Here is a 144,179-nt window from a genome sequence, read left to right on the forward strand (position 1 = left end):
TTTCCCTAAGAAAAAGCCAAAATACTGCCTAGAGTAATAATATGGTAAACTGTTCAGGAAAAGCAAATGAAATCCTGAATCTAAGTTATGATTCTTCAAGACAATCATGCAGTGCATAAGCACTCAGAGACCAAATGATACACTTGCAGTGGGCACTGTGTGTAACAGCCTCAAAGCTCCTGGGAGCAATTATGTAGAAATTCCTTTTCCTAATAGAAACTCACCTTAACATTCAGCTAAGAGATTATAAAAAGGGATTTTTGTCTCAATATTTTAGCCTCCATTTTTTAATGAAAAGGAAAACCACTAACAAAACAACTAACAAACAAACAGTGGAAAAGAGATATTTGTAATCTAAAAACATCACAACCTGCCAAGGCTTTCATTGCAGAGCATCAGCTACCACATCCAACAAGCTGCTTCCTCTAAGTCTCTGTTTTCCTGTAATCAAGTTACACATGGAGGCCATGGCTCTTCCATAATTTGTCATTGGATTCAAAGGGATCCGCTGTCATTTGATATGCTCTTCAGTTCTATGCTTTCTTCCTAGTGGGGACAAAGACAACTGTAGCATCAAGTCCATCATTCCCATATTTTCTTTGTTTTGGTAAGGAGTTCCTCTCTACAGGCTTAGATGTCTATAGTATTATGATTCTGGTTTGGACTGCTGAAATAAGACACTGATGAACATGAAAATGTATCTGGATGAAAGAATCAGTTTATGAGCTGTGCTGCACTGCAGGAGCAATCCCAAGCTCTCCTGGTTCATATGCAGCACTGTGAACAGAAGGCAGTTCAAATCCTGCATGCAGATGCTTTCCTTTTGTAGTACCTTATTTCATTCAGTCCTCATTTTCTGGATTTGTGGACTTTGTGGTCAAAGAAAAAAGCTAAACATCAATTTGTAGCTTCCACTTTAAAATCACTTGTATTTTTATGCAGTGCTTCAGAAGGAAGGGCAGTGAGGCAGCCTTCTAAGTACTGTCTTTCATGTCACTAAATAAAACTACAATAAATCATGAAATAGAGAGATACAGGGATACATTTGTGTATGCTACAGCCAGGAATGGCTTCACTTTTTAACTTTTCTGTTATGGTTAAAGTTCCTGCTAATTCTTTTCTGTGTGGTGGAGTATCAACCAATAAATGAGGTAGCAGGAATCAATTATCTACCATATACTCAGCGCTGGCTAAGCCATACCTCGAGTACTGTGTCCGGTTCTGGGCCACTCAATTTAAGAAGGATATTGAGACTCTTGAACATGTCCAGAGAAGGGCAACGAGACTGGGGAGAGATCTGGAGCACAGTCCTGTGAGGAGAGGCTGAGGGAGCTGGGGTTGTTTAGCCTGGAGAAGAGGAGGCTCAGGGAACACCGTATTGCTGTCTACAACTACCTGAAGGGAGGTTGAAGCCAGGAGGGGGTTGGTCTCTTCTCCCAGGCAACCAGCACCAGAACAAGAGGACACAGTCTCAAGCTGTGCCAGGGGAATTTTAGGCTGGAGGTGAGGAGAAAGTTCTTTACAGAGAGAGTTGTTAGCCATTGGAATGTGCTGCCCAGGGAGGTGGTGGAGTCCCCATCCCGGGAGGTGTTCAAGAGGGGATTGGACGTGGCACTTGGTGCCATGGTTTATTAGTCATGAGGTGTTGGGTGACAGGTTGGACTTGATGAACTTGAAGGTCTTTTCCAACCTTATTGATTCTATGATTCTATAGCACCACAGCACTCTGTGTATTCAGTGATTGCTCTTGACAAGACTCTGTGCTGCACAGTGTATTTATTTATTTATTTTTCTGTGGATCATGTTTACATTACTCATCTTTACAGCCAGCCCCTTAAAAGGGAAACCTATTTGTCATCTCTCATGTGGACTGTCAAAGTCAAAACCTGTTTGCTTTAATCCCACAGTTACAGCCTCCGTAACTTGTGGTTTAAATTTAATTCCATGTATCTTGTGCTGCCCTGTGTCATGGAAGGATACAGTTTAGGGGTATTTAGAGTGACAGGTCTCAGGCACAAGCCCTGTGAGGAGAGGCTGAGAGAGCTGGGGTTGCTTAGCCTGGAGAAGAGGAGGCTCGGGTGAGACGTTCTTGCTCCCTACAACTACCTGAAGGGAGGTTGTAGCCAGGAGGGGGTTGGTCTCTTCTCCCAGGAAACCAGCACCAGAACAAGAGGACACAGTCTCAAGCTGTGCCAGGGGAGGTTTAGGCTGGATGTTAGGAAAAAATTCATCACAGAAAGAGTGATTTGCCATTGGAATGTGCTGCCCAGGGAGGTGGTGGAGTCACCATTGCTGGAAGTGTTTAAGAAGAGACTGGATGGGGTGCTTGGTGCCATGGTTTAGTTGATTAGATGGTGTTGGGTGATAGGTTGGACTCAATGATCTCAAAGTTATTTTCCAACTTGGTTAATTCTACAATTCTAATTCTGATTCTATGTATTGGGATCTTCTTTAATGACCTTTTTTCTGCTGGCTCTAGCTGCAAAGCACCTTCCTTGTCCTTCGTCAGGCTCCTCTTTGCCAAGTGGTGAATTACCAAATTACTAGTGGGTCTGAGGGCTCTGCTTCTTCCACTGAACCTTTGCACTGAAACATTGAGTGTCTTTGAGAAGCTCAAAACTTCACCCTGACTGAAGATGACAAACAAAAATCAGTGTCAGAGCAAAGTAACTTCCTTTATGAATGAAACACAAAATTGCAGTGAGAGCAAACATTGGTGAGTGTATCAGATCAGACTGAAAGAGCCAAGGGGAAGTCCCTCGGAGCACTGCTTTTAAAGCCAAGCTGTTGGCTGTGTTAGGTTTTCAGGGAAATCTGAGGAATTCAGACCAGAAGATGCTGCTGGCACACTGACCTCCAGGCTGGCCAAGCCAACACACCCTCCAGCTTGGAGGGTCTCCTTTAATAACTGGCAGGACTAACAAGTACTAGCTGTGACAAAAAGCATGTGTCTCTAACGAAAGATGCTTGTTCTTTCCAGGACTTTCTCATGTTTAAATATTAGCACTTAAAGACCAAGACTACCCCAAGCAAGGCTGGGCAGATCCACTTAGGCTTAATATGTGCTATTTTGGCTGCAGTGTCAGGGAACAGCAATCAGTTCTGCTGCCAGAAAAAACCCCACAACTCCCTTGGTCTCAGATAGAGAGGAGCAGCTTTCCTGAAGTAAAGGAAGCTCACTTGTTCATAATTATGTGCACCATATTATTTTCTGAAGTGATCAAAGGAGCTCTTGCTAGGAACAAAAATCATTACTGTTCACAATGCCTAAAAGGATCAATAAGGATTTGAATTTTGTAAGATTTTTGCCTCACTACTGCTGAGGCTGTATGCAATGTTCCTGACCTGGAGTTAAAGGCCCTGGCAGCTATTTTGATAGCTGTGGGAGACAAAGGATGCAAAAGGAACCTCTGATTTCACTTATGTGCAGTGGTAAGGCTCAGAGCCCAAGGCTGCTGCCCTTGGGAGAGCTGAACATTGGCTAGACCTATAGCCAGTGTGATTTCAGAGTCAGCAGCCTCTTTCCACTAACTTTGATGTAAATCCAAGTCAGTTTCTGGGAGGGATCCTATTTGGCCTTCATAGTGTACTTACATGCACCATGACCAGCACACAGAACAATGTGAAAACAGTGGGAAAGTTGGGGAAGGGAGATTAATTTCAGCTAATGCTAGTGAGACTACATCTGAAGCACTGTGTCCAGTTCTGGGCTCCCCAGTTCAAGAGAGACAGGGAAATACTAGAGAGACTTAAAGGCTGATTAAGGAACTTGAACATCTCTCCTATGAAGAAAGACTGAGAGAACTGGGGCTATTTGGAGAAGAGAAGGCTGAGAGGGGATCTTATTAATGGTCACAAATATCTGAAGGGTGGATGTCAAGAAGAAAAGGCCAGTCTCCTTTCAGTGGTATCCTGTGATAGGGCAAGGGACAATGGGCACAAACTGGAATACAGGGAGGTCCCACTCAAAATGATGAAAACCTTGTTTCTGGTGAGGGTGCTCAAGCCCTGGAACAGGCTGCCCAGACAGGTTGTGGAGTCTCCTCCTCTGGAGACTTTCAAAACCCCCATGGGTGCATTCCTGCCCTGAGTGATCCTGCTTTGGCAGGGGGGTTGGACTAGATGATCTCCAGAGGTCCCTTCCAACCCCTGCCATTCTGTGATTCTAATCTAGTACCTGACCTAAGATGGTTGACAGGCCTCCTCCTTATCAGCAGGAAAAGCAGTGAGAGAGAGAACATGCTCTAAAGGGTTTGCTATCTCACACACTTCAGGCATTTATCCTACACACTTTAGCCATCCATCTCAGGGCAGAGTGAGGGAATTCCCCTGCAGCTGCCTCTGTTTTTATTTTTTCAGTAATGAGACTGCTATCCTAGGCGAGATGGTTAATTTCTGATTTGCTTAAAATTAAGTAAGTAGAGCCCTGTGCTGTCTATCTAAGCAGCAGAACACATTTTGCTGTGTTTCCTAGCTATGCATGCATAATAACTTGGGTTTTGCACCAAACATTTTGGTTATATCATTGCTTGTACAATAGTTGAAAACTATTCTTACATCTTGTCAAGTCTTCATATGAAAATGATAGAGGATTAAATGATAATATTAGCTGTTTAACCAGCTCTGGGGCCCTCAATTTAAGAAGGATATTGAGACACTTGAACATGTGCAGAGAAGGGCAATGAGGCTGGGGAGAGGCCTCGAGCACAGCCCTGTGAGGAGAGGCTGAGGGAGCTGGGGTTGTTTAGCCTGGAGAAGAGGAGGCTCAGGGGTGACCTCATTGCCCTCTACAGCTACCTGAAGGGAGGTTGTAGCCAGGTGGAGGTTGGTCTCTTCTCCCAGGCAACCAGCACCAGAACAAGGGGACACAGTCTCAAGCTGCACCAGGGGAAGTTTAGGCTGGAGGTGAGGAGAAAGTTCTTCACAGAAAGAATAATTTGGCACTGGGATGTGCTGCCCAGAGAGGTGGTAGAGTCCCTGTACCTGGAGGTGCTCAAAAACAGACTGGACGTGGCACTCGAAGCCATGGTTTAGTTAGTCATGAGGTGTTGGGTGACAGGTTGGACTTGATGATCTCTGAGGTCTTTTCCAACCTTATTGATGCTATGATTCTATGATATTTATCTTCCTAGCTTGCTCATGGAGTGTATTTTCATGCAGCAAGCCTTAGCAGGGAGCATGAAACATTGCAGTGTGTGGAACCAAGCAAATTATGCTTGGAGGTGTCAAAAGATACAGAAGAGGCTTATTCATAAAGGTAAAGAAAACATTGCTCTTTCTAGGCAACACATTTTTATATCCTGTCATCTTCTCCAATAATTACAACAGCTCCAGAAGTCTGCAGGCATTTTACAAGCAACATAAATGGTGCAAAGCATCACAGCAGAAGTATTCCCAGGTTCTTTGGTTGTTTGGGCTTTTTTCTTGTCTCTTATCAACAAAGCCCATAAATTGTGGTGGGTTTTTGCCCCCTCTCCTTTTTGATTTATTTTATTTCTAAAAGGTGTGGTTCTCTCTCAGGCTGGCTGTGGTGTACTCAGAGTGGGTCTTACCATTACCTACAGCAGGACCCAATTCCGGCTAATCAGCAGAGGCGGTGTGGGTAGAAAGGTGTCTTGGTGCAGGCAGCTCAATGTGGGATGCAAGCTTGTGAAACCAAATGTACTTGCAGGTGCTGGCAGATAGCTGGGCAAAGAGGCAAGTTGTGCATAGCTGAATTTGGTAGTGGGAGAGAAGGAAGTGTACTGTGAAGGTGGTTGATGGATGGGGTCATGGCTGGAAATGATTAGCAGATACTGGAAAGGCAAACAAACAAACAACAAAACCCAGAGACTGTTGGAGACTGATTAAACTTTAGTGGGTTTTATGTCTTCTAAAGAGTCAAGCTGAAAGCAGATAGTCTCCTGTGGAGTGGGTATTTGGGGAGTGAGCAAGCTATGGCTGGAGTCTAACAAGCTAGTTCTGGCAGTTTGGCGGGAGATTCCAGCTCTCAGAGGCCAGAGGGGATGTGTCTGCCCACAGGTTGGTCTGTGCTATGGTGTGGGACCCTGGGCCACCTGTGAACATCAATACCTTGACAGCAGTGTGCTAAATGGCCTAGAGCTGATACTCATCTATATCATATCCCATCCTACAATTTATGAAGTGTTTTATAGCTCAGGAGTGACTGGTGTTTTGTAGGGCATCTCAGAAGGCTTCAGCAGTGCCACAGGCATGTTAGACATTTGGAGAGAGAAGTGGTGAGGTAAAAGCTCCACCTCAACCAAGAGCATCTATGCTCCATAGGAAACTAGTCCTGGACTTCTGAGCTCCCAGCTTGAGGGCCACAGGCACTGCAGTCTGTTGTCACCAGTCCATTGGAACGGGTTGCCCAGGGAGGTGGTTGAGTCATCATCCCTGGAGGCATTCAAGAGGAGAATGGACGTGGCACTTGGTGCCATGGTCTAGTCATGGGGTCTGTGTTGATAGGTTGGACTTGATGATCCTCGAGGTCCTTTCCAACCTAAGTTATACTGATACTGATACTGTGATACTGTCTTGCGAGCTCTCCAATGTGGCTTTTCATTAGCATGTAACTGATCCAAGAGTCCAAGTTCCACTGACCTTAAGTGTCTGGAGTACCTTCCTGTACCTTTTCCTTGATAGCATGAAGACTGGGGAGAGAAGGGGCAGCACTGGTGTCTGTGCAAATACTTCATTTTCTCTTGGAAACAGTAGCTATGACTCTCAGATGGGGCTAGTGATTGCAGCCTTGGAATGTGTAAATAATGCAACCCCCCTTGTGATCAGTTAAAAAATGTCTAAAAAAGCACTTGCCTCCAGGAAAGTTAATGCTCAAGTTTCATTTCCTCTAGAGACAAATATCAATTCAGAGAGAAACATTCACCAGGTTGCTGTAAGAGTGTGGGGTCATTGTCATGTAATTCTAGGCACTGCTGCAAGAGCTGGAATATTAAATCTCTCACTGGGTGGAGAGATGGATGCAGACTGAGGGCAACCTAGAGGGAAATAAGATTGAACTAATAAAACTTTGCTCTCTCAGTAGTATGTAAAGAATGCTTCCAATATTGTGCTCACTAAAATAGTGTCTCTGGGCAATGTGAGAATAATCATAGGTAGAAATTCCACTTTCCTGCTAGAATCACATGAAGGAGAATATGAACTGCTTCTGGGAGAAGATGATCTGAGAGAACATCAGCTGTCTCACTCTTAATGACATCTGAGTATCTCCTGGGATTTCCTGACTTAATGAGATTTTGGACTGGCTTAGAGGATGTCTTTATTTCCTTGAATCTTGTGGAATTGCTGATTACAGTCTGATTTTTTTCACCTGTTTGTGTTTGGTTTTGTGGAGGTTGTATATTGGAGTTGTTAAAGCAATACACTTGATTACATCTTTTCTGACAGAGCTATGAGAGAAACTTTCTGGGAAGAAATAAAGCTTACCCAGCTGAAGTAACCCCTGAGGATCATCCCTTCAATTTTCAAGACAAGAATGGAACAGTGAATGGTTTGTTTATCTTTAGGAAAGACAGCTTGTGGGAATTAATATTATCCTAAAGCAAGAATCATGGAATCACAGAATAATTGAGGTTGGAAAGGGACCTCTGGATATCATCTCCCTCAGCCCCTCAGCTCAGAGCAGGGCTGGCTAGACCACACTGCTCAGGGCCATGTCCAGCCAGCTGGCTTTGGGTTACCTCCATGGATGGAGACTCCACAAATGCTCAGGACAACCTGCTCCCATGTTTGAGCACATCAGTGTAAAAACTGTTTAAACAGAATTTCCCCTGTTTCAATTTGTGCCCATTTCCTCTCATCAGGCACCTGATGGAGTGTACACTGTCCAATCATCTGGGTCAGTAATGCAGATGTAAAACAGTATAGGACCTGCTAGTGACCCTGAGTTACACCTCATGTAAAGGATAACTACCCCTCCTTGCCTATCCAGCCTGCCCTTCTTAAAGAGCAGTGTTCATCCATGGCAGTGTTCCAGCCATTTGAGCTAGCCCACCATGTTTCTGTGATCATCCTAAGAAGCCAGCCCTGCAAAATGTACATGGACTTCTAGTTCTTCTTGTTCCCCATGTTAGTGTACAGACACTACAGAGATGCACCCAGTTCTGCTGAATTCCCAGAAAAGGCATCACAGATTCTCCCACAATCTTTGGGATATATCTACATGGCTAGCCACAGACAGACCCGTGTGCTTTTGCTCATCCTGTACCCAGAGGAACAAGACAGTTTTGATTCCGGCACTGCTCAGCTGTATTAGAGATGTGCTTTGCTTCCACACTAATAATTCTTACAGCAATAGTGTGAGTATTAACCCATTCTGAGCCAGCTCTTCAGCCTGTAAGCTGCCATGGGTTACAGTTTACACCCATCTGTGGTTTTACTCATGCAGATTAGAGTGCTGGAAAAAAGGGGAAACCACTGAAATTACAGTTTGGCCATTTGTGAGCAGGAGAAATGATTTTATCACCTTCCCTGCAATTTTTAGAGGTGGATTCCTTACTGTTAGGTAAGTGTCTATCATTTTGAAAAAGGGAAATGGCCAACAAAGCTGTGTCAGCTAGATGTAGATACTTAAATGGCAGGATGATGAGACAAGTAGTTTCTTAGACACCTGAGCAGAATGAACACATTTAAACTGACTCTTTGATGCCATGTGGTCAGTTTTCCTCCTTGAACCATTTCTGGATTAATTGGCACTCATCCCATGTGTTCATTCACGTTAATGAAAAGGTTTTGCTGAATTCAGTCTGCAGAAGACAAGGCTCTGAGGTGACCTAATTGTGGCCTTCCAGTATCTGAAGGGGGCCTACAGGAAGGCTGGGGAAGGACTTCTCAGGATCTCAGGTAGTGATAGGACTAGGGGGAATGGAATGAAGCTGGAGGTGGGGAGATTCAGGCTAGATGTGAGGAGGAGGTTCTTCCCCATGAGAGTGGTGAAACCCTGGAATGGGTTGTCCAGGGAGGTGGTTGAGGCCCTGTCCCTGGAGGTGTTTAAGCCCAGGCTGGATGAGGCTCTGTCCAGCCTGATGTAGTGTGGGGTGTCCCTGCCCATGGCAGGGGGGGTGGAACTAGATGATCCTTGTGGTCCCTTCCAACCCTGAATGAAACTATGAAACTATGAATTATGCTTTGTGTCACTGAGTTTCTCCATTGGCTATACCAACATGCTACTGCCTGCAGAAAGAGAAGCCCTCAGAGCTTCCTGAAGAGCTTTTAACATCAGCATCAGCAATGCTTTACACACTTGTCCATTCCACTTTACCCTTCCTGACTGCATTAGCATTTATTTCCATGCTGCACAGAGGAAACCCACTGTCCTATGTCTTTTTACAAATCATAAAGCATCTTGGTAGCAGTTCTCTGGTGTCTGCCAGAGCCCTGTTTTGGTAGATAGGGCAAAAGCCAACCAAATGGAAATTCTTCTTCCTTAGAAATGACAAATGTTTTAAATTCAAGTCCCCTGCAGTGTAATATGCTGCAACCTTTCCTGCCCTTTCTGGAGGAAGACAGCCTTCCTAGTAAATCTGCCTTCCTAACAAGTCACAGGCATTAGAGACAAGAATGTAGATACTTTGTTTATCTAGTAACTAGATAGAATCATAGAATTGTTAGGGTTGGAAGGGACCTCAAAGATCATCCAGTTCCACCCCCCTGCCATGAGCAGGATCACCTCACACTAGATCAGGCTGCTCAGAGCCACATCCAGCCTGGCCAGATGTTCAGTAAAAACCCTTCCTCCTGCCCTACACCAGCATTTCAGAGATGTCAGTATCTTGATGTTGGCAAACTGACCTATATTGACAAGAAGTAAGTGAGAGGGGACCTCAGGCCTCTACTGCCAGAATGATTTGGTTCCAGATGAAGTGCTCACATGTCCTGATAAAAAATTACCTTATTTCTATGAGTCTATCTCCTTGTGTGTGGCTTATTTCCTCAGTGTTGTTGCACTGCACTGCAGTCTAGTATGGTATCCCTGAGTCCCCTTGAGCATATACAATGTTATATATTATGGTACATATCCTCAGGTCTTGCAACCACAGGTGGATAAACATGTCCTAAATTGATCAAAATCATAGAATTTCTGCTCCTGATATTGGCTGGAAGAGATCAAAATAAATCCAATTTCAAGGTCCATTGATTTGTTTGAACAAAAACTTTGGAAGAGTGTGGGGAAGAGTTGCTGCAACCACTTTTATCCTCTGCACTCATTCTTCTCTGGTTACATGAGAGTTTATTGTCTCCCATTTACCTTGAGAACAGAGCTAAGAATCTTGATAATGGACTGTGTCAGCCTCTTGCCCTTGCAACGTGTACTGTCTTTAAAATAGTCTGTGCTAAGAAAAACTCAAGGATCCTCCACAAATCAAGGATGCTATAGCTGCTCCTTGTCATATGTTCTGGTGGTTGGGATAACCTACACAGTTTGCTTACTGGGACTTGTAAAACAATTGCCTGCACTAATATGAAGCGAGAGAAAGGTTTCCTGCATTTTGCAGGATATCCCACACAGAGGAAAATCTAGAGATCCAGTTTGCAAACACTTCCTTTTCTACCTGAGAAAGTGGAAACTTCAGCAAAATTCTGTTCTTTGTCTCACTGTAACTTTCTTTTTCAGACAAGCTGACATCTCAGTTTGCTGTGGTTAGTATCAATTGTTGCTTGCAGGCCTTGCAAAAATGACTGAGGGTTAAGTTTGCTATAAACTGAATATTTTGTCAGTAGATAGAGAAATAGATTCTTTAAAATCACTACTTGTGAGGGTCAGTTGCTCTCCTTAGTGATCTTTTTGCTCATATCACATCACTGCCAAGAGGGAAATAGGTAATTTTTACTCCAAAACTACAGAAACAAAAGGCAAATTAAGCACAGATTTGGGTGATCTTCAAAAGATAATCCAAGGGCTGTTGACAATTAATGGAGTAATTGCTGATAGCCTTCAGGGAACCATCTGGTTATCAGGTGTAGCTTTCTCTAAGTGATCTGCTTGAAGAAAAGATAGGTGAAACATACATGTATTAATTCAGTAGCAATAATTTCCATATGGGCCATTGTTCTAATTAGTATGGGGGTGCCACTCAAGTACAGAGTAGAGAGGAGGACAATGTGTTCACATGTGAGAGTGTAGGAATTACAGGCTGTCAAATACTTCTAGATAAGCACAACAACAACAAAAAAATCAAAGCAGCTTACCTTTAAAATGTATCCTAGAAACTGATCATAAAATCATAGAATTGTTAGGGTTGGAAGGGACGTCAAGGATCATCCAGTTCCAAATCCCTTCTATGGGCAAGGGCACCTCACACTACATCAGGTTGCTCAGAGCCACATTCAGCCTGGCCTTAAAAACCTCCAGGGATGAGGCTTCCACCACCTCCCTGGGCAACCTGTGCCAGTGTCTCACCACCCTCATGGGGAAGAATTTCTTCCTAACATCCAATCTGAATCTACCCATTTCCATTTTTTTTTCCTGTCACTCCCTGTCACCCTAAAAAGTCCCTCCTCAGCTTTCTTGTAGCCCCCTTCAGATACTGGAAGGCCACAACAAGGTCTCCTCAGAGCCTTCTCTTCTCCAGACTGAACACCCTCAACTCTCTCAGTCTGTCCTTATAGGAGAGATAAAATTGAAAACCAATCTGCTTTTGCTGATAGTTTTTTTCCCTATCTTGCCCAAGAGAACTTGCTGTTTCACTGTGTGCCAGGAAACATTTCTTGGGCTCTCAGCCTACATTTTTCCTTTCCCGGTCTAAAAATCTCTTCAGCTCTGTCTGAGGGCTTTCACATTATTTACTCTTCTGGAGTAGTTACACCTCTTGGGTTCCTTCAGTTGATTTCCACCTCTGACCAACATATGCCTGTAATTTGTATTTTTAAACATACAAAGCCACATGCTTGGTGGCAGCACAAAGATCTTTCCCAGACTTACGCAGAGAACTGAACAAAAAAACTTCCTAACTAACTTGTGTCCTTGTGGGGAAGGCTTTCCAAAGAAAGGGAATACTTCTGCACAGAGGAAGAGCATAACCCCTCCGTGTGCCTTTGAAATCCTCCTCCCTCAGTTTTCCATCTACTTCTGTAATCTAGCTGTGCTAAAGGACACCTACAAGAGTCAAGTGTCAGCTTGAGACCAGCTAGGAGTAAAAAACATCTCAATGGAAAAGTGCGGTTTTGCAATTAAACTTAAGTCTCTCCTTTTTGCGTTGTCTCCTTCATTTCTCTTTCTAGAATCCTGCTTGTATTATTCTGACAAGGACTTCTGTAAACTCCCAAGATGCCAGCCTGGAGTTGACAAGGATGGTGGCAAAAAATACCTAAAGCACAAATTCTTTTGACAGCCTAACAGGAGTCTGTCGCCTGCTGGAATCACCTTTCATTTTTCCCTTGCGCATTTCTTCTGCTCTGCCCTCTGCACACACCTCAGTGACAGCCTGAGGTTGTCAGGCATAATTCTGCAAAGACACAGGGAAGGAAAAGAAAATGCTAAGTGTCAACTCTGTCCCATGACCTCCCACTACTACATAAACTGAAAAGAGAAATCATGGGCAAGTGGCCTGTTAGCTCCTTAAGTCTAGATAGGTTTAATTGGTTTCCAAGTGTTTTCGTAGCTACGCTGGAGGGATATCTGTGTTTAAGATAGGCTGCAGTGTCCACTGAAATCAATTAGCCTCTTTATACTGGCGTCAGTGGGCTGAAGGTTGATCCTGCTTTCCATCATGAGAGTTCTGTATAAACTCAAGCCACTGATGTACATTTGTAAAGGATCGATATAAAAGCCCTCGTTCCGCTAGCACATAAAAATGAGGCAACAAGGGATAATCTGAAGTTTTGTAGCAGAAACACAAGTTCAGTAAAGCTGGTTAGAAGCAGGAGAGCTCATATACAGCAATAAAAGAAGCTTTTTGCAGTTACTGCTGATGTTATTTCTACAGTTACTGATCCAATACTGCTTTATGGAGTTCTGAAGAAAATGTTCCCCGGCATTACTAACCCTGATCGCTCAGTTATATTGCCAATTAAGTCCAGGCAGCAATGTTCAAAGCAGATATAGATAAGCAAGCTGTTAAAAAGGGGGGAAAAAAAAAAGGTAACTATGCAAAGATAAACCAGACTTTGATAAAAACTCAATCCAACTGCAGCATTTAGCTAAAACATCCCTTTGAATTTTTTTGCCATTCTGAGTGGTTCTTGCTTTAAATTGGAGGCTCTCCACTTCAGAAGTGGAAAGCTGACATTCTACATCTGCATCCACTCAGCTTGATGTTCCCATCATGGTTACTTGCCTTCACTGCCATTTGCAGCAAATGCTGATGTGGATATGTCAGCTGTCTAGGCAGTTCTGTCATGCAGGCAAAGCGAGTGAAATAATAGTAGATGCTAATAAACAAACTGCTGATAAATATTCACTATTTAATGTGGCATTGAGTGAACTTAGCTGATGATACAGTGTTAAATTGGATAACGTTATTTCTGCTTCCAGAAATAACTGCAGTGTGCTCAGGTGGCCAAGAAGACCAACAGCATCCTGGCCTGTATCTGGAATAGTGTGGCCAGCAGGAGTAGGGAAGTGATTGTATCACAGTATCACAGTAACACAGTATAATTAAGGTTGGAAGAGACCTCGAGGATCATCGAATCCAACCTGTCACCACAGACCTCATGACTAGACCATGGCACCAAGTGCCACGTCCAATCTCCTCTTGAACACCTCCAGGGATGGGGACTCCACCACCTCCCTGGGCAGCACATTCCAATGACGAATGACTCGCTCGGTGAAGAACTTTCTCCTCACCTTGAGTCTAAACCTCCCCTGGCGCAGCTTGAGACTGTGTCCCCTTGTGCTTCTGTACTCAGCACTGAGGAGGCCATGCCTCAAATACTGGGTTCAGGTTTGGGCCACTCACTCCAAGAAGGACATTGAAGAGCCAGAGGATGTCCAGAGAAGGGCAACAAAGCTAGTGAATGGTCTAGAGAACAGGTCTGGTGAAGAGTGGATGAGGGAACTGGAATTGTTTAATCTGGAGAAGAGGAGGCTGAGGGGAGACCTCATTGCTCTCTACAACTCCCTGTAGGTTGGAATGAGGCGGGAGTTGGTCTCCTCTCTCTAGTATCAGGTGATAGCATGAGGAAATAGCCTGAAATTATGCCAGGGGAGGTTTTGGTTAGATATTATAAAAAACATCTTTGCTGCAAGAGTGGTCAGACATTGGAACAGGCTGCCCAGCGAGATGGAGGAGTCACCATGTCTGGAGCTGTTCAGGAAATGTGGACATGGCACTTAGGGATGTGGTTTAATGGCCACAGTGCTGTTGTGTCAATGGCTGGACTTGGATTTTAGAGGGCTTTTCCGACCAAGGCAATTCTGTGAATCTCTGACTGTCAGTGGCTGGAGCTTGCTGGGGAAGAAGGTTGTAGTACCAAGGCGGGGGATGAATGGGGGTGGGAGAGACACAGAAAAGAAAGAAGTATGGGATGAAAACATGGGGAAAAACAAAAGGAAATATGAAGTGAGAAAGCAGTACATTTCAAAACCAACCCTCTGATAAAATGAAGAACAAAGAAACATACAAAATCTGCCTGGTTTTAAATCTGTAGAATGCAAATAACAGGGGGGTGTGGGGGGGAATCTATTACAAATCTTTCATCTCCATCTTTAGTGCAAATTTACTGGAGAACAGATGCTGCTTTTGACCTGGAAATCTGTGTATGCATCCAAAATTTAACAAAAGGACCTGCTCCTTTAGAACAAGAATGCTAATGGAGAGGACAAGATTTCTTCTGCTTGTGCTTTGTCTGCCTAATGAAGGAATAATTTTCAGCACTGGCCCCCATTTATTATCTCAGACCTGCATCTTGGCTTCCATCAGTTTTCAGCAAGGATATGTGCTGGACTGTCCTTAATCTCTGTTTATGCCCAAACAGATTGTAGTGGGTTTTCTTGCACTGTGTTTGAAATAGCCCTATGAAATAGATGGGGCAACTATCTACCTTAAAACAAGATTATCTTTGGCTTGTTTCTTATCTCTTACTCCTATAAATCAGGGATAATTCTGCTGAGGTTAGTGGAGTTACATGGATGTAAATTCAGATAACAGAAGGAGGTGCTTGCTCCTGTTAAGCCTTTGTGACTTTTTCTAAGCAAAGCTTTGGTAATATAATCAGGAGCAGCGATAAATCCTTAACAGATACCTATTGTTCACAGTCAAATGGCCTTTTAGGTCAGCTGTCCAATTACCATGACTTACTAAGCAGTGGTATCTCTTCCATTCACTGCCTGGTGTTGAGTGGTATGCTCCTGACAAGCAGTAGAAAAATCCAATTATCTGCTTTTATTTCTTGCTCCTTCAGGAAATGTTTCAATTTTTAATATGGCATTTGGCCATCCACTGCAGATGTTGGTGGGGTGCCTTTTAAGAGAATTACACTTTGGTAACTATTTTTCATAACAGTTGTGAAAGACAGCACCAATTTGCTGCTGCAGCTAGCTGGAGAAAACAACACTAAATCTATGTCTGGGCAGACTCTGTAGATAATGCTGGGAAAAAGTCACAGAAATTATTCTGCTGCATTTCTCGTTCCAACCCTTTTGGATGAGCCAGCAGCATCCTAGGAGGGTTGCTGTGAATTGAACACCACCATATGTCTGTCATAAAATAATGTTCTCTGAAGAGTAAACTATTACATGCCTTTCACACCTCTTCTGATGGCCATTTAAATAACATCTTTCAGAACCAGAGTGGCCATAAAGTTTTGAGTTACAGGAGACACTTGTCTCCTGAGAGTACAGAGATTTGTCTGTCACCACTTCCCTCTGCAACAGGTAGGAACAAGGGGTAGGAGGAGAGGAAATGGCCTCAAGCTGTACCAGGGCAGGCTTAGGTTGGGTAGTAGAAGAAAATTCTTCACTGAAAGGGTTCTCAAACACTGGAACAGGATACCCTGGGAAGTGGTTGAATCCCCATCCCTGGAGGTGTTTCAAAGAGGTGATGTGGTGCAAGGGAACATGGTTTAGCATCATGAAAATGATCAGGGGGTTGGAGCACCTCTGCTAGGAGGACAGGCTGAGGGAGCTGGGGTTGTTCATCCTGGAGAAGAGAAGGCTCCAGGGAGACCTTAGAGCAGCCTTTCAGTTACTGAAGGAGCTACAGGAAGGGTGAAGAGAGGCTGTTTACAAAGGCCTGCAGTGACAGGACAAGAGGCAATGGCTTCAAACTAGAGAAGGGCAGATTGAGATTGGCTATCAGGAAGATCTTCTCTATGAGGGTGGTGGAACACTAGAACAGGTTGCCCAGGGAGGTGGTTGAGGCCCCATCCCTGGAAATATTCAAGGTAAGGCTTGATGAGGCCCCGGGCAGCCTGATCTAGCTGGGGATGTCCCTGTTGACTGTGGGGAGGTAACACTGGATGACCTTTGGAAGTCCCTTCTGGCCTGGACCATTCTGTGAGTCTATGATCAGACTTGGGAGAGTTAGAGAAGGGTTGAACTTGATGATCTTAAAGGTCCTTTGCAAACAAAAAGATTCAACGATTCTATGAACAGTTCCTCTCAGACTCTTTTGGAGGATAAACAATGTCTTTTGTAAAAACACACCCAAAAATGTGGTGTCCACATATTTCCCACCCCCCCCCCCCCCACACACACACACTAATATGTGTGCAATAACATTAAGGTGTGCATTAGTTTCTCGGGGTTTGGTATTGTTTTTATCATTGCTTCAAGGCTGAAACAAACTTGGCAGGTAGAAGCTTGTTAAAAAACCACACATGTATCTCACCCAAACTTGGAAGCTAGGAAATGCTTCTGAATCACAGTATCATAGTATCATAGTATCATTCAGGGTTGGAAGGGACCACAAGGATCATCTAGTTCCAACCCCCCTGCCATGGGCAGGGACACCCCACACTAGATCAGCCTGGCCAGAGCCTCATCCAGCCTGGTCTTAAACACCTCCAGGGACGGGGCCTCGACCACCTCCCTGGACAACCCATTCCAGGGTTTCACCACTCTCATGGGGAAGAACCTCCTCCTCACATCTAGCCTGAATCTCCCTACCTCCAGCTTCATTCCATTCCCCCTAGTCCTATCACTACCTGAGATCCTGAGAAGTCTTTCCCCAGCCTCCCTCATTATTTTTTTAATACAGTTTCAGTTTGCTTTTGTGGTCATTTCCAGTGTAAAGTGCAGGAGAATCTAGCTGAATTCTTGCTATTTTAACAGTCAGTGTAGTTTTCTGTTCTTTATAAATCACAATAAATGAAACTGGGAGGACTTTTGAGTCTCAGCAACTAGGGTTGGGTGGGTTTTTTTTGTGCCCTGAGAATACATTTCATTGTCTTCAAATGCCACGGGAACCCTCTGACCTTTACATGTAAACTTTCAAATTTGTGGGAAGAGGTTTAGCCAACAGATTCTCCTTAACATTTGTGGCAGTTAAGAAGCTGAATCCTTTTCTGCTGAACTAAAATTTACCTCCATGCCACAGGCTATGAAGCCACATGAGGAAAATAAGAGAAGCTGTTAATGCTAAATGCGCTTTCAGAACTCACATGGCAGAGTTCTCTTAGAAGAGGCACAGACTTATCCTGGACTCATTTCACGTGGTCCTGATGGTTTAAAACCTGATGGTATTAGGACCTACTGGGTGAGGATTCAGATCCCTTTTAGGCTCTGTTAGTAAACTTGGTGAGACTGAAAGAGAAGATAGCAAGGTACTTCCCCTCCACTATCCCTAGTGTAAAAAGACTTGGTGATAACAAACCCTGCTGAGCCTTGGGTATTTCCTATTGCTTTGATTTTTTTTACCTCTACACTTGGAACAAGATGCCAGGGAAGTGAGCTCAATTTCTTCTCTTCAGCCCAGAACATTCTCAGTTCCCTGAGAACATCCCCCAGTTCCCTGTTATTCCCAGCTATTTGAAAGTGTGTCTCTTCTGCCCAGTGGGCTCTCAGTCACCAGGAACAACCACAGCAGATGCTGGGGTTTCTCTTTGCGTTGGCTAGGTTCAACAAGTAGAGTTCCCTTTCTTGCTGCAAACACTTCTTTGTGTGCCTTGGTGTATGCCCCAGGTCTTCCCCTTTGTTCCTGTCTCCTCTGCAACCTCGTTGCCATGGAAGAAGGTTAGACATGCAACCTATGATTCTTTGGTGGCTGTTTAGCATCTAGTGTGAATCACACAGTGCCTGGAAGGATCTCAGGAAAGTTTATAAGTGTTGAACAGTCCTCTTATTTTACACTTTTCCTTCTTTGAGATATTGTTGAGAAGTGGATCTAAGACAGGTGAAACTAGAAGTAGTTGCTTGTCTCTCTAATTAACAGATCAAGTGTTCTCTTCACCTCCTACTGTATCCTATCTCCACAAACAGCACAACAGCAAAACGACAGCTACATCTTTAACCTAGACTGAAAGTAAGCATGCAATCCTACACTGCTGCCATTTGATAGGGGTTAATGTCTTGCAAAGGCAGGTGTCTGGCACTCTGTGACATTCCCTGAGGCACCCATGGCACCTGCATAAGGCTGGCAGGTGGAACACAAGAGCTATGGGCAACCCACGCCTTCCAGAGCGGCAGCTGAAGACCAGGTGTGATTACTGACTCTAAATGCCTGTGCTTTCAACTGAATTGAATCCTAAGTGACTGAGTGAAGTTTAAACTTAGCATTTTTAAGGTGCTCAAATCAAATCACCTGCGGCAGTGTCAGAATTAACTTCATTTCAAAACCCAAATGTGTCTGCATTTGTTAGCCGTTGAGCTGTCTCCATCACTGCTTTCAAAGAAAACTGAATTTCTGTTGCCTGCTACCAGTTACTGCCTGTGAAATGCCATGACAACAAGCTTTCTGTGTGTGGAAGTTTAGAAAATAAAGGCCACCTTTCTGCCCATTCCAGTTTAATGACTTTCAATGGCACCATTTATTTCGAAACAAGTTACAGCATAAGGCAATTTTGCTACTCGATAGCTTTTTTGGGGCAATCTGGTTTTGATGTAGGGAATAGATGAAGCTCTCAAGCAGAAAAAGAAAAGAAAAAGAAAGGCTAGAGACAAATTCAAGAGGCCAGAATGATTCTTCATGCTTCATGACTTTCTCCAAAGAGAAAATAATGCAATGTATGGATGATGTGCCACGTTTTTTAAAGAATGGAGAAAAGTGGGAAATCCTAATGAATGTATGTCACCAAACACAGCCTCATGTTAGTTACATTATCTTGCCACTTAAGTGTTTGTGCTGTGATGGAGTGCAAGTGCATTTTGCTGAGCAAGCTGAAAATGCTGCCTCAGATGAACAGGCTGACTTCAGCTTTATTCAATTGCTTTGCTTTCAGGCAGTTCCTGGTATTTCAAAGTGACTGACAGAATCAAGCCAGATTCACAAACTCAGTAATTCAGAATGATAGAAATTATGACCTTTAGGATCAGAATGGATCTCTCTGTGAAAATTTCAGGGAAGTGTTATCTAGTTACTATACAGTTATGGTGGAGAAATTACATAGAATTACGAAGAATAAACCAGGTTGGAAGAGACCTTCAAGATCATCGCGTCCAACCTATCAACCAATCCAACCCACCTAAACAACTAACCCATGGCACCAAGCACCCCATCAAGTCTCCTCCTGAACACCTCCAATAACGGCAACATCACCACCTCCCCAGGCAGCACATTCCAATGGGCAATCACTCTCTCTGTATAGAACTTCTTCCTAACATCCAATCAAAACCTCCCCTGGTGCAGCCTGAGACTGTGTCCTCTTGTTCTGGTGCTGGCTGCCTGGGAGAAGAGACCATCATCCGCCTGTCTACAACCTCCCTGCAGGTAGTTGTAGAGAGCAATAAGGTCACCCCTGAGTCTCCTCCTCTCCAGGCAAAGCAATCCCAGCTCCCCCAGCCTTTCCTCACAGGGCTTGTGTTACAAACCCCTCACCAACTTCATTGCCCTTCTCTGGACTCGTTCCAGCAAGTCAACATCCTTCCTAAACTGAGGGGCCCAGAACTGGACACAGTACTCGAGGTACTCGAGGTACAATGAAAATCATTGACTTTTGCAGAGAGCAGGTGAGAGATGGCTGCCGTGTTTGGAAGGTGACATGAATGTTCATGAAGAATTTGGCTACAGATTGTGCCACCTAACCTGATCAGTGACTGTAACCAAGCCAACAATGAAAGATTTGTTATTGGGTCTAGATGTGGGGACTAAACAGTGCCAGAAATGGTGTGGTGATACTGTAGGATTAATATCATCCAGCTTGCAACTGGCAGAGATACATTCATCATTATTACAATGGGCATGATTTGAATTAAGCATTCCCAGAGAACACTGAGAGTAATACTGCCCTGAAAACTACCTATGAAGATGTTTATGACGCCACATACCATAGGAAAATATGCTAAAGAAGATGCTGTCTTAAAAAGAAAAACCAAATTCCTAAGTGTCTTATTAAGAGATATGATGTGATAATTTGTAGATAGCATCATAGAATCATACAATGGTCTGGGTTGGAGGGGACCTCCAAAGCTCATCTAGTCCAACCCCATCTGCAGTCAGCAGGGGCATCCTCAATTAGATCAAGTTGCCCAGAGCCCCGTCAGGCCTCACTCTGAATATCTCCAGGGACGGGACCCCAACCACCTCCCTGGGCAACCTGCTCCTGTTTGTGTGATGCTGAATGTGCCAGCAGGAATCCATGTCACATGAGTAAAATGTCCAGTGAAGAAGTATAGAGTTACATGACCCTGTGGCCAAAGTAGGACTTAAAAGTTATTATAAAGAAATACCAGGAAATGAGATCTTGAAGACAGGATACAATAGCTCAAATAGGAAATGTTTACTTGCTTGGTACAAAATGAGCTCTAAGCATGATAAATAGACAGACAGAAAGATATGTTAGGGAGAGCAATAAGCCACAGAAGACTTTGCAATGACTGGATTTTCAGCAACAGAAGACCATTCTCTAGGAAACAAAGCACTGCAGTCCTTTGAGTCAGATGAAAGCTGCAATTTATTTTAAAAGCAAGTCCACAAAGAGATTTTAAAGCTGGAGATACTGAAGTCCCCGAACATAACTCTTAAAAGGGTGGAAACACGTCTCCAGATTTGACAAAGATGTTTCAGATGTACCTTCACAGCAGTGAAGTCATTCTGCAGCATCCCTCCCATAAAAAAACAGCTGATAGTAGCTGGGATGGTGCTCAGCTTCCTGAGCTGTAAACTGAATGAGGCTCACTGAAGTCATATGCAGCTTTACACTGAGTAGCCAAACCAAACAGTACCTGGTTTCCAGTGAGATGAATCATAGATTCATAGAATTGTTAGGGTTGGAAGGGATCTCAAGGATCAGCCAGTTCCATCCCCCCTGCTGTGGGCAGGGACACGTCACACTACATCAGGCTGCTCAGAGCCACATTCAGCCTGGCCTTAAAAACCTCCAGGGATGAGGCTTCTACCACCTCCCTGGGCAGCCTCTGCCAGTGTCTCACCGCCCTCATGGGGAAGAATTTCTTCCTAACATCCAATCTGAATCTACCCATTTCTATATTTTTTCCATTCCCCCTAGTCATATCATTACCTGACACCCTAAAAAGTCCCTCCCCAGCTTTCTTGTAGCCCCCTTCAGACACAATTAGGTCTCCTTGGAGCCTTCTCTTCTCCAGACTGAACAGCCCCAACTCCCCAGTCTGTCCTTATGGCAGAGGAGCTCCAGTCCTCTGATCATCCTCGTGGCCCTTCTCTGGACACATTCCAGCATGTCTATATCCTTCTTGTAATAGGGGCTCCAGAACTGGATGCAGTAGCAGTTAGCAGCAGCAGTTACTCCAGCACACTCGATGCCAGTGCCATAAAACAACCAAGAGCTGCTATTCTGCATTGTATCTAAATGTGACTTTCAACCATCTGCTGCATGTGCTGCTATGTGTTCAAGGACAAAATTGATCACCTTCTACTTAGATATGCAAGATTTTATACTGGCTTCAAGAAAGCCATCAGATCATCACTGGGAGCTTCTCTAGACTTGCATGCCTTTCATTAAAAATGACTTAATGAACAGTTTTGTTCCATGACTGAATTAATTCATTTTTAATAAAATCAGCATTTCTTCCAAATTTAGCATTCTTCAGCATTCTCTATTATTCTGTCCTGAACTTTTGGAATGTTTAATGCCCTAATTCATCACTTGACTAAGCTTAGTGAGTCTATTGGCTCAGCCATGAATTTATTACCTTTTATTTCCCACCTATCTCTGATATGCAAATTTTTATAGCAGTGAAATATACCTGACTGCTTTGCTCCCAGTTAATGCAGTATTATTATAACAGTGAACTTCATTACATTTCCAGATACCCTTTTAATTACATTAAACTGAACTTGCTTGATATAGTCCTGCAGTTGCCTAAGTTTGAGTTTTGGCTTGTTTATTTTTTTATCCCAATTGAGTAGAGCTATTAAGACACTTTGTGCTGGCACTAATGTCGGGTGAGACTTTGTGTATCCTCTGTCCATGAGGTGCTGACTTTACTAAATCATAAGTGAATTACTTCAACTTAGATTTTCACCTCTCTGTCTGTTCCAACAGTAAAAATGGCATGTAGTTACTTCCAAAAGCTCCTTGCAGCCTTTTGAGATCACGCCTGCAACAAAGACAGGTTGCCCAGGGAGGTGACTGAGACCGTGTCTCTGGAAATATTCAAGGTGAGGCTGGACAGGCGTCTGGGCAACCTGATCTAGTGGAGGATGCCCCTGTTGACTGCAGAGGGAGTTGGACTAGATGACCTTTGGAGGTCCCTTCCAACCCAGACCATTCTCTGATCCTCTGATCCTAGTGACTTCACCTAGACAGAAGCTGACAGCCCATCAACATTCTGCTCCTGCTCACACCCATCCCTTCATCCTGTTATATCTCAAGTGTTTTAAATGCCAGAGTTTGAAAGAAGAAGTTATGTAGCCACAAAACAAAAAATAAGGGGGGGGGGGGGGGGGGGGGGAAAGAAACATTTTACCTGAGACAGCCTCCCAATAAAGAAATAAATTATTCTGTCAATCTGCAGTAGATAAGATAAAGAACCAGCAGGCTAAATTGCAGCAAGTGATAGATAGGCCAGACACTGGGAAAAATGTACTGCATGGCTACTGAAGGTCTGGGACAGACTGTCTAGAAAAGCTGTGGAGTTTTAAAATACCAGTCAGACAAACATCCATCAAGAGAGGGACTAGATAAACTAGGCAATCTCTTAAAATCTCATCCAGTTTAATTTTTTATGATTCTGTGAGTAGGCTTGTCATAGTGAAATATCTCTCTGATTAGGGTCTCAGGCTAACCCTTGCCTACTCTAAAGCTATCTATCTGTAGGTTGTTAGAGACCTATGATGATGCATGAAAGACAGATGACTTGTTTGCTCTCAGAAGCTTATTTTCCAGTAAGTCAGCATCTGAAGTTACAGACAGTTTTCCAACAGAGGTCAGTTCTAGGAGGTCCCTTGTTTCAGGTAGAATAGGATTTTCTAGGTCAAGCATCCTGACATTTTTCTACAAATACATTGAAGTAAAGACCACCACACATGACTGCCATCCCATAACTCACATAGTTACAGAATGACATCTAAGGTGAATCCTCAACCTCAGGCAGTTTCCACTGAGGTTTAAGCTGAGAGGTTCTACCAGCTACTTGGAATGAGACAAGATCATGCACAGGACCAGTTACTGTCCTATGGGACCTTGTTAAGTCACAGCACTCCAGGCAATGAATGACTTCAGCTGTTGAAGATATTTCCAAGGGGCAGGGACCTAACACTGCTGATTCTGCTCCTTAGGCTTCCATGTTAAGCCATTCTAGGGGCACATTATCACAGTATCACTTAGGTTGGAAAGGACCTCAAGGATCATCGAGTCCAACCTATCAACACAGACCCCATGACTAGACCATGGCACCAAGTGCCACGTCCAATCTCCCCTTGAACGCCTCCAGGGTCGATGACTCAACCACCTCCCTGGGCAACCCATTCCAATGACGAATGACTCACTTGGTGAAGAACTTCCTTCTCACCTCGAGTCTAAACCTTCCCTGGCGCAGCTTGAGACTGTGTCCTCTTGTTCTGGTGCTGGTTGCCTGGGAGAAGAGACCAACCCCTTCCTGGCTACAACCACCTTTCAGGTAGTTGTAGAGAGCAATGAGGTCACCCCTGAGCCTCCTCTTCTCCAGGCTAAACAATCCCAGCTCCCTCAGCCTCTCCTCATAGGGCTTGTGTTCAAGGCCTCTCCCCAGCCTTGTTGCCCTTCTCTGGACACGTTCAAGTGTTTCGATGAAGCTTGCTCTGACTACCTACAATTGTTCTTATGCTCTTAAAATGTTTGAATGAAGTTCCTGAACTGTCATTTAGGTGCTTTTCACAAAGTTATATTGATTCCTTTTCAAAATCTTCAAGTGCAGGTTTATCTAATGTGTAACTTAGTATGTACCTACATAAACACTACTGAAGAGCAAATGATTTCATAGAATCATGGAATGGCTTAGGTTGAAAGGGGCCTTAGAGATCATCTACTACAACCCCCCTGCCATGGGCAGGGGTGCCTCACAACTAGACTTGGCTGCTCAAGGCCTCATCCAGCCTGGCCTTGAACACCCCCAGGGAAGACGCATCCACAACCTCCCTGAGCAGCCTATTCCAGAGTCTCACCACCCTCACACTGAAGAATTTCTTCCTAAGTAGATGTTCCTGGTTGTATGCACTTCCAGATATATATTCTCCTCTTTTTATGTATAGCATAGCTAAGTAAGACAAACTGTCTTGGCAATTTGATCCTATATGCACAGCTGTCCTGAAGGAATAGAATAGAATAGAATAGAATAGAATAGAATAGAATAGAATAGAATAGAATAGAATAGAATAGAATAGAATAGAATAGAATAGAATAGACCAGGTTGGAAGAGACCTTCAAGATCATCGCGTCCAACCTATCATCCAACACCATCTAATCAACTAACCCATCTAACCAAGCACCCTGTCAAGTCTCCTCCTGAACACCTCCAGTGATGGTGACTCCACCACCTCCTCCCCAGGCAGCCCATTCCAATGGGCAATCACTCTCTCTGTGTAAAACTTCCTCCTGACCTCCAGCCTGAACTTCCCCTGGCGCAGCCTGAGACTGTGTCCTCTTGTTCTGGTACTGGCTGCCTGGGAGAAGAGACCAACCTCTGCCTGTTTACAACCGCCCTTCAGGTAGTTGTAGAGAGCAATAAGGTCACCCCTGAGTCTCCTCCTCTCCAGGCTAAGCAGCCCCAGCTCCCTCAGTCTCTCCTCATAGGGCTTGTGTTCCAAGCCCCTCACTAACTTTGTTGCCCTTCTCTGGAATATTCAGAGCAGGATGCTGAGGGCAATGTAACTGACAACAACAAGACCTGTCTTAAGTCTTAAACCACCCCGGAGAAAGGGAGGAACCAGCCTTGGTCTGAATGTACTTATTCCCTTATCCACCAGCTAGTATTTATTTTGTTTAGTTTTATTCCTGTATTCCATTTTTGTTCCTGAACAGCCTGATCTGTTGCTGATTTTAAACAGTTTCATTCTGAACGTGAATTAGCATCTCTGATACCAAACACCTACACAGACACCTCTGTGTCTTACTTGTGGTTTATTTTTATTTCCAATCAGGTGCCTAATTGCAGTGCTTATGGGATTGCAGGGAGCTTGGATTATAATTGTATGAAGTTCAGGCAAAAGGGACTATAAAAGCATCAAAGAAAAAAAAAATAATAGTTTGTAAATGTGAGTGGAAAAAAAAAAAAGATGCTGAGATTTACATAATGGATGTAGTCAGACACCCCTACTGCTTTATGGAGAGAAAAGTGCATGTGCACAATAAATAAATCACATTGTGCCATCAGTGTGCTGCATCTAACTGCATTAGTGGCTCCATTTTCCCCCCTCATGACTTAGGTAGGATGACATATTGGAAAACACATATTTCTTCATTATACTACTTAAATGGTTTGATAAATCTGCTTATAGATGGCAGAAACGTTTGGTATTGCTCCTGCCAAGTTATTTATGTTTGGACCAAATCTTTCCTGTGTTTACATGCCAGATCTCAAAATGCTGAAGAAAAAAAGAATATTATTGTCATAATAAGCTTCATCTGTGGCTTGGGTAGATGATGAGCAAAAATCTTGTTCTTTGACCTACTCTAGAGGCATCTAATTGTTTCACTTGGAAAAGACCTCTAAGATCATTGATTCCAACCATTCCCTAACTCTACCAAGGCTGGGGCTAAGTCATGTCATAGTATCATAGTATCATTCAGGGTTGGAAGGGACCACAAGGATCATCTAGTTCCAACCCCCCTGCCATGGGCAGGGACACCCCACACTACATCAGGCTGGACAGAGCCTCATCCAGCCTGCTCTTAAACACCTCCAGGGACGGGGCCTCGACCACCTCCCTGGACAATCCATTCCATGTCCCTCAGCACTACCTCTGTCAAACACCTCCAAGGATGGGGATTTGACCATCTTGCTGGGCAGCCTCTATCAGTGTTTGAGAACACTTCTGGTGACTAAGTTTCTTTTAATGTCCGACCTAAACCTCCCCTGGTGCAACTTGAGAGAACTACTAAGTACCTTCAGGCTGCCTTGTTGTGTGTGCTTTTAGCACTGCACAGCGAAATCTACTCAGTTCAGGAAAGAGCTGCGTGAACAACCTCCTTCATGATGAAGGCACTTTGATCCTTCCAGTGCCTAAATGGAGCCTACAAGAAAGCTGCAGAGGGACCTTTTAAAAGGACATGTAGTTAGAACAGAACAGAACAGAACAGAACAGAATAGAATAGAATAGAATAGAATAGAATAGAATAGAATAGAATAGAATAGACCAGACCAGACGAGGTTGGAAAAGACCTTTGAGATCATCAAGTCCAACCTATCATCCAACACCACCTAATCAACTAAACCATGGCACCAAGCACCACATCCAGTCTCTTCCTAAACACCTCCAGTGATGATGACTCCACCACCTCCCTGGGCAGCACATTCCAATGGTCAATCACTCTCTCTATGAAGAACTTCTTCCTAACATCCATCCTAAACCTCCCCTGGTGCAGCTTGAGACTGTGTCCTCTTGTTCTGGTGCTGGTTGCCTGGGAGAAGAGACCAACCCCCACCTGGCTACAGCCTCCCTTCAGGTAGTTGTAGAGAGCAATAAGGTCTTCCCTGAGCCTCCTCTTCTCCAGGCTAAGCAACTCCAGCTCCCTCAGCCTCTCCTCGTAGGGCTTGTGCTTGAGGCCTCTCCCCAGCCTCATTGCCCTTCTCTGGACACGTTCAAGAGTCTCAATGTCCTTCTTAAATTGAAGGGCCCAGAACTCAAGGTGTGGCCCTGACTACAGGGGCAGAATGACTTCCCTGCTCCTGCTGGCCACACTGTTCCTGATCCAGGCCAGGATGACATTGACCTTCTTGTCCACCTGGGCACACTGCTGGCTCGTGTTCAGCCTACTATCAACCAGTACCCCTAGGTCCCCTCGTGTTAGGACAAGGGGTAATGGATTTAAACTGGATTAGATTTCTTCTATGGAAGGGTGGTAAGACACTGGCACAGGTTGCCTAGACAGGTTATGGATGACCCCTCCCTGGAATTGTTCAAGGCTAGGTTGGATGCATCTTTAACCTGGCCTAGTGGAAGGTTTCCCTGCTTATGTCAGGGGAGCTGGAACTAAATGAGCTTTAAAGTCCCTTCCAGCCCAAACCATTCTGTGAATCTATGATCTATGTTTCAACAATTCATTGCAAAATGATATTTTTTTCACATGCTGCTAATAGAGAATTTCATTTGAAGATGGCAAAGTACTGGTTAGAAATTGCTAAACTGTTAAATCCACTTTTATAGTGACTGAACTGTGCTTTGCAAGGGCAGCATACAGAAATTGCATTGTTTTAATTAAATCAATTAATACTTTTGACTTAGGGTTGTTTTTTTTAAGCCTATTTCTCTACTTCTTTCTTGGGGTTTTCTGTGCTTTTCTAATTTTAAAAGAAGAATGGCTTAAATATGGCCAAGATTTGAAAAGCAAAAAATGGAACAACAGTGAATGCTTTCCAACAACAACAAAAAATATTCCCTAATTAAAAAAAAATTAAGAATCTTTAGAATTAACTTTTAAAAAATATTCAAAAATTAATAATATTGGAAATTATGAAGATTTTGATCTTGGGCAGCTCACTTTTCTCTGTTCAGTGCATGTCTGCACTGGAATACATGAGAAAAGTCAATACATGTGTATGTTTCTGTTTGCAAAAGAAAAACCAAGCAATGAAGGAATGTGTTACTGGAGGTCATAGACAGGATATATTATGGATTTGATTTTGCAAGACACTAAATGCCCGCAGCTCGTCTGCCTTGCTCTGAGTAGATTTAAGGCACTTGTCACATGGCCTACTCTTTTCTTAGCTTAATTGCAGTGGAAAAGGCAGAGGAGTAGCATCAGAAATGGAAAATGATGGCAGGAAAAGTCTGGTTGTTGGTTTCATAGGGGTGATGGAAACAGCTATCCTCAAAGGCTCTCTGCTGAGTAATATAAAGGCAGAAAAAGTAAAGAAACATAAAGATAGAAAATAATAATACACAAAGCACAGCTGATGTCATAGAATTATAGAATCATTTAGGTTGGAAAAGCCCTTTAAGATCAAGTCCAATCATTAATCTAGCACTGCCCAGACCACCACTAAACCATGTTCCTAAGTGCCACATCTGCATGTCCTTTCAATACCTCCAGGAATGGTGACTCAATAACTTTGACTCGATTTCTGCAGTAACAACTGCTGAAAGAAAAAGTTATCAACACAGATGAATCATATCTATCTAAGGGAGTTAGTTTAAAGACATTTTGCCAAAGAGAAATAAGCAATGCTAGAGAGTGATTCAGTCCTTAGGTAGACCGAGTATCTTTCTCTCTTGTGAGGCATCTAAAAGAACATTGTGAAATTCAGATGGGATAAAGCTGGGTCACAATGACTGGGTGCTACCAGACTGATCCTTTCAGCAGTTTCTGCCTTCAGCTGGGCCACCAGAAGGCTGGAACCCAACCTAGTAAGGACTGGTGCTTCTGTTTGGCTTCCAGCCTGCAGATTAGGCAGCTGTGGAGAAAGAGGTAAAACTTGATTCTTACTTGGCACAAAGAACAGATCTCATGGAGAACCACAAAACCCTGAAAAAAACGTTAAAGTCCTATGTAAAAAAATAAACTAAATTCCCTTTATCCCCCAGAGGAATGATTTTGCCACCTAACTACTGCTCGTGGCATAGACTCATGCTCAGAACACGCTCATTGCTGAGGGCTCCCTCCTGCTGCCGAAGTCGTCGTCGGTTTCATCTGATGATGGCCTGCAGAAAATGCAAGGTATCATTTAAATGTTTTTATGAGTATCTTTATTTGCCTGAGAATACACAGAGCACTCAGAGTGGTGCACTCCCCACATACACTCTCTACACGGATCAGTGAGCTCAGTGCCTTTTCAATAATTCAGTCTGTGTGCTCTTGCTGCGTCTTCTTGGGAGAGCAGCCCAATGCAGTACCCAAGCGCCGTGCTTCCTCTGGGAAGGAGGAGGAGGAGGTGCATGCTACGGGCTTTCCTATGTTTGATGTATCTGTCGCACATCGGAAAGGTCCAGCCCCTCAGACAAAAGGTCAATTGTGCTTCAGTGGAAACTTCTCCTGAAAGCTGACTGCAGCGTGAAACTTTCCTGCATCTTTCTTCACCCAAAGACCCAATATACAGAAGCAAGGTATACTTGCCCTTTGCAACAAAATGCAACTTAAGACACCCTGCCGCCAATATGAAGGGGAAAAAAAATGTAAAGAAAAGGAAAAGGAGAAAAAGAGGGCTGCTTTGTTTGATTCCCAGCTTGTTAAGCTCTCAGCGTTTCAGGTGAAGAAATTCAGCCGAAGGCGAGCAGTGCCAAGTAAAGCCAGCGCTCGACCAACAGCGTCTTGACACTGCCTCGACCCCGAGATGTACGAATCCTGGGCGGGGGGCTTACACAGGGGTCCTCGTAGCCACTTCGGCAACCAACCACCCCCTGCCACTGGGCAACCACCATCTTGTTCGGTGCAGCCCCGGTGCGGTGCTCGGGAGAGAGCGGGGCACGACCGCACCCGCGCTGCCTCCGCGCCTTCTCGACCTCTCGCGTAGGGCGGCTCCGAAGCCGCGGGTTCAGCAGCTGCGGCGCTAGGGCAGGTGCTGGGGCGCGCCTGGGCGGGGGCGCGCCTCTGTGCGTGTGCGTGTGCGCAAGGCGGGGCCGCGCAGCAGGCAGCCCCGCGCCGGCTGGTGCCATCTGGGAGCCGGGGCGGGGAGCGGAGGAGGGAGCCGCGGGCAGGAGGGAGCCGAGCATCCTCAAGGCCGAGGCTCCGGCTGTCTTTCCGGCGAGAGGGAGGCTCTTCGGTGCCAGTACCGGCGAAGTACTTGGGATTCGCCCCCTGCTTCCTTGCTGGTTTTTAAATTTTTAACATTTTCTTTTTTTTTTTTTTAGTTCGTTGTTGTTTTTTTCCTTTTTGTGATTTCCCCTCCACCCTGAAACCCAGGAGAAGCTTCTGATACAGGGCGACCGCTGATCTTACGTAAATGGTGCTGCTCCGGGGAGGGCAGCCACTCTGCCAGCCCCGGGCCGGGGGCGCACCCCCAGGCACCCCTCGCCCTGCCCCTCGCTGCCGCGGCAGCCCGGCCTGAGATCCGCACCGGCATCGGCGGGCGAGCGGCAGCCGGCAGCCCGCAGCCCCATCCCCGGCGGGTTTCGTCGCCTCCGCGGACCGGCTGCGGGGATGCTGCGGCGCGTCGGAGCCCGCGGCAGGGAGGGCTCTATGTCAGAGAGATAACGCGGCTCCGCCAGCAGCCCGGGGGTAGTCTCGGTGCCAGTCCCCCTCCCCCGGGACCTGGCTGCCTGGCAGCCGCTCGCTTCTCGGCGGCCGGACTGGCAGCGGCGGCGGAGCCGACGAGCGGCGGGGCGAGGCCCGGCGGGGCGGGGGAGCAGCGGGCGGCCGAGCCGGGGCACCCCGCCTCCGGGGGGCAAGCGCTGGGGCTGCTGAGGAGCGCAGGCGGCAGAAGCAGGGAGCAGGAGGAGGAGGGCAGCGCCATGACTCACTTGCAGGCAGGTCTCTCCCCGGAGACTCTGGAGAAAGCCCGGCTGGAACTGAACGAGAACCCAGACACCTTGCACCAGGACATCCAGGAGGTGCGGGACATGGTCATCACCCGGCCGGACATCGGCTTTCTCCGCACCGACGATGCCTTCATCCTGCGGTTCCTGCGGGCCAGGAAGTTTCAGCACTTCGAAGCGTTTCGCCTCCTGGCGCAGTACTTCGAGTATCGCCAGCAGAACCTGGACATGTTCAAGAGCTTCAAGGCCACCGACCCGGGCATCAAGCAGGCACTTAAGGATGGCTTCCCCGGCGGGCTGGCCAACCTGGACCACTACGGCAGGAAGATCCTCGTCCTTTTTGCTGCCAACTGGGACCAGAGCAGGTAAATGCAGAGCCACCCGCCCTCCTTAACCCTTTCTTTTCCCGGGCAACGCAAAGGAAAAGCTGTGCCAGAGCAAAGAGGGTGGGTGGGCAGCAGGGACACACCCGGCTCTGCCCACGGAGGGCTGGGCAGCAGCCTGGGAGGCAGAGGGAGAAGAGGAAGAAGCAATGTGTTTTGTGCCTTAGGGCCTTTTCAACCTTCTCATTCTTTAGGCTATGGATTTCGAAAGAGAAGTAGAAACTACCTTGGTTGCTCCTTTCATCTGGCAGATGTGAACCCTTCTGCTTCTGTTTAGCTAAAGTGAGCTGGCGCGGTGGATGATGTCCTTACCCTCCTGACAAAGGCTTTTGACAATCTGTCTGCTGGTCTTTCTGCTTCAGCTCACACAGGGTTGCTCAGGTGCCATAGGAGAAAGTGAGAGATTCTGTGTGCAAAACAGGAATATCCATCATGGCTTTTGAGCTGAAAAGTTTGTCTGAGCAGGAAGCTGAGGCTTCAGATCCTTTCCTTTAGCTAAAGAACTCTCTTCCTGAGCTACCTGAAAATGCCATGATGGAAGTTGCAGCAACCACTTTGCTTCCCCAGTTATGCTGCTCTAAGTGTCAATCTCTGCATAGGAAGATCCAAGCACACAAAGCTTTGGTGGCACGTTGAAGGAGGCTAGTGCGGTCCTTAGAACAATCTCTGTTCCTTTTGGGAGCTACTCTAGCCAGAAGATGACTTAGCAGGCTGACCTAAGAGCTGTCTGCCGTCAAGGTCCTTTCTTTTAGCAGTAGGCTTGATACTCTGTGACATTATTTGATTCTTCTGAATACCTCCTTTGGTGTCATGTCCAGTTTTTCCTGCAGTCTAAAATTACAGCCACAGAAAAATGCTTGATTTGCAGTACATGTAAATGAATGAATCCATTAAGAGTGAGTTCTGAAGCCTGCTCCCGTGAGCACTGCAGTCATTTATCTGGTTTCCCAACCTGAGAGCAGGCTTAGGATGTGAAGCACTTCTTATGAGAAAACTTAAAATCTTGCCAGTTGCCTTCACAGGAGCCCAGAGACTCTTTCGTGCAGCTGACACAAGCTGGGTAGTGGCAGTGCTGAGTGCTCACTGCACATTTCCCAAGCTCAGGTATTTGGAAACAAGAGGACACTGAACAGCTATCAGTGTGGATAGAAAGGATGAAATATGGGGGAGTGTCATACTTAAGCCTGCCCTTTAAGTGTTTGTGTAGATGTCCTCATGCAGGCTGTGTTGACAGCCATTGCAGGGTGAGCTCACAGCTCTACAGCAGTCCATGTTACAGTTGGAGGTGGGTCTCTGCCCCAAGAGCTGCTGGCCCACCATGGTTTTGCTTCTCTCCAGACAGGGTAGCCACATCCACACTGCCTATGGGGGTAGTTTCCTGGCCCTTGCTAACCCATGGATCATGCCCCCAGACTGGGAGAAAACTGACATGGTACAAATCAAAACTGCCCACAACCAAGGTAGCAACTAGAAAATTTGGGTGAACATATGGAGAGCTGGGGCTGGCAACCTTTTCCTCATGAGTTTTCTGGCAGATGGAGCCAAGGCAGCTGAGTGAAGAAGCAGTGGTGATGAGGCTAAGGACTCTCTGCATGTGCTTCATTTCCCATATAAGAACCAGGTCAACTTTTTATTTTAAAAGCAGCTCCATAAACTCTTAAAAATCCTTGAATGAAAAATTAGCAAAACAAACAAACAAACAAGTTTAGGCCTTTTATTAACACATGCATCTACCCTGAGGAAGTTCTCTTGTTAAAGGTTAGTGTGGCTTACTTGATGTGTTATTTCTAATTAATGAAAAAACTAACCCCAAACCCAAAGCTTTATGTGATGCTTCTCAGAAGATTAGTTCCTGGCTGAATGAAACAAAACTACCAAGAACTCAGATTTGGAGATGAAACTATCAAGAACTCAAATTTGGAGATGAAGTAGCATTTAAAAATATAACTGCCATGTGAAAAGAATAGGCTTCTCTTCTTCTTGAATTTCAGATGTGCTGAGATTTAAACTTGATGGGATCAGCTGACCCAACAGTAAATTTGTGCTGATCTTTAAAACCCTACTGGTTTAAAGCCCTACTGGTAAAGTTAGTATTTCTGATATAATAGGGAAGTGACTGGGGTTGACCAGGGTACCCAATAGCTGTCTTTGCAGTTGGGTCCCTATTGCTCTTCAGCGCTGCCTCTGCTCCAGGGCAAGGGATTTGTTGTCAGATAGACCACTCAGACAAAGGGGAGAGAGCGCTGAAGCCCAGCTGTGGGGAGTGGCTTGCTCCAAGGCACATGACAGGTCTGTGGCAGATCTGGGAATGGAGCTAGGTCACTCTGTTTTCTAATTAATTTGGTGTCTTCCATTATCAGACATTCAGCAGCTGAACCTGGGGGGCATTGTGTATGGAATGTATGGTAGAGCTCCTACATAATATGTCTCAGACTTATCTTAACTGACTTGAGATCTCACAGTATGGAAACCAGTCCTCTTACAGCAACACTGGGAGGATTGCTTTTTGTACTCTGTCTTGTTAGGACCTCTTCATATGCTTCATAAAGTAAGTTAATAGAGCACAGCAAGCCTGCAGATTTATCATGTGTGTATGACTTATAGTGGCCAGCATGTAACAATTAGAAACAAAAAGTTCCAATTTGTTGTTTAAATGAATAGCAGACATACTATAGATGATTTATAGAGCACCAGCAGCCTATGATTTGCATAGTTCCAATTAAAAAGACAAGCGTGGGAGGCACAAGAGTCCTATGGTAAAACAAGCCTGTGTACTACATGTTAAATCATTAAATTAATCCAGGGCCTGAAAACTGTACCAGATGTCCTACCATCTGAGCAACTAAATCAGACATGCATTTAAAACAAACAAACAAAACAAGGAAAGATAAGGAGAAGGCATTGAACAGCCCAGCAGCTTCTCAATGGGACCCTGCCTACGAAGGGGAAAGTGAAGATGGGTGGCATGCTGGATAGCACTGGGGAAGGGATCAGCCTTCCCTAGTAGCTTCCAGCTTGTTGATGCAGAACTACGTTTGGCTTGTAGGTGTGTATGTGCATTAGAATAGAATAGAATAGAATAGAATAGAATAGAATAGAATAGAATAGACCAGGTTGGAAGAGACCTTCAAGATCATCATGTCCAACCTATCATCCAACACCACCCAGCCAACTAAACCATGCAACCAAGCACCCCATCAAGTCTCCTCCTGAACACCTCCAGCGATGGCGACTCCACCACCTCCCCAGGCAGCCCATTCCAATGGGCAATCACTCTCTCTGTGTAAGATTCCCTTTTTCTCAGTGTGTCCAGCTGGTCAGGTTTGGTGGGGTTGTTTTTATTATTCCAATTATTAATTTTTCTTTCCACTTAATGGTGCAATTAACTTCAGCTCTGAGTGACAAGGGATCTGTTGTCATCGTGCATGCTCATCTGTATGCTTTGTGGCACCTGTACATAAATTCCCTAGGAGAATCTTTCCTGGCAGTGATTATCTCAGATTCTTTTCTTTTCTTTTATTTTTTTTTTTTTTTCATTAGAAAGTGCAATAGAAAAGTGCAGTAGAAGAGTACAGTGATACCTGGTTTCTATCTGTGTCACAGTGACCCAGTCAGCTCCCACTGTCCTCAGGGAATGAGGAAATCCACTGCCCTCGTTGCCGTGAGCTCTGCTGCTCTGCTGTTGCATCAGATGATTTAAAGCAGGGCAAAGATGGAGCCCACTGCTTTGCTTTCAGAACTGTGCTTTCCTGTGCAGAAGTGCTAGAAACTTTCCTTTTCCTCCCATGAAATGGAAATTCACATTCTGTAGCTATCAGGAGGCTGGTGTGCTCCTTGTGTCGCCATTAAACACAGGCAAGGTGGCAGGGTACTTTTCAAGCGCCGATAGAGACAATGTGACTAAACAAATGCTAACAATATAGCAATGCTAACAATAATAGCATATTAGCAATAAGAAATTACCTGCTGAACAGCCAATTTCTGTTTGGAAGCAACATCTTTTAAATAATAATTATTTACCAGTGCAAACACTGATGTTTCCCCTCCCCCCTCCCCCCCCCCCCCCATTTTCTCCTGCTGACTGAAGCTGGTTTATTTTTTTCTAGCTTTCCCCCAGGTATCCATATCTTCCTGTTTTCCCTTGTGTTTAGACTGTGAGGGGTTTTGCAAGGGATCTTTTTGATCAATGCCTGTGTAAAATTTAGACCATCTGAATCTCCATCTGTGACTGTTAGACACCGGGCTAACACAAGGAGTGATGGGTGGTATTGAATCTGAGTCTAAAAGATAATTGGGTAAAGTATTTGAAGTTGTTTCTTATTTTTTTCTATGCATTTTTGTAACAGTGGTGGGACTTCTTGATTTTGGCACAAGGCCTCCCAGGGTGTGCTGCCACTATTTAAGCAGAATAGCTGTTAAGAGAAGTTTTTATCCCTTGTCTCTTCAGCATTTGAATTTGTACCTAAGCTGACAAACCAAGGATGTCTGAAGCGTCGTTTCTAGGTACTCCTTTGTGTACCTTGAAGACTCATTTCACTGAAATTCTATTAATATTAAGCCAGAACAGTAGGTTAGACATGGGATGATGGCTCAGAGACTTGACCAGCTTTCTCTTATAAACCACAATGGCTCAAGAGCTCGTTTGATAGATGCCTTGACTTGTCCAAAATGGTGATGAGCTTAAAATACAGATTGTGCGTTCCTTATGTGCTTGAGACTGTCAGGAGACATGTGCCTTAAATTTAAGCAGAGAAGACCTACCATTTATCCCTTCTAGTTAACAACTTGCATCCTGAGAGGCAGACTCATGCCACTCAGTTTTAATTCTCAGAATAACTGTCATCCCCCCGATAATATCAAGGGATTTCAAAATTGCAACAGAGATAGAAGGGCAACTCTGCCAAATCAGATTATCTGTTGCTCAGTACAAAAGTGAATCAACTGGAACCAGAATCTGGTTAAACAGATGATACGGTGGATGCCACCCATCATCAAGAGCATCAAATACTGAAAAGAGCTGACACAGCTGGATTTGACATGAGACATCTGTACCCTGCATTCTTCCTGTCTCTTTGCTTTCTGTTGGCCTGCTGGAGACTACAATGGCCTCTGGGAAAGAAAAGGATTTATAGACCACATAACCAAGAGGTAAAAGTGAAAAATTACAGTGAAGGGCTTCCAAGAGTTGATAGCAGTGTCTGCCAGATTGTTTTCCCCAGAAATCTCTGGAAATACTTTGAATCATAGAAAAATTCCTAAAGAAGTATTCTGCAAAGGGGAAATTGCTGCCACTGTTAAATTACAGGTAAGTAGGATGCTCAGTTAATTGTTTGAACCCTCCTGCTCTTGACAAATCAAGACCTCAGTGAGGTATCACCCTAGAAAGGTCTGCTGCTGTCAGGGTAGAAATGGTAGCCATCCCGAAGCGTATCGCTGTCAGTGTGGCTATTAACTTGTCAAGCCTCCCCAGCCTCATTGCTTTAAAGTCAACCTGAATGAAAAATTTCAAGAGGCAGCAGAGTGTGTCTGCACACCAGTCCCCACCTTATTTGAACTGAAACTGGGGCTCACACAGAAAAAGCGCACTAAGAGTGCATTGCTGTGGTAGTTTTAGACTGTAGCTTGAAAATCTTCCACAGGTCTCAAACAGAAAGTAGTAGAACGTGAATAAATTACATGTAAATGTTAATGTGATACTACATTTCCAGCATTTGTTGTTCACATTAAAAACTGGGCTAAGAAAGTTGTCTAAGCTCTCCATTGAATTAAGCATGGCTCTATAAATAGAGGGCATTAAACACATTTAAATTAACCATGAGTTCTCAATTATCCTAGCAATTAGTAATTCCTTGCTTGCTACCTTATATCCCATAAGAGTCTGTTAAAACAACTGAATTTAGCCATAAATAAAGGCAGGCTTATGTCTGCCTAACTGGAGGCTACTACAGAAAATACTCTGCAGCAAATCAGGTCCAGCACATTCTGATACACCTGACAGCACTGGAGGAGTCATTGTAAACTGGGGCTAGGGCAAAATGGGCAGGTTGTGGTCCCCTAAATACACAAGGTTACTTACCACAGATTGGTAAGAATAAAGCAATACCATCATTCCCTTAGACTGAACACCATGGTCTCTTAAAATGAAAGGCTAGTATGTTGGTCCTCTCCCTCTCCCTCTCCCTCTCCCTCTCCCTCTCCCTCTCCCTCTCCCTCTCCCTCTCCCTCTCCCTCTCCCTCTCCCTCTCCCTCTCCCTCTCCCTCTCCCTCTCCCTCTCCCTCTCCCTCTCCCTCTCCCTCTCCCTCTCCCTCTCCCTCTCCCTCTCCCTCTCCCTCTCCCTCTCCCTCTCCCCAGTCAATCCCATCTTGGAGCAATTTTATTTCACACTCACCAGTTTATCCTGTTTTTCTCACTTTTCTTTGGTTAGATTTCTGTACTTATGTAGGAATTAATATCAATGTGGAATAAAAGTTTCAGCAACACAGTCCAGAGTAATATTTCCCACCTTCTTTTCATGTAGGACTTTAATTTCCCTAAAGTCTAGCCAAGGATGGAGCATATTTTATGGCAGAGCCTGTGCATCCTGGAGCTAAAATGAGCAGTAGTAGCAGTGAGGTGAAATGTTGGACAACATGGGGCTGGAGTGGATTGAAAATGAGTCTTTATGCAAATAGCTCTGTGCAGTGTGAAAGCTTCAGTATAGTTTCTTTAATCATGTTTCATTTGCTTGGGGTGTTCAGCTGATACTTTCAGTACTCAACTTGCCATTTGCACCACCTACGAGTTCATCTATCACACCAAGTGTACATTTTTGGCTTGCCTCAGCATATGTCCACAGTAAAAGCTGCTCTAAATATCCACTAATAGATTTGTCTTTCTTTGGTTTTCTGTGCTGTGCCTCAGTAAGGAATCAATAGCAAGAGGAGGTGTCCATTACAGGATGAAGGATAGCTCCTATTCTCAACTGATTGCCCTGAAGGGTATTCTGGGGCAGGAAGCTTGGCTGGTAATGAGATGTCCTTGCATACTCAATCCAGATGTGGCTTTTTAGACTTAAGACTACTTCAGGTACCTTCCTCTGGTAGAAAGTATTCTTGCTTGCTTTTAGCTAGACTTGTGTTCTTCACAACTTATTTTCACCAGGAGGACAACATTTTGTCTTCTTCTATAAGTAAATCTACAATATTGTCATTATTATGGACTGTGCTTCTTACATGGAGCAAACGTGCAATAGGAGTTATGGTGATGGTGGATACATCATAGGCTTATGGAGACTCAGCCCTGCAACCACTCTTTACTCTCTGTGGTGGCTGAAGTCCTGGTCTCATTGATTCCTGGCGGCTTTCCCTCTGATTTGAATAAATCCAGGACATAATTAGGTATATTTGTGTTGTATATATTTATCATGTAGGTAGCTATAAAAGCACTGCATGGCCAGGCTTAGAGACTTGATTGGCCTCATAAACAAAGAATCTTTAAGTGCAATGTACCGGATTTCTAGCAGCCTTGTGCCACTGGGGAGCTGTTAATCCCAGGCGGAGGTTGTCTTCTTGAACTCTCTAAGGAGGACATTAGAGATCTACTTAGGAACTTGGGACCCTTCTTCTTAGAACAGAAGTAGGGTGCTTGCAGCAGCCTTCTGCTTCATGAACTCTTCTCTGGAGAATGAGATCCTCTGAATGAGGCAGCATGAATGTCAAATGGGATTGAGGCTGATTTTAAGGTCTGAGTATTTCTAATGTGTTTTTCTTGTCTGAGCTCTGCCAGTGATCTTCCTCAGACTGTGGCATTAGCTGCTTTCCAAATGTCTCACCTGATGTAATTTCCTTCCCAGTGCAATGTTTTCCTTGGGGAAGGCTCCTTACAGCTTGTATCTTCACCTAATTTAATGAAAAAAAGAGTATTTCTGAGACCTCCACCACTCTGTGAAGATAAGCAGGGCTTTGAAAGCAGTTGACAACATTGAGCCCAGCCTCAACCCTGAACAGGGCTCTGTAAGGCTCTTTCCCTCAGGCTAAGCACGTTTTAATCCTGATGCTGGCAGTTGTACAAAATGCATGTTGTACAGGGGATTTTTGGATCCCATGTGGATTAGGTGCCCTCCACTGTCCGTGCTCCAGTGTTGTGCTGCATAGATAAATGAGTCTGCAGATACACCAGGCAAACTAAGGCTTTTTTTGTGCCAATATAACTGTCGATGGTCTTCATGCTGCCAAACGCTCCCTATGCATCCCATCACACATACAGAACCTCACCTGGGGCTGATGAATGATTTCATTTTTCCTCAGGTCACTCTTTGCACTGTGGCCCTAGGGGGGTGTGTGTGTTTGGAGGCCTCAGCACCCATGGTGGCATTTTCCCAAGGAGTCCAGCGGTTGGGCTTGGAGGAGATGCTGTGCTTGGGGAAAAGGGGAACATCAGCTGTGCCATGCCCAAGGGCTGGCTAGCAGTTCTTTGATGAGCAAATTGTGCTAATGGTGTTAAAGATCCAGGTTTTCCTTCAAAAAAGGTTTTCAGGCATGTCCTTTCCCCCCACCCCTGGACAGAATTCCATTTACAGAAGCAGTCTTTGTGTTTTTTTTCCCTGCCCAAAGGAATTAGTGAATTTTGGCATTTTGAGGATTTCCACAGGGAAATTGCAGAGAAGAATTTTTCTTGTGCCATTTCCCAGTTGCAAAAAAACCAAAGCTGAACACAAAAGAGTGTGCAAGCCAAACTCTCTGTAAACCTTAGATCTCAGAAAAGTAGAGCCTTAGATAAAAAGTTATGGCTCAAAATGTGAAAAGGAGAGGGCAGAATATGAAAACTTTTATTATAGTCAATCAAACCAAATTCAAATCCAAAGAAGAATCTCCAAAACAAAGAGAAGAATAGTGTAAAAGAATGTTTGCCCTCATGTTTTCTGGGCAAACCACACTATTTCATATTCTGTTGTGTTAGGGTGACATTAAGAAAGGCCTTTTCCTAGTCCCTTTCCTAGGGATGCATAGTTGTGTAGTTCACTGATTTTTAGTTGGCTAAAAAACAGATATAAAATGACAATGCAAAGATGTGAGGAGTCAGCCAGAACAGATTCATTTCATCTGTGTTATTTCTTTTTGCAGATACTTTCAAAATACAGTTGTGTGCACAATGGAGCAGTGTGCTCATTGTATTAAAGCAAGCAAATTACCCTGAATTCAGTGTAATTCAATGTAATTTCTAAATGGGTTCACATACTCTTTGCTGCTTATGCAGTATAGTGCAGATTTCTCTGGGTACTCATAGTTTTGAGAACTTGTGTCTGATCATAGAATCAATAAGGTTGGAAAAGACCACAGAGATTATCAAGTCCAACCTGTCACCCAACACCTCATGACTACTAAACCATGGCACCAAGTGCCACATCCAATCCCCTCTTGAACACCTCCAGGGATGGTGTCTCCACCACCTCCCTGGGCAGCATGTTCCAGTGGCTAGCAACTCGCTCTGGGAAGAACTTTCTCCTCACCTTGAGCCTAAACTTCCCCTGAAGCAGTTTGAGACTGTGTCCTCTTGTTCTGGTGCTGGTTGCCTGGGAGAAGAGACCATACCCCTCCTGGCTACAAACCCCCCTCCAGGTAGTTGTAGACAGCAATGCCATCATGGGAGACATTTTAAACAGCCTTATTAGAAAAAAATTAAATGTCTGGGCAAACACTGAAAATTTAACTTTCTTTTATCCCTGGAGCATTTTCTTATCTGATATTTCCTGGTTTACCTTTCTAATGCCATACCTAATGGAATGGAATGGAATAGGATAGGATAAGATAGGGTAGGGTAGGATAGGATAAGATAGGGTAGGGTAGGATAGGATAAGATAGGGTAGGGTAGGGTAGGATAGGATAGGATAGAATAGAATAGAATAGAATAGACCAGGTTGGAAGAGACCTTTGAGATCGAGTCCAACCTATCATCCAACACTAAACCATGGCACCAAGCACCCCATCCAGTCTCTTCCTAAACACCTCCAGTGATGGTGACTCCACCACCTCCCTGGGTAGCCCCTTTCAATGGCCAATCTCTCTCTCTGTGAAGAACTTCTTCCTAACATCCAGCCTAAAACCTGCCCTGGTGCAGCTTGAGTCTGTGTGCTCTTGTTCAGCTGTGGTGCTGACTGACAGATTTACAGCCATTTCAGTAACTATTAATCATACTTCTAAAAAAGATTCTTAGATCTCTAGTTAGCCTGGGAAAAGTTAAAACTTTAACTGCTACTTTCATATCTCTTAAAAAAATCCAGATAATTCATGTGGTTTGCCTTTTTAAGAAAGACCCAATGCTGTAAACTGTGGTTTGATTAATAACCTCATTATGTGGCAGTCTAAAGATGGCATTGCTGTATATATTTAAGCTATTCAGCTGCTGTATTAGGTGCTTTAGCTTCAAAAAAGAAAGATTATACTCAGCAGTGCTTGGTTAACACGAAATTATGTCTTTAACAAGATCATTGATCGAAGAAAAGCTTATGTGCATGTATGTAAAACACAATACATAATTGCATATTGTACATGACACCTTTGTAACCCCACATTTAACACAGAAAATGCCATCAACAATGAATGCCACGTTTCAAACTTCTGAAACCACATAATTTGGATATACAAAGTACTCAGTACTCTGAAGGTGGTTAAGTAGCACTTAAAGGTTGGTATTGCTCTTAACTAGGAACATCTCAAAGCCATAATATGAGTTGCTTTCTGCTTTCCAGTTCTTTGAGCAATCAGGGTTCTGTATTAGTGTTTGCCAATAGAATAGAATTAACCAGGTTGGAAAAGACTTTTGAGATCATCAAGTCCAACCTATCACCCAACACCATCTAATCAACTAAATCATGGCACTAAGTGGCTCATCCAGTCTCCTCCTAAACACCTCCAGTGACAGTGATTCCACCACCTCCCTGGGCAGCACATTCCAAGGGCCAATCTCTATTTCTGTGAAGAATTTCTTCCTAACATCCAGCCTGAACCTCCCCTGGCACAGCTTGAGACTGTGTCCTCTTGTTCTGGTGCTGGTTGCCTGGGAGAAGAGACCAGCAGCCACCTGGCTACAACCTCCCTTCAGGTAGTTGTAGACAGCAATAAGGTCTGCCCTGAGCCTCCTCTTCTCCAGGCTAAGCAACCCCAGCTCCCTCAGCCTCTCCTCATAGGGCTTGTGCTCCAAACCGCTCCCCAGCTTTGTTGCCCTCCTTTGAATTAAACTTGTGGCAAGCAGGACAAAGCAAGAACACTGAGAACTTCACCACATCTGTGGTTATTGGTCCTTTGCTAACCAAATCTCCCCTCAATGTTCGCAGGTACACGCTGGTGGATATTCTGCGCGCCATACTCCTCTCTTTAGAAGCCATGATAGAAGATCCTGAGCTTCAAGTGAATGGATTTGTTTTGATTATAGACTGGAGCAACTTCACCTTCAAGCAAGCCTCCAAGCTCACACCAAGCATGCTTAGACTAGCCATAGAGGGCCTTCAGGTAACATTCTGTGCTTTCTTTTCCTGGTTCTCCTTAGCTTTGTGTTCGTTACAAATCTAGGTGGCTAGAAAAACCCCAAATGAAACAAAAATCTATGAACTTGTGAACAGCAAGGCTAACAGCTTAAGGTACAAGTGACCAGGCAAGCTACAGTGGCACAGGCATTACAATGTTTGAGCTTGGACAGCTAACTGCAGTAACTCCTGGTGTATAGGCTCCTTCTTGGCTGTAATGTGAAGGGTTGAAAATTCCCCCCAACACTTTTAAAGGCATAGCCTAAAACTACCACACAAAATTAACAAGTCCCTTTCCTATCTTTATTCCAAAGTGACTGGCTTCCCATAAATTCAAACTCTGGTTTCTGCAGCAGCAAGTTAGAAGTAATCAGTTTGGCTTGTCATTTTGCACAGGGCTGGTGAAATATGGTTTGGTCCTGCCATGACAGGTTGGAGTTTTTTATTGATTCCATTGGAGACAGGCTCTACATCAACTGCCCTGAACAGTGTGGGGCACTCTGGTTAGACAGTTAGCTGGAGCTGTTTGCTCAAAGTTCAGCATGTGCTTGGCTCTTTTGTTGGGCCAGGATTAATCTGAGCAGCGTCTTCTGGGGCTGAGTATACAGTGATTTAAATTTCCTTTTGCTCATTGTGAATGCACTTTACATGGTACAGGCACGCTGGTGGAAAGGATACTACATAACTCTTGGCTGTCTCCTGTGATCTTTAATGAAAATGAAAAACTAGAATCTGTAAAGTAGTTTGCAGTGCAAGCTTGAGTTGCTATCTTAAAACATCAGTAATTCACTCCTGTGGTGGTGTGCCTTGCCTTTACAAGGACGTATATTCTTGTTTTGCTGTGATGTTTTTCTAATTTATACATTTTTATTGCTCATAAAGCAAAATAACAGCCTTATCTGTGAACTTTCTTTGCTCTGATATTGCTATTTTTTGAAGCAACTTGTACACCAGTAGTATGGAGTTTTGATTTAGATCTTGAAATGGCTTATTCAGCCTGCTGTTGCACACAGAAGGGGAGTGACAGTCGGGAGGCAAAGATCTCAATTCTCATTTTGTTGTGTTTTGGTGTGATTCCGTGGTGTTGAGAACTGCATCAGATCTGTACTCTAGCAGTGCTGCAGTTCCTTTGATTGCTTTCAGAGTTCTTTCTTTTTCTGTGTGTGTGCTGTTTTTCAAAGCTAGCCATTGTCCTCTTGTTTAGAAAATGAAGAAATACCTTACTAGTCTCAGAAATTAAGAGATACCTTACTAGTCTCAGTTCTGAAATGATGATGTTTCTTCTTGGACTTTGATCAGAGGTAATTATTTTGAAGATAGCTGCAGTGGATAATTGCATCTGAAAATAGGAGCAATGATCTACCATACCTGAGGTGGGCTCTGAGACTCTTTGCTCTCCTGCCATTGCTTGGTTCATTGTTGGGTTGAAGTGAAGCCCATGGGCTTAATTTACAGTATCACAGTATCACTTAGGTTGGAAAGGACCTCGAGGATCATCGAGTCCAACCTATCAACACAGACCCCATGACTAGACCATGGCACCAAGTGCCACGTCCAATCTCCCCTTGAACGCCTCCAGGGTCGATGACTCAACCACCTCCCTGGGCAACCTGTTCCAATGACGAATTACTCGCTCGGTGAAGAACTTCCTCCTCACCTCGAGTCTAAACCTCCCCTGGCGTAGCTTGAGACTGTGTCCTCTTGTTCTGGTGCTGGTTGCCTGGGAGAAGAGGCCAACCCCTTCCTGGCTACAACCACCCTTCAGGTAGTTGTAGAGGGCAATGAGGTCACCCCTGAGCCTCCTCTTCTCCAGGCTAAACAATCCCAGCTCCCTCAGCCTCTCCTCACAGGGCTGTGCTCAAGGCCTCTCCCCAGCCTTGTTGCCCTTCTCTGGACACGTTCAAGTGTTTCGATGTCCTTCTTAAACTGAGGGGCCCAGAACTGGACACAGTACTCAAGGTTACCCTTGCCTCCAGATCTGTATTCAAATATCCCAAGTCTAATGGTGGCCAGCATCCAGGGCATCATTTTGTGCTCATTGTCTTCAGTCCTGTTGACTCTACAGATGTAAAACGGGGCATGAAATGCTCCAGGAGAGGGAATGAGAAGGCACTGGAATGGCAAATGAGGGCTCTCCCAAGGCTCAAGAACTCTGTCCTAATCTGTGACAGGTATTGTTATCTGTAAGCAGCAACTTTTACAAGGCCTTTTAGCCCAAGTGTGTTGAAGGAATAAATTAGTTGAGCTCTTATAATACAGTATTTAATTTTCTGTGAAGAGCCACTGAGGGAATGAGGGCTAAAATTCTTACACTAGCAAAACTGACTGAGTCTCCAGTTATATTTTCTTAGTTATACCACTTAGGGATTTGCTTATATTTCATTTATTTTTTTCTTTTAGTTAGACTTTTTTTTTTAATGAAAACATATATTAGAATCAATGGAAAAGACTAAAAATGCCTTTACTGAGCATTTTGGAGGGCAAAACCTCACTCCAAAAATGATTGTGAGCAGAAAGGAAATCAGAGGGAAGTGTGATGGAACAATGGTGCAGAGAGACCCCAGGGACAGCACAGGTTTATTTGCACCTTCTTGCAAGATTTCATGTCTGCAATGTTACATTCCATTAGCATCAAGAGGGACTGACTTTTCTTTTCTCTTGGACAAAAATGCCTGGCAGAAACATCATTCTGAATGATGTCAAAGTAAAAAGTGCTTAGTCAGATGGTACGGAAAAGAACAACTCACATACACTGTTTATTTATGATCTTCGTAAATGGTCTTTGTTTAATCAGAGAAAGGGAATTTGTTTTGGCTTATAAGACTTAACAGGGCTCCAGGTGCTGAACTCTGCCATTTGGGGAATTTAAATATTTGTGTTACTTGGGTGGAAAGGGACAAGGAAAGTGGGATTAGCGACCACTGAATTTGAGGTTTGCCAAATCCCTTTGCCTCCTGAATGAAATCTACTGAATTTGCATTATATTTGCTTAGGTTCCTCAGTGAGCAGAATATTCAACATGGTAGGTACCAAAGAGAGTTGATCACAAGCTGTGGCATTTCTAGGTTCTTCACAACTGCTTATTTTTGAGGAGATTGCTTTTGAAAGGGAGATAAGCAAACATATGCAGGTTTCTCCTGATAAGAAGTTCTGCTATACACTCTCTCTGCACATATATGTATATATTACACAGGAGTATGAAAAGAAGCATGCCCCAACTGACTTGTGTGTATGAGAACAACCTTCTAGGTAGTTATTTTCAAGAAAAGAGCACTTTGGCCATGGGATTTTTAGGGTTAAAGGACAGTGGTTATCTGTAAATTAATGTGAATCTCCAGTGTATCCATCCCAACAGTGCTGTACCAACCAATGGGTGCAGTGGAGGTCAGTGTTGATTTTTAGATCAAATGGTCAACAAGCAAAAGCCACCTGTGGATGCTGGGGCACTTGGCTGAGACTTCTGATGCATCAGTCCCAGCCCATGCATTGGCCTTGTGCTTTTGGGAGAAAAAGAGCAACGCTTTTCCCTGTGGATGCTGATGGCTACAGCTTTTATATTGCTTCTCTTCTGTGGGAATAAGGATTTGCACTTCAGAGTTCCTACACCTTCTATAGTGAAGAATAAGAACATAAGCAAATGCTACATGTAATACTCCTTATATTCTGAGCAGGGTCTGTCTGGATTAGTTGCCTAAGAGTACCTAAGAGCATACACAAAAAGGAAAACACAGTGTGGTGAGGCTGAAACCAATGCCATGACTTTAGCACTTTGTGTTGCTCTCTCCAGAGTATCCAAGTATAGGTGCTTGTGAATCACAGTCTTTAGGTGGCCACTTCTCCTCATTCATTGATTTCTGTAGTCAAGCACTGATTTTGGGCTGATTGCTAGATCTTGGGATCTCATGTTACTCAGCAGCTGGATTCCTAAAAGCAGGGAGTGGTACAGCATGGTATGGTGCAACACCTGAGTGACTTGAATATGACTGAATGTTAGGAAGTGTAGGAAAAGAATGGAGAAAGGAATGCTCAAGCCACTGCAGAAACCTGTACCATCACTTACATCTTGAATGTTGTGGATGATTCTGATTTGCTCTCTCAGAAAAACTGCTGTAGGACTGAAGATCAAAAAAACCCCCAAAGATGGAGGTCTCTTCCAGCCTGGTCCTATTCTATTCTATTCTATTCTATTCTATTCTATTCTATTCTATTCTATTCTATTCTATTCTATTCTATTCTATTCTATTCTATTCTATTCCTATTCTTTTCAGGCTGATGTGTGTATAAAGAACAGCTAAACTGTCTGGGATTCTTCTGAATGGAAGAATTAAAGCTGTGGAGGGAAGCTACAGGCATCCATAAAATAATTCAGGTTGGAAGAGACTTCAGGAGATCAACAGGGTGGGGAAGGACTTCTCAGGATCTCAGGTAGTGATAGGACTAGGGGGAATGGAATGAAGCTGGAGGTGGGGAGATTCAGGCTAGATGTGAGGAGGAGGTTCTTCACCATGAGAGTGGTGAGACCCTGGAATGGGTTGTCCAGGGAGGTGGTCGAGGCCCCGTCCCTGGGGGTGTTTAAGTGCAGGCTGGATGAGGCTCTGGCCAGCCTGATCTAGTGTAGGGTGTCCCTGCCCATGGCAGGGGGGTTGGAACTAGATGATCCTTGTGGTCCCTTCCAACCCTGAATGAAACTATGAAACTATGAAACAAGTCCAGTTGCTTAAAACAGGGACCCTTATGAGGTCAGACCAGGATACAAATGGGTAGCTGGAGGGAGCAGGCAAGCTGCAAATGTTTTGTTACCTCTGTTTTAAGAAACAGGCATCATCAGATGATATTAGCAAGAGGCCTGGCTCTACATGACAGAGTGATCCTTTGTGCAATATCAATCAGAGTAATCTGTGGAGCTCTTTGCTGTGGAAAATTCTGAGTGATAGAAGCGTAGTTGTGCTCAGGGAAAATGGATTGAGTTTGTGGAAGAGAAGTGAACTGAGGATTACTAAATAGGTAAAAACCACAGCAAAGTTCATTATTCCTTGGGTTGTGCAGAGGTGGAGATGAGGTGAATGCTGAATGGAATTATCACATATGCTGTCCACATGGCATCTGCTCTAGGCTCTTATTTTTTGGCCTCTCTTAAGGACAGAGTATGAGGTAAAATGGGACTTCTGGTGGGACTTCACAGAATCACAGAGTGCTGAGTTGGAAGGGACCTCTGGAGGCCATCTAATCCAACTCTCCTGCTACAACAGGTTCTTCTTAATTGACTTCATTAAGTCACGGGTGTTTAGGGACATGCTTTAGTGCTGGACTTGACAGTGCTAGGTTAAAAATTTGACTTGATGATCTTAAAGGCCTTTTCCAACACATAGTCCCCTTTCTCCCCTTTTAATAACCTTTGATTTTACTGCTCCTGATGCTCCCACAGCCTCTTCTGCCCAAGCACCAAGATTCTGCATATGATTCTTTGTGACAGCCCTTTTATAGCTGCCTATATGAACATTTTGAGTATCAGGAGAGCATTATTTTCACAAAGCAGGTTAAAACAACACCAAAGACCAAAAAATTCAATTTGAAAATGATCTTGAAAGAGTTTATTCTTAACTCTGACAGACTGCTTTGGAGGTAATTATAAGTGAGCTTTGCAAAAGGGAAAGTTATGAGTCTGTGTAACACTCTTTAACTGATTAATTGATATTTAGGATTCTAAAGCCTGGAGCACTAAATCCTTCTTAAATCCTTGATTTCTGTTTAGCTCATAATAGTATTTGCATACATGACAGATTTGTTTTGCATGTTGTCACTCAGGTACAACTGGTCAGTGAAACTGGGGAGTTATTGGTGGCTTAATATTAAAACTTTCCCTCTAGGTAAAAAACTGGGGGGAAAAAAAGAGAGGTTGCACATTTAAACTGGGAGCTAAACATATGTGGACAGTTAGCATTGCTGCAGAGGACAGAAGTTTCTTGCTTTTGGTTGAGGATGTTCACAGGAAGAGAGAGCCATAGTGTTGAGGGGGACAAGGCAGGTCTTTCAGCTGACTGTGGCTTTTTATTTGCAACAAAGGAAGGCTTCATCAGCTGGAACAAACTTGTTACTGTGAATGTAAAAGCAAGCTGGAAAGAACTTGAAGACAGCAATGCTTGCAGCTACTGTTGCTACCCAAAGCATCTTTCAAACAGCTGTTCTCAGGGGATGTAAGGACAATATCCCAAATCAGATTTGCTGCATCAGTGTAAGGTTGAAGTACAGGAGAGCAGAGCATGTAGCATCATGCACAGGACTCAGTATCTCCATTTTCTTTAAGCCTGGGCTTCATCAGCATCTTACAGGGAATCTTATCTGAATCACTGAATCCTAGAATCATGAAGGTTGGAAAAGACCTCTAAAATCATCAAGTCCAACTATCAGCCCAGCACCACCATGCCTGCTAAACCATGTCCTGAATGCCATGTCTATGTGTCTGAACACCTCCAGGGATGGTGACTCCACCAATTCCCTGTTCCAATCCCTGACCACTCTTTCAGTGAAGAATTATTATTATCTTCCTTTACCATCATGGTTGCTTCACCTTTTCATGTAGATATTCACAGACAGCATTTAAATTTTGCCACATAGTAGTTCTGGACTGCATCTGTACAATCAGCAGCTTGTTGGGTCAGGAATTTGTAAGCCAGAAATTTCCAGAAGTAAAGATGCCACTGCAAACAGTGTTTTGACTTCATGTAATTACATGGTCACAAGCTCTGTGCAGTGCATGAGATTATTAATAATGAGCTTAAGGAAGAATTACTCAGGACTGGCAATGAGTATCAGTGGGCAGCAAAACACCAGTGGAAAAAAAAAGAAGATGAAATATCTTTGCATCCAAACTTAAAACCATAAAAGCCACTCATTCAGTCTGGGAGTTTTCCACCAGTTTTTCAGATCAGGCTCCTAACACTTCATATAGTGCTTGGGAGGATATGGAATGGAATGGAATGGAATGGAATGGAATGGAATAGAATAGAATAGAATAGAACAGAATAGAATAGAATAGAATAGAATAGAATAGAATAGAATTAACCAGGTTGGAAAATACCTTCAAGCTCATCAAGTCCAACCTGTCACCCAGCACCATCTAATCAACTAAACCATGGTGCAATAACAGGTTCAAGCTTTTAATGGGAGCATCTTCTGCTTTTGGGGGGGGGCTTGAAGGTCTCTTCCAACCTGCTCTATTCTATTCTATTCTATTCTATTCTATTCTATTCTATTCTATTCTATTCATAGTATCATTCAGGGTTGGAAGGGACCACAACGATCATCTAGTTCCAACCCCCCTGCCATGGGCAGGGACACCCCACACTAGATCAGGCTGGCCAGAGCCTCATCCAGCCTGCTCTTAAACAACCCCAGGGACGGGGCCTCGACCACCTCCCTGGACAACCCATTCCAGGGTCTCACCACTCTCATGGTGAAGAACCTCCTCCTCACATCTAGCCTGAATCTCCCCACCTCCAGCTTCATTCCATTCCCCCTAGTCCTATCACTACCTGAGATCCTGAGAAGTCCTTCCCCAGCCTTCCTGTAGGCCCCCTTCAGATATTATTCTATTCTATTCTATTCTATTCTATTCTATTCTATTCTATTCTATTCTATTCTATTCTATTCTATTCTATTCTATTCTATTCTATTCTATTCTATTCTATTCTATTCTATTCTATTCTATTCTATTCTATTCTACCATGCAGCTGCTTTCATTCATTATTTTTTTCAATCAACAAATTAATCTGCTTGTAAATGTTAGAGTACCCTGAGCCCAGGACCAGCCTAGAAACTGAGTGATTGAGCTTGTAAGCAGCACAGTTTCTTACTAATGCATTTCATGTTCTGTAGCAGCGGAGGAATAGGCTGCTTTTTCCTAAGGGGAACGTTAGTTATTTTATAGGAGTGTGCATGTATTTGTTCTTCTCTGTGTTTAAAAAGGTAATCAGAAAGGCTTGCCAGCAATTTACTGTGGAAATAGGGTGGACTAGAAATGATTGCTAGTTTTAGAGTCTCATCTGCTGCCTGGATGGGCTTAACCTGCCACTTGAGAAAGGCTGGAGCTCGAGTTCAGTTGCTTGCAGGCATGGCTGCGTAGACACAGGCTTTGTTCAGCGTGGTCCCAGCTGTTATCTGAAGACAGAATAATTAATTTCCTTGCCAGATTCTTTTATGATGCTCATCAATAAAAAATCCTTGGATGCCTTTCAAATGATAATTTATTTGTTCTCACATATGTGCTTTTAAGATGAGAGGACACTATGTGGTGGGGTTTTTTTTGGTGGGTTTGTTTGGTGGTTTTGGGTTTGTTTGTTTGTTTCCACTGAAAGGTTACTCTTGAAAGTGTCTGCTAATTTGAGATGCCCACTGTGACAGGTCATGGTCTGATTTTTTTCAGTCTCCTTCTATATGTCTGGAATCCAGCTACTATTTATTTTTGATCAGGAGGATTCAAGACTTCTGAAGTCTTGATCCTGAACCCCCCGAGCCAGGAGCTTGAACTCTAGCGTGGCTTGAATTTGTTGCTCCTCATTCGATGCTCTTTGAATGCTTGTAACGTCATGTAGGCTGCCACCTCTTTGAAACAAATGGTAAGAAATGGTAAACTGAGCTCCCCTTTCACCCTCAGAAACTCTGCCGTGTGGCATCTCACTGCAAAGTGCAGGGATGCTTAATGGCGTTAAAAATCCATCACCCAAACACTGCCACTTGAAACTAGTGGAGTCAGTGCCTGCAGTAGGTTGTCATCCTCCATGTGAACATGCATGAGAAAGAGAGTGGGCACTTTGCCAGTGTTTTGCAGATATTTGCTGTAAGCAAAGTGTGATTAGTTGTGGGGATCTTGGCTTTTGTTCAAGTGCTTTGATCTGTCTGGCACAGACTTGTGCCTGTTCCTCCTGCCCTTTTCCCTCTGAGCAGCCTTTGCTCCAGTTCTAGTTTCCCCAGTTGCCCATGCCACTGCTGTAGACATTGCCTTACTTTGCAGCAGTCTTCACTGACGTGTTTTGTTTGGGTTTTTTTTTTGTCTCAGTGTTCTGATGTCACACTCCTAAACCTGTCACCTGCATGGCACAGGAGGCTCATGTTAGACTCCCTAAGAGATCTCAGGCTTTGTAATGTCAAAGGCAAAAGTTTCAGATGCTTTAAGATCATAGTTCACCTTCCTGCTAAGCAAGATTATCTCATGCATTATATTTTCTAGTATTTGACACAGTTTAATGTTTTGAAGGCAGGTTTGGCACATTCCTTTGGAAATGTTTTGTGACTTCTTGTTCTTCACATTTTCTCTCATCATCAATCCTAATTGTTCTATTTCAAAATGTCACCTCCTATAAAACCCTTTGCTATTTCACCTGGCTCCAGAGCAGGCAGGAATTGATGTGTTACCCTCAGTAACACAAAGGAAGGAATTGTTTGATGGAATATCTATCTGCAACAGCAATGATTTGCAATCCAGATTGGAGACATTCTTCCTGTCTCGTTTGCTGCTGCAGAAGGTGAGATGTGAAAATCAGAGGGATTCTCTTTATCTGGGGAGCTCAAATTTACTTTTTTCTGATCCTATCCAAATCACCTGTGTTAGCAGACCATTTTCTAAACACATCTTTCAGGTTTACCTCAAAAAAGCTACATGCTGGTTCATTTTTGGAATTATTTTGTGAGCTCAGTCTGGTCTTTGTTTTCTGTGATGCTCATAAATCCTCTGTGATCTTGTTAGGCTGTGCTTTCTGTTGGCTTTCTCTCATTGTCATCAGTACAAACTGCCTTTGCACACAGTGCCTGTCACATCAGCTAAGCCCTTTCTTCAAAACAATACAGTGTAATGTGGGTTTTTTTTTGGTGAGTTTTCTTTATATTCCTCAAGCAAGTGTTGGTCTCCTCTGACAATTATTTTCATGAATCCAGTTTGACTTTGGTTAAAAGCAGGCTTTGGACTTTGCTTATAAGTGCAGGAAAAACACTGCTGTGATCTTTCACTAATGTTGAAAAAGAGACAGGGGGAAATCCTTTAGGAGAAGGCACCATAAAAATGTGAAACTAAGCTGGTGATGGCTTCTCTCGTCTCATATTTCATGATCATAAGAAAAATTTAAGACAATTCAGTCCTGCAAGTGCTACTCTGCTGATTTAAAGTAGCTCAGGAGTGGAAAGTTTGCATTTATAACACATAAAGAAATGTGTATTTCTTAAGAAAAATTGAAGTACAAACTCCTTAAAACATCATGGTCCAACTTGGATAATATGTATTTCTTTTTTCCCAAAAAGATTACCCCAAAACTCCAGGAAAAATGCATCTCTCCCCAGTTGTTTCCTGCATATTTCTGCAAAGGCTGAAGTTCTTAAAAGCCATTTCTAGTGTCTGTGACTGGGAATCATAGAGTCGTAGAATCAATCAGGTTTGAAGAGACCTCAGAGATCATCAAGTCCAACCTATCACCCACCACCTCATGACTGCTAGACCATGGCACCAAGTGCCACATCCATCTGCTCTTGAACACCGCCAAGGATGGTGACTCCACCACCTCCCTGGGCAGCACATAACAATGGCTAACAACTCTCTCAGTGAAGAACTTTCCCCTCACCTCCAGCCTAAACTTCCCCTGGTGCAGCTTGAGACTGTATCCTCTTGTTCTGGTGCTGGTTGCCTGGGAGAAGAGACCAACTGCCTCCTGGCTACAACCTCCCTTCAGGTAGTTGTAGAGAGCAATAAGGTCTCCCCTGAGCCTCCTCTTCTCCAGGCTGAACAACCCCAGCTCCCTCAGCCTCTCCTCATAGGGCTGTGCTTGAGACCTCTCCTCAGTCTCGTTGCTCTTCTCTGGACACACTCAAGTGTCTCAATATCCTTCTTAAATTGAGGACTCTAGAACTGCACACAGTACTCAAGGTGTGGCCTGTCTTTTCCTGGGTTATCTATAATTAAAAAGGATCAAGCACTAATGATTTGACTATACATAAGGAATACCCAAAGATGGATATGTGCTGAAGCCTGAAGTGGCTGCACATATCCTCTTGGTGGAAATTGGCAGGTACATTCAATCTAAAAACCTGAGTTTAACTCCAGTGCCTGACACTGAGAAAGTGGCATGTCAGCATCTCACTCAGAAGAGTTCTGGCTGTGTTCTCATGGGTGACATTTATTGTTGTCCCTCAAAGTATAGAGACAGTATAGTATAATCCCTTAGAGTATATCTCTTGAGTTCTGACTATAAAATGTGTATCCAGGCCCCTTATTTCATGGGACTGAATGTGGTGCTGGAAAATGCAGTCTTTAATAAGTGATCAAAGATTGTATTCTCAAATGTGTTTGTGATTTCTTGTTCTTTTAAGTTGGATCTTAAGAATCTGTTACATCTGTTAGAGTCATTTTAGGATGGGCTTTCTGTCTGAGAAGAACCAGATTTTAGCTGCCTGTGCTTTCCCCACTGAAAACATCCTCTAGAAGGAGAAAGTGGTTCTGCTGTGATTCAGGAGAGGGCATTCTTAAAGCTATGCTTAAACTAGTGTTGTCACTAATTCTTACTTGGTAGTGCACTGAGTGTGTCTTATTACCCACAGAATCTTCTCATTTAGCTGGGAGATGCCTTCATCCTGTGCTAAAGTCTTTGACTGAAAGCACTACATCTTTGGCTGGAAGCCACCATGTGAAGTATGAAGGATCTAGGATAAATCATCAAGTACTGGTAGCTCTCCAGCATTCTTCCCATAATGTCTTTGCAAGGTACAGCCAGTCCTCTGAGGTCTGCAGTGGAGTGTAGAATCATAAAATTGTTTTGGTTGGAAAAGACCTTTAAGATCATCCTGTTCAAGCATTATCTAACCCTACCAAGTCTGGTGCTAACCTGTGTCCCTCAGCACCACATCTCTGCCTCTTTGAAACACCTTCAGGGATGGAGATTCAACCACCTCCCTGGGCAGCCTGTTCCAGGGTTTGAGAAACCTTTAGGTGAAGTGTCTTCTCACATTCAATCTAACCCATTTCCCTGGTGCAACTCAGGCTATTTCCTTTTGTTCTATCACTTATTACTTGGGAGAAGAGACCAACCCTCACCTGGCTCCAACCTCTTTTCAGGGAGTTGAGAGAGTGAGGTGGTCTCTCTTCAGCCCCTTCTTCTCCAGACTAAACAACCTCAGGTCCCTCAGCTGCACCTCACCAGCCCTGGTCTCCAGACTCTTCATTGCTTCGTTGCCCTCCTCTGGACCCACTCCAGTGCCTCAATGTCCTTGTAATGAGTGCCCCAAAACTGAACCCCCACTCAAGGTGTAGCCTCAGCAGTGCTGAGTACAGGGGGGTAATTATGAGGGGATACAATGAGATGGTTAGGATTGATGAGGGATTGTGTATCGGTGAGGAACTGGCTGAGCCCCTTTGTCACTTAACTTTCCCATCCTTTATCTTCTGGGGTTTTAATGATGCAGAATTAAAAGCAAAGTGTGATGTATGTTTTGAGTATCAGCCCAGTTCCATTGGGTCATGCTTTTCAAAGGTTTCTGCTAGGGATATTGAGCAACTGATTTTCTCTGGAAAACCTGATGGCATCTTCATCCTATTGCTATCAGTATGATCCAATTCTGTTCTCCACAGAAATTCAGCAGGGGTGCAGTTTAATGAGACCAGTGAAAGGAATCTGACCGCTCTATTTATAGCACACTAATTGATCAGGGTAGCTGTGATAGGAGGAAATTTCAGAGAAAATCAATGCAGTACCAAATGAAAGTAGCCTTTAAAGAGAGCTGCATGGAAAGCCAATTAAGAATGCATCTGTTTGATGATCCATGGAAACAGCTTGGACCATGTCTGTTCTTGCTTTATGTTGTAGGAATGAAATCAAACTGAGCAATATCTGCTTGCAAGGTGAACCTTGCTATGTATTTGCTCCTTCATCCTGTTGATATTCTGTCCCATTAAATCTTGATGAATTGGTTTACTTTCATATGGTGACTTTTAAGGAGTCCCCTTTGACAACCTTATACTTTGTGGTAATCAGCTCTGGTGTCCTTCCCTGAGGATGGCAGCCACAAACTGCACAGCCTCTTGGCTCTGTGTCCAGGACTCGGGACCAGTGCCAGGTCTCAGGGCTTTCACTTAAGTGCAGGGAGAAGATGATCCATCTACCTCCATTCTCATTCCTGTCATCCAAATACTTGTAATCATAGTAGCTGCACAAAGCAGAACTGTTTGTACTCATTGCTGTGTTTCTCAAAGCTGTGTAATGAATCTTGGCTTTTTCCTATAATTGCATTTTTTTCCTCAAGATATCTGCTGAAGTCCTGAACAACCCCTCATGCTCCATCCCTGACAATGTTGGGCTTGTGTGTGTGGCAGGTATTCTCTTTTATATGGGTATCTCCATGCCATGGGGCTGACTGCCTTCAGTGCCCAGCTTTTGGGTTGCTTTAGGAAGGCAGAGTAAGCACCAAACTACCAGAGAGGCTGGAGAGCAGCCAGGCAGAGAGGGACCTGGGGGTGCTGGTTGATGGTAGGATGAACATGAGCCTGCAGTGTGCCCAGGTGGCCAGGAGGGCCAATGGCATCCTGGCCTGCATTAAGAACAGTGTGGCCAGCAGGAGCAGGGAGGTCATTCTGCCCCTGTACACGGCACTGGTTAGGCCACACCTCGAGTACTGTGTCCAGTGCTGGGCACCTCAGTTTAGGAAGGAGGTTGACTTGCTGGAAAGAGTCCAGAGAAGAGCAACAAAGTTGGTCAGGGGCTTGGAACACAAGCCCTGTGAGGAAAGACTGAGGGAGCTGGGGCTGCTTAGCCTGGAGAGGAGGAGACTCAGGGGTGACCTTATTGCTCTCTACAACTACCTGAAGGGGGGTTGTAAACAGGCAGAGGTTGGTCTCTTCTCCCAGGCAGCCAGCACCAGAACAAGAGGACACAGTCTCAGGCTGCGCCAGGGGAAGTTCAGGCTGGAGGTCAGGAGGAAGTTTTGCACAGAGAGAGTGATTGCCCATTGGAATGGGCTGCCCGGGGAGGTGGTGGAGTCACCGTTATTGAAGGTGTTCAGGAGGAGACTTGACAGGGTGCTTGGTTACATGGGTTAGTTGATTGGGTGGTGTTGGGTGATAGGTTGGACGTGATGATCTTGAAGGTCTCTTCCAACCTGGTTTGTTCTATCCTATAAAGGCTTTTTAGCAGTAGCTTGCTTCAGAAAGAGGCAAGAGGGGAGTGCATGCACACTTTGGTGTCTTTAAATGTGCTTTTTGTTCTTGTGTTTGTACACACAGAAATTTTTTACTTCTTCCTAAAACAAAAAAAGAGAAGGCAAACACAGGGAGGGGGAGAATCACCACTTGTGCCTTTCCAAAGCTGTCCAAGTTAGTAACCTGTGGTTTTTTTTTCCTTCAATGCTTAAATGTGCTTGCAATTAAATGAATAAAAACTTTACTGCATTTTATGGCATGTGGGATACAGTGCTTGGGTTCATTTGCTGAGGAAGAAGGCACATATTTCTTTCACTTGAATAATCAAAGGCATGGCATCAGGAAAGAGCTGCATGAATAATTCTGGGGTTTATGCTGCTGAATGGGAAAGGAGTAAATAATCTGTGTTTTCCCTGAACAGTGAATTTCTGTGGGATACATTTATATAACAGCAATAGCTAAGCATATTAATGGTGCTGCATTTTCAGTTTTGAGCATATGCAGTGGTGTGAAGTTGTGGTTTAATTAGCTAGGTGAATAATGTCAGAAATATTGTCAATTATCAATATGGTCCTCATCTTTCTTCAAGCCTCAACTGGGAGTCCAAGTTCCCAATGACATCAGCAGTTGCCGTGGTGAACTTTCATAAGCTGGTCTTGAATCTTTCATTAAATCACAGACTAGGAAGGCAGACATGAGGGCTGAGATCAAATCCCCATGCATTTACAGCACTGATGTCTTCCCTGGTCAAAAAAGAACAGGCATACCCCTGTGTTTTTGGAAGCAGAGCTAATTTGGTGCATTGATGAGCACACTTTCCCTGCCCTGTGTATCTTCTAAGCAGCACCATGAAAGAAAAATTTCCAGGATGTAAACAGAGATGAGGTGAGATGAATGGGGCCTGGGAGAGTTCAAAATCAAAGATGACACTAGAGCCTGAATGTGATGAATGGCTCGGCTCTGCTCTGCAGTGTCTGAGAATGGAGATAAGGGGTGGCAAGTTTAGCTGCTCTTCTTTTAGCTGTATTAGACTTAGCTGGACATCTTTCAGAGCAACAAGCTGTGATTTAATGTTATTGTACAGAAGGGCACTGGAGAAGTCTCCATGTGAGCTGACAGCACAGAGATTATGTTTGAGCTCACTCTCAGGCTGACAGACCTGGGGAGAAGAGGAAGGGACTAAGGGCAGAATATTTTGGGGTCTGTGGGAAGCAAGGTAGATTAGGAGGGTCTTTAGAGAAACAGCTTCAGGTTGGGAGGGCAAATGGAACCTGGATTGTGACTGACAGGCCCCTGAGTGTTTGGTGCACTGGCCTGAGATTGGAAGAAATACCTGTGTCACTATTAAGACATAAAGGTGTCATCTAAAACTTTCATTGTGTACCAACCACCCAAAATATCCATCTGGGTCAATATCTAACTCTTACTCTGTGCTATGCTTTGTAATAAGATAAAATTCTTCTTCCCCATGAACCTTAAGATGCTCACAGTGACTCAAAGAATGCCATCACTATAGCTGTTACTGGCACAGTTCTTCTCAGCACTTCAGTTCTGCCCAGATCTTGGTCTACCAAGGCTCTGTGTCCTGTTTCCTTGTCCTAAATCAGTCCTGGCTGCTGTCTGATTTTTGGATTGTTTTATAATCCAAACCAACCAAACAAAAACCACCCAGATTTTAAAGTTGAGATTGATTTCTCTTAAAGTCATAAAGCCTTGTTCACAAAGCTTTTATGCTTTCCCTCAGGCTTCTCCTTCCTGGAAAGGTATTTGACAATTTTAAGTTAGTCAAAAGTAGGACACTGAGCTGTAATTTATGTTGCTAAGCACTTTTCACCCCGCAAGGTTATGCCTTTCCACATGCAGGCCCACACTGGTGAACCTGCAGAAGAGAATTATCTTTGATCAGGTCACAAAAAGAGATGTTGTCCCTGTGAGCACTCTGTCTAGTTTTCCTACCAGCACCACATTCACAATTATGCCCTTGAAAAATGCCATTTGCATGGCTGACTGACTGTCACAGGGCTGGGACATAGGTTACTGCTGTGAGACAGGAGCCTTTTGGCATTCTTCTGAGTCACTGGAGCCATCTGTCCCTCTTCCTGAGGTAGGGCTGGATGGAGTGAGTAGAGCCCTGGCACGCTGTTCAGCCTTTTATTTGGCATTTTTGAGCTTGCATCAGTCACAGGCTGATGGGGAGGCTGCTTTAGGATAGCTTGTTTTGTTCCATGTTCTGCGGCAAACCTCGGGCATAATCTGCTTGGATTCACATATTGTATTGCAGGAGACATGTTTTGCTGCAAAGCAGATGGATTCACACTGATTGTTTTTCCTGCAAGTGCATCACACTGGGCTAGGTGTTGCTTGCTTCTCACCCCTCCTTGCTGAGAAGCTTAATTTTCTTTTGAACACACAAGAAAAACTAAAGAGGAGGTAGGGCAAGGGGTGGTGGTTTGAAACTAGAGCAGAGGAGATTTAGATTGGACATTAGGAAGAAGTTCCTTTACTGTGAGGGTGGTGAGAGACTGGAACAGATTGCCTGGGGAGGTCGTGGACTCCTCATACCTGCAAGTGTTTAAGACCAGGCTGGATGAGGCTTTGAACAACCTGGTCTAGTAGGAGGTGTCCCTGCCCATGGCAGGGGGTTGGAACTAGATGATCTTTAATGTCTCTTCAACTCCAGCCATTCCTGCTTTAGTCAGATTCAGTTAGGATTCACACAGACCACAATTCTGGTCACCCATATAGTGTCAGCCTGGTTTCCTTTTCTGCTTTTACTGGTGGAAGATGCGTTCATTTCCTTTCCCTTCCCTCTTCAGTTTGATCCTTTCAGCATGAAGTGAAATTCACAGCCTTGGACTCTTCAAATTGACCAAAAAAGCCAGTGCCCTGAATTGAATAATTTTCAGACAACAAAATGCATGGAAGGAGACCAGTAAAGACAAAGGGGTCAGATCCCCCACAACACTGTGTTTGAGAAGACAAGGTTAAGCATTAGTCTTGCAGTGGAAGCCATGATTTTAGAGGAGAACAGGACTTTACATATAATGCTGAGTGCTTTGTGGGGATCACTGCCACACTAGAGAAAATGAAAGCTGAATGGATTTGAGCTTCGTGCTGTTAGTGTGCTTTCAGCCAAGTAATATGATGGGAGGGGAGACCTTACTGCTCTCTACAACTACCTGAGAGGAGGTCACAGTGAGGTGGGGGTTGGTCTTTTCTCCCTAGTAACAACTGATAGGATGAGAGGAAAAAACTTCTTTACTGACAAAAGGGGTCAGGCATTGGAACAGGCTGCCCAGGGAGGTGGTGGTGTCACTATCCCTGGAGGTGTTGATAAAACTTTTAGATATGGCATTTTGGGACATGGTTTTTTGGGCAAGGTGGTGTTGCCTTGACAGCTGGACTTGATGATCTTGGAGGATTGGCTGTGGAAGACACAAGTGGAGCACAGAGATGACAGTGGAGTGCAGTTATGTAAAGGAACTTCACCAGGGGTGATGTTCAGTAGGAAGAGAGTAGGGAATAAGGGCTGAAAGCTGTGGCATTGTAATCTGGGGTGTACAGTTGGCATGGAACAGGGAGACTGGGAAGGTGGCAGAGAAAATGGGTCATGCAGCAGCTGGAGACATCTTGTTGCCTGAGCATAACCAGTAAGCTAGAGGTGGGTTAACAGTGAGTTATTTTGCAGTGAAAGGTACTGTAATGTGTTTATATGCTAAAGAAAAGGAGAAGGAGGGGTGAAAATGGGAGCTGTCACTGCAAAAAAACAGTCATCAGGAACAACTGAAGAGTTGGTGCTGAAAAGTCAAATCTCCAGGTTGTTTCCCAGGTAACAGGTGAGTGTACTGGGGGTAGGCGAGGCCCAGGCCTTGCCTGGAGGAGATGTTTGTGTGTGCCATTTGTTTTGCCCTCATTTTCAGGGTCCTAAAATAGATCTCATTTCCCTTAGTATTGCATAAGAGCGAGTCAAATCCAGCTTTTAAACATCTTTAATTAATTTTAACAATCACATTTCTCGTTAACACTTTTAAAGTAATGAATGCTGCTCTCCATCCCTGCAGAAAAGACTCAGAGTTTGCAGTGAGTGTGCAGACAAACCTCTGCCATCCTTTTGCATTTTTGGAGCTAGACTCATTGCCCTCTACAACGACCTGAAAGGTGGTTGTAGCCAGGAAGGGGTTGGTCTCTTCTCCTAGGCAAGCAGCACCAGAACAAGGGGACACAGTCTCAAGCTGCACCAGGGGAAGTTTAGGCTGGAGGTGAGGAGAAAGTTCTTCACTGAGTCATTAGTCATTGGAATGTGCTGCCCAGGGAGGTGGTGGAGTCCCCATCCCTCGAGGTGTTCAAGAGGAGATTGGATGTGGCACTTGGTGCCATGGTCTAGTCATGGGTCTGTGGTGACAGGTTGGACTCGATGATCCTCAAGGTCTCTTCCAACCTTGGCGATACTGTGATACTGTGACAAGATGCTCCAGTGCAGGATGTCTGAACTGTCCTGTCCATAATGCTGCTGCCTTTCTGTGTCTTCACTCTTTCTCTTCCCTTGTGCCCGTCTACAGGCTCCTTTGAGCTCTGGTGCAGGCTCCTGAAGCTCTGCAGCTTGGGAGGGCTGGCAGTGATTGCCTGTCCATGGAGATCTCCTGAGCTGGTATCAGTTTGATGTGGGTTTAAACAGAGCTAGGCTTGCCAGGTTGGACAGACTTGGACTTGCTTGCATTTCAAAATTTTGGCTTCTGCTTTGATTGTTGCCTCAGGCATTATTTCAGATCCCACATCAGAAGAAGAAAATATCTTCTTTACCTGGCTGGGAGCCATGTGCAGGGCAGTGCAGTCTGATCTTCCCTGGGAGCCCTTGTCATCTACGGCAATGGTAGATGATGCACTTACTAGTGCACAAGCTTTGAGGGAAAACATCATCTGCAGTTTTCACTCCTTTGTGGAAAACACACCTCAGTGGGATGGACAAGGGGCAGAGGGGAATCCTGTTTTGTGTGGACTCTATTAAAAAAGTATATGCAGCCTGCTAATCATGCCACAATGCTTTCGTCTTGTAAACTTCCTGCTCTAGTGAAGGGCACATAGTAAGCTTTTTGCACTGATGCTGGGTTGTGTTAATCTGTCTCCACCTGTTTAACAGCAGCACTTTAGAAAAGCCTGGTTTTTATCCTGAACACATCTTCATCTGTATTTACTTTTGTGTCAACCTCCCCCTAGGGAGAGATTTATTTCCCCAAAACAAAATACTTGTAATGTTTTGGGTGTTTTTTTTCTGGTGAAATACAAAGCCCTGAAAAGGTCTTGACCACATTGTTTATTTATTACAAATTCAGCTTCTCTCTTAGCCTAGCTCCTTTTCCCATTGGGGCCACGCTGTTCACCCTGTTGATGGTAGGGAATAAATTGGGTTTGTTCTTATGCTTATGAAGCATCTTATGCAGAAAAAGAAAATAAAGCAGTAGGTACTCAATAGTAAAGAACAGATCTGTTGGTTTGAAAAAGGAGAGTCTCACAGCCTGGGTGGTTTACTCTTCAAGACCATCAGAAATAACTCTTGGCATCACCATTTACAGCCCTACATGTGGATTATTATTTGCTTTGGATTTCTTTATTGTGTAATCAGTCTGGGCCTGATTCTCGCCCAATGCAGAGTTGAGCTCTTCAGAAGCAGTTAGTTATGTTGCTATACCTGAGGTTCTCCAAACCTCTTGTGTGTTTTCTCCAGATCTGCTGGTCACTAAGCACTGTTGTCCCTCACTTGGAGCTGTTGTTCAGAGCTGGGCTCTTTCTGCTCTTTTGCTTTCCCCAAGTACCAATTTTGGTATTGATCCCAGTCTTTTAAGCTTGAAACCTTTATGTTACCTGCTGAGTTAATGGGAATATGGACAGAACTTATTAACTTAACACCTTAAATGGCAGTACCTTGCTCAATGCTGTAGGAAAGGAACTGGAATGCTGAAGATCTGATGGACAAGCAAGTTAAAAATGACAACTATTTTGCTTGGAGAATCATTTGTGTCTTGCAGACATTTCTGTTCTCCATTTTAGACTATACAGAATGTGGACTACAGAAGCTTCAGCAACAGATGATCTGAACAGAAGCATTCATGTGATACTAATTTGGTTAAAATAAAAAGAAATAAAGCTTTTCAGCTGAAGTTACTACAGTGGGTGGAAACAGCTCCCAGAACTCCTTAATGGGTATTTACACAATAGACCTCACAGTGCTTGAGTAGCCACTCTGTTCAATTAGTGATGTGTAAAAGGTTTAATCTGTGTAATCAATGGAATTTAGAAGGTTTATAGCTTACATTTGAAAGTGAATGTGTTTGCTTTGTATGAGACATAATCATTTACAATTGCTTCAGATTTCCATGAGTTTCTGGCTGTTTTATAATGGGCAGCAGCCAGTGGAGAATGTCTCTAAGTGTCTGTACTTACAAACTGGACAAACCCTGAGCTGCTCCTTACTGCTGGATATTCAAGTTTTTCATTGACCTAAACAGATAGTTACATCCAAACAGCATTTTGGGCATGGTGCCTGATTTCTGCTTACCTTGCAAAAGGGACTGGGGAGAGTGTTAGGTGGCTTGGACTTAGTCTAACTTTTTCACAGTACAGATAAATGAGTTTCTCCTCCATGAATTCTTCTGGGTGTCAGTAAGTGTGCAGTAAAGACGCTGCTCTGGTTTTGTAAAACATTATTTCATGCAGCTTGGTATTTCTTATGGTTATTTTAGCAGGGCAAGGCCTGTTTCTATAGTCAGAGGTTGTGGAGTACACCTGATAATGCACGTCTACAGTCAGTTCAAATGAGTGAGCTGTATGTGAAGAGCATTATTTTGGAGAACTTTGCACTCATCCTTGCAGGCTGGTAGAGCAGGACTGGAATGTGACAGAGTTGAGCTCAGCAGGCTCATTTGCTATTAACTTATTGGGCCTTCTTGGTGTTAAACACACAGACATGGCACATCAGGACATGGTTTAGTGGGCCTGGTGATGTTGGGTTGACAGTCGGTTGTCTTAGAGGTTTTTTCCAACCTCAATGATTCCATGGTTCTAAATGTAGTGACAACTTGATCATGTCTTTCATTGATTACATTGTTAAGTATGGTGTTTTTCAATGCATGGTGACACTTGGAGGCACCTGAATGCTGCAGTAGAAATGCTGGATTCAGCTGGAAGTATGGAGAGAATTCGGATGAGCAGAATGAGATTAACCAAGTTGTTGTTTAACCAAGACACAGGGGTGAATGCTTCTACTTCTGCAATGGCAGCATGGGACTTTTTAAAAACAGATGTGGTCAAGACCTCTGATGTTTTTTTACCTGCTGAAAGCAGATCCAGCAAGCACACCAATCCTGTTCAGTTGTGCTGGAGCTTTGGGGCAGAGTTGAGTCCAAAGGAGAGGAACCAGTTACTGAAATGCCAGCAACTGCGTTGCACTGAGTCTTCCACCCGGAGATTAATCTGCAGGTGAGGTCTGCCACAGGCACAGAAGGTGAAGTCTGCCACAGGCACAGAACTGGGTGATGAAGTTTCAATCAGTGTAAGAGCTCAGAATAACAAAGCAATCTGTTTGAATACTGAAGGTGTCTTGGGACACACAGATAGTGCCTGGCTGTGATTTATGTCATCACATAACTCTCCGCATCAGATCTGCATGAAATTCAATTTCTGGTGCTGGTGTTAGCTTGCATTTTGTATGATCATGGCAAATATCAGAGTGGAATCTGTCAGTAGAGCTGCAATGTGCTGCATCCATGGGCACAAACCCAAGGGCACTGTGGGTATCTAAAAAAGTGTGAGCAGAAACATTCTAACCTGTAATGCTGCAACCTTTCTGAGAAGAGTCACAAATTTTTCCTCAAGACTAAATGAAAATGTGCCTGGCTTCTAGAGACTTCTTTTCTTTCCATAGGCAAGTATCACATGGTTCAAAACCATTTGGGGTAGGCTGCCAGTATTGAGTGGAGCATTCAGACACCTCACGTCCCCATTTACCTCTAGGCTGTATTTGTGCCTGTCTCCAGGAGAGACTACTGTGTACTGCAGGAAAAATATTTCAACCAAATAACATTGCCTTTGTAAGGAAATGGAAGCTTAGAGCACTCAAACCACAGCTCCTAGGGCAGTAGAAATAGCTAGCAAGCATTTGGAGATAATTTCCCCCTTTTATTTTTACATCTTCCTCCCTTCCATCCTGCGTTGCACTGAACCGAAATTTTAAGGCTTCCTTTGCTTTTTTGTACACTGGCAGATTTGGCAACCGCATCCTTATCACAAAACACTTAAATATTCATGCTGCCTTTAATTTTAGTGCTGAAGGGCTGCAGTGGGTATGATGATGCAGGGATTTGGGTTCAGAAAACGGAAGATCTTTTTATAATGCTTCAGCTACGTGTGAAGATTTATCAGCCAGCTTCCAAAAATGAGAAAAAAAAACCTGACTGGAGTACTGCTTTAAATCATCTGTTTCAGTAAATACACAGCCAGGATGTTTCAATGGCTGAGCATACAGCTGGTATCTGACATCTAGAACGTGGTTGGAAATGTTCATTCAGGCTGAGAATGGGTATTATAGATCTATAGCACCACAATGTACACATATACACACAGCAGCACATTTCTTTGCCTGCGCTGCCAGAAAGGAGGGTAACAATGCAACGTGTTTAAACTGATCTTACAGTTCTTGCAAGTGGGATTTATTACATTTAAGGGAATTTAAATGAATTATCTGTGCAATTCATATCTCCCTGTGTGCTGGCAGTAGGCAGCCTGTCTTTCCATTGTCAGCATTTGGCTGATTAATTGGCCCTTTGCTTGATTTGTTTTCCTCTATTTTTTTTTTTATTCCAGTGCTTTCCCTTTTTAATATGGTAACAGCAAATTTGCTCAAGGTCTATGAACTAATGTGGATTAAAATTCAAGCAGCAGCAGCTCTAATAGATAATTGATCTACCAGTAGGACACAAAGAACTTATTCTGGTTCCTAGATTGGAATTGGCTCCCTTTTTATTTTGGTGTCCTACGTTGATAGTCTGAGTTCTTAAATCTCTTTTAATTGAAAGTGAATAGACTGCTGGAAACTGACAAATTATCCACAGTTATAAATTATTTAAGAGATTAATTTGATGTTTGGGGTTAATGATCTTTAGACACAGACACACACACACACTCTATTTGACACGTTATTGTTTTGATTTTGGTGCAGTTCTGTTCATTGGCAGCAATATCTGGCAAACGTTGTCCGCCTTGGGTCTGTGTTTGTCTCTTGCTGTGACCCCACACCTGGTAGTACCTGACAGAAGGTTTTACTTGCTTAAGCTGTTTTTTTCTGGAGGTGTGAGAGCTTTGTGACATGCTGTCCATATACCCTGCACAGCTGTAGGTGGACAGGTTGGAAAAGGCCACGTCTACTCACATTAACATTGGCTCTGATTTTGCTTCAGCTTGTCATACATCACTTTGCTTTGTGGCTGGGGAATGACTTTTGACTGTTCAGTCAGGCAAGGGTAGAAGCTTTTTTAAGGTTTAATGATACTCTCACTGAAGTGAGGAGCTCTGTATTTTCAGGCTCCTTTATAGGTATACACAGTGGCCACAGCAGGGACATTTGCAGCTGAAGCGTGAATGACGAGTGGATGGTGGCTGCACAGTTGTGTCACTAATAGCACGTATGTGCTGGATGGCATGGTGCAGAGTATGGTGCTAATGGCTGAGAAGCAAGTGACAGCCATCAGGATGGTTCTTCCTTCCATTAAGTCCTTTCAGGCATACCATATGTCATCGTCCCTGTGCTGGGATTTAATTCTACTGTTAGCATCAACCACTAACATTGGAGTGACAGTAAGGTAAGAAAGCAGAAAATTAAAACCATGAGGGCAGCAAAGCAGACAGAAGATGGCCAAGTCAGAAAAGCAGAAAAGAAGGAAAAGGAATTAAGATGGCTTTGTGCACATTCCTAAGATGCCTGAGGAAAGTAATTGTGCTGCTTTAGTATAATGCATTGGACTTGAGATGCTACAATTTGAATACCATTTTAACAGTAGAGCAGCAAATGTTTTACATGCTGTAGTTACAAACCTTTGAAGGTGTGGCATATACAACAGCAACATCTTTTGTTAAACAAATCTGGATTTGGACGCCATAGAGTGGCCTGCCAGTATCTGTCCAGGTCTACAAGAAAACTGGAAAGGGACTTTTTACAAGGGACAGGACAGAAGGAATGGACTGAAGCTTGAGGAAGGCAGATTTAGACTGGAGATTAGAAAGAAATTCTTTACAGTGAGGGTGGTGAGACTCTTTAACATGTTTCCCAAAGAGCTTGTGGATGCCCCCTCCCTGGAAGTGTTCAAGGCCAGGTTGAATGAGGCCTTGAGCAATCTGGTCTAGTGGAAGGTGTCCCTGCCTATTTGGAATAAGATGATCTTCAAGGTCCCTGCCAACCCAGACCTGTGAATCTGTGAATCTATGAACCTATGAACTGCCCTTTATTAGGTTGGTGAGCTAAGAGCATAGAAGTATTCAGTCTCTTAGCCATCTTCATGGCTCTTTGCTGGGCTCACTCCCTGTCTGCTTTGTGCTAAGAAGCAAAGCACTGAACCCAGTGCTCCAGTGGTTTCAGAATTCAGTTCTTTGTAGTGTGGACTATGGCTACTCTTACTTTCTTTTGCTGAGAAGAGATTCACATGAGATCCACTTTCACCTTACCAAGAAGGGATCTGCATTTCTGATTTTGATCTTCCAACTCCTTGGATGTGAATTGTCATGAGTTCCCAAAGTGTGATTTTAGGATAGGATAGGATAGGATAGAATAGAATAGAATAGAATAGAATAGAATAGAATAGAATAGAATAGAATAGAATAGAATAGAATAGACCAGGTTGGAAGAGACCTTCAAGATCATCGAGTCCAACCTGTCATCCAACACCACCTGATCAACTAAACCATGGCACCAAGCACCCCATCCAGTCTCTTCCTAAACACGTCCAGTGATGGTGACTCCACCACCTCCCTGGGCAGCACATTCCAATGGCCAATCTCTCTTTCTATGAAGAACTTCTTCCTAACATCCAGCCTAAACCTCCCTGGCTCAGCTTGAGACTGTGTCCTCTGGCACTACCATGACATTTCTTCATTACTTGACACAGCCTGATGGCACAATGAACAAACAGGCCTTGTCCAAGATTTGTATGATAAATAACTATTTTTGTGCCCAGTTGTTGTGAATTTCTAGTTTTAACAGGCAGGGTTTCCTCTGTAGCAACTCACACAGCAAAAACTATGTTTGTATGGCTTTAAAAAGGTGGGGGATTGATGTCTGAGTTAGAATTCAACACCAGTGATTTACGATCCTCCCAGAATAATAACCAGAATGACAAATTCTCCCTCAAACAATATTGAAATTCCCTGGGCTCCCAGGAGAATTGTCTGTGTTCACACTACCAGCAGCCATTCAGGAGTGAGGAAGAGGGAAGTGAAGGTGGAATTACCTCTTAGGAAACCATATCTATACAAGCACCTCTGCAGAGATAAAGTGTAGCTGAGCAGTTCAGACTGAAGCTTTCTTGAAGCCGAAAGGCTGAAATAAATCTCTATTCTGTACTATGACAAAGGCATTTGAATGCTTTTTGGAGCTGGAAATAGTTTTGTGCTGCTGGGAGCTGACCTTTAGAAAATTTGTATGCTGCATAGTTCATGATACCCCTACTTTTAATAAAATATAATACTTATTAATGGATCTCCAGTCAGTCATTCAATTTCCCCAGTAATTTAAAGCTTAATTATGCTGCATTCTAGATCTCAGTGGCTGTCCTCAGCTGATTTCTTCTTAAATCACTATCCCCCCCAATTTTACAGTTCAGTTCGATTCTCAGGACTCTCATTTGCATGGACTGACAGATTCAAATTGGATGGCTAAAACTATTATTGCTCTTAGTGCCGACTGCAGTGATGGAGATTGATTCCTCATAGTATGAGGAAACATATGGCTCGTGGTATCACTTGAATCACTACAGTTTTCATTCTGTGGCATTATTGGAGGTTGAAACTGATAAAATGGCAATCCAATCGTAATGCATCCTGCCTGAAACTGAGAGCTGCTTTTCTGAGGGGCCTTTGGGTAATAACATTGTAGGCAACAGTTTAGAAGTTCTCCATTTCCAGGGGGTGAAAAGTGAGTATTCTGGTTGGAGAACTGATGTCTTTTAACACAGTGATTTGCTGTCACTGCAAAGCTGCATGAAGCTGACAGTTTTGCCTCTGTGCAGTTTCTGTTCACCCTATCCATTGGCAGACCTGCGTGCCCTGGACTCTGATACACCCCTAAGGATAATCACTTCACGTGTGGCTTCTTGCAGATTTTAGCTGAAGGCAATCCAGAATTAGAAATCCATCGGTTGGTTCTGGTTCTTATGGGAAATGGTCAGTTGGGGTGTTAGGCAGGCATTATATGGAAGGCATTAGATTTGGTATTTACTTGATCTAGTTGAGTTTTAGGTCTGCAAAATTGGTCTTGGTGTGTGGCTGTCAAACACGGATCTTCCATGTGGGAATACTTGGCATTTCTCTTTCCCTTCCTTTATGGGTAAGGTTTGAAGAGAGGCTACAAAAGGAACATGATGAATATCATCACAGTAATTTCTCTGTATCCCTCCTTGAATTAATTTTAATGTAATCCCTCCTGTTTTCCTCTGCTCCTCATTTCTGCTCATTTCTACGGTTTTTGCCTTGTCACTGTTTCTTTCAGTCTTTGTCTTAGCATTATCCTAAGGTTTCCTTTCCTTTCTTCTGCTATGAGATAGCACAAGAGATCGCATTTTGGCTGAATAAACCAGAACAAATAAGTGTGGCTCCCCTAAGGCAATCCTAGATAAGGTGCTATTTAGCCAACTCACATTTGAAAGTGGTCGGGCACAAGGAGGGAGGGGGGGAAGTGCTATCTGATAACTGCTGATGCTCCTCTTTGAAATGGCCCCAAGGCTCTGGGAGGCTTTCTGCATGATGAAAAGCATCATGACAGCAATCCTGTGGTCTGTGGTTTCAGCGGAGTCCGAGGGCTGTTTGGGCATCAGAACAGCCTCACTGACTCAAAGAGGGTGACTTCAGGACGAGGGTGGTAGAGGGCGAGATGCTGGTGTGGCATTTCATCTCCACCTATTACAGTCCTTGGCCAAAGACTTCCTGCCTTCAGGAGTTTGGGAATGGCATTTTGATGAATTTCCTGCATTATGTTTATTCCCCCAGCATTATCAAAGCATTGTTACTGTATTTATGCACAGCACTTTGCAGTGCAGTGTTTTCCCTATATCCCCCTCCCCCCCCCCCCCCCCCCCCCCCCCCGTAATCTTAATCTAGTAAGACGTTCACAAGCTGCCTGCAAAAATGGAGTTCATATTTCTCCCTGCATGGGAATTTCCATAGAATAAATCACCATCTGATAATTGCTGATTGTAAAGAATGATTTTCATCACAGGAGAAGAAAACTGTATAGAAGGACTGTGGGGTTTTTTTTCTGCCTCTGCCCATTTGGCAAACAGCATCATGCTGGTCCCCCCCCCCCCGTTTTTAATATCTCACATTCCAAATGAAGCGTTGCTTAGGATTGAAAGAGACAGCACTGGCAGTCAGAGACAGAATTGTCCTTGGAAAACAGCATTTTTCATTTGTCTCATTCCAATGAAAGCCTTCTTTTTTTTTCCCCAGGTTCAAACTCAATAAATGAAACAATCATGCAAAACCCTAAGCCCTGGTCAATGTGAGCAAAAAGTGCCAAAAGAATTTGACACAATTTGTAATTAAAACTTATTTTTTGGGGGTGGGGGAAACATCAGACCAAGCCCACTTGAAGTTAATGTGAAAAGATTAATTTCAAATGAAAGTGAGAGTTTTCCTTGCAAAATATTTTCTTCCTGGAGCCCATTGAATTAAGTGAAGGAGGGTTCTGAGCCCTTTGTCTGAAGAGTTGAAGCGGGAAGGCTGGGGAGGGACTTCTCAGGATCTCAGGGAGTGATAGGACTAGGGGGAATGGAATGAAGCTGGAGGTGGGGAGATTCAGGCTAGATGTGAGGAGGAGGTTCTTCACCATGAGAGTGGTGAAACCCTGGAATGTGTTGTCCAGGGAAGTGGTCGAGGCCCCGTCCGTGGAGGTGTTTAAGCCCAGGCTGGATGAGGCTCTGTCCAGCCTGATCTAGTGTGGGGTGTCCCTGCCCATGGCAGGGGGGTTGGAACTAGATGATCCTTGTGGTCCCTTCCAACCCTGAATGAAACTATGAAACTACGAAAATCTATGCAGATCTTTTAGTTTATTACATTCCTATATAGGAACATGCTCATGTGGTCAGAGGGCTTTTAAATCCCTATCCCCTTAATTAATTTAAACAATATATTGGGTTTGGTGGTTGTTTTGTTTTTTTTCATGAGCAGCATATTGAAATGAGAGATGAAAGATTATTTGAAATTAAAACAGATACTTCAATAAAAAAGAGCAATATTCTCACTGGATGGATACCATCTCTCTCTGTTCTCATCTCATCCAATTTAACATATGAGCTGTAAGAGAAAATGACTAACAGAAATGAAAAAGGAGGACTGCCAAAAGTCAAATTGCTTCACTGCCTTCCTAGCAAAATGACAACATCCAGTTCTAGATAATTAAATCTTATTTTGCAGGAATGTCACTGAATGATATTAATTTGCCTTTAGGTAGTGCTCTTTTTGGTTGAGCACAGTAACAGAAATTTCTTTGGACACGTTTTGTTTGTCTTAGAAGCGGTTTAACATTGTTTAATAAAAGTGAAAAAGCTCAAGCTGGGAGAGAACAAAATTGTAGTGTGACAGAAGGAGATCACTGAAGCAGTTTTTGCAAGGGTCCAGCCAAATTTTGCCACCATTGAAACCTCAAAATGTCTTTGAATCCAAGCCTCAAAGAGCTTTAACACAGAGGGACAGAGGTGGATTCTCCTGTTACAGACAACCTGAATCATAGCATCCATCTCAAATGAGTTGGGTTGCCTATTTCCTCCAAACTTGTTGTTTGATGATTCAAAGCTGTATGCTACTTCCCAGTCTAGCTGTATTCATGGTAAGCTGCATCTCATTTGTGTGGGTGTCCTTGGGTTGCAGTCTGGGAGCAAGACCTGGGTTCCCTTTCCTGATGTAGAAGGCAGTGGCGCTTGGTTCCTTTTGGTAATTCAGCTCCTGGAGTACTAAGGAAGTGAAATATTCCTTCTAATCAGAGCCTTTTCTTTCTGTGATTTTCTGTGGTTTCCTCTTTAGCATACTGAAAATTAGGTCTAGTCATGCCACATCTTGCATCAGACAGAATGCTTTAGTGTCTTTTTAGTAGGGCTTTCCATTATGAAAATACTATTTTGATTCATCATCACAATTATTTTTCTCTAGTCCCTGAGTGCTTGGTTTTTTGGAATAGCTGGAGGAGCCCTGAATTTATTGTTTTCTGGAATAATTCTTAAGTAACATTTAAGATGTTAATAATCTAATATGCTGTCTTTGAACTTGTGATTTTTGTTAGGTACAATTTTCACAGCTGTTGACTCTGTAGCCTCTTGTTGCCTGCAGATGCTACGGCCTGAACTCATCACAGCGCTAAAGCAAACCCTTAAGTGAAGTGTGAGTGCGTTCATTATATTTGTCTAGACAGTCCTTTGAAGGATGCCTCTAGACTGGCCACAAAACCAATTTCTCTGCCCTTTAGGACAGCACAAACTCTCTAACAAGACCCAAGAGCCTGTATGACCAAACACTCATGCAGTGCTAGTATGTGGCAAAGCACATCCAGACATGATTTTTACAAGTGATGTGCAGCACACTTGTGAACCCTGGGGTGGCTGGGCTGCCAATGCACCTTTAGGCATACAGTGGTCCCAGAAGCTTCTTAGACTACACCTCAAAGAGCTGTGCAAACAGACTTGACTCCAGTACTGATTTCAGCTGGTTGGACTAATTATTTACAAGTAGATTTCAGAAGTTTACATTTAAACTCAAGGAAGAGCCAAGGAATGGAGAATGCTGGGAGCTTTAAGAAGTTCTTTAACTTTTCATGTTTGATGGCAATGAAAAATGTGGGTAATTTATATTACCTTTATTTTCTGACACCAAGAAGACTTACACTGATTCTCAGTAGGAATTTGGCACTTTTCTCTCTTAGGTACTGTTGAAAATGCCATGCACTGGTTTTATTGTGGTTATATGTGCTGTGAGTGTTTCTGCTGGCCACAGCAGCAAGCAGAAACCCTCTACAAAGCCCTGAGGGTTTTCTCAGATGGTGACCAAGCCCAGAGCAGGTGGGATGTGGTGCCCATGAAGTAGAAACTTGGCTTCTTAGCTGATGGCAGTAGCAGGCAACAGCAACTGGGTCCTTGGAGAGGAAGCCTGTGGAGGTAGGTTGTATGAATTAATGTGTGGCAGAGAGGAAAAAGTATTAGGCTGTGAGTGAGCAGAACCATGCTATCAGAGATGTGAACTCAGTGAGGTAGTTTGCTTGGGATCATTCTCCAGCATTGGCTTATAAACCTTAGAGGGGAGGTCAGCTGGTGCCTTGCACTGGTAGTCTCCCAGTCCTGCAAATGTCAGTGAGCTCTGCCTCTTGCTTGGCAACCCACTCTCGATTGTCACATGTAAGCCCCATCAGATTCATTACTTTTGCAGTCAAATGCACAGTGCACTTCATGGCTGATCTCCATTTCTTACTGTTTTCTGGCATGGGATTCCTTTCACTTAGAATTCCTGTGATTCATGGGTTACAGGCTTTTCTGCTCAAGTGCAATATGTCTGCAGAGGCAGTTGTGACTGCCACCACGCTTGTGACTCAATCTACATAAAACCCCCTAAGAATCAGTGATTTGGAAGAAATTTCTACCTGCTGTTTGTGTGGGATGGCCATCTGTCTGGCAAATCCCCATGTGGAAGTCAGATATGTCTGAGAAGAGCCAGAAAGCCTTCAGACACCTGTTTCTCCAGCAGCTGTAGTTGCTTATTCCACCTTCTCTATTTGCTCACCAGGTGCTGTCAAGACTAAGTTTTGGACCAGCAGTTTTGGTCAGCAGTTTTTTAGTTCTAGTTCCAGCACTGCAGGATCCTTCTGAACAAATCATCCTTTCTCTTTCTGGGCCCAAGTTTTTTGGGGGGTCCTAACTGCACCTATGGAACTGCTCCTGAATTTGGGCACCTCAGTCCACTCACTTCTCTGGTCAGTTCTGGGAAATGCCTTTAGAACTGCTGAAAATCACTGAGACAGATGGTCTCTTAATATCAAATGGCATCTTGTCATTGAAGATCACTCCACATATATTCATGATCCTCCATGTAAATGGTTTCCAAAATATAAAAAAAAAAAAAAAGGGAAAAAAAAAGGGGGAAAAAAAAGGGAAAGAAAAAAAAGGGAAATAAAAGAAGAAAAAAGGAGAAAAAAAGAAAAGAGGAATCATAGAAACAATAAGGTTGGAAAAGACCTCAAAGATCATCAAGTCCAACCTGTCCCTCAAGACCTCAAGCCTACTAGACCATGGCACCAAGTACCACATCCAATCCCCTCTTGAACACCTCCAGGGATGCTGATTCCACCACCCCCCTGGGCAGCACATTCCAATGGCTAACAACTCTCTCTCTGAAGAACTTTCTCCTCACCTCGAGCCTAAACTTCCCCTGGCACAGCTTGAGACTGTGTCCTCTTGTTCTGGTGCTGGTTGCCTGGGAGAAGAGACCAACCCCTTCCTGGCCACAACCTCCCTTCAGGTAGTTGTAGAGAGCAAGAAGGTCTCCCCTGAACTTCCTCTTCTCCAGGCTAAACAATCCCAGTTCCCTCAGCCTCTCCTCATAGTGCTTGTGCTTGAGGCCTCTCACCAGCATCCTCGCCCTTCTCTGGACACGTTCAAGAGTCTCAAGAATTGTCAAAGTCATACTTTCTAAAACTACTCTTTTACTCTTTTTATTTGCTAGAAAATTATCTTTACATATTGAGAAGTCATCCATTCTGAGCCCACAGTAGAGTACAAATAGTTTGGCTGTCTGCTCTGAATCTCTGTGTTCATGGCTGTCTGCCTGTTGAGATCCTCTCATTCACAGATTGTGCTCAGTTTCTGTGCGAGACATTTTTAGAGCGATGAAGAACAAACCTTTCATAGCTTGTGTAAATTTTGGGGCACTTGTATTCATTTAAAATCTTATAAACTCATGCAAGAAGGCTTGCAGGCTGGTTTGCTTTGCTGTCTTCCACGGTTCCTACACTATAAAAAGCGTTTGACCCTCATGAGGTTTAACACAGTTGCCATTCCAGAGTTAACTCTGGAGATACCACAGAATCACAGTATGGTGGGGATTGGACGGGACCTCTGGAATCCAATAGAATAGAAATAGGAATAGAATAGAATAGAATAGAATAGAATAGAATAGAATAGAATAGAATAGAATAGAATAGAATAGAATAGAATAGAATAGAATAGAATAGAATGGAATGGAATGGAATGGAATGGAATGGAATAGAATAGACCAGGTTGGAAAAGACCTTCAAGATCATCATGTCCAACCTATCATCCAACACCATCTAATCAACTAAACCATGACACCAAGCACTCCATCCAGTTTCCTCCTAGACACCTCCAGTGATGGCGACTCCACCACCTCCCTAAGCAGCTCATTCCAATGGGCAATCACTCTCTCTATGAAGAATTTCTTCCTAACATCCAGTCTGAACCTCCCCTGGCACAGCTTGAGACTGTGTCCTCTTGTTCTGGTGCTGGTTGCCTGGGAGAAGAGACCAGCACCCACCTGGCTACAACCTCCCTTCAGGTAGTTGTAGAGAGCAATAAGGTCTCCCCTGAGCCTCCTCCTCCTCTCCAAGCTAAGCAACCCCAGCTCCCTCAGCCTCTCCTCATAGGGCTTGTGCTCCAAACCCCTCACCATCTTTGTGCCCTTCTCTGGACATGTTCCAGCAAGTCAACATCTTTCCTAAACTGAGGGGCCCAGAACTGGACACAGCACTCAAGGTGTGGCCTAACCAGTGCTGAGTACAGGGCAGAATGACCTCCCTGCTCCTGCTGGCCACACTGTTCCTGATGCAGGCCAGGATGCCATTGGCCTTCTTGGCTGCCTGGGCACACTGCTGGCTCATGTTCAGCCTGCTGTCAACCAGCACCCCCAGGTCCCTTTCTGCCTGGCAGCTCTCAGCCACTCTGACCCCAGCCTGTAGCACTGCATGGGGTTGTTGTGGCCAATGTGTAGAATCCAGATCATGTGTAGATCATCTAGTCCAACCCCTCTCCTAAAGCAGGTTCACCTAAGAGCATTTGGCACGGGAATGTGTGCAGGCAGGTTTTGAAAGTCTCCAGACAAGGAGACTTAAAGACATCTCAGCATATGAAAGACATTTCTTCAGAGACATTGAGGTGCAACCAGCAAAAGATACCTTTGCTGTTTTGTGCATGGTGCACAGCATGCTGCACCAGACCTGCAGCCAGGATAAACTGCAGATGAATGGTATCTCCTGCTACTAAAGGTTAAGGTGTCACCCAGTTATTTATTCTTCCTAATGGATTCATTGGATTGCTGTGATAGGGACATAATTTACTACCTTTTGTACAGCGGAGGCTGTGTTCTCATAATGGTGTGTGTGGATTTATGATATTGAAGAGAGTGAATTGCATGTCAGATTATCAAGCATCCTGCTTGACATTTAGGCAGTGCTGACAGAAACTGGGCATTTAGCAAGATGAGGCTTCTGTAGTGCAATATTTCAGCAGGATTGTTTTATTTCAGGGCTCTTGTTAATCAGGTGTTTGGAGAAACTCTGTGAAATAGACTCTCAATTGCAGTGTCTGTGGCCAGCTGGGTGTTAGTGGGGAGTTGTAGCTGTCATTCTCCCTGTAGATTATTGTTAAGGCATTGCCTCTTGGATGGAAAGGATTTCATCTGGTAATCCACCAGGTTGTTGCAATTTGGAGGCAGGTGGCTGTCTGACGTAAAGACCTGCCTGATTAGGACTGCCTGCCAGTGTTTGAATGGTAGTTACGAAAGGAGCAAGTGACCTCTTCAGGCTTCATAATTGCCACAGGTCTGCAGACGTTCACAGAGCTAAGGAGGCTGCTTGGCACGTGCACTTTCTCCAAGTATATTCCTGTCTGAAACATTTTATAAAAGATTTCCTTCCTACAGTCCCTGCTTGCTTTATCTGACAGTCCTGGATTAGTTGATAGAGCTTACCATTTTCTCTCAGCTGTTGTTTTATTGTGTGCTCTCCATGACCTAAAATCAATATTCTTCGAATGGTGCTTTGCAGATTATCTCTTGTCTGCTGGGTGCTTCTCTCTGGCCTGTTGTTTTTTCTCCAGAGAAGGCAAAACATGTCTATGTGCACAGAGTGCCCCACCTAACCTTTTGAACCTCTGATCCCACATCAATTTACAAGCCTGTTGCACCTCTTGTTTCCTTGCTCGGTGTTGTAACTATGACACGGGGGACAGCAGCAGCTTACTGCATTGTTTGTGTGTGTATGCCCAACCAGGCAAAGACAAAATGAGGACAAATGATGAATATAGCAATAGTATTCCAGGACAAAGTGCCTGCCTCTTCAAACTGCCAAGTCTTCTGGCATAGTCTCTTGACTGAGACATTGAAAAATGCAGATCAGAATCTTTGCTATTGAGTCGTCTGCCCCTTGTGTTTTTCAGCAACTGGAAAAGAGAAGTCATTGCTTCAATGCAGATATGCTGTCCTTACATTTAAGGTCCCAGAAGGTCCCTGACTATGTGACAAGAATTACTCTCATGGATATTACATTACAGTTTATGCTTAATGTTTAATGCATTCTTAGTTCTGTGAAATATGGATAATATTGGAGACATCTTGAATAGCAGTTTAAATTTACGCTTTCTTTTAAAGGTGGAAACAAGAGGGACATTTCGAGTGCTTTCCAGTGACACTAGAGGACTTGAGATGGTTGAAGTGAAAAATGAGTAAAATCTGTAGAAGTGGGGAGAAGAAAAAAAATTATATTACATAGAGGGATTGCGGGCAAACGATGTGGAGTGGAATGGAATGGAATGGAATAGAATGGAATGGAATGGAATGGAATGGAATGGAATGGAATAGAATAGAATAGAATAGAATAGAATAGAATAGAATAGAATAGAATAGAATAGACCAGACCAGGTTGGAAAAGACCTTTGAGATCATCGAGTCCAACCTATCACCCAACACCATCTAATCAACTAAACCATGACAATAAGTGGCTCATTCAGTCTCTTCTTAAACACCTCCAGTGATGGTGACTTCATCACTTCCCTGGGCAGCACATTCCAATGGCCAATCTCCCTTTCTGTGAAGAACTTCTTCCTAACATCCAGCCTAAACCTCCCCTGGCATAGCTTGAGACTGTGTCCTCTTGTTCTGGTGTTGGTTGCCTGGGAGAAGAGACCAGCACCCGCCTGGCTACAACCTCCCTTCAGGTAGTTGTAGAGAGCAATAAGGTCTCCTCTGAGCCTCCTCTTCTCCAAGCTAAATGACCCCAGCTCCCTCAGCCTCTCCTCATAGGGCTTGTGCTCCAAACCCAGCACCAGCCTTGTTGCCCTTCTCTGGACACGTTCCAGCAAGTCAACCTCTTTCCTAACCTGAGGGTCCCAGAACTGGACACAGCACTCAAGGTGTGGCCTAACCAGTACTGACTACAGGGGAAGAATGACCTCCCTGCTCCTGCTGGCCACACTATTCCTGTGTAAAGCTTTTCTGGAGGTTAGGAATGCCATGCCTTCACTTGAATACTATAGCTGCCTGAGCACGCTTCATCATCACTCTGCGCAGGGTGTGTTGCTGTTCGGCCTGGAAGGTTGGATCTCAGCTGAGGGGATAGAGTTTTGAAGACTCTTTCTTCTTATTTAAGGTTTATTATTAAAATGAAAGCATTCAGCTTATGGGGTTAAAAAAAAGATAATGAAAAAGCCCTAAGATAATGAAAAAGCCCTAATGATTTGATGTGTGTGCAACTTGTGTTATGAGCCAGCTGACGTCGTGTCTCTCTGTTTTGTGACACACAGGACAGTTTTCCAGCGCGGTTTGGAGGAATACACTTCGTCAATCAGCCGTGGTACATCCATGCCCTCTACACAGTTATTCGTCCCTTCCTAAAGGAGAAGACACGAAAAAGGGTACTCTGAAGTTTAATTGTCCATTCCCTGGCAGCTGTAGCTAGCAGATGAATCATTCTCTAGTAAAGTAGATACACACAAGCCCTCAGCTTGTTACTGATGGAAGCTATTAAAATCCATCTGCGTGTAAAGAGCATCTTTAACTGGTTTGGAGACTTGCACAGTCTTATCCTTTAAGGGCACAGTCAAGCAGTGCACTTAAGTGTCTTTTAAAATGCAAACATATGCCTTCTCTTGGGTTATATAAAAAAAATATTGCCAGCATTACAGTTCCTATTAAGATTCCATTCAATTTAATTCTATTTAGTTTCACTTAGAATTATTTGTGTCCTTTAAGAACAGGGGTAACCAGTGCAACATCCTTTCCTAGTGTGATTTCCTTGACATTAACCAAAAAGAAATGGCTGGCATATAGTAGTTTGCAAATCCTGATTTGAATGAAAGCCAGTGAAAGGAATTTTCTCTGTGTGTATTTGTGCATACCACACAGGCAGCCTCTGAGATGTTGCTGAATTTGCAGCATTTGCATCAGTGCAACTAAATTAGAGCTTGGTGGTGATAGGACATAGACTGATATTATTTCTGTAGCAGGAGCTTTGTCATCAGCATCACATAGAGTCATAGAATCATAGCATGGTCTGGGTTGGAAGGGACCTCTGAAGGTCATCTAGTCCAACCCCCTCTGCAGTAAGCAGGGGCATCCTCAACTGCATCAGGCAAAAAGGAGCTACCAAGAATGTGATGATCTCTTTTTATGTTGTTTTAATTTTATTAATGGGATCAGCTCTTTAAGCAACTCTCTATTTGCTCTCCTCAAACGTAGTCCACAAGGCCACAGTGGTCCATGGTATTTAACTGTTTTTTTTCACTGACTGGTTCTGCTTGAGCTGCCTCTGCTATTCACTGATTTTGAACTATAGATCACAAAGCCTTTTATGTAATATCTGTTATAAATATGCAAATGAAACCCCATTTTTCAGGATTCAGTTGCACTCTGTTGACTACAGCTTCAACAAAGACCGTTACAGGGCCAGATATGTTTGAGGCCTTTTTAAGTCAAATGTTTTGCACTCATAACCAGGAGGTAAAGTACAGCTCATGGGCAATGTTACAGCATTAAAAATAAGTGAGTAGGCAGTTGAACAGGAGTACTTATGAGTTAAGCAGGTACATTCTGTAGACAGCTGAATCATTGTCTAATGTTTTCCAAGACACTGCCTTTTTACAGCTGGCTTTTTTCAAGGCAGACTGTCCCTAAGAAATAGTCAGGTGGTTAAATATGGATTTAGAGGCCAAAATGTAAGTGTCAAAATGTGGAAGTTATGCCCAGCATATAGAATGTTAAAATCAGCTTTAAAGAAAAAACATATGAATGATTGTGGCAAAAACAACAACCCATAAACTCAACAGAATTCTCTTCAGGGGTTTATCAGGTTTGTTATTTACCTGTTGTGCTTATCTTGAATTATTTTGTGGTGTTGGTTGTTTCTTCTTTAAATATACCTAGTAGCTTTGCAGCTGATAACTATGTTCAGATAACTGTAGTACTAGACATAGAGAAGTACAATTGCCAAGAAGTGAAACATTCAGCTGGAAAGATGCCATAAACCAAATTACTTTAATGTATTTGTTCTTTCACACAAGGATAAATCCCTTTCTGAGGCGGAAGAACGTTGCTGGGTTTGCGTGGTTGTACGAAGCTTCCCATCTCCATAGCTGACTGGAAGATGGGCTGAAATGCAAGACAAGCATATATTTGGTCTTGCTGTCCTTTCTGTCTTTTGAGATTAACTCTTTAAACCATGCTAGAGATACAGATGTCCAGGGAAGTCCCTGCAAGGTGAAGGGGAATGTGAATTGGCGTCTGCCTGTGCTGCCCTGTGGTGAACAGGCAACAGCTGTTGGGAGGCATCATCCCACCTTGCCTTCTTGGCTGCTTCTGTGCTAGTCAATTAAAAAGAGTTGGGCACTGCCCACTCCAACTGTTTAGTTGTACAGACACTTTCTGGCAGGGCACTGGCTGCTGCCAGCTGGTGCTTAGATATTGCCCAGGAACAATCTGGGGGTGGGATGGCCCAGTGAGCAGTATGGATGAGGTGAGCTTGTTCTGGAGATGAAAGGAGTTTAACCATATGGATATGAACTGTACACTTGCTCCTAGTCCCACAAGGACAAATTCTGGCCCACTTTATTTGTTAGTCTAGACTAGACTTGCTGTGAGCTGTCTGTGTAGCTGTACCCAGGAGCAGGCGTTTCCACCCGGTGGAAAGTCTGCAGGTCCCTAGTGCCACAGAATCATTAAGGTTAGAAATGATCTCCAAGATAATGAAGTTCAACTGTATCTGGAGGAGAATGCTGTCCCAGTCCAGAGGTGCTCTGTTTCTACTGCTCATTGGTCAGACATTCACAGAATCACCAAGGTTGGAAAAGACCTCAAAGATCATCAAGTCCAACCTGTCACCCAAGACCTCATGACTAAACCATGGCACCAAGTGCCACATCTAATCCTCTCTTGAACACCTCCAGGGATTGTGACTCCACCACCTCCCTGGGCAGCACATTCCAATGGCTAGCAACTCTCTCAGTGAAGAACTATCTCCTCACCTCCAGCCTAAACTTCTCCTGGCACAGCTTGAGACTATGTCCTCTTGTTCTGGTGCTGGTTGCCTGGGAGAAGAGACCAACCCCCTTCTGGCTATAACCACCCTTCAGGTAGTTGTAGAGAACAATAAGGTCTCCCCAGAGCCTCCTCTTCTCTAGGCTCAGCTCCTTCAGCCTCTCCTCGCAGGGCTGTGCTCGAGGCCTCTCCCCAGCCTCATTGCCCTTCTCTGGACCTGTTCAAGTGTCTCAATGTCCTTCTTAAACTGAGGGGCCCGAGAAACAATAGGGTTAAACATAAACACAAATGCACATATCATATTAAAAGAGATAGATAAGAATGTAAATAAGCTCTGAAAATAAATCTGCCAAAACACTGACAGAAAATATCAAATAGTCCCTCAGCCATTCCCTCATTGTTGTCACAGAAAGGGTTTTACTATGATTACTTACTTCATATATTGCCAAGTACAGATGGTATTTACTAGTACCAGAATATTAAGGAAGAAAATCTTTACAGTAGAGTTTTCATTTTTCATTACATTGCAATATTTATCTTCTTTATAGAACTCATGGCTGGATGATGAAAGTCAATACATATTTCTCAGTGTGTATAGTGAATATTAATGTTACTTATTTATGCTCTTGATTTATTTATTTCATTCACAGGATTAAGGAGAGCAGATAACAGGAGATAGGCAGTCTGTCTAGCTAACCTTCAGTCCACCTAGTTACCAGACATAATTTCTTACCTTCCTTAGGCCCTTTGTCCTGCAAAGATCATTCATGCTTTAATCACTTTGTAGGTTTATGAACATGCTTTATGACCGTGCTTAAGGCAGAGGTGATGTGTGCCTTGGTGGCCATCTCCATTAGACCAACATCACAGAGTCACAGAATCAACCAGGTTGGAAAAGACCTCAGAGGTCATCAAGTCCAACCTACTACCTAATACCTAACACCTCATGGCAACTAAACCATGGCTCCAAGTGCCACATGCAGTCCTTTTTTGAACACCTCCAGGGATGGTGACTCCATCACCTCCCTGGGCAGCACATTCCAGTATCCAATTCCTCTTTCTGTGAAGAACTTTCTCCTCACCTCCAGTCTAAACCTCCCCATGTACAGCTTGAGGCTGTGTCCTCTTGTTCTGGTGCTAGTTGCCTAGGAGATGAGACCAACCCCCACTTGTCTACAGCCTCCTTTCAGGTAGTTATAAAGAGCAATAAGGTCTCCCCAGAGCAATAAGGTCTCCCCATAACCAGAATATTGAAACTGTACCATATGCTGCAATAAATGATGATGTAATTTGGGCTTTGATGATTTTTATGATACCACTTTGTTTTTCCCTGCATGTGTGCATATAGATATTCCTGCATGGTAATAACCTCAACAGCCTGCATCAACTAATACACCCTGAGATCCTGCCATCAGAGTTTGGAGGAATGTTGCCCCCCTATGACATGGGGACGTGGGCAAGAACACTGCTTGACCATGAATATGATGATGACAGTGAATGCAATGTGGACTCCTACAACACTCCAGCAAAGGATATAGAAAAGGATCTCTCTCCCAAATCCATGAAAAGGTGGGTTAAAGGTACTGTGATCTTCTGGTATTGCAACAGATTAATATTTACCTTCCTCCTCTTATATGAAGCTGCAGGTAGTTCACAGAATCACAGAATCACCAAGGTTGGAAGAGACCTCAAAGATCATCAAGTCCAACCTGTCACCACAGACCTCATGGCTAAACCACTGCACCAAGTGCCACATCCCATCCCCTCTTGAACACCTCCAGGGAGTTCTCTCAGTTCATTATATAGGAAGACCTTTTTTTATTACTACCTTAAGAAGATCACTTGACTATAGAGCATGGTGTTGACTGCTACATGTGTGAGTTGTGAGCTGAACTCAGCTAATTATTTCTACAGAGCCATACAGGTATTGTATATAGGATCCCAGTCCAGCCTCTCTTTCAGGAGGGTAAACTGGGGAGCCATTATCCAGCTGGGTGCTGATGACAACTTTCATCATAGCCCCGTGCCTGGTACCCACCAGTCTCTAGATGGACAGACATTTGCAGCATCTGAATTGTCAGTCACAGTGACTACACACAATATGAGAAAAGGTAATGAGGAAAACCGGGACACAAATCAGTGCCAACTGTTTTACTCCAGTCTGGTAAACATCCTACCATTCTGCTACTCTGTTTGAGGAGATAAAGTAAAATTACTCTGTAATAAAATGAAGAATAGGAAGGGTTATTGACCTCTCCAGTGACAATGGAAGCAGTGAGGTGATTTCACCTGGGAGGTCCAGCCTGGTCCAATCATACCAGGGCAGTAGAAGAGAAAGGGGAGGGGTTACAGCAGGGTGATGGCAAAGGTTGAGCAGGGCTGCAAAATTCAGAGAACAGCTCATAAGGGGTTGGCCTAGCAATGAATCAGAAGAAAACCAACAGGGCAGAAACCAATATGTAAAGTCATTAAAATTAAGTCAGAATATGCTAAGCTAAAAATTCAGTCTCAGGAGGTGATACTTGATACGAAAGGAAAATGACTCTGGAAGCAGATCAAACAGGATAAAATATTTTCAGACTCCTTATCCAGGAAGTTTTGGCTGAAAAATGTTGTATAGACTGGGGAGGACACTGAGGTTTGAAAGGGAGATTTATTTTGGGAAAGAGAGAAGGGACTACAGGAGATTGCCATAGGAATAGAAGAAAAGGGCACTGAAAGGGGAAGGGGCAAGAGATTAGATGGGAGTCAGCTAGGATAAGAAGCTAAAATGGTACTAAAGCCATATGGCAAAGATGCAGTTAGCAGAAGTAGTGGAGGAAATGGGACAGGAAGTAGCCAGAGGAAAGGGAAAGTGAGCAATACATTTATATATGATTTTTACCTAATACAAGAATTATGAGACAGTAGAGAAGCTGTCTTGCTAAGACAGGTGGAATTTAGGAGCTGAAATGCAGGAGGCTTAGTGTTGCAAAAATGAAGACACGAGAGGGGATAGCTTCATCCACAGATACAGCAAAAAACCCATGAAAAGACCCTTGGGAGCAGACCTTTCCAGGCTATCCTTGGCAAGCACATTATTAAATGGAAAAGCAGTAGCTTGACCACATTCTCAATCCTTTTCTGCAGAATTTTTATTCTCATTCAAATTGTGCTTGAAAAATCCTTCATGCAGAATTGCACCCCAGTGAAAACTTCAAATTGACATTCTTTGTCTGGATTAGCTGACACAGTATGAGATATACTGCAGAAAATATGTGTCTACATAATACTGAGCTGGAATTTCCTCATCTCCTTGGCATTCTTTTTTTCAGTTAGCACGTCTACAGCACCTGCTGGAGTCCTCCTTCCTTGCTGTTGGATACAAAAAGTACTAAGTAGACTGACTGTGCTAGTACCAAATAGAAGGGAGTGGTAGCAAGATGGACAGAAAGTCCTAGGCTTTGATGTATTAAGTGCCCAGATTGTGTTAGAACAGAAATAGAAAAGTGAAGAGACAAACCAGATAAGATCTTACTTCATTAAAAGTTAAATATAACTTAAATTCTGCACCTGATGGATTCTTTATCTCAGCTTAAAGCCACACTCAGTTTGGTATATTAGTGCAGAAGAAGAACTTTAATGTATAAAACCCCATGACAGTAAGTCAATGAGAAGTGCTTAACTTCTCAGAGAGCCTAGCAGATCTCCTACCATCATCTTGTTTAATTTGGCTTGCCATTTTAAAATCAGTTTATTGCTCTGAAAGAATATCTTTCTTAAACCAAAATCCTGCTGAGGATTCATTTCTTTGTTGCCCATCTTCACTCACATATGAACCAGTGATGTTCCTATGGATCTCCTTGAACTTCTGGGTGACCTCTGCTTGACAGGAGGGTGAGGAGGGTGGTGGAGGTAAGGAGGTAATGCACAGACCTTTGGGGTGGCACCATTGCAGCTGTCTCAGCAGTCATCTTTAGCTTGTGGCTGTGTCCAGCCAGAGTTCTCATGGCTGAGGCAGACAGCTGGAGACCTGCATGCTCTTTTCATCTAACCCTGCAGGGCAAATGGCTGGGTTGATAAACTTTGCAGAGTATCTGTGTGGCTGGGTTGATAAACTTTGCAGAGTATCTGTGTGTGGCTTTGATTCCTCACCTCTGCAGTGAGGATTTGTAGTACAACTGTGTCCCATTGGGGTTTGGTTGGTTGGTGGTTATTTTGTTGGTTTGGTGGGTTTTTTTGTTTGGTTGGTGTTTTGTTTTGTTTTGTTCTTGTGAGAATTTATTCAGTAATGTCTGTAAACTTATTTGGGAGATGGAGGTAGAAGGTGCTACAGACTTACACAAATGTTTTTCCTTTGACATACCTTCATTCATGAATTACTGCTGGATGAAATGAAACATGACAGCAAATGTTGATTTAGAACCGAATGAAAACTATTTCTCCTTCCTCTTCAAGGCATTTAGGCTCCTGAGCTTGAAAGCCATAGATCAGGATTTATGCAGTTCCATTTTCACATCTGCCTTGGCATCAAGGATTTAGGAGGCCCTTGGAATTTATGGCCAGTACTGCCTCACTGGGAATTTGAGGCCAGGTTTGCAGCCTTTCCAGCTCCCCTTCAGCTCCCCACACAAGGAACTGGAAACCTTGGCTGCTCAAACATTGGCAGCTGAGGAAGAGGCTCAGTTTACTATTAGTGCTTGCATTCAACTGGGAATCCTTTGAAGTTATTACATTTCCACAGCACTTTTTTATCTTGATGAACTGGATTTTCTGGGAGTGCAGCTTCCCACTAGCAAATTTTCAACCAGCTTTGCATTGGCACAGTACCTTGTAAAGATTTCTGAAAAGCATTTTGAATTCAGTGGCTCAGCTTTCTGCCTGAGGAGCTGACCAGCATTCTCAATGAGGGTTATTGTATAGTTTTAATTAATATTTTTTAAAAGTATGTTTGTTACAAGAGAGGCCATCAGAAATGTAAAGTTAATGTTCTTGGGTTTAGCATTAGTAAGGGAATGGGGTAAGTGCTATTACAAAACGTCCTTGAGTTTAATGTTTTCCACTAAGGTTTTAATTCAGATGTTTTTCCTTGTGCTTTTGGAAGTTTTCTTCAGATTTTTTGAGCAAGACCAAAGTGTCTTCTGCCATCAGCCTCATTCATTGATTTCAGTGGATGATGCCAGTTTATGGGTGAGCAACTGACTCTGTATGGTTACCTGAGGTCAGATCAGCACTCATGAAGAGTTTTGTTTGTGCTGTAGCCCCCCACGCTGACAATACCAATGTTCTATTTCTCTGATGAATCATAGAATCCATAAGGTTGGAAAAGACCTCAAAGATCATCAAGTCCAACCTGTCACCCAAGACCTCATGAATACTAAACCATGGCACCAAGTGCCATGTCCAATCCCCTCTTGAACAGAGAACCTGGACAGATTTTACTATCTTCACTGAATTTGCCCTTTCCATCCTTCTCTGATCTGTTTAGTTTTGCTGATGAATGAGTTTGATAGATGTGTCCTCTGCTCCAGAAACCCTGATGGGCATGACAGGATTCCCTAGGGTTTGCTTAGGATCTCACACTTGCCTGTAAGTACTGTTCAGGAAAGGAGCAACTTGTGCTTCCAGCTGACACATGCCACTAATAGCAGTGTGCCTTTAGCCAGCCAAGTGGCTGAATTGTACCTCCTTTGACAGCCCAGTGCCATATAACCATCTAGAGATGGTCAGTGTTTAAGTCAGTAGAAAAGACAGCTTAGTTTATCCTCTGTTGTGTGCAGAGCTGTTCACTATTCCACTGAAGTGCCACTTTATTCCATCTTTTTCTCCTGTATCCAGAAACCAGCACTGAGCCCTTCAAAGCCATGTAGTCACTCCCTGAAGGTATTTTCTGACCATTTGCAATGATCACATGCTTAGGTAATGCTGTAGCATTAGTTTTAATCCCTGTGAGAAATTAAAATGAACAGAAGCAAGCTGAGGTTTACCAGCATTTTGTCTTGATCTCGAAATGTCAAGTGAACATGTTATCCCTCTGCAGGTCTCAGTCAGTTGTGGATCCTGGGGTGCTGAAACGCATGGATAAGAACGAGGAAGAGAACATGCAGCCTTTGCTTTCACTTGACTAACAGCTCCTGAGCACTGGACATGAACTGAGGTGGAAGGCACTGCCTCACAGCTGCAAGCAAGCTATTGGGAAAGAGTGTGCCAGCTGGAATCCTATTTACTCAACGTTAATGTAGCATAATGGCAGCAGGTTTCACTATTCCACCGGGATGCTGGATGGCCTTGGGTGAAAAAGAAGAGGAGAGGGGGGGAAAAAAAAAAAAAGGAAAGAAAAAAACAAAAAAGGAAAATAAACATAAAATAAAAACCTAAAGAGGAATCAATAATTTATTCTGTAAGTGCCAACTTGTTTGTAAATACAATATAATCCTCCAGTTTGACTTTGTAAGTTATGGTAAACAAATGCTATGGAAATCAGTGACTGTCCAATATGTCAGTGAAATGCACCAGAAAGGAGAGAAGAAAACGTGTACACACACACACAGACAGATACTGGACAGAGAAAAATATCAAAGCCAATTAAACATTGTCCTTCTCATAGGAAGCCATATTGCAGCTAGCATCCTGACTGCTGGTTTGTTTTCTCTCTGCAATGCTCATGTAGTGTGGAAGGATAAAGAGGGAATCTAAGACCGTGGAGATCCTGTAATCGGTTGAATATTTCCTAACTGTAGGAATTGATTTTCCTGAAACAAAACAAAACCTTGTGGCTTAGGAATGTGATTTGGCATAAACCATGTAGCATTGTGGAAAAAACAAAAGATCTCAGATGAACTGGAACCAACTCTTTGACAGCTTTGCTGTTGGGCTGTATGGATCTGTGAGGTTTCTTCCTTAACTTTTCATTTACAGTTTGCAGGTAACCTGGCTTGTTACCCTGATCTGGGTGTTGTAATGTGGGACACCTTGGAGTTACTTCTCTTGCAGTTTGGGTGCATGGCAAGAATTATTTTGAGAACTCTGTTCTCCCTTGGAATGGGAAAACAGTCCTCCAAATACAGCATAGTGACTGGAATTTGAAGGTAAACCCTGGCAGCAGAGGTTAAAAGTTAATTGCTGAATCCTGTGTACTGGGAGTCTGGACACACATATATATTTTTACCAATTTCTGGCTAGTATATGAGGTGACATTGTCAGACCAGTATATTTAATTGAAGGTTTATACAAGAAATCATACCTATTCAATGTACTTAGATATATTATAGATTGTATATTGAGACAACATCACTATTAATATAGTAAAACTTTCCATAGAACAGCAGCATCCCACTCCAAGCAAGGATTACTATTAATCAGTTGTAGCCAAACATCTCAGCCTATGTGTTTAGGACACTTTTGTTTTGGTTGTAGTGTAACTGTATATATTGAATATGTGCCATAATAGAGAAACACATTTTACCTCAAAAGGACAACAGGTTTTGCTAGGGATTGGGTAGATCAGCTGAAATGCAGGGGCTGTGTCATCTTTCTGTGCTGATTGATGCTGATGTTGAGTGCAGCCTGTTGTATGCTGGGTCAAGAATGTCATTTCTTTTAGGGCTTAACTCTGCAATCAGAGTGAGAAGACACAGGGTGCCCACCAAGATATTGGGATAGAGGTATTGTAAGAGCATGTCTGGGTAATGCAGATATTAGGTGAGCATATACTGACCACAGGGGAGGAGATGGCTCACAGCAACTCCATCTCCCAAGCGCCAGAGTTTAAAGCATTTATTCCAATACTTCAATGATCACTGAAGTTTCAAAGTCACCACGTGTGGGTAATCTCTTCTCCTTGCAAACTGTATGATTGAGTAGGCTGGGATGAGTTAAGAGAGAGCAGAGAGTGTAATCGTGGAAGTGTGTCATCTCAGAGTTTAGCTGTAACTCCTCTGGTGGCAGCTTTGGTGTTTCTCAGGGCTGAGACAACCCTGTCTCTTCCAGCATCACCCTTGATTAGCCCAGGCAGCACACAGATAAAGCTCTCCTACTTCTCAGTTCAGTAGCAGTGCAGAGAAATGGTGTGTGCCCCAGCATGCCATCGCATTGCAGGAGCTTGTCTGAGCAAGCCATCGCCTTTCTGCTCTCCTGTTTTCATGATACGTGTTATGAAATGCAAAGAGAAAAGATACGGAGCTTGAACATCTCTTCAGTCTGTCCTACAAGTTTTCAGCAGTAGAAGCTGTTGTAATTCTGCTTCTCTGGTTTGAGAGACTTGAAAAACTGGTGAATTTGTAGACACTGTTTTAGTCACTTCTGGTTTTCACCTACCTTGTAGCACCATGCTGGATAGGTGAGGCGTGTCTCTAGAGTTTGCATATGTGCCATATGTGAAGTATGTTGTATATGCCCACACTCATGGTTAGTAGAATAGCAGATTGCTGTCTCTCTGGTTTTTTATATCCTTATCAGATAAAACTCTTTAACATCAGTAAAAATATTCTCCTTGTAAGGGCTTTGGAGTTCACTCAGTATTTTGTATGTATGCAAGCACAGTGGTGATCAAAATCTTCATGGTTACTTACATGGGCCAAACCCTGGTGTAAACCAGCATGATGCTGATTTTGGGGTACACCAGCAGCCTGGTCAGAAAATGCAAATGCCTCTTACATTCCCACAGAGCATCTGTGTAGGACAGTGTATCTGCTCAACTGTATGAGGCTTAGTGTTTGTTTGGAAGCTTGTAAGTTTGCTTTGTTTGTAAATCCTTTATTTGTGTAACTTATGTAATGTCTTCTGATGCCTGATTTCAGCTTCAAATTAAGGAGTATTAATGCATTCTTTCCAGAGAGTGAAAGTAGGATGCATTATAATTTTATGTAACTGGAACAAAACTTAACTTTTTTTTTTTTCAGTAAGATCCTCACTGTTAAAAGAGTTGGGCAGCAGATCTTCATGGCTGCAGCTTTTAGTGAGCTGAAGGAAATTCCGGCAGTGGTGCAGCTGCAGTTGTGACATTGGATAAAACTATGAAAATGAGTAAGAACAACAATTATCCTTGACATGCTCTCAGTATTCTTTGAAGGCATTTCTCTTTTACACATCAGGGCACACAAAGGGTTCCCACCTTTCCCTTGCTTCTTGTAGGAAAATCTTTCTAGGCAGGTCAATTTTTAATAGCTTCAATTTGGACTGAATACTTTTTCTTCCAATCTTTATTGTCACTGAGGAACTGATGCCTCATTTTTATAGCAGAATCAAAGTGCTGAAAAGAAGTTTCAAATGCTTGGGAGGAATTCCTCTTAATTTCTTCCCTTTGTTTTATACTGGGTAGCATAAACCTTGTTGTAATTATGCATGCTGATATGCATATATATATATCCTGCAATATGAGGAACTTAGTGGAAAAATTGAATGCACCTGTCCAAACAACTAAGTGGGGGGAAAAAAGGAGATAAAGAAAGTGTAGAAATGAATAGTTTCAGGCATTTGGCACTATCTATCCCCTTATGTGATGCCTCTTCCATAAAGCACATGTTTAAAAATACATTGGAAAACTCAATGGAAACTTCCATGCCCAAAGCCTTCCTCCTGTAATCAGAGTTTTGTCAATAGCCTCTTGGCTTTCTAAAGACAGGTAAACCGGCCCACTAAGCTCCAACGAAACCACAGCCTCCTGATAGTTATTAGTTGTAAAATAGCTTTAAGCTGGCTTTACAGAAGTGTAAATTTACTGTATAGCATATTTTAAAAGATGTTTTGCACTCTGCTATGCCTAGTTGCAAAGAGGTATTTGTAGAGACAGAAAGAAACTTAAAATGGAACTTACAGGAATTAGGACTACAGGGGACCTCAAGGGGTCGTTGCTATGTGGAAGAGCAGATTTGCTTTAATGTCTCTTAAAGAACTGTGTTAGCTCAGTACCTTGCATGGAATGCTCTTTGTATTACTGAATCGCAGCCACAGCAAAGCCTAAGAACATTACCTGACAAAATTGTAACTTGGCAATATTTTGTTCATGACTTTTCTTCTTTACCTGTTCTGTTTGGGAAATTAAAATGTTTGCCATGTGTCATAAGAACTGCTGTTTAGAATGACCTGGGAAACACTTTGCAATAAGCTTTGGTCACGTCCCTGTTACTGTGCTGTTTCTGTTCTTTTCAGCATATGTAGTCATCAAGAGTTTTGATAAAGTCCAAGTTTGAAAGAGCATGGAAGAGAGAAAAATCAAAAATCAGGTCTCAGGGTTTTGTTTAGAACACTAAAATAGGATTTGGAGTTGGGGGGAGGTGGGCTGAATTTGGGTTTGATAATCAAGGTTGTAGCCAGGTGGGGGTTGGTCTCTTCTCCCAGGCAACCAGCACCAGAATGAGAGGACACAGTCTCAAGCTGCACCAGGGGAGGTTTAGGCTGGGTGTTAGGAAAAAGTTCTTCACAGCAAGAGTGATTGGCCGTTGGAATGTGCTGCCCAGGGAGGTGGTGGAGTCACCACCACTGGAGGTGTTTAGGAAGAGACTGGATGGGGCGCTTGGTGCCATGGTTTAGTTGATTAGATAGTGTTGGATGATAGGTTGGACTCGATGATCTTGAAGGTCTTTTCCAACCTGGTTAATTCTATTCTATTCTATTCTATTCTATTCTATTCTATTCTATTCTATTCTATTCTATTCTATTCTATTCTATTCTATTCTATTCTATTCTATTCTATTCTATTCTATTCTATTCTATTCTATTCTATTCTATTCTATTCTATTCTCCATTCCATTCTACTCTACTCTACTCTACTCTACTCTACTCTACTCTACTCTACTCTACTCTACTCTGTTCTGTTCTGTTCTGTTCTAATTTGCCTGTAGGGCATGTTCAGCATCAGGTATCAGGACAAATTTGGACGACAAATACTAATGTGAAAGGCAAAAGCAAAGGTCTCAAAGAATTATACTGACAAATCACTTCATTGTGTGATTAGCTGTGTCATGTCCTTCAAAAGAAAGGAATTTTTCAAGTAGCTTGTGAGCATATATTTGTGGTGCTGAGAGCAGGTCTTTAGTCCATGAAATCTGAAGCACGCTGTAAAATCAAGAAAATAAGTGATCTCGTTCCTCAGGTAGCAACCAGAGACACAGCCAGCTGGAGACATGAAAACCTCAATGGAAAACATGCACATTGTGTTTTATGTCTGGCAGAAGTGACACTGATCACTAACTCTGGCTTGAACTGCAGGAGTGAAAAATGTGCCCCTTGTTTCATGTGAGAAGAATGTTTGTTTGTTGATTCCAGTCATGCTTAGTGGCTTTAGAACCCCGCTGAAATGATTTGCCGCAAGACTTCTACAAAGCAGAGGTCTTCTGCTCTCCTGGGGAGTTAAAGCTGAATATACATTTTACCATCACCACTGAGGCAATGGTAAAAAAAAAAAGGAGTATGTCCCCAAATGAAATGCCTTTCTTCCCTTTATAATTGATGGGGGAAAGGTAATTTACTCTGAAGACTACCAAAAGGAAGTCTTGGCTGCCCAGTAGGGAATTCTGGACTTGGTCAGGGAGAATCTCTTTTTGAGGGCCTTGAAACATAATTGTTTTCCATTAACTCTCGAGGGAACATTGGTATTTTAGTTAGAAGCAGATGAAAAGTGCAAGCCAGGTAGAGAGGACCCACATCCTGTATTGCTCTGTAACCTTGAACGATCCTGTGGCAAGGGTCTATATTTAGCACAGTGGCTTGGGTATGCTCTTCAGTCTGCATTTCAGCTTTCAGTTGTGTGGGAATTTTTTCCTATCAGCTTTTGGGATCTTATTTTGTTCCCCCCTGGATATGGGTCTGTTGCCAGAAACCAGCCTTGACCCTTGGAAGATTGCACAATTGACAAAGTGATTTGGTTGATTGAAAATAACAACTTGTAGTATGCTGGGCAGTGGTGGAGTTGAAATATAGGTCACAAGCTCCTACTACTTCATCATTCATCCTTCAATGTTTTGTGTGTGTAAACTGTTTTGATTCATAATGGCCACGTCAGGCTCGTATGAAGTGAGTTTAATAAGAAAGAATAAAAGGAGGGAGGTCAAAATCTGCAGTGAGTTCAGAATTTCTGCAGTGAGTTCAAACTCTGAGTTGATGGTACTGCTGTGGAATCCAAATAGAAAGGAAGCACTACAGCCAGGCAAAACAGAGAGGTTCCAAGCTTCTGGTATTTCCTTATGGCACACATTTATTAATTTGGGGTTTTTTTTTGGTGAAAACATGGCCTAAGTAGTTTGTCTATGGGGACTGGCAGAGTCAGCCAGCTCTGCTGCTCCTGAGTTGGTCACTTACACCAAGTCCTGCCTAATATAGGTGGGACAAAGCTTGCTTTTACTGTTGGCAGAGACCAGAGACTTGGCATATCTGTCCGTTTGCAGCAGAGAAATCTTGGGGGTTAATCAGGATTTGTACTTGAAACTGAAACGCTGCTGTGGTTCCTTAAAGAGGCTGTCGCATCAGCAGCAGCACACAGCAGTGCCTAAAGGCAGGCATCTCAAATCAGATCCCTCGGTTAATAAAAATTTAAGGGCAGAAAAAAGCAAGGGGAAAGATAATAGGAGATGATAAAACACAGTAATTGAAATGAAAAACAGAAGCAAGCCTGCAGTGGAAAACCATATGAATGGCAAAAAATCATACGAGTGAACTTGCATTAACTTGCAAGAAGTGAATAGGAATCTTGTGTCCTCCATCTAGATTCTAAGCAGAGTTCCCGTTTTTTCCCATGACCTACCTTGTATGGCCGTGGTGGAATTTCCTAAATCATTGGAAAAAGCTTGTGTGACCATGTGAAATTGTAGGTGCAGTAGCAGAGCTTGAGAACATGGTTTAACGGATTGGTGCATGCCGCCAGATCCTCACCTGGAGAGGGGCCCCAGCATGACTCAGAGCTGGTACCTGAAGCAATATGTGGAATGCTTTGTCCTGCCTGGCTGAAGAAGTCATACAGAGAGAGGAGGACAGGTGTCCCACACCTGTAAGGAAAGGTGACCTGTGGAGAAAACAGCAGCAGGGAGTTGCAGTGACTTGAGAAGTCATTTTAATACAATGATGAGAAGCTTTCACTTGCTCTGTAACTTGAGAGGGAACTTAAAACCCCAGCACACATGTGTTGTTAGGGAGGAGAGAGAACATCTTTCTCCCTTTCCAACACAATCTCTTGATGTATTTAAACCTCATGTGTGTGCCAACCTCTGCAGCTGCTCTTTCCACAGTGGCTCTTGGGATCTGGGTGTCATGTGGCATGATAAACAAAAATCCCCTGTAAAGCCAGTGTTCATCAGCCTGTCCACAGGAAGGCAAAGGAGTTCTGCAAAGCCCTGCTGTGGAGACAGTTTTGTGGGAGAATTCAGGGCTTGCTCAGGAAAAAGCCAGCCCTGCCCTGCCATCAATTTCAGCGCCTACTCTGTGTAGAAGGCGGTGAGTAAGAGGTGTGGGCATCCCCTCTGTGCACCTCAATGTCTTGTGCTAATGATGCAGCCTTCGGGCTGGGTAGCTGGTGACCTATGTCCTGTGTCTTTAAACAGTGCTGCTGGTGATGTTAATCGTAGCCATTAGTCACCCAGAGTGGAGATGATTTAAAGGAAACTGACAACTTTAAGCATGCCACTTAACTGTCTAAAAAATATGAAATTGGTGATTGTTACAAGGAATGCTTAAAATTAGGATAACTTAAAAGAGTTTCAGGGTTTGGTTGCATTGTATCTTTGATGGGACTTGGTGTCTAATCTTTTCCCTTTAAATACGGTTTTCCCTGAGGGTCGTTTGCATGTTTCAGGCATCAGAGGGAGAAGGAATTAAGTAATAGAAAATGTGATTCTGAGGCTATGAGTATGTTCAGAAGGGCACATATGAATACCTGACACTGTCTGAAAAAATATACAGTTTTGCAGTTGTGTTTCACTTGACAGTAATGTCTCTTTGAAATTGTTTGGGTCTCTAGCTGCCTATGGACTGTTGTGTGAAATGTGTCCTACAAAACTTCCCCAGCGCTGCAACCTTTCCTCTCCTATCCCCTTGCATTCAGTAACATCTTGTCTTCTGTATATACTTTATTCTATGAATAAGTGGAGAAAACTGGAAAGAACCCCAACACCCTGATACTCTGCAGACTAGACCTTGAGGATCACTGCTTTAAATATTTCCCTCACACAAATCTCTGGGAACAGGGTGAAATGGAAACCGGGAGAAACAGCTGACCTCATCGTAGAGGAGCACAAAAAAGGAGTCTGCAGAGGTGCAGGCAGTCATCAGAGACAGCTCTTGTGGTGTGTCATGTTACCTTCCCCTGGCTGTTAATTACCACTCTTCAGGTAGGGACTTCTGCCCCAACACTTTAAGCAACAGCAGATTATGGAAGCACTCCTGCCACAGTGAAGATTTGGGCCAAACACTAACTCTGTTGAGTCTACATCCATGCAAGCGTAAAAGCACTCATGTCATCTGTTAATGCAAGTCTGTTACAAGAGAAATGATTAACAGCTAGTCGTGGCAACACCTAAAATGGCTAGATTGGCAATCAGTGCCTTAAGGCTCTCACCATCTGTAGTACTTGCATAGCAGTAACCACTGAATGCATTTTGTCCCCCCCCACATGCAGCTATCTTACTGTTGGAGCCTTAAGGAAAATGCTACAGCACCGTATCAAAACCCCAAACATTCAATTACAGGAGTAATTTGCAAACAGTGCTTGTATCCTCAGGATTAAATTTGTTTGTTTGTTTCTCAGTTGAGTACTGTTAGGACTCAGGGGGTCTGAGATTTGTAAAGCCAGGACAAGTCTACCAATCGTGTTCTCTCTGTGTATAGTTTCAGTAACTACTCTCTTTTCGCAACGCCTCGTCAGTTTGCCTTTTATTCTTGGACCTAGCTAAGATGGTTCCTTTTGGCCTGTTGTATTCCAACCTGAAAAACCCCAAACACCCGAAGATTAAACCACTTTGTGAAACATGTCGCTCTTTCTATTGTATATTTAACTATCATCAGTTCTCTGTGATCAATGGGCTGGTTTTTGGAGAGTGCTACTACTTTAAGTCATTGCTGGTTGCTGAGGAAGAATGACATTCTGTTAAATAAAATATGACCCAATGGAAATTAAAATACAGATATATTTTTGTGTTTGTACTTGGGAGTGTTTGTCTGCCTTGCTTGTGCTGAAACACATGTGGAGGACATAGTTGAGTTGGATGGGCTGCCCTTGATTTTTATCAAAGCTTTGAAAGAGAATTGTGTAGTAACTGGAGTGGTATATCAGCATGTAAGTTACTTTCTGGTAACAGTGAACTCCTCTTTCCACCCAGCAGTAAGCTTTAGAGAGCTAACATGTTTACAGTGCCCATTGTGAGCTGTCACAGGTTGTGAATGTCTTCACAGATGAAGATCATGCCGAGCTGCAGCACAAGAAAAGCTCATTTGCCCCTCAAAGGCATTTCCTACTCCCTTGCCTCTTAGCTTCTACTGCGCTGCGTTCCTGGTATCACAGAATCACAGAATGGTGGGGATTGGAAGGGACCTCTGGAGATCACCTAGTCCAAGTGCCCTGCCAGAGCAGGTTCACCTAGATCAGGTTGCACATAAATGTATCCAGGCAATTTTTTGAGAGTCTTCAGAGATGGAGACTCCACAACCTCCCTGGGCAGCCTGTTCCAGTGCTCCATCACCCTGTTGTTTAGATATTCATGTTTGTGCCTGTTACCCCTTGTCTTGTCACTGGGCACCACTGAATGAAGACTGGCCACATCCTCCTGACACCCATCCTTTAATTATTGATAAACATTGATAAGATCCTCCTTCAGTCTTCTCCAGGCCAAAAAGCCCTGAGTCCCTTGGACTTTCTTCATAAGGAAGATGTTCTAGACCCCTAATCATCTTTTTAACCCTTTGCTGTACCCTCTCAAGCAGTTCCCTGTAAATGATCTCACATTCAATGACTTTTCTTTTGATACCACATCAGGGAGAAGTTACAACCACTCTCCATTTGTACATTGCCAAGGTGCTTTGCCCTAAAATAATGTGATCCCAGTGTGTGTGTGTGAGAGACTCCTGCTTGGTCCCCCCTGCCTCTCATCCTGGAGCCGTTCTACCAACATCAGTTATCATGGGGGAAAAAAACCCAAAGGCCCCAAAGCTCACATCTGTGTGACACAGCCAGATTGCATGGTCTGCATGTGGAAGCTGGCTGGAGCATGCTGCAGCTCACCTGTGACTCAACACTTCTGGTTCTCTCCAGAGGAGACCAAACTGTGGGGCTCAAGGAGGAGGGAAGGAGTACCAGACTTGCCTTTGGTCTGAGGCAACTCGGATGAGGACCTACACCAGGGCTACACAGACAGTTCAGATGTCAAAGTACCATTAAAGTAGGTGTTTGGACAATGCTTTTTGCTCCCTAGTGGTGACCAGAGTGAGCCCCTGCTGTCAGACACCATTGTTTCTTTAAAGGCAGGAGGTCATACATGGATTCCAGTCAAAAAGAGAGTGTCAGTTGGTGGCATGGTCCTGGTGTCATGGAGGCATGGACAGCAGGATGTGATACTAATCTGAGCAGTACTGGTGGTGTTCACACAACTCTGTGCCTGTATAAACACAGTAGGTATTCAAAAGCTGAAAGTTCTCTATGACAGTAGGCAACAACAGAGTTTTTTTTCCCTCTTTGCTTGTGTGCTTCTTGACAGTGCTGGTTTCATTCTCATGAGCTGAGTAGTGGGGAAAAGTGGCACTTGGCCTTCTAGACCTTTACAGATGGTTGGCTGGTCAAAAGCCCTTGCAGCACCTGAACCCTGACTGACAGTGTCCCTTCCCCTCTGGATAGATTACCAGACTGTCAGGCAATCTTTCTTTCCTTCATACATCAACTTAACTGTGGAAAACCCTGGAGATTAGCAGCTGAGAAAGTGCATATGGAGCAAAAATGTGTCAGGCTGGTCTTGATGGAGACAATGCATTTTTTTGTCACACTAACATCTACTCAGAGCCACAAATTCTCTGCTTTTGCCTTTTGTGAAAAATTGACTGCCTTAAGTTACAGGAAAAAACCCACAACCAACCAAACCCCCCCACCCCAACACACACACACACACAAAGAAAATATGCTAATGAAACATCAGTGTTTAAATGTTCTTTCCAGCAGTGGGAATGCTAGAGGAAGCACTTCTTATGTGATAGCAATGTTTTTCATTTTGACCCCTGGAAATGAACAAACAAATAAATATTTCCTATATGCATTTTAACAAACATGAAATGTCTTCCTCATGAAGCCACCAAATGAGAATCTGACTCATCTCACCCTATTCCAGTTCTTAGGATCACCACATAAAGGCTAGCCCCAGTGAAGAAGCTGTTGAAATGTTGGCTTTAATGGGGGGGGGGGGGGGGGGGGGGAATAATTTGGTTTTCCTTTAGTTTGATGTGTAAACTAAACATTTATAAGACTGGAACACGAAATATGAAGCTTTCAATTAGTTTCCAAACTAACACAATGGTGGAAAATGACAACTGGTTTCTAAACTAACACAAGGGCAAAAATTGACAATGCATTCCAAAGCTTTACAATCCTTTCCCTTTTGCTTTAATGCCTATAAACATTCACAGTTCAGATCAAGCTACCAAAACCCAGCACAAAAATGCCCTGAAATCCTAAAGTGCTCAGAACAGAGAGGTCCAACTGTGCACTATACTATCAGCTAGACATGTTTTCTTGTCATTAAGGCTTTACATTATTGCAATTAAATCCTCAAGCAGAAGTAAAGCTTCTTGTTTGCAGAGAAAAACCCAAACCCAAAACAAAAGCAGCATGGAACATGGTATATCTCAGCTTATGCTGATATCTCTTGATTTGATTATTGTGGGCAAACTATGTGGAATGGAATGGAATGGAATGGAATGGAATGGAATGGAATGGAATGGAATGGAATGGAATGGGAAAAGACCTTTGAGATCATGGAGTCCAACCTATCACCCAACACCACCTAATCAACTAAGCCATGGCACCAGGCACCCCATCCCGTCTCTTCCTAAACACCCCCAGTGGTGGTGATTCCACCACCTCCCTGGGCAGCTCATTCCACTGAGCAATCACCCTTGGTGTCATGGTTTAATAGATTATAGATTGAAATCCATCGTGAAATAAAGATACAGCACTGAAGAGAGGGTTGGGAAAAAACCCCTTCAAAGACACTCTCCCAGGTACACAGTTTCAAGAGCTATGATTTGCAGGCTCTTTAGGGTCTGATGGTCTTCAAGTCCCAAAATTAAAGAGAGGGGAAAATTAATATAACTGCTAGTAACACATGCAAATAGGCTGAATTCATAAGAGGTCATGCTATGAAAAAGTGGATTTAGCCTACTGTTAATTTCTAACCATGAGAAAACAGACCCATGATAAGTCTTTAGTCAAATGCAGAGGCAGGGAGGATTAATTAAAATTCAGGCATTAACTGAGCTTGCCCTCAACTCATAATTCCTGTGAGTCAGATCTTCTGCCACTTGTTGTATTTGTGGATGTTAGAGGTTTTTTTTCAAGTGGGAATGTGACCTCCTGCCCCTGGTTCTTCACTTCTTCAATCTCTTTAAAGCTGTTTGCCTTTAAATGTCTCTGCTGGTGTCCCTGCACGACAAAAGGAAGCAGGTGGAGCTGTTTTATAAAAATGCCTTCAGTCTTCCTTCATTGCCACTTCCCTGGCTTCTAATTTTATTGATGCTGAGGTGGGTTGTGTATTAAGGTGTTGGTGTTTGGTGGGGTTTTTTTAGGAGGGGAGGGGAGGGGAAGCTGGCAGGATGAATCCTTTCTTCCATTTCAAGGTAATACATCAAATTTTGTTTTCATAACCCTGCAGCTGCAGACACTTATTTTTGACTGCTTAATCCCTCCCCGTTTATTATTCAAAGATCGGCTGTTGGTAATGATTAAGTGCAAGCATCTCAGAAAGGCATAATGATGCCAATTTTCTGCCTAGTTTCCCTTTCCTAGAAGCACCTTATCAGTGCAATATAAAGCCCAAGATGACAGCAATTTACACCTCTGCAGAGACCATAAAATGCAAATAGTGTGGTTTAGCTTCAGTGTTTTCCCCTGGAAATAATTAGTTTTACCTTCTCATTATTTTCCCTTGTGAGAAAAAAAAGAAGAAAAAATAAAAACAAGAAAAAAAAGGAAGGAAAAAAAAAGAAGAAAAATAAAAATAAGGAAAAAAAAGAAGTAAAAAAAATAAGGAAAAATAAAAATAAGGAAAAAATAAAAATAAGGAAAAAATAAAAATAAGGAAAAACAAGAAAAAATAAAAAGAAGAAAAAAAAAAGAAAAAAAATAAAAATAAGGAAAAAATAAAAAGAAAAAATAAAAAGAAGAAAAAAAAGAAGAAAAAAGAAGAAGGAAAAAAGAAGAAAATAAAAAGAAGGAAAAAAGAAGAAAATAACAAGAAAAATAAAAAGAAGAAAATGAAAAATAAAAAGAAGGGGAAAAAAGAAGAAAAAAAAAGAAGAAAATAAAAAGAAGGAAAAAAGAAGAAAATAAGAAGAAGAAAATAAAAAGAAGGAAAAAAAGAAGAAAATAAAAAGAAGAAAATAAAAAGAAAAATAAAAAGGAAAAAAGAAAAATAAAAAGGAAAAAAGAAAAATAAAAAGAAGGGAAAAAAGAAGAAAATAAAAAGAAAAATAAAAAGAAGGAAAAAAAGAAAAATAAAAAGAAGGAAAAAAGAAGAAAATAAAAAGAAAAATAAAAAGAAGGAAAAAAGAAAAATAAAAAGAAGAAAAAAAGAAGAAAATAAAAAGAAAAATAAAAAGAAGGAAAAAAAGAAAAATAAAAAGAAGGAAAAAAGAAGAAAATAAAAAGAAAAATAAAAAGAAGGAAAAAAGAAAAATAAAAAGAAGAAAAAAAGAAGAAAATAAAAAGAAAAATAAAAAGAAGGAAAAAAAGAAAAATAAAAAGAAGGAAAAAAGAAGAAAATAAAAAGAAAAATAAAAAGAAGGAAAAAAGAAGAAAATAAAAAGAAAAATAAAAAGAAGGAAAAAATAAGAAAATAACAAGAAAAATAAAAAGAAGAGAAAAAAGAAGAAAAAAATAAGGAAAAAAAGGAGGGGGGGGGAAGTGAAAAGGAAAAAAACACTTGGAAGATGACAGCTGTTTTGTTTTGGCTTGTTTATTTATTGCCTTATTTTCAAAGCCTCAGATAAGGATTTATCTGTTCCAAATGCCTGCCAGGGAGAGCTGTGCATGTGTTGCACGTCCCACAATGAAGACGCGCCTGCTGCTGGCTCTCTCCTCCGCTTCTTTGCCCAGTGCGGGTTTCACATTTCAGCCTTACCGGCTGCAGCCTCTGAATAACGAGGGTCCATAGAGGCCCTATACAACACAGCTCCTTGTTTGAGATTGGAGAGACACAAAACCTCTTCTTTCTAAGCGGCCCTTTAGGTGGATTTTAGTTTCTGTGGGATATGTTTTTGTCACGCAGCCTCCCTGAAGACCCTCGGGAGGAAAGTGTTGGTGCTGTCAGAAGGCACCGATTTTTGTCAAGGCAGGGAGAATAAAACTGTCAGCTTTCCTGAGCTGAAAGAGTTTCCCACAGGGACTTTTTATGTTGTGAGGAAAACTACCAGAGGCTTGTAGCATTGCTGGTATTGATTTTAATGTTCCAGTTTCCAGTCTTCATTTGCAGGAGCATGTTGATTAAAATGACTTGCCTTTGATTTTCCTTCTCCAAATGGCTTTGGTTTGAAAATTGAGTTTTGTGACACTTTTTAACATGTAACTAAAATGGTTGAAGGTTTCCCACCCCCCTCTTTTTTTTAAAACCAATACCACTATTCTGATTATTAATGCTAAAGCCTTATTTTGAGTCTGAATTTTTAACAACTCATTTTCTGAAGGAAAGCTCAGGTTGTACTGGGTTCTGTGACTGAATAAACTCAAATGCCAGACTGCCACAATTCCTCATTTCTGTGACAGAATAAACTCAAATGCCAGACTGCCACAATTCCTCATTTCTGCGACAGAATAAACTCAAATGCCAGACTGCCGCAATTCCTCATTTCTGCGACAGAATAAACTCAAATGCCAGACTGCCACCATCCCTCATGGAAGAGAAGCTCCCAGATTGAAGCTGTGCTGCCCAGGGAGGTGGTGGAGTCACCATGAGGAAGCGTTCAAGAGGGGATCGGATGTGGCACTTGATGCCATAGTTTAGTCATGAGGTCTGTGGTGAGAGGTTGGACTTGATGATCTTCGAGGTCTCTTCCAGCCTTGGTGATTCTGTGATTCTGTTGCTTGACTTCTGTCTAAAGAAGTCATAGATAGCAAATATATATTGGTTCCTTTTGCTGATTCACTGAAGATTAAAGAGCAGAAGAGGACACTATGAGTCACTTGCTTGCTGATTCCCTGAACTAGAAAAATGATCAGATCATTAACTCTCATCTCCAAATGTAAATGTAGTCTGATGAAAAGTTTAGTTAATTCTTGACTCTGCTCTATAAATTGAAGCAGCTCAGCTTTATTACCTCCATGACACCCACAGCTAGTGAGGACCATGAATAATATCACCTTGTTCGGATTCCTTACTGTAACTCAGCATCAGAAATCACCAGGAACTGCCTGCACCTGTGTGATGAAGCAGGCAGGGTGGGGGGGAGGGCTCTGTTTTAAGCCTTTCATTTTTCTTCCCCACCCTGAAGCTTTGTTTTCCCTGCTCTCCTGAGTGAGGTGGGTCACTACTTTTCTTTCCAGAAGATCTTTCCGACTGAAGATTTTGTGACATAGCAAAAAACCAGGGAAGCATTTTAATCTGTGATTCTAGGATTGTATTCATCTGGTCTACATTTTCAATGTACAACTTTAAAAGTGTAGTTATTTTTAGGGGGGATACAATTGTTCTTTTGATGTTCCATTATTTAGAACAATGGCCTAAACCACTCCTGCTTCCGTTTGGATGGTTTATTTTCTCACAGCTTCTGGGGACTTTACTTTGAGAAAAAACAGGATTTCAAATTTTTCTCTTTCTCATTGTTTTTTTTCCCCCTTTGTTTTGCTTAGGCCTTTTGTTTGTTTGTTTGTTTTGTTTAGACCAGCTTCTCTAATTGAATGTGGGTGACTTTCAGAAAGGTCGTGATTTGATTAGCATATGCCTCCAGCCCTCCAGAAGAATATTAATCCATTTAAAGTGTTCTTCCTTTTTTTTTTTAACTCCCTTTCTTTCCCTCTATCCCAAAGTTTCTCCCTCAGACAGCCAAAGAGATCTTCTATTCTGTGCTGAATAAACAAGTTTATGACTTTGCATTTTTCCTTTCAAAGTCCTACAATTATCAGGCATATCAGAAGCACTTTTTAATGTATTAACTATGTGTGCATTAACTATGTGTGAAAACAAACACAGGACAATAAAGGAAGCAGAAATAACCACCCTAGAGCTAGAGGGAGTAGATAGGAAAGAGGAAAAAGTGAAGATCCAGACCAGACAGTGATGGCAAGGAACTAAAACATTAGGATAAATATTTCTGTCCTCAAAGCATTAGTCCAGCATGTAGAGGTTCCCTCTCCTTTCTGGTCAGCTGTCAGAAGATTCATTTACTTTAGCAGAGAGCACACCACGTTTAATTGTGCTATTTATAAAGCAAATTGTATCCCCTTTGCAGTGTTGCTGACTCTGAGGTACATTTTTGAGCTAGCTTGCACAGAGAGGATATAATAAAACTAAAAATTAATAGAGAGTGGTAACAAAGATGATGTAATGGTATCTGCACATGGAGAGAAAATGTGCTAAGACAGCTCAGCCCTGAAATAGGCAAGGGAGTCTGAGGCATGATGAAAGCCTACGAACTCATGAGTGGCTTGTCGAAACTGAATGGTCTTCTTTTTCTTGGTACAGGAGCAAAGAGTCGCTGCACTAAATGATCAGCCTGCACACTCAGGATGCATAAGAGAAGGTGAGCCTTCATGCAGCTTCTAATTCAAATCTTGATATAATTGCCACAGGGCACTAGAGATGCCAAAAGTATATATGACTTCCAAAAATGTGTACATAGAAGAAGCTGGAAGCCTTACTCTAAGGTCTCCCTGTTCCTGTTGCTGAAGGGGGATCACAGCCCAGGGATCCAAAGCTGTTTGAGGTGGTGCAGCTGTAACTGACAGTTGGTTGCTTACATGTTTGGGATTGCAGCTGCTGTAATTTGCTTGGGTGGCATCAATAACATAGATCTCTGCTCTGAGCAATGACCTAATGAGTTTGACCGCTGGCTCAACATTGACTCATATATGGATGAGGGATGGAGATGCATTCCTGACCCACCAGGAAGGATTATTATCTGCTTGCACTGCTCAGCAGAAAATTATTCTGGTATTCACTGTTGTGTAGTATAAATGGACACCTCTGCTTGTACACACTGGCTTTGAAGGAGGCAAGACAGTAAAAGGGAAGGTAGAGTTGACAGCAGAGCAATCAAAGTTGGGATACTTGTCTTGGTGTGTGAGTTGGAGCTTTATCTAATGTTGGAAGTTGCTCTCATTTAATGTCTGCTTGCCATGTCTCTCTTTGCCATGGGGTATTGAAAACAAGTGGAAACACTGCTAGCTGTGCTTTGAGACACAAGAATCTGGAGATGGACTAAGGTGTATGGCTCTCCTTCCAAAGAGAAAGACTGCATATCCAGAGCCAAATCCTGCCTGTTGCTGATATATCTGCATTCAGCTGGGTTTTAGAATTTATTTAGAATAAACCAGGTTGGAAGAGACCTTCAAGATCATCGTGTCCAACCCATCAACCAATCCAACCCACCTAAACAACTAACCCATGGCAAGTGGAGTGGCAGAGTAGTAGGAGCAGATTTGGGAGCCTGAAAATCAAAGGTGGCCTGACAGTGTCCATTTCATTAGGAACCAGGACTTTCTGAGGTCTGAGTTTATTTCAGAATGACAGCTTGCTGCTGTTAGACAACTTAATAAACCTTTCTCTCTGACTTGGCATGTATTACCTGAGCTTGTAACACATCAAACAGCTCTTACCCTCCTGTATACTCCTGTACTACCTTCTGGCTCCAGCCATGTAATTGTCTATGCTTCTCAGTGCCTATGGTATCATTATGTCCTGTCACATTTCTGTGGAGCAGTGGATGGTAACAATGATTGCTGTAAAGATTTGAACAATATTTTCTTGGTGGGTTAGGAGAATTCTGTTAGGGCCACCTAGGGCTAATGAAGAAAAAATAAATGGTGTCAGTGGTGGGTAAAAGGTAATTCAAGGAATTAACAGCAGGAAAAGAGAATGCTGTACACAATCTACTTTATAAATTTCAGAACTTCTTCTTAAACAGAAGCAGGTGGTAGCTTCCCTGTTGTGAATCCAGGGTTTTCTTTATTGGAAATAAATCATCCCTTCCTCGGGAATCTGTTAGAAACTGTTAATCATAGCAATCTATTGCACCTCGCTGATAGGTTTTGCAGGCTTCTGCTCTCCTGGACTTGTATTTACCAATGATTTAGGATGGCTGTCATCTCTAAAAGACATTAGTTAGCTGTACTCCTACTGTGTTTAAATTCTTGCATAATTATATTGTATATTAATCATAGTTTTCCTCTGGGATAACAGGGAGCAAATTTGGTATCTTTAGAAGCTAGCCTGGTTTCGTGCTAGAGGATTGAGCACTTTATTCATAATGGAAGCAGGGGAAGATTTTTATAGTAACAGCACAGCTTCAGATGGCTTTGTAGCTTCAGACCCTCCCTTGTCCTGTGCTGCCCAGTGGATATGGCACTTCCCTGCTCCTGAAACAACTCGTATGCTTTATCCAATAGATGATACACAAAGGTGGAGTAGGATGTGCTGGGCAACGGGCAGTGAGCAAGTCTGCTGCTAGTGTGTGAAGACAGTGACAGGTCTTGGAAAATCCATGTCCAGTACTTGAGTGCTGGCCACATGCAGAAGAGTATTCTGTCCCACACTTCTGCTCCACTATCTACATACTTACACTGAGTTCATTAGCCCCCTTTCACCTCACCATCACTCTGGATGCTCCTGCTCAGTTGCTTATCCTAGAACAGAATCTCAGAATGCTGTTACATCCTGTGTGGTTCTTAGTGACTCCCCTGTTCCATGTGCAGTGTTTACTTTCATAGGCATGGTCCAGATGCTTTGGCACAGAGGAACTTGGCATTTAAAAAGACCTTTTGTTTGAGTAGGCCTAGACTGACAAGTTAGATGTCTTCATCATTATTATCTGCTCTGCTGGCAATCTATGTGTCATCCACCCATTTTACCAGCAGTGATACTGTGTATTATTTGACAGCATTAATAAAGCATTATTGAATTAAGCCCTGAAAAGAGATCTACCTCTTAGAATTTTCCTTCTTTCAATATGACTCTCCATTGACAATTGCATTTGGGCATCTGCCAATTAATGAGTTGTTAATTCATTTAATGCCTTCTCAACTGGTTTATAAGAGACTAATTTTATAACCAGGCTCACATGTGGTACTAAATCAAACACCTTATAAAAGGAGAAAATAGCCAATTATTTTTGTCAAACAAATTAGCAATCTCATCAAAGAAAACCATAGATACATGCTGGGGGCTGAGCTACAGAATGTGAATCAAAACATCTTGCAGAGAATAAAGACCTGAAATATGCCTTTAGGGTTAATTCAGTGAAGGAATTTAGAATTGGGAGCAATGTAAGGCAGGTGCAGCCTACTTTCAGGTAAGCTCATGAAATTAGTATCAGCATCTTTAGAGGAAGGGAATGAAGATACCTCTTCTTACTCCTCTCTATTTTAGTTTTCTCCCTGAATACCTCACTGGTTTGTCACAGATTGTGAGAGAGGTCTTAGTATATCGTGCAACAGGAGTGAGGGGAGCTTGGATGGTACTGCAGACCCTCTGCTCCAGACATACTTTGAAAAGCACTGGCTCCACCTTATCTTCTGAAAAACAGATGGAAGCTTCAGGAGGAAATAATTAGCTTTCCTAATGGAAAGAGGTGTAGCACAGGATAAAGTGTCCAAATTCCTCCCTCCTCTCCTTCCTTCCATCTCTGTTTCTGAGTGATTAGTTTAGATGTCTCCCAACTCAGCCTTGTGCAACCACTTTTGAGGTACCTGAAAGGATTATGTGCACAGACTGCTGCCTACTGATAGGCATGTGCTGTGTTTCAGTCTAAGCCTACTAAACATAGTTCTCCCCTGGTGAAGCTGATGTTTTGGCATGGCACTGCTACAGTCAGTACACCCTTTCTCTTCAGAGGGAGCAACGTTATCCTGCACTTAGCAGCCCTTTTCTTTTCCAGCCCTACTGCCAGAAGTGAAAATGATGAACTCCAGTGCCCTCAGCAGAAGGCCAGGCTTCATCAGTGCTTTTGTGGTTCTAAGTATTAGTATTAGCTAATGGAAAATCTCCCTTGAAAGTGTAATGAGAAACCATTCAAACTAATATCACATTAAGCATCTTTTTTGGAATCTATTTTATCTTTAATTTGTCTTACTTCAGCAGGTGCCTACAAACAGAACAGTAGTTGTTACCAATCTTACAAATATTAATAGGTCAGAAAAAAAAACCTCTTAGGATGTTCCATACTAATAGTGATCTTATGCAAAGCAACAGCCTGCAAGGAAAATCATGTAGGCTTTTGGGAACCAAAATATTCTGTCTTTCCAAATCTAGCCAGACATCTATATCACACTCTTACTTAAAACATCATAATTCCTTTGTATGTGGCATCAGTCATTTTTATGAGCTTTAGGGTAATTTCACTGTGCAGGTGTTGAAAGATTTAGAGTTGCTCTCATCAGCCATTCCTTCAGGTAATCATTGTTACCAGACAAGATGTGAAGAAATGGATTTCAGTACAACAACTTTGACAAAGTGGAGAAATAGTCTGGAAAAGCTAGACTGTAGCTCAACAGGAATGAGAACAAAGTGCTACAAGCTGGGGTCGGAGTGGCTGGAGAGCAGCCAGGCAGAAAGGGACCTAGGGGTACTGGTCAATAGTAGGCTGAACATGAGCCTGCATTGTGCCCAGGTGGCCAAGAAGGCCAGTGGCATCCTGGCCTGCATCAGGTACAGTGTGGCCAGCAGGAGCAGGGAGGTCATTGTGCCCCTGTACTCAGCCCTGGTTAGGCCACACCTTGAGTCCTGTGTCCAGTTCTGGGCCCCTCAGTTTAGGAAAGATGCTGAGATGCTGGAAGGTGTCCAGAGAAGGGCAACAAAGCTGGGGAGGGGTATGGAGCACAGCCTTATGAGGAGAGGCTGAGGGAGCTGGGGTTGATTAGCCTGGAGAAGAGGAGGCTCAGGGGAGACCTTCTTGCTGTCTACAACTACCTGAAGGGAGGTTGTAGCCAGGTGGGGGTTGGTTTCTTCTCCCAGGCAACCAGCACCAGAACAAGAGGACACAGTCTCAAGCTGTGTGCTGCCCAGGGAGGTGGTGGAGTCACCATCACTGCAGGTGTTTAGGAAGAGACTGGATGGGGTGCTTGGTGCCATGTCTTAGTTGATTAGAGAGTGTTGGATGATAGGTTTGACTCTATGATCTCAAAGGTCTTTTCCAACCTGGTTACTTCTGTTCTGTTCTATTTCTATTCTATTCACTTCAGCTGTGACTGACCTGACTATGAGAGGTAGTACTGCACCCCAAGTGTTATCTAATCTCTGTCTTAGGAGAGGATCTGCATACTTATATCAGGTGTTTGCCTGTGTGCACTGCCACCTAGAATATAAACACATGTTCAGATACCTCATTTGAGATTACCAGCTGGCATTTATGCACATAAATCAGACATATACAAACATTAGTGTTTGCTTGTCACCAAAAATCTATTCCTCAGTGAATTAAATGCCATCCTAGTTAAAGACTTCTTTTCATGCTGCACAAGTACTGTGTGTATATCATACATCCAGTGAGTCCCAGGGCAGAAAGGTCAGTCAGACCAATACAGACAGTCTGTATTGGTGCTATTGGTGTTGAGTTCTCAGAAGTTTAACAAAATGCTCTGGAGTGGAGTCTGTAGACTGATTAATGACAGCACCAACCTTAAGGCTTGGTGGAACCTTGTATAGTTTTCAGGCAAAGCTAAGCTGTAAAAGAAATGAACTAAGACTTCTATGCAATGCTGCTGTGCATGTTGTTTGGGGACAATGGCATTTCCCCTTGTTCAGCTTTACAGAGATAAAGGAATTATTGTTAACCCTTCACCCAAAAAGTTAAAAGCAAACAGACAACTAGGAAACTGATTTTCAAAGCGAGGTGTGCCCAATTAGGTGTGAGGTAGCTGCATGCCTGATTGCACACCCAGTTGGCACATTACATTTGTCATGGTTTCTAACTCAGCTTGGCTAATTGTGCATGCAAATGAACAAGCAGTCATGGAACCTATAATTTGCAGAAATCATTGATGTATTTGCACGTGTAATGATTTCTTTGTAACTGAAACTCGAATTTTGACTACCTTGAGGCTCATCAAGAGCATCAACTTTGGCCTTTTCAACAGAGTTCACCTCACAAAAAATGGGCAATTATCTTGCCAACTTCAATTATACTAAAATGTTCTCTTGCTGACCTAGGAAGGAGAGATACTGCTTTAGGTAAACCTGCTCTGGCAGGGTTCTTCAACTAGATAATCTCCAGTCCTTCCCAACCCCCCATCATTGTGTCATACACTAATTCTGTGACACCAACGTGGATCAACAGTGATAGGTGACAAAATCCTAGCTAAATATAAGCAACAAAAGTCTAGATACAAAAAGAGTATTCTTAGTAGCTACCAAGTCATGAAGATTTGTTTGTTGCTTTAGAAGGAATAAAACTGGGAATAGTTTGTCAGCCCACCAAAAGTTTCTATAACATATACCCAGAGAAACTATATAGGCATCTTTGATCTCAAATGCCTCTTCCAGTCTTGACAGTCCTATGATTCTATGATTCAAGACAATTAAACTCATTCCTGTTGTGAATGGCTGCCCAGGGAGGTGGTGGAGTCACTGTCCCTGGAGGTGTTCAAGAAAGGATTGGATGTGGCACTTGGAGCCATGGTTTAGTTGTCAGGAGGTGTTATGTATTAGGTAATAGGTTGAACTTGGTGATCTCTGAGGTATTTTCAACCTGGTTGATTCTATGACTCTAATTATTGCACCAGAGTGGGGATAATTCATGTGTCTAGAAGATGAACATAAATTGGTATAGCGTGCTCAAGAAGGGCAGACAAGGGAGAAGGAAAAAAGGATTGCCTTTTATACACAAGATAATAGAATCATAGAATCAAGAAAGTTGGAAAAGACCTCAGAGATCATCAAGTCCAACCTGTCACCCAACAGCTCCTGACAACTAAACCATGGCTTCAAGTGCCACATTCAATCCCCTCTTCCTAAACACCTCCAGGAATGGTGACTCCACCACCTCCCTGGGCAGCACATTCCAATGGCCAACAACTCTCTCTGTGAAGAACTTTCTCCTCACCTCAAGCCTAATCTTCCTCTGGCACAGCTTGAGACTGTGTTCTCTTGTTCTGGTGCTCATTACCTGGGAGAAGAGACACTGCTTGCTTGGTGGTTGAAAGTGTAAAGCGTATGCCCAAAGTCCCTGGTTTATAGTTAGAGACAACAAGGAGGAAAGAGTGAAGGTATCCAGACAGATCTTGACATTTTGGTCTGAAAAACCAAAGTGAAGCTTAATGACAACACAGATAGGAATAACTGGTGAAACAGAATGGATTTACAGTGGACCACAAGTGGGATTTACAGTGGACCACAAATGGAACTGTAACTAATAAGGTTGTACAGCCATGACCATTGTGTCTGGGGTGCATACTCCGAAATGCAGCCCAGAGGATTTCTGTTCCTCTCAGACCTGTAGTGCCAAGCTGGAATGTTGTGGTCATTACACTTTGAGACAGATTTGAACTGACCAGAGTGAGTCCAGGAGAATCTCTGGAAAAGAGCCTTTGAGGAAACACTGAAACAAATAGAGTAAGACACAGAACAGGAAATTGTTGGGACAAAGTAGCAGATGTTAGGTGTACAGAATTCTGCAACAAAGAATGAGAGGATAAACTATTTCCCAAGCCTTTGGTAGACAGAGGAAACAGTAACAGACTTTGTTTTCAGCAAGAAAAGATCAAGTTAGATATTAGGAAACACTTCCCACTTATCAGGAAAAGTGACAGCTCTAGTGAAAAAAAAATACAGCTTTGCAGTCCATGAGCAGACATCTGCAGAGGTTGTAAAAGCTTAATTGCTGGAGATATTAAAAACAGTTAGGCCATATGTCTTTCATGAACGGCACAGGGGATAATTGCTCCTGCTAGAGCTGGGCTAACTGGTGCTCTCAGGGTTGCTCCCAACTGTTTGTTATATAATTCTGTTATTTTATGGCTGTATTTTAAATTAGGTGGGGTTTTTTTTTAGTCATTGCTTTGGCTTTTGCAAAACTAGAAGTGAAAATGGTTAATAACCCAGCAGGGCATGGTTTCACAGCTACCCTCAGTTCTTGCTCTGCCTCTGGCGTCTTTTCACACCCCTCTCAGAACGTCCTGGTGGTGTTAGGTTGATGGCTGGACTTGATGATGTAGAGGTCTTTTCCAATCTTAATGGTTCTATGATGCTATGATACTGTGATTTGGTGGGTATCTCCAGGAAAATAGGGCCTTAGTGGTTTTGTGTGCTGTTCCCTTTGAAAGGACCCTGAGGAGAGCCTGGAGGTAATTTCAGTGTGCAAGAAAGCAACAATCATGGAAGCTTTATTCCTCTGAAAGCTACCTAATCCAATAAGTCTTGGCTGTCACTTCTGGATAATCCACAGGTTTCTCAGGAACAAAGTTACTTTGACCTTCAGTCTATTTTTTTTGTCATTTCTTATCCTGGCTTCACACTGGGTGTTTCTGGATGGTAACAGTGGAAAAGGCACAACCCTCTTAGATTCATGGTCTGCACTTCTGAAGGGAGCTCCTCCTGGCTCTTTGAGCCAGAGACTTGAAAGCTGGGGACATGTAATGGGGAGGGAACAGAATTAGATGGCCATGCAGGCATTGCAGCCTGCCTCGTGGTTTTTGAACTGCTGAAATGGTCAGGTCCTAAAAAAAAATGTGTTTCACAATCCATCACCATCCAAACATTGTCACCAGGTGCTTTAAACAAGTGGCTGTGCCAGAAATCTGACTCCACTCTCTCATTTTAATCTCAATGATGTGAAATTCTTCTGGTAAACTAATATATCTCTCTTTGGAATTGATAAAACTGCAGCTGGTTCCAAGGCACATAAAATAAATTATTTCAGAGCTGATAAAAAGATGTCCTGCAGGTCTGATTAAGAATTTAATCACTGGAGAGCTGGATGTGTTGATATCAGGAGGTGTTTTGGAAATGTGCTTCTATGTGTTTATGCCACCTGCTCTCAGGGAAAGACAAAACAAGTGGATAGTGGCTCTTGTTAAAATGTCTTTATTTTGTCAACTTCTCTGGATTGTCTTCAAACTGCATTTAGATAAGTTTTGGATAGGACACAGGGATTATCATAGAATCAGTCAGGGTTGGAAGGGACCACAAGGATCATCTAGTTCCAACCCCCTGCCATGGGCAGGGACACCCCACACTAGATCAGCCTGGCCAGAGCCTCATCGAGCCTGGGCTTAAACACCTCCAGGGATGGGACCTCAACCACCTCCCTGAACAACCCATTCCAGGGCTTCACCACTCTCATGGGGAAGAACTTCCTCCTCACCTCCAGCCTGAATCTCCCCACCTCCAGCTTCATTCCATTCCCCCTAGTCCTATCACTCCCTGACACCCTAAAAAGTCCCTCCCTAGCCTTCTTGTAGCCCCCTTCAGATACTGGCAAACCCAAAGGTCACCTTTGGAATGTAGCAACCTAACTGCAGGTTAGTAGGTGTAATGACTTTTAAACTGCTTTGTGTGTAGAATTCTGGGTTTGAAAACTGAGCAGACAAAATGCTGTATTAACCTGAAGCACACACATGAAATATTCATTTCCAGCACGAGCTAAATAAATATTATGAAATGTTGAATTTAAAGGCTCAGTCATAACTCAGAAAAAATTACTCCAAGTTAATATTGCTGAAGGATACTCATTCAAATATCTTTTTTTAATTTCCCTCTCATGATTTCATATGATAGGAAAGAAACCCCCAAGTCCCTCTAGCAGCAGGAGTTTGTGACTTGGCTGTGTTCATCTAATATGACCCAGTTAGGTGGCCAGGACTAGAAGACATAATTGCAAGATTTGAAGTGGGAGGATTTTTGGACATTTATTGGTGATCTGGGGGTCTTTGCTGGTTGCAAGTTTAAAGCAGGAGATGGGCATGAGACAGACTTGTCATCAAATGCCAGCCTGTAAATTAGATTTGAAGACTGAGTGTACCAAAAATAGGATTTGTTCAGTGCTGTGCTTTCTCACTAGTTAAGCAGCAGTAAATGACAGTGGCTTTGACTTCTGTACTCTTATCCCTAAACATGTAGGCTTGAAGGGCACCTACAGGAAGGCTGGGGAGGGACTTCTCAGGATCTCAGGTAGTGATAGGACTAGGAGGAATAGAATAAAGCTGGAGGTGGGGAGGAAGTTCTTCACCTTGAGAGTGGTGCAGCCTTTCAATGGGTTGTCCAGGGAGGTGGTTGGGGCCCCATCCCTGGAGGTGTTTAAGCCCAGGCTGGCTGAGGCTCTGGCCAGCCTGATCTAGTGTGGGGTGTCCCTGCCCATGGCAGGGGGGTTGAAACTAGATAATCCTTGTGGTCCCTTCCAACCCTGACTGATACTATGATACTTGTGTTGACTTTGAATACCATGTTCTCACATGGAGCACTGGAATCAGTTTCAGGGCCCTCATTAAAGAAAGACATTGAGGTACTGGAATATGTCCAGAGAAGAGCAGTGAAGCTGGTGAAGGGTCTGGAGGGCAGGGCTGGTGAGGATCAGCTGAGGGAACTGGATTTATTTAGTCATAGGATGAGGAGGCTAAGGGGCAACATTTTCACTCGTTACAACTACCTGAAAGGAGCTTGTAGCCAGGTGGGGATCAGTCTCTTCTCCCAAAGAACAAGTGATAGGATGAGGAAATGGTCTCAAGTTGCATTGGGGAGGCTTAGGTTGGGTATCAGGAAACATTTCTTTCCTGCAAGAGTGGTCAGGCATTGGAACAGGTTGCCCAGGGAGCTGGTGGAGTCACCATTCCTGGTGGTGTTCAGAAAGCGTGCGGACATGGCATTTCAGGTCATGGTTTAGTGGCCATGGTGGTGCTAGGTTGACAGTTGGACTTGATGATCTTCGAGGTCTTTTCCCACCAAAATGATTCTATGATTCTATACCCACAGTGTGCTTCAGTTGTCCTCAGGCTAGAAGAAAGATTACTTTCTTATTCACAGTGAAGCTGAGACTTACTGGCATCACATTCTTTGTCATCTCCTTTTAGACTGGAGAAGTAGTGAGTCCTGATATAGAATATATGATCCCAAAGCTTTGGATTTCATGGAATATTGTACCATATGTTCAAGTGTGTTGTGATACTCCTTCATGTGTTTCAAACTGGTAGTGAGAAAGATCTCTTTCCCCTGAAAATGATGACTACCTGTCATCTTTACTTTTGTAACTGGACATTGCATTTAGACTAAATATTCCTCTTCTTCAGAAGGATGTGGGTGTGTATTGTACAACTTCCTTCTTCAAACAACCATTCTGCCTGAGGGTTTTTATCTTTTCTTCACAGTTAATTTTTCCCACCCCAGCCACACATTGTGGTGAATACTGTGGTACAGGTACCTCAGCAGATCTTCCAGGGAGATGGCTCATATGGAAAGAGAAGGGCAAACTGTTTCTTTGCATTGTCTCCTTTCAGTTCTACAGCAGTTGAAAAATGTATTTTTCTTTTGGAGCTAGTGTGACAGAGGCACAGACTGCCCAGAGAGGCTCTGCCCTGGAGGAGCTTCCAGTCCAGAGTAGGCACAGCCCTGAGCAGCTATCTCTGGCCTCAATGCTGAGCCTGCTGCAGCAGGGCTGGACCAGGGACCTTCTGAGATCCTCCAGCCTTAGTTGTCTACGATCCCACGGTACATTAATGCTCTTTCCCTCACTTACTGTCATATTCACACATTCCTACTGTTTTCTCTTGCTGGGTAGAGATGAATTTAGGGCTAAGACTGCATTTGGTGCTGCCAGGATTGTCAATACGAGGAAGGACAAAAATATCTGTTTGAAGCATCCAGAGCCAACAAATCCAAGAGTTCTGTGATTGAAACTTCCTTTATGGTCCTCTCCATGTGAACACTAAAATATCTGTCCCATCTGGAATGCTCAAGCAGTTTTGTTACCAGAGGACAGATGGGATCTGTTTCTGTGCACCAAAAGTGATAGTCACTGATACAAAGAAAAAAAATCAGAGTTTTTAATTTCGTATCTGAGAAATTAAGAAACTCTATATTTATTGGTTGATAAAATGACCACTGAGTGTTTCACTCAGGTAGATACACCTTGATGAGGATGTTTATGTAGACAGCAGCACAGAGGCATTTTCAGTGGTCTGTAAAGATGGTTCTGAAAAGGTCATGGAGGTCTTTGTGTATTGAGATGCCTTCTTGCCTTTAAAGGTTAGACCCTTCCATGACTTCTTTTTCACTGTGGGTTACTACTTATGCAACCTCCTGCTCAGTCTTGCCCAGCAATGTCTTTGCCTTACATTTCAAGACAGTTGGCTTGTTTCCTATGAAAAGAAAAACAGAGAGAAACTCAGTTGTACCACTGAGAAACATCGAAAGAAAGGGCATCAGATAGCTGTCAACTGCTCAGTTCTACCTCATCTAGATTTGAGCACCTACACGTGACCTGCAGTTTCCTCAGCCACTGACCTGCAGTTTCCTCAGCCACTGACCTGCAGTTTCCTCAGCCACTGACCTGCAGTTTCCTCAGCCACTGACCTGCAGTTTCCTCAGCCACTGACCTGCAGTTTCCTCAGCCACTGACCTGCAGTTTCCTCAGCCACTGACCTGCAGTGTAAGGATATATGAAAAGAACCCCCCCCCCCCAAAAAAAACCCCAAGCAGTCCTACAGAAAAGCTTCGACTGCAGCATTTTCCACAATCACTTTTGTGATACAGTAGAAGTGGGGTCACAGACAGAGAGAAGGGCTGTGCCTGAGCTAGTCAGTGCAAAGTTGCTCAGCAGACAGTGAGGGAAACCACAATTCATCTGTTCTCTTTCTTTGGAAATTATAGCTGTTCTCTTTGGCAATGCAGACAAGCCCTCCACTGATGAGAAGGGGATCCTGTGGTGACTTGCAGCAAAGCTATCCATTTCATCAGGGTAATCTCCTCTCAGAGCCTCCTGCTCTAGGAGGGTTGTGGGTGGCTCCCCAAACTCCAATTCACCTGCACAGACCACGAGTTCTCTTTAAACCCTGTTATTGTAGGTTACAGAGCTGTTCTCTGAAACATCTTAGAATGCCCTGCCAGCAATGATTTTCTCCATGGCAGGAAAGCCTGTGCAGATTAAGGAATTTTCTCTCAGAAAGGGTTTGCAGAAAGAGTTCTGGCTTTTTATTCATCCCTTTTGTAAGGAAATGGGTCAAATAAAATACATCCCTATATATATTTGAAAGAGAGGCAGGTTTTTAGCACAGAGTGCTCTTTGTGTATTCAGTGCTTTTGAACAGACATAAGAAGCAGCGCAGTGACAGGCATGGCCAACGTGGTCTCGGTGCAGGATTGTTAATGGCAAGGCTGCTCTCTTCTCTGATCTTATTTCCCTCTGCAGCTGTAAAATGATGAATGCTGCTTAATAATAATTGTTGACACAGGCCTTCTGGTTTTTCTTCACCACATCAACATATTGCACAGAAGCTGTACAAGTGTGTGAATGTTTTGAAGGACATGGGTCGTTAAAGCAGGACCCTCCTAGGTGTATATTTTGGTCATCTTTTTTTTCATCACAGTATCAGGATTGCAATACTAGATCAAAGTACTGGCTGCTCATATCTTATAGTCTGTCTCTTGTCCTGGCTAATATTACAGAATCACAGAATACCAGGTTGAAAGAGACCCCAAGGATCACCTGGTCCAACCTTTCTAGGTAGTTGAGAGCCCAGAAACCTGTCAAGCTGGGTCTTAAAACTGACCAATGTAGGGGAATCCACTGCTTCCCTTGGGAGATTATTCCAATGCCCAACTGCTCTCAAGGTGTTTAAAGAACCAGGAGGGTTTAAAATCAATGAGAGTTTAAAAATCAATAAGGAACAAACCCTGTAGGACACCTGGACTTTTGGACAGTACTCTGGATCTGAGGTGAGTACAGATGAGATTTCTGTCTGACCTGTTTTACAGAACGTTTCTTCATCTAAGATTTTATCATCTGTGGCTTCAGATGCATCATTGCTGTAGTAATACAATTCAGCCTTTTCTTAGATATTCATAGTATTTGATGCAATATAAGGGGCTTAAAAATAGAATCTACAAACCAGTGTGAACATGCAAAAGGTTTAATTAAGAACTAATGGGGCAGACCAGGAGTCATGGTGGTTTTGCACTCAAACCCACCACATGCACACAACAACAGACATAGAAAAATACATTAATTATTGTTGTTATTATATTGATCCTTTCTTTCCTAAACAATTTGTCCTTTGGGGGTTTAGTTCTTTGCCACTTGTTCAGGGTATTTAATCTCCAGCTAAAATCACAATGGTTTGCTCAATCAAAAGAGCAGATATCTGCAGAAGGGGTATGAATGCATTACCCTTATGCTGCCAGCCTTCTGTCCTGAGCACTAATGCATACTCAAAGACAAGAAGTGGGTGCAACATCAGGGGATTTTGGGGGGTAAACTTTTCAGTTTACTGAAGGTTTACAGTTTTGCTATTGGTCCACCTAAAAAAAATACATTAGTGTGCAGATGGAAGTTATCACTTCAACAGGCTTGTTTCTGTTGAAGCTGCAGCTACAATCCTGTGAATGGAAAGCTGATTGATCTGTGAGCAGGCTGGAAACTGGTGTTCAATTTCCCTATTTCCCATAGGCTTGCATGACCTTGGGGAAATCAGCCTTGCTAAATCCTTGGAGGAACATCTGTCATTTCATGCATTTCACCACCCCTGTGCAGTAATAGGATGCCATACAGCCCAGCTTAGCATGATCTTCTTGCTGATTTACTGTGGGGACAACTGACCCCACATTAATGCTACACAGAGCAGGACCACAGCTGGAATTAAGGCTGTGGCAATTCTGGCTGGCTGGGAGCTCTGCAGGTGATCTGGTCCTACCTCCTGCACAGAACTGTAATTGAAGTGATATCATTTTGCTCAGGAACTGACTGGACTAGTGATATTTTGAAAATCTCTGTGCATGAAGGTTCCATAGCCCCTCTGGGCACCTCTTGTGGTGATTACCACTCTGATGGTGAAATTGTTTTTTTTTCCCTGGAATTTGTGACCATGGCATCTCTGAGGGGAAACTGGTTTTGCCTTTTTGGAATCCACACTTTTAAGCAGTAGAAGATTGCATTTAGTCTTTGCTCTCAACCTTTCCTTCTCCAGGCTAAACCCCTGTTCCCTCAGCCTTTCCCCATGTGCTGAGGAGGGCAACAAAGCTGGGGAGGGGTTTGGAACACAAGCCCTATGAGGAGAGGCTGAGGGAGCTGGGGTTGCTTAGCCTGGGGAAGAGGAGGCTCAGGGGAGACCTTCTTTCTCTCTACAACTACCTGAAGGGAGGTTGTAGCCAGGTGGGGGTTGGTCTCTTCTCCCAGGCACCCAGCACCAGAACAAGAGGACAAAGTCTCAAGCTGCACTAGGGGAGGTTTAGGCTGGATGTTAGGAAGAAATTCTTCATAGAGAGAGTGATTTGCCATTGGAATGTGCTGCCCAGGGAGGTGGTGGAGTTGCCATCAGTGGGGGTGTTTAGGAGGAGACTGGATGGAGTGCTTGGTGCCATGGTTTAGTTGATTAGATGGTGTTGGATGATGGGTTGGACTTGATGATCTTGAAGGTCACTTTCAACCTGATTTATTCTATTCTATTCACTGTAAGCACCTAACTGTGTCTCTGAAAGTCATGTCTGCTGTACTGGGGCAGCAAAATTTGAGATAGGGCACCACATATCTCCTCACAAGCACTGAGTAGAATAGCCATTTCCTCCAACCTGCTTACTGCTTATTGCTGCCTCATGTTTAATTTGTTTCCTACCACAATCCCTATGGTTCGTCTGCAGAAACATTACCCAAGCCAGCCAGTCACTAACCTGTGTTCTTGCATGGCTGGTATTGGTTTGGATCTTTTTCTTTATTATTTCCTGAGGCACTAAAATTTTTCTTTGTTGAACACAACTTTGAACTAGTTTTTGATCCAGGAGGTGATTCAGTTCCCCTGTAGTTTAGTCATCCAGCCCATCTCCCCAAATCTTGCAGAGATCTTTTTGTAATTAGGTTTTTGTAATTAAGTTTTTTGTATCCCTAGTCCCATTGATTTACTTTACCATTTTGCTCCTTGAGTGAAAAACAGTAAAAAATATAGGGAGGGAGGGGGGCGGGAGGGAAATGTTCCCTTTTAATTTAGCAATAAGGAGGATTGGGTTTAGTGTCTGAATATGCTAACAAGCAGAAGCTGTTCTGGACAATGTCTATAGCACAAATATTGCAGTTTCATTGCAGGGAGAGAGGAATACTTGAGCAGGCTGACTAAGGAATAAATAGTGTCCTTCTCAGTTAGGGCCAAGGAACATTACCAACAATGGACTCTGGCTCTGGCTGAGAGGATGACGCAGGAGTGCTGAGCATCTGAGTCTAGGTATGAACATTTTGGCATGTCCTAAATGCAGCATAATACTTATTACACAAGCTACAAGTGAATGCCCAAGATTAATTGCCCCAGCCATCTCCTTCTCTGTTCACTTGCTACCCTCCCTCCTTGTGGGTCAGTCATCACTGTGTGCAGCTTAGCGGTCATGCGTTGGACTCCCAGAGGGAAGATGCCAGCAGGAGTTAGCACATTCAGTTTCCCTGAAGCAGGAATGTTGGAAACATATGCATGAGGGTGGTGAGACACTGGCACAGGTTGCCCAGGGGGGTGGTAGAAGCCTCATCCTTGGAGGATTTTTAAGGCCAGGCTGGATGTGGCTCTGAGCAACCTGATGTAGTGTGAGGTGTCCCTGCCCGTGTCAAGGGGGGTTGGAACTGGATGATCCTTCAGATCCCTTCTAACCCTAACAATTCTATGCAGTTCATTACTTTTTGTTCTCATTAGAGTTCTATTAAGCACATTTATTTGACTCCTACTGCCCTTTACCCATTCCCCTTCCCCCCCCCCCCCCCCAGCCCCTGGAGTCATGAATTTACTTCAGTCAAGAATTGAGGTTATTGATCTAATCAATTAATGTTGTTGATCAAAATTTTCACTGCCATTCCTACCAGCTATTCAATTCAGTAAGGGTCCTGACCTCAAGAATTAGTCAACCAACTTTAAGAGCGATGACCTGTTTACCCTAAATGAAAATTCAGTGTTTGCTGTAAAGAATTTCAACACAATACTTCTATTCCTCCATAATGGGGAATGGTTTTGTTTAGAGAGCACAATGAAGTATTTTTTTCCTTTGTGAAAGAAAGAGCTCCAGAAGTCATCTTAGGAGAGGCAAGCACAACCTATAAAAGCACAGCTGCCTGAAGGAAGAGGCAAAAGGAGACAACCATTAAGTAATTGGATTAACCTTTATTTGGCCTTTTTCAGCTGAGTGAGATTTATTTTGATAACATGCTGTTTGTTTGCTGCCAGGTTTGTACACAGTGTAGAAGCCTTTCTGAGAGTCTGAAAAGAAACTGAAGTATGCATCTCAGTAAAGGGCCCTGACTGGGTAATAAAAGAATAGATATTTCAGTAGCTGTGGGGAACTGGAACAGGGTTGTTCCAGTAGCCATTGAGTGAATAATACACGAATGGAGATGCTGTCTTCTACACAGCTTCTTTCCTAATTGGAAAGAATTGGCACAGGCCAACCTCATGAGGTTCAACAAGACCAAATGCAGGGTCCTGCATTTGGGTTGAGGCAATCCCAGGCACAAATGCAGGCTGGGCAGTGACTGGCTGGAAAGTAGCCCTGAGGAGAGAGACTTGGGGGTGCTGGTGAACAAGAAGCTCACCAGGAGCTCTCAATGTGCACTTGCAGCCCGCAAAGCCAATCAGATCCTGGGCTGCATCAGGAGAAATGTGGCCAGCAGGGCAAGGGAGGTGATTCTCCCCCTCTGCTCAGCTCTGGTGAGACCCCACCTGGAGTACTGTGTCCAGTTCTGAAGCCCCTATTACAAGAGGGATCTGGATGTGCTGTAAGGTGTCCAGAGAAGGGCCACAAGGATGATCAGAGGGCTGGAGCACCTCTCCTATGAGGACAGACTGAAGGAGTTGGGGCTGTTCATTCTGGGGAAAAGAAGGCTCCCAGGCGACCTTATTGTGGCATTCCAGTATCTGAAAAGGGCTACAAGAAGGCTGGGGAGGGACTGCTCAGGATCTCAGGTAGTGATAGGACTGGGGGGAATGGAATGAAGCTGGAGGTGGGGAGATTCAGGCTGGAGGTGAGGAAGAAGCTCTTCCCCATGAGAGTGGTGAAGCCCTGGAATGGGTTGTCCAGGGAGGTGGTTGAGGCCCCATCCCTGGAGGTGTTTAAGCCCAGGCTGGACGAGGCTCTGTCCAGCCTGATCTAGTGTGGGGTGTCCCTGCCCATGGCAGGGGGGTTGGAACTAGATGATCCTTGTGGTCCCTTCCAACCTTGACTGATTCTGTGATTGCAGCTGCAAGGACAAGCTGGGGAAGAAATGAGGGAGAAAACTGCTCACATTTTGCTTGAAAATGGATTTACTTAAAAAAAAATACAAATTAAATGAAAATAAATACTCAAAGAATCTAAAGCTTTGCAAACTGGAAGTCCAAAATGGTTTTAATTCAAGTAAAATCAATTAGACATTAATTCTGTAAAGGTTTGGGGTTTTTTAACACTGCAATCTAAAGAATAAATAAATAAGTAATAATTGATTGTGTTCAAATTGACTGTGCTTAAATGGATTGTATTTAGCTCAATTGAAATAGAAAGGGTATTTCAAAGCAGAAAAATACCAGGGTTTTGTTGGAGTAGATCAAATCTGTTAGTTTCCACAGAATCACCAAGGTTGGAAGAGACCTCAAAGATCAAGTCCAACCTGTCACCACAGCCCCCATGACTAAACCATGGCACCAAGTGCCACATCTAATCCCCTCTTAAACACCTCCAGGGATGGGGACTCCACCACCTCCCTGGGCAGCACGTTCCAAAGGCTAACAACTCTCTCAGTGAAGAACTTTCTCCTCACCTGGAGCCTAAACTTCCCCTGGCACAGCTTGAGACTGTGTCCTCTTGTTCTGGTGCTGGTTGCCTGGGAGAAAGCACCAACCCCCTCCTGGCTACAGCCTTCCTTCAGGTAGTTGACTATTTTGGTGATTAAAAACCCCAGGAGTTTTCTTCTAGTATCTTAGCCTGTTCCACAGATACGTGACTGCACATTTCTCTAAGAAACACATTTTGTAGCAACTGTGGGAAGTGCTTCATTTTCTCAAAGCTTCCATCTTATTTTATCCAGTTTCTGCATGTTTTTGCTTGAGGACAACTGCAAGGACACAGTGCATTTCCCAGCTCTGTGAATGAGGTGTATCAGGGCTTCCTTTTTCTGCTCTGAACGAGAGTCTGGCATGAGAGTAGTCCAGCCCATGACCTTCATCTTGTATCCATCCAAAAACATCCAGTCCAGCCAGAGCAACTGCATCTGCTCTTGTGATAAGGATGGCTGGATAATGTTTGCTTTGAAAAGGACTGAAGTGTTGGATATGGGAAACAGCAGGAACAGATGGCAAAGATAATATTGCTGCTCGTGACTGAGAAGAGGCAAGCAGGAATGAGGTTGGTTCACTACTTGCATTAAAAAACCCACAGTTACTGGGGAAGAGGGAATCTAGTTTCCTTCCTTGCCCTTCACTCTTGTTCAGCTATGAAGTTGGGCCCATTTAAGTCCTGCACTTAGCAGCTATTTACTCTCAGCTCAAACTTTGCAATGAATCTAACTAAGGGCTGTATTTTACAACCATCTGGAGATTGAAAGTGTAATAATTTGAGTCTCTGCTCATTAAGAGCATATCTTTCTGTAGTGCACACACTAATGCTTCTATATTTGTACCCTCTACACAGTAGGAACTAAATAGGATTTTATTTAATTTGCTGGCCTAGGATCAGCTTTGCTAAAGCATCTCCTCTCTCCTTGGGCCAATCTGTTATTGCATGGTTGGAAGGAGATACATTCCAGTTCTTGGCTCTAAACAGCCCAATCGCCCACAGAGGACACTGCAGTCCACAGCTTGCCTGGCAAGAGTCCTTCCAGAGGTTGGGGAGGTGAGGGACAGGTTAGATGAAGCACAACCACTCTTTTATGATGAAGATGGGTGCACTTTCATTTACCTCTCAAAACTCCTGGAGGATGGATAGAGCCTCAGAAGGGCAACGAGGCTGGTGAGAGGCCTCAAGCACAAGCCCTGTGAGGAGAGGCTGAGGGAGCTGGGATCATTTAGGCTGGAGAAGAGGAGGCTCAGGGGAGACCTTCTTGCTCTCTACAACTCCCTGAAGGGAGGCTGTAGCCAGGTGGGGGTTGGTCTCTTCTCCCAGGCTACCAGCACCAGAACAAGAGGACACAGACTCAAGCTGTGCCAGGGGAAGTTTAGGCTCAAGGTGAGGAGAAAGTTCTTCATAGAGAGAGTTGTTAGCCATTGGAATGTGCTGCCCAGGGAGGTGGTGGAGTCCCCATCCCTGGAGGTGTTCAAGAGGGGATTGGATGTGGCATTTGGTGTCATGGTTTAGTCATGAGGTCTGTGGTGACAGGTTGGACTCGATGATCTTTGAGGTCTCTTCCAACCTTGGTGATTCTGTGACACAGTGTCAGGACAAAGAGTTTGCTCAAATGTACCTTGTCCAAACATGAAGAGTGTCAGAAGTTGTACAAGGCTGGGACAGAAAGCGTCATGGTAATGACTGGTTTGTTATCATAGGGAGAACTACAGCATAAAATCCTTTTCATACACATCCATCTGCATCATAAAACTAACTAGGATTTTTTTCCTCTTCTTACAATAATGACCTCTGGAAAGGCTGTTTCAGATCCTCATTTTAAGGATGTTTAAGGCTATTAGCAGTGCCTTCTATCAGTTACCTATGGACAGCTGTTAAGTAATTGTCTGCATGAACATTTCAGTGTTTTCATTATATCTTTTACAGTCCCATTCCTTTTACAGTCCCATCCTCTTCATTGAGAAAACGGTCATTTCACCACATTTAATGATCTGGACTCAGCCAGTGTATTTTGCTTACCTAAAGATTCTTAGTTGGGTTGCTTGTGATGGAATTTCCATGAGAACTTATAATTTTGGACCCAAGAAATTATGAAATATCTAGAGGTTCATGCCTCCTTTTGACCTCACAGCTTGAGATAGAAAATTGAGAACAGGTAATGAAATCTGCTGATATTTTTCCACTCTGCAGCTTTTGTGATGACATTCTGTCACCAGAAAATGTCACACTGGAAAATCTACTACTGGACTAAACTGCAGAGTCTTCAAAGATCAGAGAATGTAAACAGTTCCTAGAGGAAGTCAAGTTCACCTTCACCTCAAATTAGGTGTAGAATTTGAGCTCAGAAGAAACAGGAGAATAAGAAGGCAATTAAAATGCCAGAAATGTTACAAACAGTCCAGTTTCAGACACTGTTGGTTTCCTATTGCCAAATCACTAACAAGTCTGAAGGAAATGGTGTGAACTCTTCTCTTTTGTTAGCAACATGGAGCAAGGTATGAGCTGAAGTTGTAAAACATATTTCTTTATCCTTGTGACTATTTGTGAAACAAACCCAGATGTAACCACCAATACACTAAACAACCTGTCCTTATGTTCTGTATGGAAATGCTTTGATGTAGAGACAACAGTAGAGGGATAGCTCTCTCCCCAGTCCTTCCTTGCCCTGGCCTTCATGCATTAAGGGGTGAAAATGTGGTGTTTCAGAGAAATGTGAGTAAGCAGGATTTTCTCTGGTTTGGGGATTTTACCATATTACCTTAGTAATATGCTCTCCCTACAGTTTTCAACCAGCAGAACCAAGAGCTGGAGGCTGTCATTTAGAGCTTTGTGCATAATGTACCATCCGGATGCCAATGCTGACATTTTCATCCTCTTGCATGTTTTGAGCTGGGGAAGGAATCACTGATGATGCATGAAGACAGTGAACTGGTCACTTGGCAGGAACTAAACATAATTCTCTTAGGTATTCTTGCCTACCTTGTGCCTTCATTTCTCCTCCAGGATACTGCTCCTGACATATACCTGTGCTTCTCTCAAGCTAAAGATATCCCATTCCCCCCTTAAGTACCCAGAAGGTACAGAATAAACTGCTATCTTGAGCCTTGTCACTAGAAGCAAAGGGTCATTTCACCTGCTTTTGTTATTGCAGGGTATAAAATTGCAACAGAAAAGGAGACTCCACCAGAAGCTAAGGAGCTGGAGGTTAAGAGTTGATAGTGTGATGCCAAGAAGAAGCACTGAACTTTGAATGTTGAATGATTTATGAGTTTCCACGAGGCAAGTGAAAAGATTTTTTTTCTCAGGCAATGTCATATGGATAACCTTTCCAGAGAGAATAAACCAGAGGAAGATCCTTACTGAAATCCTGAGGAGGTGCCACTGGATTAAATTTTTTGTTTGTGTTTTCCCTTCTCTCATCAGAAAAGGGAAAGAGCTCTGCTCTCAGCTGCTGTCTCCCTATTTCTCCTCTCTTTGAATTGATGATTTTTTACAACGGAGCCAGGACATTACTTGCTGCATTATTTATTTTCCAACAGAGGACAGGAAGACACAATGACCCCAATTTCCACTGGTGGGTGAAAGGCTCTTCACAAATAACTGCTTTGAAGGCCAGTGTGGCATACAGGTGAGATATGTTTAATTATTTACATTAACTTTCATCCTCTCACCTCAGCAGGCTTAAACATTTCAGTGGGTGCTTTTAAGGGGGCCTGTGACAAATGTAGTGTCTCTCTTTGCTCTGACTAAGGTCTTGTTTTCCTCTCATTTTGGGAAGGTTTTAATCTGGTTTCAGGAATTGGAAAAAAAGTCAGGTTTATATTACAGAGAACTCAGACTGGGTCTGGGTTTCATTATAACTAATAACTGAACAACACGTTAGGGAAGATGCTCTCAAAATCCAGTGAAGGGAAATTGTCTTGAACGATGTGACCAGGGTGAAACAAATGCTCTTCTAGCAATCTATTTCCATGATAAAATTGTCCTGCCCTCAGGAGCTGAAATCTTAATCACATGAACAGATCTGGTGACGTTTCAGCAGACAATAGATAGGTTTTAATAGTGTAGGCAATGTATTCTGGGTCAGTCAGAATTTTAACTCTGAAGCAAAGATGTATGCACTCTAGTTAGGTCACTTAGTATTTCAGATAAACAGCAGAGATGTTGATGTTAGGAGAAACAATGGTGTCAAAATATGAATCCCAAAGCTGAATCCTTTTCTTTCCTTTAAAGAGCAGAGTGTTACAAAACAAACCCAAAACCCACCCAAACACATTTTATTTGCTTTATAACTTGCTCTTCCATCTGCAAGGAGTTGCCTCTGTATTGTTTTGCCTAGATATATATATATTTTTTAGTGTGTATTCTATCATGTTTGCATCATAGGGATCACCAGTCCCTCAAAAATTAGTCCTCATTGAGGGTGGTGAGACACTGGAACAGGTTGCTCAGGGAGGTGGTAGAAGCCTCATCCCTGGAGGTTTTTAAGGCCAGGCTAGATGGGGCTCTGAGCACCCTGATCTAATGTGAGGTGTTCTTGCCCATGGCAGGGGGTTTGGAACTAGATGATCCTTGAGATCCCTTCCAACCCTAACAATTCTATGATTCTCATATTTTTTCAGTTCTGAATGATTAATTTTCTGGTCATAGTCCCTCTGCGAACAACCTTCTGCTCTGTAGCGCTCAGCTTCATTCCAGTCTCAAAGATCATCTAGTTCTTTCCTATCCTTCCTGAATTGATAATGTTCCTCTTTATTAGGTCTTATAAAAGTTTCATTATTACAGTCCTGGTTATTTTGTCCTTGATGACGTTCTTTGGAAGTTAAATTACTTTTGCTAAAGGACTTTCACCATAACCATCATTTCTCTAACCTCGCTCCTCACTCCCCAGCCTGGCACATTGATTTCTGGTGGGTTACAAAAGGGATCTTTTTCCCACATGAAAGGCATCTATCCATCCATCTATCCATCCATCTATCCATCCATCTATCCATCCATCTATCTATCTATCTATCTATCTATCTATCTATCTATCTACCTACCTACCTACCTACCTATTACAAGAGGGATGTGGAGGTGCTGGAGCGTGTCCAGAGAAGGGCCACAAGGATGATCAGAGGGCTGGAGCACCTCTCCTATGAGGACAGACTGAAGGAGTTGGGGCTGTTCAGTCTGCAGAAGAGAAGGCTCCGAGGTGACCTAATTGTGGCCTTCCAGTATCTGAAGGGGGCCTACAGGAAGGCTGGGGAAGGACTTCTCAGGATGTCAGGTAGTGATAGGACTAGGGGGAATGGAATGAAGCTGAAGGTGGGGAGATTCAGGCTAGATGTGAGGAGGAGTTTCTTCCCCATGAGAGTGGTGAAACCTTGGAATGGGTTGTCCAGGGAGGTGGTCAAGGCCCCATCCCTGGAAGTGTTTAAGCCCAGGTTGGATGAGGCTCTGTCCAGCCTGATCTAGTGTGAGGTGTCCCTGCCCATGGCAGGGGGGTTGGAACTAGATGATCCTTGTGGTCCCTTCCAACCCTGAATGATACTATGATACTATGATATATATATATATATATATATATATAAATATATGTTCCTTTTAGGTGGCATCAAAACGTGGTTTATTCTCGTGTTTCTTAAGCAGAAGTATTAGTTAAGAAACCAATTTGGAACAGTTACAGGCAACATAATGTTTGAAACGTCTTAAGAGTGGAGCATGCTGCATAAACATTTCTCTGATTTATATGAAATATTGAATACTATAAAGGACCTCTCTAAAATGCAGCAACGATATAGCACAGCTGGGAGTCATTTCACGACATACAAATGAGTGCAGAGATTTTGTGCTCCAGCCACACTTTTTGAGGTTCATCCTGGGACAATTACACAATGCCACTGGATCTCTTTTGGATTGCAAAAAAACAACTTTGTTTGGTTCCAGGAAGGCTAGATAGAGGGAACTTATTTCCATTCTGAGGGGAACTTATTTCCATTCCAAGTGAAGGAGATGTAAGAAGAAATTGTGAGTCTTTACCTGAACCTGAGTGGTAGGAACAAACCAACTGAGAGAGGAGAAAGGAGAATTGTACTCTTCTAAAGTTAGAAGTTATCTAGAGAAGTTATCTATTGTTTTAACATTAGTTGCAACACTCATTTTTTAAATGAAGTATTTTGTTCCTGTATTTCATGAGAGTTACTGAATTTGACAAAGCTTTTGATGGGAGACTGTTTTGTTATCTCCAAGCAAAGGAAAATGATAAGGAAAAGCTAGGAGAAAAAAAAAGGAATCAAAGAGAATTATTACCCTCCCAAATGCTGACATTTTCAATCAGAGAACAATGATTGTGGAATAAATTGTGGTGAATGTGTTCAAATGTAATAGCATCTTTTAAATATCAGATGCTGGCTGACCAGCCAGCTTTGCTGATTTTCACCAATCACCTACCACAAAACATAGCATCAAAATACTTTTTCTGATGGCAAACTCTTCATTCTTAAGAGGAGAATCGGCTTCTGGTCTACTGAGACAAAATTTTTGCCTTGCAAATAACAGCACTTCTGTTGGAAAAGTTTCTCTGACTCCAGATACAAAGGAATTGCTTGTTCAGGCCTATAGTGCTGATCACACAGTGCCAATACATTCCAAATGCTGGCTCTGCTTTCAACCTTATATAGGGTAGTAAAATTAATTAATAACTTGGTTAAAGTCAGTGAAGCTTTTCTAAAGTGGCAACAAATGGTTTCAGGTTGAAAACATTGGTCCTCCAATGAGGAGTTTATGGTTCCGGTTGTTTCAGTGAGGTTATGCCACATTCACTCTAGCAAAACTCCCTTGAGCTAGGAGTCATAGTTGAAATTTGTCTTTATTAGAATGATATATGATTTTGGTACAGAGTTTGGAATCTAATATTCACGTGTTCCTGTACAAAGGAAGGCTTATCTGTGTTGTTAGCAATCAAATATGACCAGAAATGTGTAGACATGGCACTTTGGGACATGGATTAATCACCATGGTGGTGTTAGGTTGATGGTTGAACTTGATAATCTTACAGAGGATTTTTCCAACCAAAACAATTCTGACTCTGTCACCCATTGATCTTTAAGATGGTATCTGTGCTCAGAATGATAATGCTACATATTTCCTGTGCTGTAAGGTGAAATTTTATTTCAGAATCCTTTTCTGAAACAACTTAACAACTCCTCACGTTTTCAGTGTACATTTTTTATTGACAGACTCCCTTTCTCCCTTCCCTTTCTCCCTTTCTCCCTTTCTCCCTTTCTCCCTTTCTCCCTTTCTCCCTTTCTCCCTTTCTCCCTTTCTCCCTTTCTCCCTTTCTCCCTTTCTCCTTTCTCCCTTTCTCCCTTTCTCCCTTTCTCCCTTTCTCCCTTTCTCCCTTTCTCCCTTTCTCCCTTTCTCCCTTTCTCCCTTTCTCCCTTTCTCCCTTTCTCCCTTTCTCCCTTTCTCCCTTTCTCCCTTTCTCCCTTTCTCCCTTTCTCCCTTTCTCCCTTTCTCCCTTTCTCCCTTTCTCCCTTTCTCCCTTTCTCCCTTTCTCCCTTTCTCCCTTTCTCCCTTTCTCCCTTTCTCCCTTTCTCCCTTTCTCCCTTTCTCCCTTTCTCCCTTTCTCCCTTTCTCCCTTTCTCCCTTTCTCCCTTTCTCCCCTTCTCCCTTTCTCCCCTTCTCCCTTTCTCCCCTTCTCCCTTTCTCCCCTTCTCCCTTTCTCCCTTCTCCCTTTCTCCCCTTCTCCCTTTCTCCCTTCTCCCTTTCTCCCCTTCTCCCTTTCTCCCCTTCTCCCTTTCTCCCCTTCTCCCTTTCTCCCCTTCTCCCTTTCTCCCCTTCTCCCTTTCTCCCCTTCTCCCTTTCTCCCCTTCTCCCTTTCTCCCCTTCTCCCTTTCTCCCCTTCTCCCTTTCTCCCCTTCTCCCTTTCTCCCCTTCTCCCTTTCTCCCCTTCTCCCTTTCTCCCCTTCTCCCTTTCTCCCCTTCTCCCTTTCTCCCCTTCTCCCTTTCTCCCCTTCTCCCTTTCTCCCCTTCTCCCTTTCTCCCCTTCTCCCTTTCTCCCCTTCTCCCTTTCTCCCCTTCTCCCTTTCTCCCCTTCTCCCTTTCTCCCCTTCTCCCTTTCTCCCCTTCTCCCTTTCTCCCCTTCTCCCTTTCTCCCCTTCTCCCTTTCTCCCCTTCTCCCTTTCTCCCCTTCTCCCTTTCTCCCCTTCTCCCTTTCTCCCCTTCTCCCTTTCTCCCCTTCTCCCTTTCTCCCCTTCTCCCTTTCTCCCCTTCTCCCTTTCTCCCCTTCTCCCTTTCTCCCCTTCTCCCTTTCTCCCCTTCTCCCTTTCTCCCCTTCTCCCTTTCTCCCCTTCTCCCTTTCTCCCCTTCTCCCTTTCTCCCCTTCTCCCTTTCTCCCCTTCTCCCTTTCTCCCCTTCTCCCTTTCTCCCCTTCTCCCTTTCTCCCCTTCTCCCTTTCTCCCCTTCTCCCTTTCTCCCCTTCTCCCTTTCTCCCCTTCTCCCTTTCTCCCCTTCTCCCTTTCTCCCCTTCTCCCTTTCTCCCCTTCTCCCTTTCTCCCCTTCTCCCTTTCTCCCCTTCTCCCTTTCTCCCCTTCTCCCTTTCTCCCCTTCTCCCTTTCTCCCCTTCTCCCTTTCTCCCCTTCTCCCTTTCTCCCCTTCTCCCTTTCTCCCCTTCTCCCTTTCTCCCCTTCTCCCTTTCTCCCCTTCTCCCTTTCTCCCCTTCTCCCTTTCTCCCCTTCTCCCTTTCTCCCCTTCTCCCTTTCTCCCCTTCTCCCTTTCTCCCCTTCTCCCTTTCTCCCCTTCTCCCTTTCTCCCCTTCTCCCTTTCTCCCCTTCTCCCTTTCTCCCCTTCTCCCTTTCTCCCCTTCTCCCTTTCTCCCCTTCTCCCTTTCTCCCCTTCTCCCTTTCTCCCCTTCTCCCTTTCTCCCCTTCTCCCTTTCTCCCCTTCTCCTCCCCTTCTCCCTTTCTCCCCTTCTCCCTTTCTCCCCTTCTCCCTTTCTCCCCTTCTCCCTTTCTCCCCTTCCTTCTCCCTTTCCCCCTTCCAAACTGCATTTAAATTTGACCTTGGAGTAGTTTTGAAAGCAAAGCTTGTTGAAGGAAAAGTGATATAGTCCTCTCCGTAAAAGCGTTTCCTGCCAGCACTCGGAACATTAAGGTAAATGAGGAAAGTTGCTGCTTAGTTAGCCTGGGACTTGTCTGCCATTAGTATTCTAACCACAGAGGAACTGCTGTGTTTATCAGCAAAGCAGATATAACCAATTTTTGGGCCATCAGTGTCTCTGTGGATTCATTATGTCCTTCTCCATCACTGGCCTTGTCTGCTCCAGTCTTAGACTGGCAGATTTTTCAAAATCTAATGGTTTGTTAAAGAGAAATCCCTGCTAGGCTCCATGCTCCCTTTGAGAAGAGTGTCTCATGCCCAAGCAGGCTAAGAGCTTATTATTCAGCTCTTTCAGCATGATTCATGAAGCTTCTGAAAATGAAGATGGCCTCTATTAGGAACTGTCTCAATCTGCTTTTTCAGGTCAGATCAGCAGCTACAGCAATATAGCTAATAGCTGAGTGTCTCTACAAACTGTCACTTTGCCACTCTCTGCTAAATAAGCTGCAGGGGAAGAAAAGAAGGGAAGGGAGATGCTGTTAAAAAGCACCTATCAGCAGGAATTGTCTCAAGAAAATTGCCGAGGTGAAAGGTTCCTTTGGCAAGTGGCTTTGTTGTCCTAAATTAGAGGAAGTCTCTAATTTATTTGTCATTGATTGACTAAAGAAAGAGACCATAAACGTGATGGGAATTAATGCAGTTGGAAACTTACCAAATGCCCAAAGTAAATTGCAGTATGTCAAAGGAGAAGTAATTTCCACTTCCATCTTGTACAGGAGAGTAGAGATCACCCTCCTTAAAGAATTAAAAACTTAAACCATTCTGATGGGAAATGTGTGTCAGGTTACAGCTCAAGCCAAGCTGCATGTGAACCTTACATTACCTAGTATTACATTACAGTTTTGGACAAGATAGTCCAATCCAAAGAGAGTTACACAAAGAAAATAGACAATGTCAAAGCAACAAGGCAACAGTAATACAGAATCACAGAATGGTAGGAGTTGGAAGGGACCTCTGGAGATGATTGAGCCCAGGCCCCTTGCCACAGTATCACAGTATAACTTAGGTTGGAAAGGACCTCGAGGATCATCGAGTCCAACCTATCAACACAGACCCCATGACTAGACCATGGCACCAAGTGCCACGTCCAATCTCCCCTTGAACGCCTCCAGGGTCGATGACTCAACCACCTCCCTGGGCAACCTGTTCCAATGACGAATGACTCGCTCGGTGAAGAACTTCCTCCTCACCTCGAGTCTAAACCTCCCCTGGCGCAGCTTGAGACTGTGTCCAGAGCAGTGTTACCTGAGTCAGGTTGAACAGAACATGCCCAGGCAAATTTTGTATCCCTCTGAGCTGGAAACTCCTCAACCTCTCTGGGCAGCCAGGTCCAGTGCTTTGCCACCCTCAAAGTTTTTCCTGGTGTTAATGTGGAACTTCCCACATTCCAGTTTGTGTCCATTGCCTCATCCTACTGTTAGTGAGAAGAGCCTGGTCCCTTCTTCTTGACACCCATGCTTCAGATGTTTGTAAACATTAATAAGATCTCCTCTCAGCCTTATTTTCTCTGGAGTAAGCAGCCCCAGGTCTCTCAGCCTTTCCTTATGAGATGGCTGTGATAGTGGTGGAGTCGCTGTCATTGGAGGTGTTCAGGAGGAGACTTGATGGGGTGCTTGGTGCCATGGGTTAGTTGTTTGGGTGGGTTGGATTGGTTGATGGGTTGGACGCGATGATCTTGAAGGTCTCTTCCAACCTGGTTTGGTTCATTCTAAATAAAATAAAGCTGTCCCAGTCCCTTCATAATTCTTGCTGCCCTGTGTTGGACTCCATCTAGGAGTAATTCCTTGGCTCTCTTGAGCTGAGGAGCCCCTTGTTTTGTAACTTCCCCACCTTGTTTATCTCAAAAAGACAATGTCTAGAAATCCAAGTTCTGCTTTGTTTCTTTTCCAGTCACTAGATACAGTTACCTGAATCATAGAATCTATAAGGTTGGAAAAGACCTCAAAGATCATCAAGTCCATAGTGATGGCCTCTGCAAAATGTCACCTCTTCATTTGGTGAGAAAAAATATTCCCATTAATAAAGCTAGGGCAAACTTACTCCTGTGACATGGAGGTGACATGGAATCAAACCAGTAGAGAGTGAGGAGCGAGATGACACTGATGTGCCAAATTTAATAAGAATACTTTTACTTTTGGCAACTGAAAACTGACACCAGTAGAGAAAATGCTGCATTGCACTTTCCCCATGCAGAATCGCACAGAACCACCAAGGTTGGAAGAGACCTCGAAGATCATCAAGTCCAACCTGTCACCACAGACCTCATGATTAAACCATGGCACCAAGTGGCATGTCCAATCCCCTCTTGAACACCTCCAGGGATGGTGACTCCACCACCTCCCTGGGCAGCACATTCCAATGGCTAACAACTCTCTCAGTGAAGAGCTTTCTCCTTATCTCGAGCTTAAACTTCCCCTGGAGCAGTTTGAGACTGTGACTCTTGTTCTGGTGCATCAGGATTATGGCTGTTTTCTGAAAGCATGTCCATTTCTAGCTTTAGTACTGGGCACAGGGCATCATGGTATCACAGATGAATCTCATATGGCTTTAGCCTTATGAAGGTTAGAGAAATCTGCTCTTATCTAGCTGACAATATAGCAAATGAAGAAATTCATGTTCCACTCGTGGATGATTCATTCCATCACTCAGATATTTATTGCTGAATAGCTGAACTGTCATCAGCCTTTACCAATCTCTCTCCACTGACTACAGACTTGAAATTGACTGAGCAAGTGCCTTAAGCTGGACTCTGACAAACCAGAGATAAAGTTAAGTGAGACAAATCACATTCAAAGTGTCCTTTGGGTGGTACAGTTCTGTAGCCACTCTGAGCTTTAGCTGTTCTCCTTTTGAATAGCAGCTCATTTTCGCTGTGACCCATTGGGAAATCAGAAATACAGCCTCAGAACTTGTTCACAGCTTGTTTAATAAATGTAGTCTCATAAAGACTAAAGTAATAGAAGTATATAACACAGCTGGATTTTTTTTTCCTCATTCCTCTGTGGCTGCACAAATGAGGACAGCTGTAGATGCAGAAGTTAGCCCAGCTGCAGGAATCTTAAATAACAGGATTTTATTTAGCAACTGAGGGACCTGGGTTTGTTTTACTCTGGAGAAGAGATTCTGAGGGGAGACCTCATTGACCTCTATAGCTCCCTGAAAGGATGTTAGAGTGAGGTGGGGTTGGTCTCTTCTCCCTCATAACTAACAATAGGATGAGAAGGAACGGCCTCAGGTTTCACCAGGGAAGGTTTAGGTTGGATATTAGGGAAAATTTCTTTCCTGCATGAGTGGTCAGGCATTGGAATTAGATGCTCATGGAGTGGTGGAGTTGCCATGCCTGGAAAAGTTCAAAAACCATGTGGCCCTCATGCTTTGGGAGACAGTTTAGTGGGCATGGTGATGCTTGGTTTATGGTTGGACTTGATGATATTAGAGGTCTTTTCCACCTGTACTGATTCTGTGACTTCTAGATGTTGTTGCTACTCAACATTTCTGTAAGACAAGTTATGTCACTGGGGTTCACAAAGGCTTTGTTACTGAGGGAAGATATGAATTGCCAGTAATCAGTTTAATGTGTCCTACCATTTTCAAAGGCATTTGAAAATATGCCAGAGTATTGAAGGTCAGGATGCAAGCCCTTTGATGAATGCACCTGAAATGATGTTTTGGAAGCTGGTTTGAAGGAGCATATGTTTTATTGGCATATCAGAATTTATTGTTACACCCAGTAAAATGTTGAGGATATACACTCACTCAATCACAGCACTCAGGGCTAGAGTAGATATTGCAGGCTGATTCCTTTGCCCCTAGGCAATCTGGTCGCCTGTGCCTCTAGGGAGGGTCAGCTGTGATGGTCCTACCCCTTGGCAGGATTAGCAGGCTGAGGGACCTGGGGCTGTTCAGTCTGGAAAAGAGAAGACTTAGAGGGGATTTAATACATGCTTATGAATATCTGAGGGCTGGGGGTCAGGAGGGAGGGGACAGGCTCTGCTCAATTGCTCCCTGTGATAGGACAAGGCGCAATGGATGTAAGCTGCAGCACAGGAGGTTCCACTTCAACACAAGGGGGAACTTCTTTACTGTAAGGGTCACAGAGCCCTGAAACAGGCTCCCTGGAGAAGTTGTGGAGTCTCCTTCTGTGGAGACTTTCAAGGCCCACCTAGATGCATTCCTCTGTGGCTTGAGCTAGATTGTATGGTCCTGCTCTGACAGGGGGGGTTGGACTCGATGATCTCTTTGGTTCCCTTCCAACCCCTGACATCCTGTGATCCTGTGACCTCCTGAAGTGTTTATCTAGAGTCTATGGATTTTTCCACATTCTTTACAACCAGAAAGTGATTTCTTATTTTTAACCCAAACCCTTAATTTTCCCTTTCCCTTTCCCTTTCCCTTTCCCTTTCCCTTTCCCTTTCCCTTTCCCTTTCCCTTTCCCTTTCCCTTTCCCTTTCCCTTTCCCTTTCCCTTTCCCTTTCCCTTTCCCTTTCCCTTTCCCTTTCCCTTTCCCTTTCCCTTTCCCTTTCCCTTTCCCTTTCCCTTTCCCTTTCCCTTTCCCTTTCCCTTTCCCTTTCCCTTTCCCTTTCCCTTTCCCTTTCCCTTTCCCTTCTTTCCCACAGAGTGGAGGGAGAGCATCCACTCCCATATCTATTTCTGCATGTGCATTTTCTTCTTTTTACCCTCACATACTGGAATTTTAGGCAGCAATTTGTTGAAGTACTACATCATACAGACCATAAGAGATGGTGCCTATTCTGGAGATGAAAAAAAGGAGAAGATTTATTGTATATGAATATTTGCTTGACATAGATGACTTCTAGTGTTATATATACTTATGCTTTTGTACAGCACAAAGGCACAGAAAAAATAAGCCCAGGGCTGTGGTTTGCAATAAAAAGCAAGGGTTAAAAACACAGAGCTGTTTTCTGTTCTGTCATGAGTCATTGGCAGAAGCAGGCAGTGAAGCAAGTGTTGTTTCATAGAATAATGTGGAAGGCTGAGGCAGGAGCTGTGGGAAGGGAAATAATTTTACTGGTGTGATACCAGGCTTTGCACATCTCTTCCCACAGCTCAGGCAGAAGTTACCTCATTGTCTCATGGGATGTTAGTGACTTTTTCTCTAACAAAATAGAACAGAAGCCTTGCCTAATATTTGTTCCAATGGGGAAAAAAAGATTTAAACATGTGAAGATGCCTTTGGAGAGAGTGATTGCCCATTGGAATGGGCTGCCTGGGGAGGTGGTGGAGTTGCCATCACTGGGGGTGTTTAGGAGGAGATTGATAGGGTGCTTGGTGCCATGGTTTAGTTGATTAAGTGGTGTTGGATGACGGGTTGGATGTGATGATTTTGAAGGTCTCTTCAACCCTGGTTTATTCTATTCTGTTCCATATTAAAGGAGCAGAAAAGAGCAAAATTAACTGACATTGGTATGGAGCAGTTGGGTTTCTGTCAAGCACAGTGATAAGATCTGGGGCCTTCTGTTTTTCTTTCTTATACCTGTGAGAATGATATAGAGATGATTGCACACTGGCATTAGACAGGGGGGATAGAATTCATCACACTCTTTGTGTAATCTGAAGTGTTTTAAAGTTTTTACATTAAATGAGATCAGCCATTACTGGTTTGACAGTGTCCAGGCCAAAACAAGTATTAGCACAGTGATATAGATTAGACTCATATATTGCTTCTGCCTTTGGTGACATGGACTTATCTCCACTAATTGTCACCCACTGAAACTCTAGGATGTCAACATCACTGCTATAAACCGAAATTGCTAGACTATTTTTGCCTTAAATCATTAGGTTTCAAGCAAATTGGAAGCATGCTGTTAATTTCATTTCCTGGAACCTGGAGAACCCAGATGTTTCATTTTCATGACATTTAGCATTTAATAACCTCACTGCCATGGGTGCTAATTTTCCAAGTGCCTGTGTTTTTGCTTTTATTTTGAAAACAAGTTTGTGGGTGTGAGGGGGTGGGGTGGGGGTGGGGGAAGCTTTGGTGCTTCAATTTCCTCTTCTAATCTCTGGGGAAGCTTCCAAAACAATCAGCTAAATGGTCAATCACTTGGAAAAAAAAATGGATCCAGAACTGGATCCAAATGTCCTTTAAGTCTATAGAATTCTGTTAACTTCTATTACCTGTGCCCAGAGGTGATAAATAAGTTGCCATGGCATTCAAGGGAAAACCACCTTGACAATTAGATCAAAAGGAAGAAGGTTTGCCAGATTTCAACAGTTAGGATTTAAAACCCTTAGAAAAAGGCAGAGTTTGTAATTCATTGGTCTCTTCCAGTTGTAAAAATATAAAGAAAACACTTTTTAGGTTAACTTGAAGCAAAGAACAGTTAGTGATGCTAATACTTTACTCAATACTCCATCTTTCTTGTTCTGCTGTATTAGTTTGATCTTTCAGAGCACATGTTGTCATTCCACTTGAAATGTCAGTGGTAGATATGCAGGTTTAGTATCCCTATGTAGACACTCACATGTATGTGTACCCATATATATATACATACATATATATATATATAAGAACAGTGTGGCCAGCAGGAGCAGGGAGGTCATTCTGCCCCTGTACACTGCACTGGTTAAGCTGCACCTCGAGTACTGTGTCCAGTGCTGGGCCCCTCAGTTTAGGAAGGAGGTTGACTTGCTGGAACGAGTCCAGAGAAGGGCAACGAAGTTAGTGAGGGGCTTGGAACACAAGCCCTATGAGGAGAGACTGAGGGAGCTGGGGCTGCTTAGCCTGGAGAGGAGGAGACTCAGGGGTGACCTTATTGCTCTCTACAACTACCTGAAGGGGGGTTGTAAACAGGCAGAGGTTGGTCTCTTCTCCCAGGCAACCAGCACCAGAACAAGAGGACACAGTCTCAGGCTGTGCCAGAGGAAGTTCAGGCTGGAGGTCAGGAGGAAGTTTTACACAGAGAGAGTGATTGCCCATTGGAATGGGCTGCCCGGGGAGGTGGTGGAGTCGCTGTCACTGGAGGTGTTCAGGAGGAGACTTGACAGGGTGCTTGGTGCCATGGGTTAGTTGATTAGGTGGTGTTGGATGATAGGTCGGATGCGATGATCTTGAAGGTCTCTTCCAACCTGGTTTATTCTATTCTATTCTATTCTATTCGCACACATTCACTCATATGTATACACACACACACATACACACACACACACATATATGTGTATATGTAAATAAATGTCAGCAGAACAATGTATTGACTTCCACACTCTGCACAATTCACTTAAGCAGTCATAATTTATTCAGATGTCCTCAAGCCAGGCTTCCGCCCACTCAAATCAAGGTCAAGGAGAGAACAATGACACTCAGCTGTTTTGAGAATGGGTTGGCCATATCACTTTGACAGAAGAAACAATATGCAGAGAGGCACATAGAAGGTTCTCATCATGTTGTCTTTTCTTCACTGAAATGCTAAGCTCTAATTTAACAGCATGGCACTCAGGCTCCTCCTCCTCATTGTTCGTCTTCTGAAAGGAAAAAAAGGCAGGGAAGGCAGGTTGCACAATGATTGTGCATTAATATCTTTGTCCCTGTCGTGGTTTGAGCACACCCAGCCAGCAACAGAGCACAAGGCATCCGTTTGCTCCCTCCTACACTGCTCCAGTGCAATGGGGAGGAGAAAATACAACAAAAGGCTTGAGGATTGAGACAAAGGACAGGGAGGGCTCACTCCCCAGTTGTGGTCACGAACAAAACACAGGCTCAACTTGGGGAAACAAAATCAGTTTCATGGAAACAAAATCAGTTTCATGTAAACAAAATCATCACCAATTCACAAATTGAATCAGAGTAGACACATGACCCAATCTTAAATGAACCTTCCTCCCACCTCTCCCTTTTTTCCTGGAAACAGCTCTGCTGCTTTCTCCCCAGTAGCAGTGCAAGTGGATAGGGAATGGGGGCTGCAGTCAGGTTCATTTCATTCCATGTTGTTCCTGCCACTCCTTCCATTGGGAGAAAACTCCTTGCAGTCCTCCCCTGTAGCAACGTGGCATCCCTCCAACAGGAGAGTCCTCCATGGACTTTTCCAGCAAATGTGGGTTCCTTACATGTGCTGTAATTCTTCCAGTGATGGACCACTCTAGCTTGGGCTCCCTCAGAACATTGGCCTTCTTTAGGATTAGTCCTCTGATCCAGTGTGGGGTCCTCCCTGGTTGCAGATGTGATTCTTCACTGTTGATCTCTAAGGGCTGTAAGGGCTCAACCTGTCCTTTCACCATGGGCAGAAGGGGACTTACTGAGGTCAGAGGGGAAGGCACACTGGAGCAGTATCTGCATGGTTCTGTCTCTCCCATCCCACTCCTATCCAAACAAAAGAATTCTTAAAACAAAATAACTTGCCTTTTCTCCTCTTAAATATGTTGTTGCAGAAGTGCTGGTTGGCTGAGCCTTACCCAGAGGTGGTTCTGACTTGGAGCTGGGGGAGCTTTCTTGAAGTCACTCACAGAGGTCACGCCCATAGCTACCTTCTAGGTACCAAACCCCCCTGGTTACAAACCCAACTCAGTCACTCAGCTGGAAAGTGTGTTGGAGTATTAATGTGAGCAGCTTCATTTTTCCACTTCTTTGACAGGTCCAAAAGAGGGAAGATGTTCACTTTGTAAATGCTCCTCTGCAGAAAGTAAAAGCAGCTGATTACAGTGTCTCTGTTTACCCTTTAGCATAATCACAATTTTTCAGTTCCTTGATTTGGTTTCAAAGAGCGTTTGCTTTTTCTGCCAGGTGGAGTTTAGCTCGGGGTGGAGGGGAAAACAAATGTATTTCTGAGTAAATTTCAGCACAGCAGATGAGAAGACTTTAGAATTATAAAAGCAAATATCACACTTATCAGGCAGAAGCTGCTTCTTATCTCTGCTATTAACCAGTGTTATTAATCAGTGATTCGCTGGTTCAGACACCAGGCAAGATTGTCACCGATGGTTTCCTGTTGGTGATAGAGACAAACCCCAAAGGATAATCAGCATTGGATATTCTGAGAGAAAGCTAAGAGAAGGGAAAAAACAAATCTGGCAAGAAGTTTGCCTGTGGGCAGAGCATCCCTTCAGCTGTAGAAAACGAGACCATTTAGGTTTTTCTTACTGCAGAACAAGAACCAAAGTAAAGGGAACACAGAGGTCATGTTGGTTGTTTGAGCAAGGAGTTATTGTCCCTGTTGAGAATAAACAGCTTATGCAAAGGAACAAGCTCAAAGTTGTAAACAAATTTTATCTAGTAAGAAGTGGGGGAGTCCCCATCCCTGAGGGTGTTCAAGAGGGGATTGGATGTGGCACTTGATGCCATGGTTTAGTAGTCATGAGGTGTTGGGTGACAGGTTGGACTTGATGATCTCTGAGGTTTTTTCCAACCTTATTGATGCTATGATTCTAAGTGGCAAAATGAAACCTCCTTTCCCATCCTCTATAATAAAGTGATAGCTGTAATGCATGGGGGTTTTTTGCAATACTTCTCCAAAAGGAAACTTCACTGAGCAAATTAAATTGTTGGGGGTTTTGGACCAGGTTAAATAAAACCCTGTTCTTAAAAAAAACTTTACTCATTTCTATCATAATAGAAGGCCAGAATGGAAATTGAAGAAAACTCTTGATAAGCATTTAGAGGGAAACTAACACAGTTCTTGAGAGGTGAGTACTGCAGCACGGGTGGTTGTATGGATGATACACCACAAGCAATCAAAACACAGAAATCCACAAAAGAAAAGAAGGAAGTCATGTTATTTCATTGTTTAATTGGAAGGCTAAGACATCTGCCTTAAGTACACCCTGTACGAGGAGGGTTTTGCCCACAGGTGAGTGACTCCTTAACTATTTGGCTAATGGGGAATTTCTGGAGAACTGATGGTCTGAAAGTTAGATAGCTAGTGACCTTTTCAGGTGGATAAATAATAAATGCTGCCTATTTTAATTTGCTTTTGTGTTTTTCCATCTGGAGGACTAAAAGGTTGGAAGAAATATCACCATCTCAGAGCTGCACCTTCATCATAGTCGCCTTTTTTTCATGCACAGTTCCTGCCTAGGAGCCCTCATAATAAGGCATTTGAGATTTCCTTTTATTTTGTCAATTACCAGCCCCTCACACATTTCTTCTTCTCCCAGTACTACTCATGTTATTGTTTTCCTTTAGTTTTTTTTCCTTAGCTTCCACAATCTTAAATCCTAGGAAAGAAGTTTTACTTGCTGGTATGTAACTGTGGGCAGTCAGCAGCTGACTGCCTTAACTCCAAAGCAGCTTAAACAACGACTTTAAGTTCTCCCTAAGGGAGTAAACCTTTCACTCCTTCTTCACTGTACTGAGTGGATTATACAGTGGGATGCTGCAGTGGCAGTAAAGCACTAAGCAAGATAGGAAAAGGAAGAGTATTTCAGCTGCTCTCCTGAGTGCCTATGTCCTGGCAGATAAAGACGACCCTCTGCAGCTGTGCTCACTGTGTTGCTTGTATTATGTTGGATTAAAGCAAAGTGTCATTGAAATTTTCTGCAGGGAATTGACAGCCTGCACTAAGGAGTAAATGGCTGTGTATGAAAAGCCTGGCAGTGTAGTTCTAGTGTTGGTGATCAGTGGGATAGAGCTTTGCAGCAGTGTACAAGTTATGTGTGTACTGTCTTGTGTTCCAAGTGGAGACCATAAATGTGGGACAAATAGCAATTTGTTGGAGGTGTTAGAGGAGCTGTGTGAAAACCTGCTGTGGTGGCTTATTCTTGGCTAGCAGCTGAACTCCCACCCAGCTGCTCACTCACTTCTCACCTCAGAGAGATAAAATAGGAAGACCAGGAGGTCTGTCAAGAGGAAGACAGGCAGTTGATTAATTACTGTCAAGGACAGACAAAACTCAGGGAAAATTAACTCACAAAAATGTCTTTGCTACTTCAGATAGTGGAAGTCAGAAATAAACAAACAGGAAACCAACACCTTTCCTATTCCCTTTCCTCAGTTCAGCTTCACTCCTTCACTACAGCCTCCAGCAGGTCCATTTGGTACATGGTGATTCCTCACACATTTTGCCTGCCCTGGCATGGGTCCTCCACAGGCTGCAGGGGAACCTCTGCTGCAGTGTGAAGCACCTTTTTTTCTTCCTGTTCTTCTGACCTTGGTGCTCCCTCTGCTGCTGCTCATTCTTTTCATCCCCTCCTTCTCCTCTGTGGCACTGACTGCCCTTGCACAAGCTTCCCCTGAGCTGCCTTCATCTTGGCTGCAGGACTCAGCCATGCCCTGTGCTGGGTCCATTTGGTTTTCATGTGGATTCATACAAAACACCTCACAGCCACTGGAAGAAGGTTTATCATCTTTATTTTCCAGAATGGATAACAATCAGCACATGATTTTGCAATACTTCAGGCTACTTTGAGTAACACCATGCAACTAATTTCCAGGTGACTTTAAAAAGGGAAATGAATTTAAAGTGAATTTAGACATAAAAAAACCCACCACTTTGAGAATGGACGTGTTTGCCCTGCTCTTCAAGGCAACATCTGAGATTAGGAAATAACAATAACTGACTGATTTTATGTAATCTCTTCAATTCTATTTGTTTGTATTTCTGAAGCTTTCAGAAATAAGACCTGCAACATGTTTTTGTCACCTCCCAACTCAAATGGGAAGAAAGCATTGAGGTTAAAGATAAAAGAAAAACGTTTTGCCAAAAGAAATGGGGGGAAAAAAATAATCTCCAGCACATAGTGTATTCAAATGTTGACCTGCTTATCAGTATTGGATAAAGCCTTGACTTAAATTAACTGCTTTTCAGAAAGTTCTAATCTCATTTTAAGAC

General features: G+C 43.4%; 2 protein-coding genes across 10 annotated transcripts in view; one reads left to right on the forward strand and one right to left on the reverse strand.

Annotated features, from left to right (window-relative positions):
- Positions 1 to 30,336: 30,336 nt before the first annotated feature.
- On the forward strand, positions 30,337 to 97,054 carry CLVS2 (clavesin 2). The gene is made up of 5 exons (XM_068162330.1): positions 30,337 to 31,507; positions 42,838 to 43,012; positions 79,243 to 79,353; positions 83,319 to 83,539; positions 87,990 to 97,054. Exons 1-5 carry the CDS (start codon positions 31,119 to 31,121, stop codon positions 88,075 to 88,077), a joined length of 984 nt encoding a protein of 327 aa, XP_068018431.1. The 5' UTR covers positions 30,337 to 31,118; the 3' UTR covers positions 88,078 to 97,054.
- Positions 97,055 to 143,681: 46,627 nt separating this feature from the next.
- The window catches only part of TRDN (triadin), a 236,471-nt gene continuing 235,973 nt past the window's right edge, over positions 143,682 to 144,179 (reverse strand). For all 9 annotated transcript variants that reach the window (XM_068162336.1, XM_068162339.1, XM_068162333.1 and 6 more), the window contains one exon: positions 143,682 to 144,179. This exon is cut by the window's right edge and continues 2,198 nt beyond it. The gene's annotated coding sequence lies outside the window, so the exon portion shown is untranslated.

This window comes from Melanerpes formicivorus, unplaced genomic scaffold (genome assembly GCF_026170545.1).
Source record: "Melanerpes formicivorus ecotype bairdi unplaced genomic scaffold, bMelFor1.0.p_v2 SCAF_63, whole genome shotgun sequence".
In the NCBI taxonomy this organism is placed as follows: Eukaryota; Metazoa; Chordata; class Aves; order Piciformes; family Picidae; genus Melanerpes; species Melanerpes formicivorus.

Excerpts from the sequence above, each read along its gene's own strand:
- CLVS2 (XM_068162330.1), top strand. The coding sequence starts at position 31,119 with ATGACTCACTTGCAGGCAGGTCTCTCCCCGGAGACTCTGGAGAAAGCC. Across the intron at positions 31,508-42,837 it reads GCCAACTGGGACCAGAGCAG|GTACACGCTGGTGGATATTC; the intron begins GTAAATGCAGAG and ends CAATGTTCGCAG. Across the intron at positions 79,354-83,318 it reads AGGAGAAGACACGAAAAAGG|ATATTCCTGCATGGTAATAA; the intron begins GTACTCTGAAGT and ends GTGTGCATATAG.